The sequence below is a fragment of the Panthera pardus genome, unplaced genomic scaffold, assembly GCF_024362965.1.
Source record: "Panthera pardus isolate Hobbes unplaced genomic scaffold, ASM2436296v1 HiC_scaffold_15, whole genome shotgun sequence".
NCBI classification, from domain to species: domain Eukaryota; kingdom Metazoa; phylum Chordata; class Mammalia; order Carnivora; family Felidae; genus Panthera; species Panthera pardus.
The window spans coordinates 78,265,422-78,409,600 of record NW_026526710.1 but is presented as its reverse complement, the minus strand read 5'-3'; the positions used below and the strand labels follow the sequence as shown (position 1 = coordinate 78,409,600).

General features: G+C 36.0%; 2 pseudogenes; both read right to left on the bottom strand.

Moving 5' to 3' along the window:
- Window positions 1-27,236: 27,236 nt before the first annotated feature.
- LOC109260129 (eukaryotic initiation factor 4A-I-like) lies at window positions 27,237-28,749 on the bottom strand (annotated as a pseudogene).
- Window positions 28,750-42,603: 13,854 nt separating this feature from the next.
- Window positions 42,604-133,232, bottom strand: LOC109260128 (glyceraldehyde-3-phosphate dehydrogenase-like; annotated as a pseudogene).
- Window positions 133,233-144,179: the final 10,947 nt, after the last annotated feature.

The following is a 144,179-nucleotide window of genomic DNA, read 5'->3' as shown; positions in this document are numbered from 1 at the left end:
ACAGAGCCAGACGCGGGGCTTGAACTCACAAACCGTGAGATCATGACCTGAGCTGAAGTCCGGTGCTTAGCCCACTGAGCCACCCAGGCACCCCTGAACATGATAATTTTTAAGCAAACATAGTTGAAATAGTAGAGCTAAAGTTTTACAATTTATCATTTAAAGGTTTAAATTATGCAAGGGAAAAGTCAAGAAATCTCCATTTACGCTGTGATTTAGTAGTAGAGATTTTATGAGTTGGCAAGCTTTGTACCCTCCATTTGATGGGGGAAAATGTGCAACTTAACTAGAACATTAAAAGATAGATCAGAAAAGAAAAAAGAAGAAAAGAATGGTGCTTTGGAAAAGTGTTTCATGACTCGAAACATGGTTGATACAGTGCCAGCAGCTGTCCAGTGGAATTATTGCGTGTCACCTTGGTAGTTAAGATGAGTATTTGGACTTCCAAGTACAAAAGTACTTCCTTATCCTCAACTGAACAGTAAAATATAGGAAAAGTATTGAAAAACTGAATGGGTAAAAACACTTTGTCATGATAAATTATATTTTAGCAGTTAGGATCCTATGTCAGAGTTTCAAGACAGACCAATGACTGATTAGAAGCTAATAATACAGACACATGATCTAATACCAAAGATGAACGTTTGCTTGATGAAAGAGATTTCTTCCACTAATGTTGACTTCTTACAAGAGGGTTCCCTCTGCGGTTCACTTCACAATGTTGCCAATTTCACTGGATTTTCAAATATCATTTATAAATACAATTCTGACCTTCATATTTCAGTAGGGTTAATGAGACTAAATCAAAGATAATACCAATTCAAGAATGGCCATAAAACAGGAAATGTCAGGATGCAGAACTTTTATGTGACATATTCTGATTTAAAAAAAAAAAGTCTTAAGAGTTTAATAAAGTTTCCAGCTACACTGCAAAGCAGAAAATAAAAGAAAATAAAAAGATTTAAATAAGAATATTAATATTTGCCATTTACTCCCCAGAGCATCTTTACAGTAACTAAAAGAGAGAGAGAGAGAGAGAGAGAGAGAGAGAGAGAGAGAGAGAGAGAGAGAGACTTATCCCAAATTATTTTAATTATGTATTGGGGCATATTCATATACATGTGTCCTGTCCGGCTGCACACGATCTTTCTTAATGCAAGATCATAGTATTTCTCATTTCTATCACTTAAATGCCACATACTGACTTGAGGTTCATGGCAGATATCTCAAAATGAAGGGTATTGCATCCGTTTTGTCTCTCTCCAACTATGAAAAACGGAAAGAGATTTCATTGAGAAGATATTTATAAGTTGTATGTTGTGTTTGTACTAACATAGTGATTTGGGTAGAATGTGCACAGGTAATCAGACCAAACAACATTGGGGGTCTCCTAATTTCCAATGCATGCAATTTTGTCTTTCTCACATTGATACACATATAAGTACTCACCGCCAACTCAGCATCTTAGGGTCAAGCCTAGTACGTAATGCTAATTCACGACTCTTATGCCTTTCCTATCTTTGCTTGGAACTATACATGCAAAATTATATATATATATACGTATATATATATATATATATATACGTATATATATATATATAATGTTTATATTATATATATATTTATAAATATATGTATATATTTATATATGTTATCACCACATTGAAGGAATTTAACCCATGGTCATATTTGTCACATTTCAACTTAGATTCCCAATTCTTACCATGATGCACTGGCTGATTATTTCTCTAGTGTTTCTGGAGAAACCAAATATAAATGGTAAAATAATATATTAATAACAACAGGGGCACCTGAGTGGCTCAGTCGGTTAAGTGGCTCAGTCTGACTTCGGCTTAGGTCACGATCTCACAGTTTGTGAGATCAACAGTTTGTGAGTTCAAGCCCCACATTGGGCTCTGTGCTGACAGCTTGGAGCCTGGAGTCTGCTTCCGATTTTGTGCCTCTTTCTCTCTCTGCCCTTCCCGGACTTGTGCTCTGTCTCTGTCTCTCAAAAATAAATAAATGTAAAAAAAAAAGTAATAATATATTTATAATGGCATAATCCCAATAAATTGGATTAATAAAAAGTCTTTAATTAACTAAAAAGATAAATGAAAAAAGTAATAATACAGTTCTAATAAATGGGGAAAACAGTGGTTGTAAACTTAAATATATCAGTGATTATATTAAATGACAAGGGATTAATCATTCCATTGAAAAGACAAGACTTTTCAGGCTAGATTTTAAAAATTATAAAGTCAAACTAAGTACACTCATTGTGGAGGACTTCATTCAATAACTGATAGGATAAACAGAAAAACATCAGAAAAAAATACATATCTGAACCAATCTTGACCTAATTTATACACACACACGCACACACACGTGTGTGTGTATGTGTGTGTGTGCGTGTGTGTGTAGACATAAATGAAAGAGAAAATAAATAAAGGCAACAGAAAAAAAATTAAAAGTCACACATTTAGTTATTTTAAAATATTAGTACATCTGATGACCCCCAGTATGACTAAAATGAAAAGGAAACACAAAATAGCAATATAAGGCATAAAATGAGAGGGCCACAACAGATCTTACTGATATTGAAAAGATAACAAAATAATATTACCTACAACTTTATGCCAATAATTGAAAATTTAGATGATGTGGATAAACTTCAAACAAAAACTTACCAAAACTTCGTAAGAAGAAATTAAAAAAATTTTTTTTTCACTGGCTGGCCTAAAAAATATCTCTGAAAATACCTGTTTTCTAGCATTTGACTCTTATCCAAGAAATGGCAATGGATTTTATGATGTACTGTTGAAAGTCTAAAACCCTTGTTCCCCATGTTGGGGTAGGTCATCAAGAAGGCATGACCTCAGGTTTGACCCTTGAGCTGGACCTGGGCGATTGGAGGCTCCTCACAGCCTCCCCTGTACTTGAGATGTGCCCTCCACTTGCCTTCCCCATGCTAGGACTCTCTCTCTTGAGAGAGTAAAGTATTGTTTCTCAACATATGGGGTGAATGTCTGATGGAACTGTGAAGGCCTCTCAATAAACTACTAGGACTTGGTGGGTGGGTTAGGAGATCTACTCATCTTGCAGCAGCAGAAGACAAGCTTCTTATGTAAGTTCCTTGCTTGTTGAACCTGCTGGCCAAGCAGTTTGGAGTGGCTGCCCTTCTCCTCCATCTCTCCTTGCCCTCCTTGCTGGAACTGGCTTCAGATTTCATGGTGGGGGGCTGGGGGGAGCTTCTGATGTTGCAACCTACATAGTCTCTTCACTTTTGGTTTGCAATGGCCTAACCAGTTGGACAAGGCTGACTTGATTATAAAAAGGGCTGCTGAGAGCTCTTTGGGTAAACTCTTTCAAGCCAAGACTCCTCATACCAATGTGGAGGTTCACACTGGGGACACAGCATGACACATGAAACGTGGGTCCAAGGGTAGCTTATGCCTGGGATGCCCTTCACATTTGCAATGTGTGACTGCATTCTCTTTCTCTTACTGCATTATATTTCTTGCCTTTAAATCTCTGTGGAGGCTTATGAGCCCTTTTGAACATCTATTCTTAGGAAAAAATATACTTAGATATTGTAAAGAAATCAAATACACAATTAAACCTTTTCAAAAATATCCAAAATAATAATAATAATAAAGACATAAATCATAACCTGACTCCAGATTCAGGTAAATTTGTTTGTGCATTCTTCCAAATATTTAAGGAAGATATAACTTCAGTCTTAAATAAGTAAACCCATGCAGTTAACAGGTAAAGAGGAATAACTTCCAAGTCAGTTTCTGGATTCAGCATATCTATTGTATTAAAACCCAGCGAGGATACCAAGGCAGGGGGAATGACAAATGTAAAATTCCTAAATAAAAATGTCAACAAATCAAAGCTACCAAATATAAAAAAAGGGTAAACCATCATAACAAGGTAGTGCTTATGTTTGGAATAAAAAAATGACTTAGCACTTAAATATCAATAATGTGATCAACCATATTCACAGGCATAAGTGGGAAAAAAACATAAGCAACTCAATAGATGCTGAAAAAATCATTTGATATTAAAAAACTTTCTTAATATGATAAACTGTCTAAAATAAATACAAGGGACACCAATTATAATGGTAAATAATTGAGAACTTTCTTTCTAAGTTCTTTAATAAATCTCTCTATTTGTATCAAGCACTTTGTATTTAGTCAATAATCATTGGCTCTCCAGTTATTATTTTTGAAGAATAAAGTTATTTTTATTATGTGATGGAAGTTAAAATGTTCCATTGCATGTTGTTATTAAGCCATTATGACTTCATTTCAGACTTCAACACACGGGGGATATTTTCCATCATTACAACTCTTCCTTTTTACCAAAATAACCTATCCAGAAACTTCCAATGAATGTTGATCCCCTCTCATTTCATTTTTAAATTTATCCTTGATTTGGCATTCTTACAAACTCTTCACAATCAAATCTCACAAATTCTCTTGTACTAATTCTCCCCATGAACTTTCTGCTCAATTTATATTACTGTTATATTCACTCCAAATTCCTCCTTCCACTCCCCACAAATCCTTGACCTTTAATGATGTCTCATGATATTGCCCTAAAATGCAGTCCTTCTGATCTCCTCTGTTTGATTCTTATAAATTCTTAAAATTCATGATTAACTCCATCTACACAATAACATGTTCTCTAACCCCTCTGATACATTTGGATCCTGCTATTGTCAGAGCTAAAAAGCCAATTATTTTTATTTTGAACTTCCATATGTTCTTCCATATTGTGCATTTGCATACTAATAGTTTATGGACACAGCTTCATTGAAAGCTTCGAAAGGCCAAGATCATGACTCTGCTTTTTATTATCTCCCAAGATGCCTATCTTGGTTTGGCATGGTACATAATTGACTGGTTGATTTTTACATGGTTCTCTAATAATAAACACCTTTCTTTTTTATGGGGCTGGGGCTAGGATGAGGTGAATAAGTTGCTTGCTTTAGGCACAGAATTAAGGTGCACACCAAAAAGCCCTCTTTAATCAAGATAATTAATAATGCAATAAATTTGAAAATCAATTAATATGAAACTTCATGAGGAACAAAATAGGAAATTGTAAATATAAGATCACTATTATTGATTTTGCTTTATGTCTCAAGCCCCAGTATTCCTTAGCACAGCAATGATTACATACAAGCAAAGAAAAAAATATATAGATATGGGGTCTTTTCACTATTTTTTTAGTCTATTGATGGCTGTAAGTAAGCTCAAAACTGAAATGGCGGAATGACACCAGTAATCCTGTGAAACATTGGCAAACTTAATGTTTAAATATTTCAAACTGTAAGGAAAAGAGGTGTAGTGGCCTAGTGGTCAGAACTCAGATACTGAAGTACAGATATAGACTTACTTCCAAATTGTGGCCTTTTATTATTATTATTATTATTATTATTATTATTACTAATTGGAAACTCTTGAGAAAATATCTAACATTTAAGAAATAGTTTCCTGATTTATGAAAAAAAATATTAATATGTTTGTAGAGCTTAGGACAGTTAAGGAAAAGAAGCAATACATATAAGATGATGGCTGGAGGCATTGTAATCATCTCTAAATTACAAATATTAAGGTTACCACAAACCATTTGTAAAATATGTTAAAAAGAACTCTTTTCTGATCTGCAATGAATCTAAAAATACAGATGACTCCTGAGGAAAGGAAAAAGAATTGATTGTGCTTTTTGGAACATATGAAGAGCTCAAGGTAAATAGGGCAGCTGGAATGAATGGAGAAACTTAGGGTTCCCTAAATGGGCCAGGAGCATAAGGAAATCATTTTTGTCCTTTCCAAACAAAACCCTTCAAGCCGAAAGACTCATCCCCCAAAAGAACAAGCTATAGTTAGAATAAAACAGGTAGATGGAGCAGGAAGGACACTGCTGTCCATGGGTGTTGTGCAGCAAGCCTGGTGTGAGGAAATAAAATTTCACTCTCTGTAGACTTGGAAAAAAAGGACACACCCTTTTAGAATCCTGGAAGAATGGGGTGGTCCCTTGAGAAATAAACTGTATTTACAGTCTTTCTCAACAAGGAATCAATAAGCCCTTATGATAGGCCAAAAGCAAAACAAACAAATAGTGAATTAATCGATAAAATATTTTAAATTATAAAATGCTGATAAAACACAGTTTCTGTATCCAGGGACTCACCGTCCAACAAAGGAACGCTAATGATTATAATTCAATGAACACTGGAAAACAACTAAAATTATTATTAAAAAGAAGAATCTAATAAAATAGAGAGCTCCTTTTTCTTTATTCTGATAAGCAGAGTTCAGAGCAATGTACTAACCCCATTAGTGACCTTGAGCAGGGAAGATGTTATACAGTCACAAGTTCAAGGGTGAAAGTAAGACAAATTCCCACAAAACTTTTGCCTTAAAATCAAGTAATTACACACCTGATACCAAATAAATAAATAAATAAATAGCTTGAACATATCCTGGATCTAAAGAAGACAAGTCCCACAAATGAATACAAATGAAAATAAACCAATGTAATGTTACATCAGTTTCATAGTATTGACACAGGAAGAAACAATTTACATGAAGTAATTTAAGGAAAAGGTGTTGACTGTACTTTAAGATTATACTTTTGTTGGATGCATTTGAATGAAAAAAAGTACACGGAAATTGTAACTTTCACAGTATATTGTTATTTTTAGTAGTCAATTCATATTTTGTTTTGAAACTACTGTTCTATGCTTCAAGATAAAACAAGTAATTAATTATGGAATTCATGGATGTAAGATATACACATATGTAAGCTTTTAATACATAGATGTATGTTTAAAATACATATTATGTGTAATACATAAATGTATACAAACATAAACATATGTAAGTGGACATTTGGGGTCTTTATTATTTTTTTTTTTCAACGTTTTTTATTTATTTATTTTTTTTTTGGGACAGAGAGAGACAGAGCATGAACGGGGGAGGGGCAGAGAGAGAGGGAGACACAGAATCGGAAACAGGCTCCAGGCTCCGAGCCATCAGCCCAGAGCCTGACGCGGGGCTCGAACTCACAGACCGCGAGATCGTGACCTGGCTGAAGTCGGACGCTTAACCGACTGCGCCACCCAGGCGCCAACATTTGGGGTCTTTAAAATGGATTAAAACTTAAACTAAGATGTGAAAATGCAAAATTCCTACAAGAAAATATAAAGACAAAGTCTTTGACGTTAGCTCTGGCAATGATTTTTTGGATAAGAAACCAAAAGCCAGCGAAAAAAAACAAAAAATAAACAAGTGGGACTACATCAAACTAAAAAGGTTCTACACCAAAGAAAGCCACCAACAGAAAAAAAAAAAAAAGGAACCTATGGATTGGGAGAAAATATTCGCAAACTATATATCAAATAAGTGGTTAATATTAAAAATATGTAAGGAACTCATGCGTCTCCATAACAAGAAACCCCACAAATACCCGATTAAAAAGCATCCATTCTATACCACAGATATTTTTGACAAATTTCTTAAAGGCATCATCTGTACTCTTGGAGGATTTTTGTAATCTCTCAACTGGAAAGGTAAAGGAAATGTGTCAGTTTTGTGACGCTGATCATTGGGACACTCATTTTTCACCTAATTTTAAAAGCTGCGTTTTCTTTTCTCATCTACTCATTTGTGACTAGGCATTGGAATACCCTGAATAAAGCGTGCAAGACAGAACCACAAACGTGTAAATCTTAAGGTTTTTTTGAAGCAGCAATGGAGACTATTCTGCAAGCACCATATGCACTAAAGTAGTAATGGCCTCGATACGTTCTGAGCTCTCCATCAAGCAAACACATTTAGGAAGGACTGGAGCCAGCGGGCGGGCTCATTCTGTATGAGATGTCTGAATTATGTTGACAATCTAATAATGCAGCTGAGGAGCTAAAGGCTTCTGCAGGCCTTCAGGAGTTAGGAATGTTTTTACAGCGTTAATGGCATCATGGAGATAAATGAGACTAATATAGTTTGAAACTGATCATCTCTCTTGTTTTAAAGAAAGATTTAAAATGTATAAATATTATATATTTATATGCATATGGCTCATCATTCACATTATATGTCTTAGCACACTGAGCGTCGCATATAAAGTAGAAGAAACCAATAGTGGTAAGAAGTCTTTGTGAAATTCAACTGAACGTTTTCTTAAAAAGGCTAATTAAAGGGTAATATATAAGATTGATTTCAAATTCTAATATGATTTTTAAGAGAGAAAAGAATGTACACTCCTTTTCTTTCTCCCAAACAATGGCTGTATCCTCATAAAAATCCAAAAATATAATATATGAAAAACTAATGAATCGTGGGTGAACATGTCAACCGAAATGAGATATACAGCTGTGTGCTTTATAACTACATGTGATGGTAATTTAAATACAGTCAAAATACTGCTCGTTACAGCACTTCAGACAAATGGTTGATGAGTTTATTTCATTCGATTTTAAACAGTAAACTAAAGGAGACTGGTATCACGGAAGTTAAAGATTATTTATTATCGAGTGTTTTGTATTCTATAGAATTTTCTTAACATTAAAATACTTTTAATAGCTATTAAAAATTCAGTCAAAGGTAACATAATAGGCATTTCTGGTCGCTCAATCCATTTTTAACTAATTGCTCTTATGTTCATTTGCAGAAATATAGACATTTTCTCTGAATAATGTAACAATCCATTGCCTGCAAGTGAAAGAATATAAGAAAACAAATACAGAAAAACGTCATGGTATGAGTAAAAGTGACATTTTTGTCTTTCAGTTGATAATGAAGAAAGGGTTAATGTGACCATTCATTTTCAGGTTCTCATGTTCTTTGTTTCAGAGGCAGGGGGAAAAAAAAAGAAACTAGGTATGTCCAAGGGCAAATTAAAAAGCGAAAGGAAATAGCCCCCATGGACAGAACCAAAGTGATGCACGCTGATAAAAGCAACCTGCGGTGAGAACAAGAGACACGTGACAACTTCCGCACTGAAAAACTGCACTGCTTACAGTCAGAAAGCTGCTTGTAGCAACTAGAATTCCTTGGCTGCTCTGTGAAAACTTGCCCAAGAAGAAAGAACATTTTAAGTTATTCTGGGACAAGGAGAAGGCCCCTTATAGTTATCACGTTCAGCAAGCATTGCCTTCCTGGTCACACATCTATCCTTGTAAACATCTGTCCGTTCCGTCGATCAAGCCTCAATCATCTCATGGAAACACATTAAACCAAAACTAGTGATTTTGTTAAAAAAATTAAGTCACTTCCTTTGCTTCTGATTTACATATTCTTGGCCTCGTTTGCCTGGCAGAGGACTTCGAGTTTCTATGTTAGTTTTTGATCTACTGACCATGCGGCTACCCCTGGGGTTTCCCCATCCTCCTGTGGATGATAGCGTTCTTGCATGGTTTCTGTCTTTGCGTGAACTTTTGTCTTCGGTGTCCTCTGCTGTTTCAGCTGACAATATCTTACCTGGAAGTTTTCCAGCACTTGTCACTAGCCTGTCTCCAGCTAGTTAAAATACCACTCTAGCAGCTACCCAGGTCAGAACAGAGGGGATTTAAACATTTTCTTTCCGGTAGAATGAAAGTAAATTGAAATACAATATAAGGACACAGAGGAAAGAAAACCACAAATGCAGATTCACTAAAAGAAACTAAAATGGATCCACCAAGCCATAAAATGTACTTATTTCTTTAAACTGGAAATACATGTCTTCATTATGTCATACATTTTTTATTCTTGATATTTCCTAAACCCTGATCAATCGACATTAATTTGATCATAAAGGAACTTTACCTTTTATGTGGAATATCAAAGCGGAATGAGGAGTAATTGCCAATGCAAATAAAGCTGAACATTTTTTTGGAAAGTGTACGTGAAGACTGACAATAAATATTGCAGCGATGTTTGGCAACTATCCAATAACCATAAATGAAATGTTTGGCTTTAACATGCAACAATAGAAGATCAAATCCAATGAAAGACATATTTGGATCTTCTGAATTTTGGAGCCATGGGCTTGTTTTTGAGTTGTATTAAACCTTAAATCTATATTTACAGGTTTTCCCCCATTGAAAAACATTCTTAGGTCTTGATATTTTTCTCCTCAACGTTACCCATTTCCTATGAACCTCGATTCCTGGCATCGCAGTTAACATGCCTTTGCAAAAGGAGCAGATTTTTATGGTGGTAACTTAAGACCATCTAAAAAGCCATTTCTCTTTAATGTTTCCTGTGAAAATTTTAAATCAGCATTTTGAATTTTATGTCGTTACAAAGAAAAACTGGGCACAGTGTATGAGCCATATAATAATCAACATATAGTTAGCTATCGAACAATGTGACACAATTGAATAAATATCATATTAATATTTAAATATACACTCTGTCTAGAAGAGCATTTTGGCTATTCTTGTTTTTGCTTGGTAGGAAATGTAACTTGTCACAGACATTTATCTCAGAATAATGAGACCCACACTTTTCATCTCTACATTATCACGTTTGTGTGTGTACTGAAAACTAGTCTTAAACAAAATTGGTTAAAGAAAAATATTTTTTTAATTAATTAATTTATTTTGAGACAGAGAATGCATGAGAGGGAGAGGGTCAGAGAGAGAGGGAAAGAGAGAATTCCAAGGAGACTCTATGCAGACAGCAAGGACTGCAGGTCTCAAACTCGTGAACCGTGAGATCATGACCTGAGCTGAAATCAAGAGTCAGATGCTTAACCCTCTGAGCCACCCAGATACCCCAGGAAAAATAAATGAAAGTAACAAAGGAAGCAAACTTTCCATTTTCCTCTCGTTCCCAGGATCCAAATGGCTTTCAGTTGTACATGGGTGTTTTACTGTGGTGCCTCTCCCAAAGCTGGCAGGTTTTTCTCCTCCCTTGTGAATATAAATTGAAGCTTTTTAGTGTTGCAGCCACAGATAAAAGTGTAGTTGTCTCAAAAACACTTTTAAAAGGAAAATATATAGCAATATAAGTCTGCCTCAAGAAATAAAATCCAAATACAATCTAACTTTAAACCTAAAGGAACTAGAAAGAGAAGAACAAAGAACAAGCTGTGTAGAAGAGGGGAAATAATAAAGAATCCAAAGAAAAAGAAATGGCATACAGAGAAAAAAAAAATCAATGAAATCAAGAGTTGGTTCTTTGAACAATAAATAAAATTGATAAACCCAAAGCAGACTCATCAAGAAAAAAGAGCAAGGACCTAAGTAAATAAAATCAGAGATAAAAAAAGGAGATGTAACAATGCCACCATAGAAGTAAAAAGAGTTATAAGACAATACTATGAAAAATTATACGCCAACAAATTGGGCAACCTAAAAAAAGGATAAATTCCTAGAAACATACAACCTTCCAAAACTGAATCAGGAAGAAGTAGAAAATCTGAACAGATTAATTACTAGTAATGGAATTGAACTGGTAATCAAAACAGCTACCAGAAATTAAAAGTCCAGGATCAGATGTATTCGCAGGTAAATTCTACCACACTTTCAAAAGAGTTAGTATTGGGACTCCTGGGTGGCTCAGTAGGTTAAGTGTCCGGCTCTGGATTTCAGCTCAGGTCATGATCTCAGGGTTCTTGATTTCAAGCCCTACATCGGGCTCTCTGTTGTCGGCGCAAAGCCTGCTTTGGGTCCTCTGTCTCCCTTTTTCTCTTCCCCTTCTCCACTTGCTCTCTCTCTCTCTCTCTCTCTCTCAAAAATAATAAATAAACATTAGAAGAAAAGAAGAGTTCATACCTATTCTTCTCAAACTATGTCAAAAAATAGAAAGCTTCCAAACACATTCTACAAGGCCAGATTGACACTACACCAAAACCAGACATAGATAATACAAAAAAAGAAAACTAGAGGCCAATATCCCTGATGAACATTTATTCAAAAATCCTAAGCAAAATATTAGCAAACGATATTCAACAATAAATTAAAAGGATCATTGACCACAATCAGGTTGGATTTATTCCAGAGATGCTAGAATGTTTCGATATTCACTAGTCAATCAATGCGATGTACCATGTTTACAAAAAAAAGATAAAGAAATCATATGATCATCTCAATTGATGCAGAAGAAGCATTAAAAAAAATCAACATTCATTCATAATAAAACCTCTTAACAAGGTGGGCTTAGAGGGAACGTACCTCAACATAAAGAAGCCATATATGATAAACCCACAGGCCAACATCATATTCAATGATGAAAAACTGAGAGCTTTTCCTCTAAGTTCAGGAAAAAAACCCCAGATGCCCACTCTCACCACTTTTATTCAATATAGTACTGGGAGTTCTAGAAACAGTAATTAGACAAGAAAAGAACCAAGAGACATCTATATTGGTAAAAAAGAAAAAAAAGAAGGTAAACTTTCACTATTTGCAGATGACATGATACTATACTGTGAAGAAAAATTATATATTATGTATTATATGTATCTTATATATCATACATGAAATATATATCATATATATGTATCCACATCGATATAAATCCATATTTAATAAATATATATCTCTACATCTGCATATATTTTATTGTGAAGAAAATAAAACCTGGGTTAATTTCTAACTCATTTCAACTGCAAAACAATGTAAGAAGGTGATCAAGAGAAAGTTGTCTACCTTTCTGTTTTCATCTCTGAATATAATGATTAAAACTACTAAAGTTTATTAAACTGTATACTTTAATATTATCAATAATGTTTATAGTGATGTGGAATATTATATAATTAAGCTTTATGTATTTATTAATTTTTAATGTTTATTTTTGAGGAAGAGAGAGAGAAAGAGAGAAGCGGGGGGGAGAGGGAGAAAGACACAGAATCCGAGGCAGGCTCTAAGCTCCAAGCCATCAGCACAGAGCCAGACGAGAGGCTCGAACTCACGAATGGCGAGATCATGGCCTGAGCCGAAGTCGGATGCTTAACTGACTGAGTCACACAGGTGCCCCATCCCTATACTTAAATTTAGTTGTGTTCATGGATATATGAGTACATTTTTCGTTTGAAGTCTAACTTAATAGGTTAACAATAATGACTAGCTGTATTATAATTGAAACACTGTCCTGTGCATCAATAAAACTATTTAGCTTTTACCCAGACTACTATCCACAAACTGCTAAAGATTTAGGAGAGGGTAAAAAAGAGAAAATTTGAAAATTATCTCCTTGTGTGTGTGTGTGTGTGTGTGTGTGTGTGTGTGTGTATGTGTGTACCATGGTAATTTGGATACTACCTGAATATTCCACAATGAACTTCATAGAAAGTAAAACATTTAGCTACAGAGTAGGGTGAGACTTTTTATAATCATTCTAGAAAGAAATATTTGTGTATAACTTTTATGAAGATAGTAATGTTCTACTAGCCATGTAAAGACACATGGTCATCCTTGATTTAAGGATAAAAAACTAGATCTTATTTGATGGAAGGGGAAGGATTTAGAGTTAATTTTGTAATCTGCCCTAGTCTTCACCCTATTTATAATATTCCTATTGTTATCTAGTGCAAAATACGATCACTTCTATCCAAAGGATCCCCAAATTATCATCTAATTATGACATCAAAATCCCAGACCATACTTTGCATTACCCTTATCATCTCTTTTGGGTCCAAAGGGAAAGAAAACTTCGGTGCACCTTCTCATGTGTGGTACTTCTTAATATAGAGACCTCTGAACTGAGGAAAGAATGATCTTTTTACATTTCTAAGTATCATGATGAGCCAAATTGTGGATAACCGCACTAAATCCCCATACTCTGAACGTGAAGAATGAGAGGCCCATAGCAGTCAGTTGTCCATAACAATCTGAAATCCCGCAGGGTGCCTGGGCGGTCCACCCAAGGAGTAGTGAGTGCTTCACCTTGTTCTCATCTGTAGGGAGAGGGTTCTGGTGGACTCTCTCTTTTGGCTCGACCATACGGGATCCTTCCTCTGCCTCCTGAGATGTCCCATTTTTTTTTTTATTCCTGAAAAATTGCCAACGTTTATAGCTCAATAGATTTCTCCACAAACTTCCTGCCAGTAGAAGTTTGGCAACCCCGAGGGCATTATGGAACTTGAACAATTTCAATTCCTTTTCAGTGAAAGGCACCACATTGCTCTTAAAACATTTTGTGACACTATTATTTTTAAATTTATACTATATTTATTAGGGAAGAAGAGGAAAAAAACCTACAGTTCTTTCTGAGATGGTTCTTTCTCTATTTTGTGTTCAGCTTTATGTAAGTCCTGTTATTCTAGCTGCACAGGTATATTAGGATTCATATTAAACCTTTTAAAGGCATTAATGCTGATATTTATAACCGTGTCTTTGATATTAACTAGGTGTTAGGTATCGTTTTATTTTCAGAATCTTGATACTGGCTTGGAGACTAGGGGTAAGAGCTTGTTTTCCATCTCAATAATTTATGGCTCGTTTTTAACCTTTTAAAATTATCCTTGCGGTTTTAACAATTTCTTCCGTGGCTCGTTTTTCTCCTAAAGTTCTTTATCATATGCATCTGGGAACATTCAACAGATACTTTCAATATTCTCTTCGGGGATCTCCTTGGAAAGATCCATGTTTATTAGGCTAAGTTGCTGCAGATTACAGTTCTGCCAATTGTTCAACAACTATATAAATAAATTGTCATTTTTTTTTACCACCCTTCAGTAATAATTTCTGCATCATTTATCCAGATTTTTCCAACTGTGTGTTTGGCAAGTTTTCATTTTTGATTATCATCCGATTCCAAATCGCATGCCATATGTTTTAGGATTTGTAAAGGCAGTATTCGTTTCTAGAGAACAACTTTTGAACCAGTAGTTTTTGTTACGATTGTTCACTTTTTGTAAGCCGTCCTCCACCTTAAAACTTATACGACAATGTTATATCAATATTTATTTAGGTAAAGCAGTCTGTGGTCATTTTGGTTTGGTTAGCTTTGCTGCTGTCTGCTGGGCTTTCTCATCCCTCCAAGATGAGTGAGTGAGTTCGTTGGAAGCTGCTGTCTGGTGTCAGGCAGACTGGTTGGTGTAACTGGGACCACTTGTTATTTATTCTACATGATCTCAGGGTCTAGAAGCCTAATCTGGCCTTGTTAACATGTTTGTCTTACTGTCCAGCAGCTGAGTAAGCTCGTCTGCAAGCACTTTTCAAGCCTTAGTGCTCCTCACAGTTGGTAATGAATGTTCCACAGGCCACTGAAGGTCATTGCATAGAAGTCATTGCACAGCCAACGTAGATCCATGGGGTGGAGATACAGCCTACACATTTTGATGGGAGGGGAAGTATTTGTGATCATGTTCGACTCTACCAACACATGTTTCTGCTTGCTCTCTTGTTCATCGGGAGGAGAAAAATTCTCTCAGGTAGTAGCTGGTCTACCAGGCTCAGCCTCAAGAGGGATTGTGTGTTTCTATCTGTCTTCCTGCACTTCTTTTAACCCCACACAAAATAGCTTTCTCCGTGGAGTCCCTGTCCCCTTAGCGTGGACTCCAGAATGGAAACATGTGGAGAATAGATCTTAGCTGACATGTAGTGGGAATCATTCCAGCTAGTTCTGCAACTTGAAGAAGCAGATCACATAGCCTTGCCTGCCCTCTGTCAATCTACCAAAACCAGACACACGTGTGTGAGAGAAAGTAAATAATTGTCAGGCTATCCCATTGAGTTTGGAGTCTTCTAATGCATCAATAAATGACTATACATGCACTATCACCCAAATTGACTGAAGACTTGGCTTGGGTTCGCTGGGTTTATTTCCTCAGAGGGACCGAGAATGTTCATAATGTTTACTTAATTATTTATCTGTGTGAACTAATACATTTTCTTTTTCATACCTCAGTGATAAGAACTGTATGTCATGTTAGGAACAAATGGAATCAATGTGTTTTCACTGCTATAACCCTTCGTGGTGAGTGAAGAAACTGTGGCCAAATTATTCTTTTTCTTTTTTGGATGAGCAGGATATCTCCAAAGAATTCAAGAAATATCAGCTTAATATTTGTACAATCGGATACCTGCTAATGAAAGCAAGATTACACCTAAATAGCAAATAGGACAGTGGGGGGCCAATATTAAAAAGCTTTCAGTTTTTACTCAATTCGTGCACGATGACTTTGTTAAAAAGTTGCTTTAGTCTTTTCTTCGTTTGGGTTTTTTTAACAAGGATTTATAGCAAGTTTTGAAATCAGGACTTTTTCATAAAACAGAATTTTGCTGAAGTTAATTTAATGAATACTATGGACTGAACAGCGCTGACTTCAAAAATCGCCTTCAGTACAATTCCTACGCGCACACACACACACACACGCACACGCACACGCACACGCACCATGCACTCACACACCAAGATACTTCTCACTAGGGTGATGTTTAACCCTCACAAATTAGTAAAGGCAGAAGCCCAAACCTGGGTTCTTATATTAGCTTTACAATTCACCGATTTAAGTCTACAGTACATGATTTCTCAATTATAGTTTGCTATATCAAGACACACAAGGCTGACTACTTCCTTGATTCAGTTGTTATATTACTCAGTGCTCTCCACCTTTCTGTCTACTTTTCTCAATGGTCATTAAAATATAGGGAATAAATCATTCGAAATAATTATCTCCCTGTTTGCTCCTGCAAGGACTGGGACCATGCGAAGCCACTGGAGTGCAATTTTTTCTAGTTGAAATGAATTCTACCGAGGAATTCTACAATATGTTTGTTACACAAACTATATTAGACAATATTTTGTGATGTGGCGAGAAAGAATTTATAAAGTTGATGGCCTTAGGAGCAGAAATGGTTCTTTGGGGGGGTTAAATATTGTTTGAAGAATTCTCCACTTTCTCAGAATCTGCCCCTTCGGCTGTAATTCCCTAAGAAGCTTAAGGGTTATCTGGCTACAGGAGCCAAATGGATGGTACCTTGTAAATATTTCACAGTGATATCATGGTTATGAGAACAGCGAAAAAAAATCCTAGATCCTTGAAAACATGTTAGATCCTAGGTTCAATCATTTGCTTTGATAAGAAATCCAGAGATCGATAGGGCATTTGGGTGCATTTTATTTTCACTGGGTGTTTTATTTCAATTTCTTATTTTATTCTGAAGGTCTTACTCAAGTATTTGTTTGTGAAATGGTGGAATCAAACTTCAAAAAGGTAGGAGGGAAGGCTAGAAGGGCAAGTCTCTGAAGTTTTCCTGACTCGGCCCGTCCATGAAGCATCTTGTTATCCTTTGTGTTGTGTAACAGCGGGTACCAGTTGCCTTTGATTAAGTAATTGGGTTCAGGAATCTCTCAGGCATGAACATATAATTATTGTTTCTGCTTCTTTTTGTTCCTCTGACCTGCCAAAAGACATCTGGCTCAACTGTACTATTAGGAATGAAGAGAAGAAAATGGAACTAATAATTCAAATTGTAGTTTTTAAATTTCTCACAAATCCTCTTTTCAACAAAGAAGAAACACAGGAATCTCTTCTTGACAGCCCTGAAGGCACACAACTGGGCACCTAAAATAAAACGTGTAACAATTCAAAAGGACAATTTTAATTTTCAAAGTAACACAGTTACACACTTTCATCAGAAATAAAATGGCACCTTAGTTGTGATCAGCACTGAACAGAGAGAAATATCCAAAAAGGAAATGAAATACCGAGGAACACTCTTAGGGTGGTAGATGTTTTTCTTTATTTTACTTCAAATTTATGAAAGCTGCCATGTCCGCAGTTTCAAATTAAAAAAAAAAAATAAAAAGGCACATTTTCAGGTTCCTCGAGTTGCATATTCTGTATTTATGCCCGTTTTGAAACACAAGTGAGGAGGCAGATTATATTTTCTGATGCTGTCAAACATTCCATTTTTATCATGAAAATGACACATTTTAATGTGGTAACTAACAGTTAATATCAGCAGATGGAAAGTCATGTTTATCTTTCAGCTGGTTGCCAGGATGAATTGCAATGTCAGATTTTATACCTAGGAATTCAGATACTTAGTATCATTTCCACAGTTTAAAAATGTGCATCAATATGTTTACATGAATGACTTTAATGTGGAAGGTCACACATGTAGCTTATTGCTTGCTACTGACATGAGTCGAATTATCTGTTTTGAAGTTTTTCAAGCATTGCAGATGCCTTCCCAAACTTTATTCCACACCCATTATGTAACATGCCCATTTAAAAAATACTGTGTCCTTGGGCTTTTAGAGGCTGGTTTAGGATATTAGCATACAAGCAATAAGATACTGAAGGAATGAGAAACAGTATTTTGATATCCTATCCTCTATAGTTCATATTTTCAGTCGGACCTCAAGTAGAATATAATGGTCACTTCTGGAATACTGTCGAAGTTTAAGGAGCAAATTGCAAATGATATAATTAGAAGATAACATTTTAGAGCAAGAATATCATTGCTATAAATTGTTAGTGAAAACTTAGTTTTAAATATAATTTTGTAAAAAAAAATACACACATACAAACACATAAGACTCTATTCCTACCTTTGAATGGAACTATTTATCATGGCGAGAAACTGTTAGAGAATTCAGGAGGCTTTCTGCCATTGAGGTAAGATGAATGATGAATCCAATGCAAGGCAGGGTTTCTTAATAATTTATTGGGTCATGAGTTATGGTTTTGTTCAATTGAAAATTATAAGATAGGTTTGCTTCAGGCAAAGAGCGTAATGTATGCAAAAGGAAAATAGATTAAGCAAACATTCCATGAGTTTAATCATTTCAAACATTATACTGGCTAAAGGCCCTGATGCATTTGTCATTAATTCAGGGGACAATTTCACCTCCACATAACATGATCACAAGATGGGGGTTGTCACTAGAGCTCTTTTAATGGGATGCTCATAATGAATAGTCAGCGGAAGTCATTACTCACATTCAATGTTTTTCCTTGTAAACGAGGATAAGAAAGACTGCAGAAACCAAAGCTTCTGATTATTTTTTTCTCTTGTGGAACGTTAATATTTTTTCTGTTTCTCATCACTCATTTATCCATTGACTTTGACATTCATTCAACATACATTTATTGAGCACCAACTTTGCACCAGAGACCCTGTTCCAGGTTCATTATAAAAGCCATTTCTAAATAGTTCTTGCTGGCCAGCACTTTTGAGGTGAAAACCATTGCATGGGTTTTCTTAGACTGAGGAGTTCATAAAGTTGCCCAGATTTTACCAAAATAATGAAATCAATGGGTAGGTAAAATTACCATCTCAACCTTTATTTAATCAATTCCCTTTCACGTTTATTGAGAAGTTAGCATATGCATGTTCTTATGTACATAAAACAGTGCTCTATTCTACAGGTTGGTCTAAATAATATTTACTTAAAGGTTGCAAATCAGTGTTAAATCAACCCCAATTCAATTTGTATTTGATTTCAGGATCTTTGGTTTTGTCTTGGGAGGTTTTTCATGATGCTGCAAGTTGTTGTTCTTTACCTGGTAACTCCTCATAAAATGTATTGGTTCTGGCAGAAAAAACCCCAAACCCAACAATAATAAAATTATAGTAGTCACATTAGTTTTATGTTCCTCCTAGATAAATCTCCAACCGAGGTCTCGATATTCTGGGGTATAAGGATCTCAAAGGAGTAATAGCATGGCCATATATTTTGATCGTAATGTTTCTCTGGCAGTGAGTTGTCCAAGAAATGTGTCTCTTGAGGGCTGCAGTTCAACCTCCTACAGGCTTAGGAAGAAACACAAAAAACATTTTGGCTACCTATCTCTGGGCTTAAGGATGATGTAGTGAGTGACTGTCCCATAGTGATCAGGTACAGGTACCTCTTGTCTGAATGGAATCTGAATTCATTTATTGCCCCAGTCAGACATATCTGTTCATTTCTACAGAACACTGCAGAGGAAATCTATAAGACTTCTTATCTATTAAATACATATTTTTTATAAAAAAATCTAACTTAATTATTTCAAATATTTTTAAAGATCATCTAATCCTTTTTCTTTTAAGTACTTATCACATATTTTGTGGAAGAAACTCTATGAGTTGCTGATAGATCATAACTGAGAACAGTACTCAATAATTTCTACCCTAATAGAAAGACATTGTATTCTGACAAAATAAAAGGTAAACATATAAATGAAAATAAATTATATTCTATATTGAAATATGCTATTGGTAAGCAGAAAACAATGAAAAGGGATAGTGAGTCTTGAGTAGAACAGTTGCACTTTCAGATTTTTTTTTTTACAAATTCTATGAAAATTTTAGGAAAAAGGTGATTTTTGAGCAAAAAGCTAAGAGGAGTAAGCACATAGGACTTGATCTTTGGGAAAGGTATTCTAAGCAGAGGGATCAAATACTGTGTCTGATTGTGAAATTAAAAGTTCTGGCGGGGGTATAACCACCCTCCGAGAAAGAGAAGGAAGGGTCTTTTAAGAATCTAAAAATACCTTGGTTTTAGTCTGAATGCAACAGGATCTTAGCACAGAATTGACATCATCTAAAACCGATATTAACTTGATAAATCGGACTGATTTTTGAAATAAATTGAGGACCAAGGGTAGAAGCAGAAGTTATTGGAAAAGGAGACTCTTCTTATAATTTATTAAATCGATGAAAGTGACTTGAATTAGGCTGATAGTAGTTGAGGTGATAAGAAGTAGGAGATTTGGGATATATGTGTATTTTTTTTCACAGTGAAAATGAGGCAAAGGTACAGACATTTCTTGTATATCCCCTGCCTCCATATTTGCACAGGCTCCTGCATTATCACCATCCCCCACTGGAGGGGTGCGTTTGTTGTTTGATGAACCTACACATCATCATGAGCCAAAGACAGTAGCTTACATTACAGTTCACTCTTAGCGTCGCGCATTCTGTGGGTTTCAACAAATGTATCACTATGGCATCATACAGAATATTGTCACTGCTTTAAAAATCCTCCGTGGTCTGCCTGTTCATCCCTCTCGCCACGTAACATGTGTGTCAACCAGTGATCTTTTTACTGTCTCCGTACTTTTGCCTTTTCCAAAAAGGCATATAGTTGGAATCCCACAGTAGCAATCTTTTCAATTAGCTGCTTTCACTTTAATATGTATTTAAGTCTTCTAAAGGGTATGTGCTTGCCCTTTCACAAAGAACGGAATGGATTACAGAGAATGACCGCAAATCTCAAAAAGATTTGGTGTAAAGAGGGAGGTGTAATTTATTTTGTTAGATGCTCTCTTTATTTTATATTTAGAACGTAAGCACGGGGAGAGAGTATTCGATTAGAGATATTACTCATTTGGCACTTTTTCCTTTACAATGCCTGAGGCATTTATCTTGATCGCTATGTGGAAAGAGGTACTTCTCAAAAAACACGAATGTATACTTTTATTCAAAATTATGCATTTTCATTTCAGGTAACAAAAATTATTTCTTTGTGGCTCAACAATCTTTTCCTAAACTAGTCATTATGACATTTCTTTCTTCTATGTATTGTTTTCAGCTCTATGACTTTTACATAAAGGAAAAGAAAAACTACAGAAGAAAGCTGTATATTTTAAGTTAGGCATATAAGTTGTTAGCTTGCATTTGATTCTGTGACTGAGTATTTTACTATTTTCTGAGAAAGGAGACAAAAATCGGGGAGGGGAATCAAACAAACATGTCAAGTTATTATGCGCCGTTAAAAACTTCTTCAAAGGGTACTAAATGAAACGTCAAAGTTTTCAATTTTTAAACTATTTTTCAAGATCCAAATGAAAAGGCAAAAATATGACAATCTTATTACAATCTGGCTTTAAAATCCCCTCCTTTATTTTTATAAATTGTGGAGAACATAAATTACCTGTATGAATTATATAAATCATGTGTGTCTAGATTATAACCAAAATGTTTTATTTGAAAATATTATATCGGTATTTCTTTTATCACATATGTATGCTAGAGTCATTATTATGTTTACCCAATAAATGCTGAATGCATGTAGTATTTTTGATCCTGGTACATATTACACAGGCTCATTAAAAATTCAAGCAAAATGTTAAGATGTTAGCTAATTTTCCAGGAAATAAGACTGTGGTATATTTGTAAGAGTCAGACCTTATTTCCTATGAAATATTCATAGCATTGATTTCCCTTGTTTCATAACACACTAGAGAGAAAGAGTTCAAAAATCCAAACAAAAAAGAAAATATTTTTATTCCATTGCTCATAGAAGTTCCCTAAGTTTTGAGGTACGCATAGAGCTGCTGTGGGTGGTCAGGAGAGCTGCAAACCACACAATCCACAGGGCACTATTTGTGTGTTACATTAACAGTGTAACACAATATCTCTAAGCTTAGGTCTAGTTTGAGACTCTTATTTTGTACTAGAGCTATGTAATGTTTTATCTGGGACTGTAATATTTGATTTAGATTTTTCAGTATTTGATGTTGAAGAACATGATAATATGGCCTCCTTGGGGAGGAAAGTAAAATAAAAAATGTTAGGGAAACTTTTCAATTAACCACTAGTTCTTTTTTTTTTAATTTGTCTCAAATTTTTATTAACTTCCAGTTGGTTAATATACAGTGTCATATTAGTTTCGGGTGTAGAATTTAGTGATTCAGCACTTACATACAACAGCCAATGTTCATCACAAGTTCCCACCTAATCCCCATCATCAATTTAATTCCCCCACCTCCTCTCTGGTAACCCTGTGTTTGTTTTCTGTCTCTGTAGTTCAGGGTCTGTTTCTTGGTATTCCTCTCCTTTTCCCCCATATATTTATTTGTTTTGTTTCTTAAATTCCACATATGAGTGAAATCATATAGTATTTGTCTTTCTCTGACTTATTTTGCTTAGTGTAATACTATCTAGCTCTATCCACCTCATTGCAAATGGCAAGATTACATTCTTTTTTATGGCTGAGTAATATTACATGTGTATATATACTTTTGTGTATATATACTGTGTGTGTGTATATATCCTCACCAACACCCCTTGTTTTCTGTGTTGTTGATTTTAGCCATTCTGACAGGCGTGAAGTGATATCTCATTGTGATTTTGATTTGCATTTCCCTGATATCGAGTGATGTTGAGCATCTTTCATGTGTCTGTTGGCCATCTATGCATCTTTGGAAACATGTCTATTCATGTCTTCTGCCCATTTTTTAACTGGATTATTTGGTTTTAGGGTGTAGAGTTTGATAAGTTTTTTTAATGTATTTTGGACACTAATCCTTTATCAGATATGTCACTTGCAAATATCTTCTCCCATTCCATAGGTTGCCTTTTAGTTTTGCTGATTGTTTCCTTCACTGTGCAGAAGCTTTTTATATTGATGAAATCCCAATAGTTTGTTTTTGCTTTTGTTTCACTTGCATCAGGAGACATCTAGCTAAGAAATTACCATGTCCAATATCAAAGAGGTTACTGCCTATGTTCTCCTCTAGGATGTTAATGGTTTCCTGTTTCATATTTCGGGCTTTAATCCATTTTGAATTTATTTTTGTATGCAGTAAGAAAATGGTCCCGTTTCTTTCTTCTGCATGTTTCTGTCCGGTTTTCCCAACACCATTTGTTGAAGAGATGTCTTTTTTTTTTCCCATTGGTCCTGCTTTGTTGAAGATTAATTGATCATATATTGTGGGTTCATTTCTGGGTTTTCTATTCTGTTCTATTGATCTATGTGTTTATTGTTGTGCTAATACCACACTGTCTTGATCACAACAGTTTGAGTAACACGGTGTCTGCAAATAGTGAGAGTTTGGCTTCTTCTTTACCAATTTGGATGGCTTTTATTTCTTTTGTTGTCTGATTGCTGAGGCTAGGACTTCCAGTACCATGTTAAATAGAAATGGTATGTAGAAAACCCAAAAGACTCCACACACACAAAAAAAATTGCTAGAACTGATACACAAATTCAGTAAAGTTACAGGGTAAAGATTAATGTATAGAAATTTGTTGCATTTCTATACACCGATAACGAAGCAGCAACCACTAGCTCTAAGGCACAAAATATATAGAGAGAATGAACAACTTCACCAAGAAGTAAAAACAAAAAGGGGTGAAGTTATGAAGTTTTCCTTAGCAAGTTGAGTGTGGGGAAATAACCCATTCTCCAGAAGTCTTTATTTTATTGTCCTCTTAATCTCTTACCAAACCAAAGTCACAGATGTGGGAGGTAGGTTTGAAATGCCGATTTCTTTAGAACTCATGATATATATCTGCAGAAAGGGCAGACATGTGCCAGTTTACTTGGTTTTATTTTATGGTCAGTATGTAGATCCAAGAAGCACACATGACTCGCAATCAGCTAGTAGAGTAATTAATCATAAGCCAGAGGCCAATGTTGCCTACCCAGAGTTTAGTTTCAGTGCATACTTTGTATAATTTTTAAAAAAATTTTTTAACGTTTATTTATTTTTGAGAGAGAGAGACAGAGCATGAGTGGAGGAGGGGCAGAGAGAGAGGGAGACACAGAACCTGAAGCAGGCTCCAGGTTCTGAGCTGTCAGCACAGAGCCCGATGCGGGGCTCGAACCCATGAACCGTGAGATCGTGACCTGAGCCGAAGTCGGATGCTTAACCAACAGAACCACCCAGGTGCCCCAACTTTGCATAAATTTAAGCATTTTATTGAAGTTTGGTGTCACTGACAAATTCTCTGCTGTGTAAAAGAATCCAGATGGTGTGAATTCTAGGTTAGGTTTTTGTATTTTCATGACTGAGGCAAAGTGAAATTCATATACAGATTATAAAACCATGTCTTACGGTTTTGAAGCCATAATTCAGAGACTTAATAGCCTATTGCTATATATTACAATTATACATATAGCATTAATATAACATTAGCTAAAAGGCCTGCCATATAGCCATGACGTTAAGGGAAAAAGTTCATTTATATTTTAATTTTAGCTTGAAACAGATAACTCTGGAATGTTATTCAATGTATATTAACTAAGACTGATAATCAATGCTTTCATTTAAACTTAAATACTAATGCATGCAGCAGAATTAAATCCAATGACTTTGATTTTCTTTTCCTGGAGCTATTTGAAATTATTTGATCCATCTTTCTTAACACTCAAATCTGGTCCATTAAGACTGAAAAGGCAGAAAAATGCTGCATTAAAATTAAAAGCTCATATTCTGAAAAGCAGTTAGCTAAACTCTGAGACTTTAATGTCCAGATGTAATATTTTCATTTCATATGAAGGAAAATAAGTTATTGCATTTGACCTTTAGAAGTTATGTTTTATGTATAGTTAAAATAAGTAAGTTCCTGTATGCTGATCAATAAACAAGACTGTTTTTTGAAGTCAGTTGCAATAACTGTGTGTACATTAAAAATGAAAAGAAAGGACAGTGTATGTATATGAGATTTTAGAACATTCCAAATTTTGTACCTTATAGCTATTGAGCTATATTCATAATTATTCTACCTTATTAAATTATACACAATTATTTACGCACATCAAACCATTTAGTCAATTTCAGCCCTGTTTTTAGCTCTCAGTTTTCTTGACTACTAAAAAAAAATGTTGCTTTAGGTACTAGCAAAGTACATTATTTATTAAAATAAAATTATTTGAGCCAGATATTTCTCTGACTCTTCTCAGGGTTTTGTGTCTTCTTTTTTAATGATCATCTTTACACACTTGAACATATCATGTCTACAGTCCTTCCTGTCATTTTTAGTCTAGATTCTGAGGATATGATGATACTCGACTGCATTGTCTTATAATGAGCAACCAGAAATAGATTTCTACTCCGTATCGGTAGCCCTTGCCAACCAATCAGAATGGAAAGGCAGAGCCGTGTTAGAATTAGTGACCCTATACTTTGGGTGAGCCATTCCTACACACCTTTTAGGAAATTATCATTATTCTTATTCTGTCCTCCTCATGCATTCAGGTGGGGTATCTCAATGTACAATGCAGAAAGTTCAGTGAGTTTAATTAATAATCAAAAGTGTCTCTTTTAATAGTATTAAAAATATAAAAAGTTAATTCACTAACTTAATAAACAAATACACTCAACTATACCATGGCATTTCATGCCATTCTGTCTGAAAAGTTTTCTTCCTAAGCAATTCTACATTTGTTATTACAGTTTGAAGAAAATATACTGGTAAAATAATGTTTCAACTGTAAACATAATATGTATTTTTAGAAATTCTATTGGTTTTGGCACTTCCCTGAAGATTCACAGAGATCTTTTAGAAATTCAATATAATGTGACTATGAGGTAAGGATTAAGAATAATGTGGTATTTTCAAAATGACACATATGAAGGTATCTTAGTAATTGATAGTTATTTTGAAAACAAAGGTACAAGGGAAAAGTCAATTTATCCCCCAAAATAAAACTATATCATCATCAGGATGATTTTCCACAAACTAAATGGAAAAAAAAAAAAAAAAAAGAATGGACTCTGGAGTTACATCACTAAAATTTGAGTCTTGGATTTGCAGTCTTGAGCATTGAACCACCATGATCTGTTTCTTCATGTTTAAAAATATGAAGTAACAGTTATTGTACCTATTTTATAGTGCTGTTGTGAGTTCTCAACAAGTCGCAGTGGAAAAATGTTCTTAGAAAGCTATCTCCTGCATACATGAGCTCTTGTTACTATTATCCAAACTCAGTAATACACATATTTTTCAGTTTCCAGGTCATTTTATTCAGAATCTTGTGTTTGTTTCCTGAATTAATCTAGACTATACAAAACAATGTAAAAATGGCTACCATTTTCTCTCCCCGATGCCCATCATGGGGACAATAACCTGGGCCATTTAACTCAGGGGGTTCCCCAGATTCGGTCCAGTAAATGAGGCCAAGTGACACTCTAGCCCCTTGAATCATTTTCAGATGCATTTAGCTGCAGTGAGGAAATCCTAATGGGGTGTGGAGGTTAACTAGGCTATGGAGATAATTTGGGGAAAAGAGATGGTACCTGGGGCAAGAGCCTACCCAAAGAAAAGAGTGTCTAAGATGTTTATGATTCCTTCTTATGCCTCAAAAAGTGACATTTACTCAAAGAAAAAAATGACAGAATGTCCATCCCTTGGTTCCCTTTCCTCTCCACTCCCACTCCTTTTCAGCACCCCATCCCCCCAGACTGAACCCTGGGTAGGGCTATGTATCAGGACACTCTCTCAGGTGAGGTCAGCAACACTGAGGGACATCTCCTCGATGGAGGTGTTGTAGAATTTCTCAAAGAGCCCTTTGTCTTCTTCTGTGACCGTGTCAACACCCACATCCTTACGGCCAAATCATCTACCATCACCTATTCTCTGGATATAGTTTTCCCTGTTGGTGGGAATGTCATAGATGGTGACTAAAGAAACCAGCAGTACATCAATGCCTCTGGCCAGCAGGTCAGTGGTAATCAGTACTCTGCTAGAGACAGTGCAGAACTCCCTCATGATAACATCTCATTATCCTTTTGGCCCCTATCTCTGTGCATTGCAGTCACGGTCAAGTCTGCGGCTTGCATCTTTTCAGTGAACCAATCAATCTTCATTCAGGTGTTGAAGAATGACTGACTGTGTGAGGGTCAGCATTTCATACAAGTCACATAGTGTGTCCAGAGTCCAATCTTCCCATTCCACACCGATGGAGAACTGGCAGATATTCTCCAGGGTCAACTCTTGCTTCTTGACCAGAATCCAAATGGGGATTGAATTTCTTGATCACCTCGAGCATGTCAGAAAGCATTGCAGCTGACGGAAAAACCACCTGGGTGCTGCTGTCAAGCTTTTGGAATATGTCATAGACCTGGTCTTTGATTCCATGGCTTAGCATTTCATCAGTTTTCCTCCAGTACAAACATCTTGAGGTATTTGGGAGACAGGTATCTCTGGTTAAGCATATCAAACACAAGACATGGGGTACCCACGACAATATGGGAAGCTTTCATCTTCTGTATGTCAGCTTCTGTATGTCAGCTGGTATCTTGGTCCCCCAAGTGTGGCAGAAGGAACCCATAGAATTTCCTAATGCCTTGGATACCTTCTGTATCTGCTGAGCCAACTCTAGTAGGTGTGGGGCCAAGGCCTCTGTAGCCTTTAGATATTATTTTCTCCTTACCACATCAACTTCATGATGCATGGACCTCTAGTTTTTCATTTAATTGAGCAATCACGCTCAACTGCCTCATGCTAGGAACACCTTAACCCTGGATCAATCCATCCAGTTAGCTTTCCCATAGCAACTCCAAGACTGATGAAACCTATTAGACAAATAAATACATACATACATACATACATACATACATACATACTACTTCTCAGATTTGGTCCCTTTCTCAGTTTCTTAACTCAAATTTAACTGAGTCCTCATTCGTGCCTGGAAATAATAAATTCTTTCCTTTATAATTGCTATTTTCCAATTCTCTCCTTTTTATTCATTTATTTTTTGTTACCAATGGCCCTGCTACTCATCCATAATCTTAACCAGGTGAGCCTCATCTCTCCTTCACCAACCGAAAATAGAAAAAATCAGAAAGATCCAATTCAATGTGTTGCAGAATCGATATAAAAAAAGTGGCTGTTTTCCCAGTCCCAGATTGGGCTTGAGCGGTCTCATCATAACCACTGATACAAAGAATGGCTCGCTCCTGGATGGCAGAATGTTTCTCAAAACCATAGGCAGAGATGCCATGGAGAAGGGACTCAGAGAAGCTCATGTCATCAGAACTGTTGATGATCTCGTTCCAGTTACTGTCAATGATGCCTTCAAGCTCCATCCCTTCCAGGCCACCGTCTCTGGATCAGGAATCCTGACTCAAAGACATGATCCTTAGAAACTTCAAACTCAGTAATATATTTGGATAGAATTTCACATTTAAGCTATTCCAGAAGCAATTTTCATTGGTCTGGTCAGAAGTTAATATGGAAATAATGTACCGGTCACTTATTGATTTTGTATACAATTCACATACTCTTGCTCCTCCGTAATACATATATAAAAAGATATTTCAAGTACATTTTATTTTTTAAGATCTCCTGACAAGTGTTTTGCAAAATATACCATATATCGGGAAGAAACTTTTTATGAGCCTACAAATCTCTTCCATGTTGACGACCTCCTTGTTTCCTGTCAAATATTTCTAAAGAGGCCTAGACTTATTTTCTTGTCACACATACAACTGTGCTATAATTGTCATATATATATATATATATATATATATGTCATATATATGATATTTAATTATACATATAGTCACTGATTGCAAATGAATACTAAAACTGTCAAATAATCTTACTCTATTTTTATGGAACTTTTCATCTTCTCTCAGAAAATACTTTTATTTTCTTTATTCCTAAACTTCTCATGCTGCATACAGATTTTCACCTGATTACCTTTCCTTATGCTTCCCTTAGAAAATCAAGACAATTAGGAGGGACCTAATTCATCCTTTCACATCAATTATATGCATCTGCAAACACTTGGGCACAGAAATTCTGCCTTTTCTGTAGTTATAATTAAAGGTTTTGTTCTGTGTTTTGTTTGTTTGTTTTAATGTCTTCCTTCCTCTGGTAGGAATATGGATCGCATACTCTCTCAACTTTTCAAAGACATGTCTCCAGAAATTATATTCTAACTCTTTGTATTATTAATTTGGCACTCACTACTAATTCTTCAAGGAAATGAAATATTATTCAAAACATCCCCTGCTTCTATCACCCCTCTTTAAAAATTCTCATTCTACAAGAGGATTATGTTCTTCTAATGCATGCAATCATATATCAGGATTTGTCATGTGACTTCCTTTGACTAATGGTATCACAGTGAGACTGACACATAATAACTTAAGAAGAACATTAGAAGTATTACGTGGTTTTCCTATTCTTGCTTTCCTCTAATATGAGGAAAGTTGTCACAGACTATAAGTCTGGAGTTCACTCTTGCCTTACAAGAGTGAAGACACAGAATTGAACATGAGAGAGGCTAATGTCAGGGAAGAGAGGAGAGCCCCAAACAGGGGTTTTTTCTCCGTATTAATTGAGCATGCAAGATATCACTCACGTGGGGGAACATGAAGAAAACAAGATCTTACCCACGTGAACATGGAGAAAACAATCATTAACTTGTGTGTATAAGAAGCAAAGGGTCTGGGAGGGCAAGTGGTGTTTGTGATCAAGGTACATTGGCTCCAGATGGAAAGTAATTTCCTGCAGGTGATATTACAAGTTACTCGTGGTTCATTATAATATCTCGCTTGCTAACCTCGGGCACTTTCGCCCCATGGTAGTAGCTTTTTGTCCACAAGCTTTTATCTAACCCATTTATGTAAGGAGAACCTATTTCCCCACAGGGAGTGATGATCCAGGGAGGGGATGTTATTTCATGTTCTCAAATGTTTATTTACTTATTTTTCAGAGAGAGAGAAGAGGGGCAGAGAGAGAGAGGGAGGGAGAGAATCCCAAGTAGGCTTGGTGTTGTCAGAGCATAGCCCAATGTTGGGCTCAAACTCATGAACCGTGAGATCATGACCTGAGCCAAAATCAATAGTTGGACGCTTAACCTGCTGAGCCATCCAGACGTCCCCTGGAGAGGATGCTATTTCAGCCAAAGCTACACATGACCCGAACTAAACAAGAACCAAATTACACAAGCTGGCACTAATGAAAAAATTTTTAAAAATATACGGTTTTAAGCTCCTGACACATTTCAGTCCTGGACAGTTTTGGATCTGGAGTCTGTCTGTAACTTCTGTTGTAAAATATAGGCACCACTTTCCTAAGGGATAGACACTCAAAAGTCAGATCAGCCTAACATATTCAGAAGTGATATCTTGACTTCACTTCAAAAATGGCTTTTCAGATTGAAAACTAGTAATCAATCTGCTAGTTTTTTTGTGATACTAGACTCTCTCCTTCTTGATCTTCTACCACTGAAATCACACGAGACAGATGCACATATGCTTGTACTGTCTGTAATGTCTTTAGAGCTCAGTATTGAAAGATAACAATTCTACATTGTTGCTTGGAAATTTACCCTAAACATGGATAAAGGAAGACAGCCTTCCAACTCTGATACATTCAGGAAATCTTTTGTTAAAAACACGAGTCCTTCCTTCCTTCCTCCCTCCCTCGCTCCCTCCCTTCTTTCCATCTTGCCTTACATAAGTAAAGACAAGGGAGTGTGAAGCGTCCTGAGATGCTCTGGGAGTCACAGGCATTTCCAGCATTTCGAAGTGGCTAGTTTCCTGTGTGTGTAAGAAGTACTGAGTAGGGATTTTGTCCCGAAACCTCGCGGCATAGATTTCTTTGCTTTGTAAGTGACGAAAAGTGTACACAAAGCATGCCATTATAGTTGTGCGTATCTATGAGGAGTATATTAATTACACCATGAATCCATATAAAACATGTCACTGCCTTCAGGAGCAGCTTTCATGGCTACCTCTCAATGCCTAGAAGACACGTGTCTTAATGGTGTTCATACCGTAAACTTACGTCTGCAGCACGAGAGCAATAATTTTAATTGCACCTAAAATGGATTTAAATTATTGTACTAGGATAGCAGAGACACAGGACATTTGTGAGGTTTCAGGAATAGAAGTGTAGCATAGGGATAAAGTAACTGCCAAGCAGCGTCAGGATGTGCTAGGATGGCCACTTAACAGCAAGTCAGAAAAGAACTCCGTCCACCCTTGAGTAACTTTTTAATTAACTATTGAGCATATTAATTAGGGTGAAGAATAAAATAGACTGAGACCATTATTGCGAAAATAAACCAAAATGAGCTTTTAAAGTTATGCAAAATATTAAGATAGAATACATTTTGCCCAGAGAAAGATTTATTTGTTTTTGACAATGTAAATAGAAGGGTATAATTGGAAATTAAGTTTATTATCATTTTTATGTCAGCATTTTTTTTCTGAACTTCGCACTGGGAACATTGATGAATAAGGCATTACAAATGGGTGTTCTTCATTTCAGAGATACATCACATGTTAATGCATTATAGAAAGCTATTCCATAAAGTAATATGAACATCTGGTTTTGAGAAAGTTTTTCAGCTAATATCAATTTTATTCTGTGTGAGCTGTTTTTTCTTGTTTTTGTCCTAATTTCCTTTTAAAGAAATATTGTCAAAACCCTTCAACAAGTGAAAAGCTATTTTTATAAGAAGAAAAGTTGACTTCATGCAGGTGTGTCCAGTCCAACAGCCTTTTTTGTGTTTTTGTTGGGTTTTTCCTGCAAAATTCGGCATTTGCCTCTAATTTTAATTTTTTGTACCCACTCATGCAGGATTTCAGTGGTGAATCAGTTCCATGTGGCTTCTGTCCTCATACATGTTACCTCACTCATATCTTATCTACACTTCACAGGACCCACTGGAACTAAGTTTAATTATTCCTTCACCTATTTTTTAGATGAGGAAACAACGTCTATGATCACAATGGTATAAACCTGTCACATTTAAATAGCTGACAGTCTTTCTCTCCTAAATCCCTTTACACTCTCATCAATACCAGGGATTTCCAGGGCGGTCATTTTACAATTTTATTCATTTTTATTTTTTAAAATTCTTTAAGGTTTTCATTTTACTTCCAGTATAGTTAGCATTCAGTGTGATTTTAGTTTGACATGTATGGCACAGTGATTCAACAGATCTCTACTTTACTCAGTGCTCATCACAATAAGTGTACTCTTTAACCTCCATTGCCTATTATACCCATCTCCCCACCTACCTCATTTTAAACTTACCCTTCTTCTTTATTATCTGTAACCGTTTAGTGTTTAAGTGCATATCAGTGAGTTCTTATAAACAAGTTCTTTAAAAAAATTAATGCATTCTTATTCCCATGGTAATCAACGTGGTCCGCACTTTCAGGATTGGATGGTTACCATAAAAACAACCTCCTCCTTAAACTCCTTAAACAATTTTTTAGTTCAGGCACTCAATCCAAAGCATTGAAATCAGCTTTTTAGACCCTGAGCTGCTTGGCAATAATAGGTAAGAAGAAAATCGTGGCTTCTTCATACCTCCCCCCCACCTTTTTTTTTAAAGTTTATTTTTATTTTTGAGACAGAGAGACAGAGCACGAGTGTGGGAGGGCTCTGAAACAGGCTCCTGGCTCTGAGCTGTCAGCACAGAGCCCAACGCGAGGCTCTGACTCATGAACCATGAGATCATGACCCGAGCTGAAGTCAGAGGCTTAACTGACCGAAACACCCAGGTATCCCTTCCTTTTTTTCTCTTTTATGGTTAAATCTTAAAAGGGTTTCCTCTCCCTGTGTTGTATTTAATTTGTATGAGTTACATATTTTCTTATCTTCTGAACTTATTCCTGTTGGGAGTAACATGTTCTTAACTAATCTTTTACCATATACTGCTCTTTATTTCATTTCTTGGTTAAAATCTGAATGTATGTTTATTTCTGACCACATGGTTAAATTTTTTAAAAATATTTATTTAGTTTTGAGAGAGACAGGCAGAGCATGAGCAGGGGGAAGGGTAGAAAGAGAAGGCGACACAGATTCTGAAGCAGGCTCCAGGCTCGGAGTTATCAGTGCCAAGCCCGATGTGGGGCTCAAACTCACAAACCGTGAGATCATGAGCTGAGCCGAAGTCAGATGCTTAACCAACTGGGCCACCCTGGCGTCCCTCTGGCCACATACTTTAAAATGACCCATTCTTTCCTAGTTCACTCAGGGGTTGTTACAACGGATGTTTCTGAGCCTCAGACAGACCTCCTCTAGTGTCTTGAGTCCTTATTTTCTCCCTATCACATCAACTGCATACTGGGTGAACTTCTATTTTTTATTTAATTGGACAATCACACTCAACTGCCTCATGCTAGGAACACCTTAACCCTGGATCAATCCATCCAGTTAGCTTTCCCACAGCAACTCCAGGACTGATGAAGACTACTGGACAAAAAAAACCAAAAACAAAAACAAAAACAAAAACAAAAAAAAAGAAACAAAAATAGTACTTCTCAGATTTGGTCCCTTTATCAGTTTCTTACCTCAAATTTAACCGAGTCCTCATTAGTACCTGGAAATCGTTTCCTTTCCACTTGCTGTCCTGCTTTGTTTTGTTTTGTTTTGTTTTGTTTTGTGATCAATGGCCCTGTTACTCATCTGTAATTGTACGTAGGTGACCCTAAACTAATTCACCAACCAAAAATAGAAAACATCAGAAAGAATTTCCCTCAAAGTTATGCCCAGGCCCCTAAAAAGTGATGCTAATGGGCACCTTTGCTGTCGGACTCCAATGGACAAGAATCCCCTCAAGAATAAAGGAAATTCTTAGTTCCCAGCTTTAGATCCACACTCATTCCCTAATCCTTTAAAAAATCAGTTTTTCTTTTCTACTGAGCCCCTCCTACGAATACTAAGCACAGCTAAAATAGTGTATCTTATAAACATACAGACAAAGGCACACAATCCTCCTTTCTCCTGACCTCATGGCACTTCCTACTATTGCCCCGTTTATCTCTACCCTCTAGATTAAGTCTTCATGAACCGGGGACTTCACTATGCTTCAATCATTCACTTTCTGAGTACAGTAAAACCTTGGTTTGCGAGCATAATTCATTCTGGAAACAGGCTTGCCATCCAAAGCACTAGTATATCAAAGCGAATTTCAAGAACCATTGGCTCAGTTCTGATCCTGTGATACTTGGTGTCACATACTATTCCTATTGCAAGACTTTGCTTGTTTATCAAGTTAAAATTTAGTAAAAATGTTTGCTTGTCTTGCGAACACTCCCAGAACAAGTTACTCACAATCCAAGGTTTACTGTATTTCTTTAAATCACTGACACCTTTGTAGTGCCTGGGTGGCTCAGTCAGTTAAGTGCCCGACTTTGGCTCAGGTCATGATCTCATGGCTCATGAGTTCAAATCCTGCATCTGGCTCTGTGCTGACAGTTCAGAGCCTGGAGCCTGCTTCAGATTCTGTGTCTCCCTCTCTCTGCCCCTATCTTGCTCATGTTCTGTCTCTCTCTCTGTCTCTCTCTGTCTCTCAAAAATAAACATCAAAAAATAAAAACTGACACCTTTGCTCCCAGAAGTACTTTGTCACTAATGTCATTACTGATATTAGTCACTAATGACCCAGAACTTACACACTCCACAAAAATTAATTTAAAATGGGCCATAGACCCATATGTAGAATGCAAAACTCTAAAACTCCTAGAAGATAGCATTGGATAAATTCTCAATGACGTTGGGTTTGGTGATGACCTTTTTTTACAACAAAGGCATGATCCATTAAAAATAATTGGTAAGTTGGTCTTCATTAAAATAAAAATTTCTGCTTTGCAAAGGATACAAAAGAATGAGAAGATACCACAGACTGGGAAAAAGTATCTGCGAAAGATACTGTTAAAGGGCTACTATCCAAAATATACAAAGAACTCTGAAAACTCAATAATAAGAAAGTGAAAACCAGATTAAAAAATGAGCATAAGTTCTGAAGAACTTCACCAAAGAAGATAAACAGATTACAAAAAAAAAGGGGGGGGGGTGGAAAAAAGAATGTAAAAAGATGCCCAAAAAGCAAATGTCATTAGGGATTTTACAAATTAAAGCAACAATGAGAAGCCAATACACGTTTGTTAGATAGGCCAAAATTCAAAACACTGGATCACCAAATGCCAGTTGGGATGTTGAGTGACAAGAAAGCTGATTCCTTGAAAATGGGAATATAAAACAGTTCAGCCACTTTGAAAGGCAGTTTGTTCAATTTCTTACAAATCTGAACACAAGCCTCACCATATTATCTAGCAATTATGCTCCTTGGTCTTTACCCAAATTTGTTGAAAATCTTTCCATACAAAAGCCTACACATGGATGTTTACAGCAGCTTTACTCATAAATTGCCAACATTTGGAAGCAGCCAAGATGTTCCTCAATAGGTGAGTGGATAAACTGTGGTCCAGACAATAAAATATTCTTCAGTGCTAAAAAAAAATATGAGCCATCAAGCCATGATAAGACATGGAATCTTGCATGCATATTAATAAGTGTAAGAAGCCAACCTAAACAGCTACATACAGTACAATCCAACTATATGATATTCTGGAAAGGGTAAATTATAGAGACAGTAAAAAGATCAGTGGTTGCCAGAGTTTACAGGGAAAGGAGGGATGAATGGGTGGAGTACAAAGAATATTTATATTAGTGAAATTATTCCGCGTGATATTATAATGGTGGATACGTGTCATTACATTATATGCTTTTCCAAACCTATAGAATGTACATAGGAAAAATGAACTGTAATGTAAACTGTGGACTTTGGATGATGATGTGTTAATATAGGCTCATCGAAGGGTGCCTGGGTGGCTCAGTTGATTAGGCATCTGACTTCAGCTCAGGTCATGAGCCCCACACCAGGCTCTGTGCTGCCAGCTCTGAGCCTGGAGCCTGCTTCAGATTCTGTGTCTCCTCCTCTCTCTGGCCCTCCCCTGCACACTCTGTCTCTCTCAAGAGTAAATAAACATTACAAAAATTAAATATATATATATATATATATACATATATATGTGTGTGTGTGTGTATATATATATATATACATATATATGTATATACATATATATATATGTGTATATATATACATATATATATGTATATATATATATATGCAAGCTCATCAACTGTAACAAATTTATCATTTTGGTGCTATAATTTGATAGGCCAGAAGGCCATGCATTTATGCGGGCATTGGAATAGGGGGACTTTATACTTTCCACTCAATTTTGCTGTGAACCTAAAACTGCTCTTAGAAAACAAAGTCTATTTAAAAAATATAGTATCCAGGGGCGCCTGGGTGGCGCAGTCGGTTAAGCGTCCGACTTCAGCCAGGTCACCATCTCGCGGTCCGTGAGTTCGAGCCCCGCGTCGGGCTCTGGGCTGATGGCTCAGAGCCTGGAGCCTGTTTCCGATTCTGTGTCTCCCTCTCTCTCTGCCCCTTCCCCCGTTCATGCTCTGTCTCTCTCTGTCCCAAAAATAAAATAAACGTTGAAAAAAAAATTAAAAAAAATATATAGTATCCAAATGAAAAGAAAAAATCTAGGGATAACTTTAACAACACTTGTGCAAGACAGTTCTACACTATGCACTACAAAATTCTACTGAGAGAAATCAAACGTTATTTAAATAAACAGAAAGTTATATAATGTTAATGGTCCAGAGACTCAATACTGTTAAAATATAGACTTTCAGTTTAAGCCTATTTGAACTTATGGCAGACATTTTATTTACAAATGCACAAGCAGATTGTATAATTTATATGTTATACAAAATAAACTAGACTAGCCAAAATAGTTTTGAAAAAGTGGAACAGGATTAGAGAACTTAACCCATCAAATTTCTATATTTACCCAAGTTCTACAGTAATTATGAAAGTGTGGTATTGATAAGGTAAAGAACATGCATATTTTCTAAACAATATAGTCTAAGAGAAGCAAACATTTCTGTACAGCACAAGATAGTCAATATTTTTGCTTTTGTAGCCACATAGAATTTCTTTTGCATATTCTTTTGTTATTCTTGTTTTTTTTTGTTTAACACTACCTTTAAAAGGGAAAAAACAAACAAACAAACAAAAAAAAAACATTCTTAACCTGTGGCTCACAAAAAACAGGTTGCCAGGCCAGATTCAACCATGTGTTTCTAAACCTAATATAGAGTCCAGAAATAGGTACAGGAATGCACGATCATTTAATTTCAGAAAAGTGTTAATGTAATTCATTTAAAAAAGTAGTTTTTTCTACAAATACTTCTTCATTCTCTAACGTAGAGTAAGCTTACTTCTATATTAAACTTGGGAATAACTCCAACAGTATCAGTGTTTTTGTTTTTTACTTGTATCTTCAACGGACTGTGTGTTTTACTTCATTTAGGGCTTCACTGCATTTTTTTTTTTAAATCACATAGTTGCATTTATTGTTAAGATAGCATTTTTCCTAGTTGAATGGAATTTATTCCTTTTACCCATGTAAAGAATAAATAAAATAATATTTTCACTTTTTGCAAAATCTTTAATGTTTTGAAATAAGAGGAAAGAGTTGTATGATAGCAGTAATTTCTTACGATTATCGTGACCATATTGAATTTTTATCTCTTATAAAATAATCACAGGTTTGAGTTGCAGACATTGTTATTACCTATAGATCTTACAATTAAAGGTACTGGACATGTGTCACATAATATAAAATACTATATACATTCTAAAGATATGTTGCCTATTTGAGTGAGGAGTAATAATAATAATAACTTCCACTCAAATATATACTTATTAAGAAAAATAAAGGAAACTGTCACAAATTTGTAGTTAAACTTACTTTAAATCACAAATATATTGTCTATCCATTAATTGTAAAAGGTAGATATAATTTCTTTAAAAGCCCACGTAAAATTGTTTTGTAAATATTTTTCAGGCGACTATTTTGGATTTGGGAGATTCACTAACTTTTGTAATATTGTGATTTCTGTTATATTAGTTATTTTAAGATAACATGCTATCTCATGATTATTATAAATTTCCTTTATTCTTATGTGTCAAAGAAAATTTGTAAAAGACATATCACTAGAGTATTTTAATCAATATCAAATACATGTAGCATGTAAAACAGATAGTACAATAATTCAATGAAAAAACAATGTCGTGCAATTTTAATAACATCTTTTTAGACAACCACACTTAAACCCATATGACAACTTTGCCTTTCTTAAAATTTCTTTTAATAAAAAGTAAAATTCAAATGTATGCGAAAATGTTTGTCTCAATACGTGGGCCTTGCCAAAAAATTGAAAATAGAAATGACTGAAATATCATTAATTAGAATGAATCTCCAGTTTTCCCAAACCGTGCCTCTAACGATACTGAGAGGGAGATTGTATACCAGCAGGAAGGTGATAATGAGCCGATGGCTACTTAGGGGTACAAATGAGATCAGGGTTCATGAGACACAAGTAATAAGTGATGACTAATTCTCCCTGCAAGCAACCAAGGAATATTCCAAGTCAAGTAGTTATGCAAATAGGAAAAAAATAAAGATCTGTACAAATGTTACTTATAAGGTCTGATGTTTCCCAATGTGTTTTTTACGTACACTCACTTCTGTTTGCTATTATTCCCCAAATTATTTCAGTGTTTCAGTCGAAACACCTCTACAGTGATAAGCTGCTACTTTCCTTTCCTTTCTTATAATGTCAACATTTTAAGTGAAGAAAAAAAGGCCATAGAAACATAGCAAGCAAAACATTCTATAATTTTATGAAGCCCATTGATAGGAATCAAGACAAGGTAAGGGATAAGATAGCATCTCTGTGTAGGACTAAATCTACCCTCCCTATAACATTTCCTGTGTGTGAATTTGTGTAACAGATTTCTCTGTGTATTTTCTCATCTAGGAAGTCACAGTGATAATTGTATACAACTCAGGTTTGTGTGAGAATTATGAGTGCAAATGCATGGAAAATTCTCGGTAGTGTCATGCTCAAGAAAATATCTCCTATTTTGATTGTTATATTTACCATAAATAATATGCTTATTGATTTTCTTACTACTGTTTTGCTTTTGAAGTTAAACTATGGAGTAGGGCCAACATGATAGATAAAATAAGATCCAATAATATCATCGGTTTATTACAGTAAACTTCTTTAATAAATTCTATGGTCACAAAGGTTATGGTTTCCACTGTAACTGAGCCATTCTGGTGTACTTATTACAAGCAACACTAATTGAAATATTTAAAATAATCACAAGAAATCTGTAACGGATGCTTCAGATGGAAGGATTCTCAGGGATATTTGTTCCCAAGCTGTATGTTAAATATTTAGGGTTTCAAGGTCAATACTTCATCAAAAGAAGTTTGGGAGAAAAGATTATGTGAAAAACTTACTCTGGAGACTTATATGTGGGATAATATCACCTGGAGATTCTCCTAGTGTAAATGATCTTTTCCCACACTCTTTTATTTTTTTTACTGCTTCTATGTTTCTGGGATAAATGGAAATTTATTGTTGACACCAACAATTAACATCATGATGATATTGCCTGGAAGAAACTAATGTAGAAGCTTGATAGGAAAAAAAAAAATGATGCTGGCAATATATGGGCTGACAAGGTACAGAACTGTATGTGAAGTAATAGTTATAAAGAATTTAAATAGTAATACATAATGCATGGGGAAAGATTATGTAAATCTTATCATATTTGCTATTTCCCTATAAAGGTATTCAATATCTTTTTTTATTCTTATTTTTTTACGTTTATTTATTTTTGATAGAGAGTGACAGAGCACAAGTTGGGGAGGGGCAGAGAGAGAGGGAGACACAGAATCCAAAACAGGCTCCAGGCTCAGAGCTGTCAACACAGAGCCCCACGCAGGGCTCAAACCCACAAACCGCGAGATCATGACCTGAGCCTAAGTTGGACGCTTAACTGACTGAGCCACCCAGGCGCCCCAAAAGTATTCAATATCTTATTTGATGATTCCAATTGATAAATTAGGTGTGGTTCAAATAAAAGTGAGTTTGACTTTGGGAAGATAGGCACTTGCATGGTACAATGTAAGAAAATGTGGTTGCCAAAAGAAAAATGCCGAGCAGCCATATCAGTCAAGCTACAGTTAACATGGATTTATCTCTCACATTTTGATTCTGCATGTTTTCTATTGATGTATTTAGTATTCATGCAGAGACCTTGAAAAATGATTCATTTTTGCTGATGGATGTAGGGGGTGGAACTGCATCATTGCACAGAAAATGCATTAACTGATATGATAACATAGTCGTAAATGTAATAGGATTCATTACTACCAAGGAGTAGCACTGTGATGCCTATAAACTTTTCCCCTGATTTTATAATGTGTACCAAATAGAAATTCCACCAAGATTTTAAGCCTATAGGGGTTTACGTTATAGTCAGTAAATAAACTGAAATTAATCATCTTAAATGCAGAGAATTAGTTTTGTTCTACAGAATATATTTTTTGTATGATTAAGATGGGAAACAAAGCAAAGTGTATGTATATATAAACACATACATCTATTAACTACCTATAGCCAAACACCCATACGATATTTTGTTTGGCTCACAATTGTTAATGTTCCGTTGGGAAACTCTGCCCTACATTAAGAACCTATGATCAGCTACATTTCAAAGGATTCTCTAGAGAAAAAGATTATATATATATCTTTATATTATATTAATTATGTTATATTATATTATATTATATTATATTATATTATATTATATATGTATATATTATATATACATCATATATACATATATCATATGTATATCATATATATCAATAAACACATATCAATATGTATCAATGCATTTCATCATATACCAATTTCTATGTCTATCCATCATCTATCTATCAATTGTCTATCTATCTATCATCTGTCTATACTGAGAGAGAGAGAGGGAGGGAGTGAGAGAAAGACTTCTTATGAGAAATCATCTCATGTGATTACTGAAGCTGAGAACTCCCACCATCTTCAAGTGTACAAGCTAAAGACCCCGGAAAGCCAATGATAATTATTAAAAATAATTCAGCCCGAGCATGAAAGCCTGAGAACCAGGAGAGCCAATGGCATGAATCCCATTCTAAGGACTGGAGAAGATGAGAGACGATATTCCAGATCAATCAGTGAGGCAGGAAAAGAGAGATGGATTTCTCCTTCCTTGTTATTTTTTGTAGTTAGGACTTCAACAGATTAGTTGAGGTCCCTTCCACGTACTGGGGATGGCATGCTACTTTACTAAATTCACTGATCCAAACCCTAATCTCATCCAGAAAAAAAGTCATAGACACACCCAGAAATAATGGTATTCTGGGCACCCCAAGGCCAGTCTTATCGGACATAAAACCAACTGCCATACCAGCTATACTAATCTCTAGAAGATTAAAGAATTCGTAGACTCCCCCACATTTTGATCTCACATCTTGGCTTATACATGACTTCTTCCATAAAGATTTTCTTTTTTCCTTGAAATTTTACTATTTATTCATCAATCCTACATTATTCCATAGGCGTTATGAGATATTATCTTGATTTTACTCTATTTTGTTTTCCTGCTTGCTTATCTGTATTATCCGAGAGCATGCAAGCCCATTGGTGGAAACAGTGAGTACGAAAATGATGACAGCTAACATTTGCTGACAGGTTACTTTGTGCATATCATCACTCAATAATCTTACACTAAAACATGTTACAAAAGGATAACTTGGATTTCTATTCAGATCTAATATTTACTCTTACACCTTTAATGGATTCCGATTTTCACATAGTGTTAGGGTTTGTCAATTCTACTTGATAGAATCTTTACATCCTTCTATTGTGTTGTAATGTTACCAGACTCCAAAAGAAAGTATTTCAAACCAGCAATTTAGTAATTTTCACCAATTCTTGAACAGGTCAAAAGATCTTTTTATTTATTTATTTTTCATTTTTATTCTTTTTGGCTGGGTACAGTATACTTTATTGATGGTACAAGACAAGGTAGGGCCCCCCGAGCCCCTCCACTTCTGCAAGGGGTCTGATATGGAAACTGTTTTAGAGATCACAAGACTCACAGTGTTGGGGGATGAGTTAGGGAAGGACACCTCAGCAGCTAAGGGCCTCTCTCTTCACCTTGGTCTCGCTGAGGCTGGTGGTCTAGGGGGCTCTTACTCCTTGGAAGTCATATGGACCATATGGTCTACCACCTGGTTGCTGTAGCAAAATTCATTGTCATATCAGGAAATGGACCTGACACAGTGGTCACTGAGAGCAATGCCAGCACCAGGATCAAAGGTGGAAGAGTGGATGTTGCTGTTAAAGTCACAAGAGACAACCTGGTCCTCAGCAGAGCCCAGCATGCCCTTGAGGGGGCCTTCTGATGCCTGCTTCACCACCTTCTTGATGTCATTGTATTGGCAGCTTTCTCCAGGTGGTAGGTCAGATCCATGACTGACATGATGGGGTGGGGACATGGAAGGCCATGTCATTGAGTTTCCCATTCAGCTCAGGGATGACCTTGCCTATAGGTTTGGAGACACCAGTAGAAGTTGGGATGATGTTCTGGGTAGCCCCTCAGCCATCAATCCACAGCTTCTTAGAGGGACCATCTGAGGGTCTTCTGGATGGCAGTGATCGCATGGACTGTGGTCATGAGTCCCTCTACCATGCCAAAATTGTCATGGATGACCTTAGCCAGAAGGACCAAGCAGTTGGTGGTGCAGGAGGCATACTGACCATTCTTGAGGGTGTTCTGATACTTCTCATGGTTCACACCCATCACAAACATGGGGGCATCAGCAAAAGGGGCAGAGATGATGACCCATTGGGCCCCACCCTTCAAGTGAGCCCCAGGCTTCTCCCTGGTGGTGAAGACCCCAGTAGACTCCACAGGATGTTCAGCGCCAATGTCACCCCATATGGTGTTGGTGGAATGTTGCTCCTGGCAGACAAAGATGGGCTTCATTGATGATAGATTTCCTATTTTCAGCCTTGACTGTGCCTTTGAATTTCCTGTGGGTGGAATCATACCAGAACCTATGTACCATGTAGGTGAGGTCAATGAAGGGGTCATTGATGATGACAATATCCCCTTTGCCAGAGTTAAAAGCAGCCCTGGTGACTAGGGACCCAATATGGCTGAATCCATTTACTCCAACCTTCACTATTGTGTCTCAGGGACACGGCTGGCACTGCACCAGGAGATGCAGCTATCTGTCCAACTGGGAAGGGTGCAGAGCCAGAAGATCTTTTTAAATAGCCCTTCAGGACTCCTGGGTGGCTCAGTCATTAAGTATATGACTTTGGCTGAGGTCATGATCTCACAGTTTGTGAGTTCGAGTCCCACATCGGGTGAGCATGAGCCCCGCTTTGGGAAAAACATGAGTCCAGTGTGGGCCCCGCCTCTCTTTCTCTCTCTCTCTCTCTGTCCTCACTCACTTGCACCCTCTCTCTCAAAAAAAAAAAAAAAAAAAATTAGCCCTTCAAATGCAAGTCTCTAATCTGCTGGATAGCACTAATTTTATTTAATTAAAAAAAATTATAAGTCTCTTTAAAATTGTAGTCTTAATTACTTGCTTTAGAATCATCTCCCTATTTATTGTGCAGAATTTCCTTCTACAATTATTTCCCTAATTTTCCTGAATTGTACTTCTTACTGCAGTAGCACAGGCATATTGAGGTTAAACAAAGTTTTTGTTTGTGTGTATTTTCACCTAGAGAGATAGTTTTTCTGGGTATGCAATTCAGAGAAGATATTTAATTCATCACAGCACATAAAGATATTATATTACCATCTTCTGGCTTTTTGCTTGCTTCTTGTTGAGAAAACTGTCTTTCTAAATGTCTTGTCTTTGTAACTGTTCTCTTTTTCCTCTGGTGGCTTTTTAGGCCTTAAAATTTTGTCTTCAATGTTTGCCCTGTTAATAAAATGTGTCTAGTTGTACATTTTGTTTATTTTAATTCAAAAATTTCATGCCTTCTGGATCTGGTCTTCTTCAGTTCTGAAAATTGTTATCCATTTCTTTCTCCCATACTGTGTCTCTCCAATTTTTTCTATTCACTCTCTCCTTAAATCCATTTTTTTTTTTTAATTTTGCACATTAGACTTTCATTTCCTGACCTACTTTTGATTCTGGGAGTTTCCTCTATGGGAGTTGTATTTGTAAGAAGTATCTCAGGATCAGTTCTCCAACTCTGCAGACCTCAGGGCTGGTTTAGTTTTTTGCCCCATAAAAATTCTCCAAACCAATTGCTTTCTTTTAACAATAGCCATGGGTTTTTCTTTCATCTACTGTTTGTTTATACTACTCGTGTGTGTGTGTGTGTGTGTGTGTGTGTGTGTGTGTGCGCGCGCACACTCACGCTCATAGGAAGCAGTTCCTTTGCAGATTTCTCTTTCTTTTCTTTGAATTTCAAAATCATAGAAAATAATATTTGGTATAATTTATCTGTCAGTAGATGGAGGGGGCAGGTGGATATTTCAGATTTTCAAATTTTCCATTCTGTCACAATCAGTGTGCAGCTACAAAATTCGGCATTTGTTGTGGTGCTGACTGTGCTTTATCAGTGGTTTGAACCCCAGTAAGATACAGAGGTCTCGATGCATGTGAGAGTTTAACACATTAGTTGAGATGAATAAATAAATGAATGAATGAGCAAGGGAGCACAACTCTTTCTAGTAATATTTTCATATACATAATTTGTGGAGGTTTTTGTTTACATAGAAAAATAATTGATTAATTTTATATAAATTTTTAAATATACAGACCACAACATCTGGTGATTTCACAGGTTCATTGGTGATAATTAATATTTTCCATTCTGTACCCATTTTACAATCCACCGGAAATATTCGAATTGTTGGCACTATAAATAGATTATATGGATGGAGTTGCTTATCAAAAACTCCCTTATAAATCTACACTTAGCTCAAATGAAACAAGACTGAAAGCTGAGAGAATACTGAGGTGATTTTTCATAAATCCCTGAAACTTATTTCTTACAATGTCTATTGATTTCTGCCATAGACTGTCTTGAAATATCTCTTTATGAGAAATATCTGGGACTTTTTCCATAGCTGTCCACAGTAAATAATTTTTTTTAATATTTCAGGTTGTGGGGCATTGTTGGACTCCATTTCAATGCAACTCTTTGTTCCAAAATTTTATAATCATTTTTTATTAAAATGAGATCTGGCATTTATCTTTCACTAGGGGATAGCAATGTTACTGTCAGCGTGTCTCCATGCATTTCAGACACAGCTTCTCATTAAGGAGCGATATTCCTCTTTGAGTATCTGCACTGAGATATCTGAACATAAATGGACACCTAGTGTGACACAGTACATTTGTTTAAGTCAAACTAGAGAAAACTCTTTCACTTGAGAAAAGCAAAAATATTTCCCTCATACTCCTTTAAAACAACAATAAAAAAGGAGATGAATTATATTTGTAAAGTTCTCTGGGAAGTTTGTTTCCAATTACTCATCCCTACTTATAAATTGAGCGTATTTTTATTCGCTTTATTGTTTAATTTAACGGAAAAACATATAAACACTTCAGCATAATGAAATTTGCAATTATTCTTCTAGCAGATATTTTGCATGTACTGCTTTAACAATGCTTTTCAGTGAGTTCTGCTTGGTCTGAATCAGATGGTGAAAGCACGTTGGTGAATGATCCATTATGTACAATCACAAAACTTCAGTTTGGAAATGGATTAGTAGTTATCTCATTTAATCTTCCATTAGTTGAAATATCTGCTCCTTTAAGATTCTTTTTAAGTAATCATTCAACCAGCACTTGAAGTTAAGTGGAAATTATTACTGTATTTGACAATATGATAAATATGACCCAACAAATGCTCTGCTTCATACTTGCTGTTTGTTCTTTATCAAACTGAGCGATGAGATGGCATATTTTGTCAGTAAATGATTTTAGGCGGAGTATATACATTTCCTTCACCTTTATGTAATAGACATAAAATCAGAAAGCTACACATTACTATCCGGAAAAAATATTGTTATACATTTAATATGAAAGAACACACTATCTTCATATTAGTCCTTTTCTAAATATTTTGAGAAATATAGATGTGCATCATTTGATTTAATATTAAAATACCCATCGCATTTACAGCAAAACTGATCATCTAGGCATATGAAGCCATCCAAATTATATGACTTTATTATTTATTTATTTATTTATTTATTTATTTATTTTTATTTTGGTGATCCACCTTGCCCAACTTGCAAAAATGCATGTGTATTTATGCTTCTCCCAAATCTATTCTACAACATAAAAAGGACAAAACCCATGTATTTCCCTACCAATTTATATCACTAATATACGTCTTTATTGTGTCTCTCATAGATACTCCATTTTCATTGTTTTGGCCTACGTGTAAACTATACGCAGCTATCAATAATGAGCACGTACTGAAGGTACATTAGAGTTGATGAATCCTCTAGTTTTTGATTAGAGAAATTAGGTATCCTCAACGATAATCCCATCACTGCTTACCCAGGAGCATTCCATCTCCACTCTAAAATGTCTGGGACGTTCAAGTAGACACGATTCGAGTGAATTGAGGAGGAATGTATCAGAGTTCTTAGTACGGTAGATGGCAATTAAGTGTTTTCCAACTCTGGAAAGAGTAATACATTTAATAACCTACATTAATATTGCTTTTCTTTACAAATATTTCTAGGTAGGCTACCTGGCTGTCTCAGTCCATGGAGGAAGAGGCTCTTGATCTCAGGATTATGAGTTCAAGCCCCACCGTTGGGTATGGAGCTTCCTTAAAAAAATAAAAATTAAGGGGCGCCTGGGTGGTTCAGTCTGTTAAGCGTCCAACTTGGGCTCAGGTCATGATCTCATGGTTCATGGGCTCAAGCCCCACGTCGGGCTCTGTGCTGACAGCTCAGAGCCTGGAGCCTGCTTCCGATTCTGTGTCTTCCCCTCTCTGTGCCCCTCCCCTGCTTGTGCTCTCTCTCTCTTTCTCTTTATCTCTCTCTCTCTCTCAAAAATAAATAAACATTAAAAACAACTTATTAAAAAGTAAAATTAAAAAATTGAAAATATTTCCACACAATCCCTCTAGTAATAGTAAAAGAAAACATTCACAACTGTTCAAACTTACTTTTCTGTTCAGATGTATTACCTGAGCCCCGATGCAGTATTTCAAACTTGAAGCACTTCTTTGAAACTTCACGATAGAAAATTATCTACCACGACATATTTATTTCCTAAAATATATTTGTTGATGCTAAATGGGAAGAGGGCATTGTTGAAATATCAGATATTTCTGAACTCTAATATCCACTCATGGAATTCATTAGAGAAAAAAATATTTCTGTCCAATTAATCCCTTTTTTTATTATTTAAACTCTGCATTAATGGCAGGAGTAGAATAAGCCATGTTTTCCTCTACCCCTTCAAAAAGAGAGAAATGCAGTACCAAACGGAAGAAAAGTAGAAACGCAACAAGTGAACGCACACACTGATATTGAAAGATCATGACCAGAATCATCGGTAGACATGATGAATATGTGGAATATTTAAAGCAGGAGAGGCAGGCTGACAGCATGATTAAACTGAGCTGAAGAATATTCCATTCCAGAAAAGCAAAGTATCACCAATGCGATGAATTTTCAAATAAAGAAATAACCTAAAATAATCTGTACATTGAGGACAAGAGCGCCAAAGGAGAATGCTAAGAGGTATCTAGCTGGGGGATTTATTTAAGACAGCAAAGCAGCAGGATGATGGCTCCACATTGTTACCTAATTCAGAGTTTTGGGCTTCTGCAGTTTCCCTCAAGAGAATTTCGGAAATACCACTCCCCGATGTAGAAAATGTCAAAAGTGACACTTCATTGTCAACACTAGACCTGAAGTAATGGAGTTTTCCCCACGTAACCCAGCTTTCTGGGGAAATGTAGGAACTGTTCTAGGATGGAAAAAATCACTGGCAATTGTTGAAGGGAAACCCATCCAACAAATCCTTGTTCCCCACCACATTTCCAGGATCAGGGCGTAATCATCAGAATTCTGCATTTACTGATGACCCAGGGGTAGAAATAATGTTTTCTTTCTACATGAAATTACCGAACGTTATTAATCTAGTTATTTATTCTCAAATTTGACTGGTAAATTAAAAATTTTACCAAATAGTAGAGAACAATAAGAGATAAATTCAGGAAATAAATCTACATAACCTAATCACACATATGTAAAAAAATTTTTTGACACAGAAAGCAGAAAGAACATTTTATTTATTTTTAAGTGTATTTATTTATTTTGAGAACAACAGAGACAGCATGAGTGGAGAGGGGTAGAGAGAGGGGGAGATAGAGAATCTCAAGCAGGGTCCATGCTGCCAGCACAGAGCCCGATGCGGGCTTGAACCCATGAAGGTGTCAGATCATGACCTGAGCCAAAATCTAGTCAGACGCTTAACCGACTGAGCCACCCAGTCGTCCCAGAAAGAATATTTTAAATATAAATAGTCACATGAGACATATGAGAATGTGTGTAATTTGAGAAGACTGCTATGAAAAAAATATTTATGCTGTTGGAATTTAAAAATAAATGTAATAAAAATGGAAAACAATCATTGTAAGGTCTGGAGGAAACTTTTGTTTTGGTCTGGGGGCTATTTCGGCTTCTAATTTAGAATCATCTTCATTATTTTTCCAGTGAAATTTGTTTGCCTTGCAGTTGCTAGGCTAGGAGTATAGAGCCAGAGGCTTGGGAAGCGCCTATTTTGCAAGATGGTAATTGGGTATAATTACTTGAAGTGCAACACGTCAGCTTAGTTGTAGCGGCCACGTTGGTTGACTTTGGGGGAAATAACAACATAACGGAACAGCTGTTTCAGATCATGCATAGCAGCCCGTAAGTCCGCGCACACACAGACTGTAACTGGGCTTTTCATAGTCGATTTCTCATTCGAGAAAGTGGCTGGGTTTTATAGTGCGGCATGCAGAAGAAGGCGGGGGGCGGGGAGGGGACATACTCACAGCTACTGCCTAATAATTTGTCTGTGAAGTACGTTCTTCCATGAGGGTACAGCCAACCATGAGGGTGGAGAAGGCCACATATGAGCCCATAAGCAGTGGAACTGAGGCACCCCTGGCAGTGAACTCATATCTACATGTATAATAAACAACTACCCTGGTGATGACGAAAATACACACGGAATTTACTCTACTCGTAATAGGTAACTGTAGGGGGCCTTTTATTGCTGCATGCCCAACAAGGGAAACCTTTTTATTCCGTTTTGTTTGGTTCCAGGAATATTCTGTAGCAGTGCTGTCCAAGAGAACTTTGTCTGATGGCAGTCTGATGGCTACCCACAAGGTAGCCAGGAGTCACATATGGCTTGTGAGCACTTGCCACAAGAGAGTCAAACTTAAAATTCTCAAAATAAGAAAAAAAAAATGTGTCACGGGTGTGATGACAATTGGTCAGTAGACTTATTGTGGTGATCATGTCACAGTATATACAAATATTAAAGTATTATGTTTGACACCGGAAACTAATACAATGTTACATGCTAATGATGCCTCAGTGAAAACAGAATGTGGCCATTGCAATGGAGGGACTGACTTTATAATAGTGGTTCATTTTAAGCTAATTAAAATTAACTCTAAGTAGCCACAGGTAGCTCCAAGATACTTCTGGGCTACCAGAAGCTGGAAGAGGCAAGGAAGGATTCTTCCCCAGAATCCTTTGAGGGAAATGTAGCACTCCAGCACCTTGATGTTGGGTTTCTGCTTTCTAGAACTGTGAGGGAGTGAATAGCTGTTGTTTTAGCCATCCACCTTGTAGTAATTTGTTCCGACAGCCCTGGGAAACTAACGCAGATGGCTTCACTGAGGAGTTTGAAACCGGAGCAAGAGGCAAAAAGGCCAGAAACAAGGAAGCGTTCGTTCATGAGACAGGTCCAGGGCACCGGCTACCATCCAGGTCTGAGTCGTGACGACACCATTCCCCCCACCAGGCTGGCCCTGCAGTACAATTTCACTGCATTTCTGGGCCCTCATCTTCATGGTCACTGTCCTTACCCTGCGCCTCCTTAACCTTCCCTTTAACTGTGTGTTTCCATGTCCTCTATTATGTGGGTCAGGTTGACTGGAATTTATATCCCTCATCCACCACCAAAAACGGAGGATCTCAATGGTTTTGATCAATTTTCCCAAGTAATACTCATTGAGTAAAATCCTTTTTTACTTTTATATAAAATATATAATATATATGTATACATATTTAATGTCAATCATTATTATATATACCATAGATATTCACTTTTCTATCTCTCAAAACTTGAGGCCATGCAAATAAAGTGTGCCTCAAAATTATGATCCTCTTCTCAAAATAAGACACATAATGAGTTTTCCTGTTGCTGAGGGAAAACAGAAGTGAGTGCATTTCTTCACACTGAGAATTATGTTTGCCATCAGAAAGCCATGGGTGAGTGGAAAAAGCAGCCACAGTAGAAATGTAAATTGAGCTGAAATATTTCATTTGGCAACAGCTCAATTTTAAAGTTATAAACACAGTAATCTGCAGAAATGTCATATTTATTAAGATTCTTATTTAACAATGGCTATGATTTTAAAAGATCATTGCATTAGAGAGAAAAGTCATGCTTCACACGAAAAGTGTAGCATTTTAGTAATCTGTAAGAAGTGTTATTTCACATTTTTATGAATAATTCATATATTTTCAGTGTATTTTTGTCTTAGCTAGAATTCAGAAACTGACAGCGCTAGGTGCACATTTTCATTATTTTCCTATTCTAATATTTTAAAAGCCATTTTAATTTAAATGATTTGATGAACTATGTTACCCCCAAAATAGCCAAGAGACTTATGTACATGACCCAGTTTATAGAATACAAATAAATATAGGGAGTATGTTTTTATTTATTGTACTTCTACTTTAATTTTTTAGTATAGAATATTCTTTACTCTCTATATAATTATGCCTCTGGTCATATATTAAAAGGTTTCTATAATGCTACCTTTTCTGTCTCCAAATTAAGAAATGAGACTAGGATTCCCTCTATCCTTTCTGTTTTTTTGGTTTTTTTTTCATGGTACATAGTTTATGTTCTCTACACGTCTACAATTATCTACATCTATCTTCACCTGTGCAGTGGTCTATAATTACACTTGATCTCAGATGATGGGGGATGTTAAGGTTGGTATTCGATAGCTATAGGATACGGATCTCCTTTTCTTTTCCTTTTTTTTTATTTTTCCCTATGCGTATGATTCTATCATGGTCTTGTTTTTATCTCAATCTAGTGTGGTCGCAGAATGATTTTCCGACGGTGTTTTGTGAAATTACCTGTTTTCCATAGGAAACACCTCGATCCAGCTGAATGTCAGGCTGTCACAAGCTGGGAACTCTCAGGGTCACTTTCCTTTTCTTTCTCTTTCCTTATCTTCCATTAGCTACATCCTTTGCAAGGTGGAGGATCCTCTATGTGAAGGTTGCCATGGAAATACCCACTTGTTATTTTTTAACTCCTTGTTATTAAGGTAATCTCTCCCACGAAATGTATGTGGCCAACTGCTAAGGTCATGCCATTCGCCATTTCTGGGTTGAGATAGCCACGCTCCAACATACAACACTAATCAATGTGAACATAAGGTCATATATGTCTTAGGCATATGTTCTAGTTATCAAGGAAGGATGGTGGGTGAAGAAGTGCTCTTTGGAATATAGGACGTTTCATATATGTATCCATACATTTCATTTATATACTTAAAAAATTTTTAATATTTATTTATTTTTGAGAGAGAGAGAGAGAGAGAGAGAGACAGAGAGACAGAGTGCAAGCAGGGTAGGGGCCGAGAGAGACGGAGACACAAGATCTGAAGCGGGCTCTAGATTCTGAGCTGTCAGCACAGAGCCTGATGCGGGGCTCGACCTCATGAATGGTGAGATCGTGACCTGAGCCGAGTCGGACACTTAACGGACTGGGTCACCCAGGTGCCCCGATAACTTACTTACTTGCTTATTCACGCATTCTTCTTTATATGTAACGTGCCAGCTGTGAATTGTGTTACTTTGGATAATTGCTGGTTGTATCAGTAGTTTCTGTCAGGCCATTTGAGTCATGGCACCACTGGATATGACACCCTCACTTCAATTAGGGTGCTCCTCTAGAGTAAAGACAATTTTAAGAGAAGGAAACTGCTATCCCAGACCTGCCAATGACTTGAGAAAAGAGATCCACATCACCTCTATCTTTTGACTTCTGTCCCCCACTAGATAAAAAAATAGCACGGGACGGCCTTCAGGGAGAGTGGCCATAAGCATGGCAGTGCTATCCTTCCAGTGACGTTAAGGAAGTTGTAGCTAGACTCACCTCCCATCTGCTTGAGACGGGATGTGTCTTGTTAATACATTAAAACAACACCAAAAGAAAGGCAGATAGGATATTCAATATAAAGAAAGAAAGTGAGGGGCGCCTGGGTGGCTCGGTAGGTCGAGTGCCCAACTTCAGCTCAGGTCATGATCTCACAGTTGGGGGGTTCCAGCCCTGCATCCGGCTCTGTGCTGACTGCTGGGAGCCTGGAGCCCGCTTCTGATTCTTTGTCTCCCTCCCTCTCTCTCTCCCCTCCTCTTCTTGCACTCTGTCTCTCTCTCTCTCTCTCAAAAGTAAATAAACACCAAAAAAAAATTTTTTTTAAGAAAGAAAATGAGATTCACCAGTGCAATTATGCATTCATGTAACTTGATCCATTCACAATTATTTAAGAAGGATAAGTCTTCTAACTGCATCTTTAGACTTGTGTAAACAGTTGATCACTGAGTTGTATTTAAGACCTAAACTTGAGATTTTTTCCCCTAAAAACTGGACAGATAATTTATAAATAATCCGAGAGAACAAGGTCACTTCAATTGAGAACAGAAAGAATCTAAAATGGTTGACTCTTTTTTTGCTTGTTTTTGTTTTTGTTTTTTTTTTTGTTTTTTTTTTTTTGTATTGACTTCTAATACAACAAAATAAATGGCATGGATGTTGAAGTTTACAGAATCAGAGTTGTTGGAATGGGAGCTGAGAATGAAAAACATTAAGCTAAATAATTAAAGAAAAAGGAAAATCATGGTGATGACTCTGTATTTAACAGACATGGTTATTGTTGCACTTTGGAGGGAGCTAAATATAATCATTTTGCTTCTGTCTAACTTTAAGAGGATTTAAAATGTTTAAGAGAATCTAATATTTGCAACATATAACAAGCTGGAGTTGCAAAAAGTTTAATTTATTAAGTGTGCAATCAGTTTTAAATGCTTTGCAAAATCGAATTGGTCATAGGCATACATTTTGTATTATCAGTTTATGTAAGTATTATTTGGATATTAAGAGGTTATATCTGAATAGTAATAACTTTAACATTAGGCAAATAGTTTTTTTTAAAAAAATATTTCTGTCTGCTCACGAAACTTTTTCAGAAAAAATATTTTCCCATTAAAGCTTCTGAGTCTTGACTCTGATTGAGGCTCCAATGATTATAGTATTCCTTTTACTCTATATTGTGGTACAAGAATGTTCTTACAGACACAGTGGTAAGATTTCAGGTCATCTGAAACTCCTCCTTCCTGTCTCCATTATTCTTTGATACTCTATTACCATAGACTCCACTCCCTCCTGTGGACTATTCCTTTACCATATTTAGGACTCTCTCAAAAGGAAGAAAAGGAAATTGTCAGAAAACAATTTTTTAAGGTAGTTATTTATTTTAAGAGAGAGAGCACGTGTGCGCATCCACGAGCAGGGGAGGGGCAGAGAGAAAGGGAGAGAGAATCCCAAGCAGAATGAACACTGTCCGCGCAGAACCCAACACAGGGCTTAGTCTCACAAACCGTGAGATTATGACCTGAGCTGAAGTCAAGAGTCGGACACTTAACCAACTGAGCCATCCAGGTGCCCCTGAAAACAATTTTTAAAATTAATCTTTCAAAGAATAATATTTTTGAAACTCAAAATTTTTTTTTCTTCAGAAAAGAAAAGAAATTGATTGGGTAATTACCAAAAAGAAGAATTTGGAAGTTTCTGAGTGCTAGAAAGGGGAAATTCATGATACTAAGCTAATTAGGCACTGAAAAAATACTTGGGTTAAGACAGAATTACTCCTGTGAGTCCACAGTTGGTTAAAATTAGTCCCTTTGTTCACTGCATACGAAAGTGTCTTAATTAAGTGCAGTGGCACTTTGTCATCCCGAGGTAACCTGAAATCCATGCTCTTTATCAGGTTCAGTTTATTAGAACCTGTTGCGAAGAAACGTGATGCCAGTTTTGATGTCTCTTGGGCAAGAGCTGTTGTCATTGGAAACGTTTATTTTATGATCCGCAGCCTTTGAAACACAGTAAAAGAAAAACAAAGCTATGTTTCATCAGTTAGTTGGATCCTTTATGTATTAATTTCACAAAGGAAAAAAAATAACTGGGCACTGATTTGGACTCAGAAAAAGTCTATGTACTTCGAGTGAGGAAAAATGAACTGATTGGAAGCATATGGATACTCATGATGATGATGGTGATGGTGATGATGATGGTGATGATGATGGCGATGGTGATGGTGATGTTTCTCGGCACGTGCTAAGTGATAAGCGCTGTGCTGAGATCTCTGCATATGACTCATACTTTGTCCTTGAACAACCTTGTAAATTGAGTGCTGTTATTTTCTCCATTTTGTGGATCATTAAACAAAACATAGCAATGTTGGGTGGCTCCCCTCGGTGTGTACAGCTGGTGAATGGCAAAGACTATTCATTAAATCTAATTATATCAAAATAAGAGGACAGAACCTGTATCGAGGGCTTGCAGCTTACTACGAAAAAGAAAAATCACCCATGTTCTCATAATACAAATGATCAGTAGTTATGTGTACGTAACATGAGTACTGAAAACACATTTTAAACTGTATTAAAGTATGATATGTATGCTGACTCCTATACTATCACTTTTAATTGAGTGTATTTTCCTTAAGCCATGTCTGGTAAGTACTTGTTTCCTAGGCAAATCATGCTAGGAAAGTTATTTTTGTATGATAAATGAAGTTAAAATATTTTTTTTTTAAAATAGAGGCCTAGAAATGTTTCTCTATGTAAGGTGATATCAAGCAGAAAATCAGTAGTATTAAATAGAAATCTGAAACTAAAGAAAGTAATTGTTTAAGAAAAAAATCCCCATTTTTAAAAATCTGGACTATGTAAGGCAGGTCACTGTGAATTAAATGTGTATGAGAAATTCATACTGAAATGTCCTTTTTCAGAATGATCTTGTGTCCTTAATATAATAATTTAAAATTTGCCTGTGGTAATTACGACAAGTGGATTGACTTTTCCAGTTCATTTGCGGTTATTGTTTAAGTAAAAATGATCTTCCTAAGTGAAAAGAGCAAATCCTGCCTCTCTCTCCAAGCCCCCAACACTGCAGGACTTACAGGAAAATTGTTAATGTTAGTTTCGTATTCTGTTTGTAACCCTGTGTCCTGGGGCTTCTAAACTGAGATCAGGCCAGGTGTAGAGGGCAATATACGCCCCTTCTGTCTTGGTAAAATAAGTTTTTAGTATCAATTATAATTAATAACATGAGTAATCAGAAAAATAATATTAAAAAATGCATGCAGAAGGTATAAGGAATCTGGACTAGACGCAGAAGACAGGGGGATCCCAGCAGAGGCAGAGTAAAAAGTGAGGGACCGAATCCCACAAGGTGTCTACTGTTTCTGCTTATTCGTAGCCCTGACTCAGCCACGCCACAAAGGGAATCAGAAATGAAAGAAAATCTGACAAAAATCTGGTGAATGCCCTTCTGAAATAGGCAATTAAAGAAAGAGAGAGGGCTTCAGAAAGGGTCTACAGGGAAAGGTCTTACACGGAGCAGCCCATCATGTTATGGGGCAATTAAGCTCCGCCCCACAATTTTAAGGACCAGACCAAGGTGCTTTTGTCTTTTCACTGGGGAAGCATAGCAACACTCCCTGGAATTAAAAATGATAATGCCTCCCTAGAAATCACATGATTTCTAGGGAGACATTATCTCAATCTCCAGTGAGACCATGTACATTAGGTGAATGGTGCTTTCTTACCTAAAAACAGTTGCAAATTCCACACTTAACATAAAAAAAAAAAAAAAAAAAAAAAAATGAGATTACCATGTCCAAAGAAATTGTTAACCTAAAATTACCAGAAAATGCTAGGATAAAATCCCATCCAGTTAAAAATAAATGGCCCCTTTCCAGACTTTTTTTTTAATTTGAATTTTATAAAACTAGGTCCCATATTTAAAGATCATATTGGATCAACAGAATAACTCAACAAAATGATTCTGTGTTCCTTCTTTGACTTAATTGTGTGTCTCTTAAATCGTGCCTTAAATCACGTGACTTGAATCACGACAAAATGGGGATTGGGAGATCATGATGAGTTGATTGATGCAAAAATTCCGATTTCCAGTAAATGTTCTGTTCCAATGTTGCTGAATTCTGTATTTATTTGATGTAAAAGTTAAAATGTCTGTGCAGGGGCTAAATAGCTGAAAATCATTTATGAAGACATTGAAAGATATGTAAAAACAATTTAAATGGATACTGCAACAAAATGTGTTAGTTAAAATACCTTTTAGGAGTTGGTCTTTTTGAGTGGAGAAAATGGTCTAAAACTATTGACCTCCAATAACCTCCCTACTAAACTCTTAGGTATTTTTCTAGTTCACTAATAGGTTTCTTTCAACATCCAAGGTCAACGAGCATTGATATTGTAGGGAACCTTTTTTTCAAGTTATGCAGAGGCTTTATCAAGATAATTTAATGGAAATTAATGGGATGGTTTTGAATGGCTTATTTCTCTCTTACAGATTATGTGTTTCCATTGTCATTGTCTGAAGAAACCATTTCACTGTTTAGGTAGTAAAAACAAATTGTAAAATGTATTGCATGAGAGACAATTCCTTTAATGTTTTCCTTATCCTTACCATGCTAAAGCCGTTAAGCAAAGACATAGGATTTTAAAGAACAAATTGACTAGATTTTGTGTATTAGTGTTCTCCACAGAAACAGAGTAAATGGGCTGGTATATAGGAAGAAATTTATTATAAGGAATTTGCTCACATAATTATGGAGGTTAAGTGCTAGGACTTGCCATCTGCAAGTTAGAGACCCAGGAAAGCCAATTGTGTCACTGAATTCAAGTCTGAAGTTCTGTGAATAAGGGCACCAAGGACAGTAGAAAATCAATGTACCACCTCAAGTAATAGGCAAGAATTAAAAGGGGTAAGTCTCTTTCTTCTGTCTTTTGTTCTATTCATGCTCTCAACTGATTGGATGAGGCCCGCATTGGCGAAGGCAATCTGTTACTGAGTTCACCAATTCAAATGCTAATACCATCCAAAACACTCTCATGCCCAGAAATAATGTTTAATTTGAACATCCGATGGCCGGTCAACTTGACACATAAAATTCACCATCACTTTGTGATAATACAAATTCGAGTTGGGCAGGCCTCACCTTTCATCCCAAGGGTTGGCAGGTGGGGCACACCACTGAGGCAGCTCTGGGTGGAATCCTAATGAGTCCCTCATCCAGCCCTCCAGCTTTTCTATTGCCATGCTTGAGCATGAACTTCTGTTCACCTCCAAACACTTTCCAGATGGCACCTGGCTTCTTTGTGCCTTCATTGTAGCCAAATGAAGTTTGGAGGACAATTTCCTTCTGTCTGAAAGGTGCTTTATTATTAACTCCCAGGTTAAATACCAGACATTTCACAATTCAGCAAAAGCTTCCTGACCTTGGGGAAGCTCTTCCTGAATCGTTCAGGTGAAGTTAGATGTCCAGTCTTCCATGGTTCTGTAACACTGATAAGTGTAGGTAATAAACCATTGATGGCATCTTTTGTAACTTTGTATTTCATTTTTATCCATGTCTCCTCCCCAGTGAATCTCTCAAAGATTGGTATATCTTTTTCAGCTTTGGATATTCAGTGCCCGAGATAGAATTAATTAATATTTAGTGAGTGTATGTACATGAATAATTGGAGAAAGGACATTAATCACCCAGTTGACACAAATGAAAATAAAATCAATGCAACCAATAAAAAAAAATCAAGATAAACTAGGAGAAATTAGAATGACTTTACAAATAAAACCAAACCAAAACACCTTGGAAATCAACCATTAGAGGGAACAAAGGAGTAAAATGAAGTATTGACAAAAATGGAAATGGGGGGATAATCAGAAACAGAGATCACAGAACACGTATGGACCAGTACAGATGATACCAAAAGAAGAGCAAAGTGGGCATCTGAGAAGATGTTAGTATTTGCTATGGATAATGGTGGCTGTTCTTGAGCCCATGTGATCCGTGGAATGGATGCCAATATGGAAGTTGGATGGGGAAGGTTTTGAAACAAGAACACAGCTGCTTATTAACTGCTAATTAAAACTCAGAAGTTTAGTTTGCGATAAACTTTATTTCAGTAGGAAGGCTTTAAAGGCCAGGCAAATTGGAAAGGGTTGCTCTCTGCTATACTAGATCAATGAAAGAGAGGACTGGTGATGGCAAACCAGACCCATAAATCTTCTCCATCCTTTTAATAATGTTTCCCAGGAGCGTCCAGAGCTGCATTAAGCTGAGGAAAATGTTGTGGGCAAGAGAAACAGGTGAGAGGCCAAAGGGAATTCTTAAGGTTAAAAGTAACTCTTAATGGAACACTTTCAATACCTGAAAAAAAACATTTTCTTGCATTTGAGGAAAATTGTTTATCTACTCTCGTAAATAAGGGCTCTGTAAAGAATGTAAGTGACAAGTTCCTTTGCAAGAACATGTAGCCTCCTTACTAATGTATCAGATCCATCATGTACACACACACACACACACACACACACACTCTCACACATGCACACGCAACATAGGTATATAGAGTTATGTACACCTAGACTGAATTCTGATACTAAACCCTGTGGAAACTACATACTATTCTTAATTTTGTTAACACATTTTTAAAAATGGAACATTCTTGCATGTGAATGTTATATGGAAAATGCTTACTAAGCACCATAAAACAACGTAAGTAAAATTTATAGTAAGAGCCTACCAAATTGAAATATGCGAAATTAACTTGCCTTTTCCTACCATTTTTGTTGTCCTGTGAGAGAGGCTAATTTGTCTCACTTTTTAGTGTCTGCTTGTACTTAGAAACCTGCATCCTCAAAAAGGAAAAAAAAATATATAAAAATTCATAGCAATAGATTTTTAAACTTAAATTCAGTTTATGACAAAGAAATGCTTACAAATGCACATAATAAATATATATAAAAAGCTGTCATAAGCAACATGTAAATTGCTTCCTATGAGTCCACAAACTTCCAACTATCAATTAATTCATGGACACTTTTGTGACAAGTAGAACATAAAGAAAGAATTTATGGGAATTTAAAAAAAGGTTTGTAATATTAGTACAATAAAAGACTCTTTTGATCAGTAAATTTACTTAGTTTCAGAGGAAATTATAGGTAAAAGAAATTTTTTAAAAAATGTAAAATATGGTTAAACTTCTAAACTTTTCAACATTAGGCTATTATTTTGTTAAGCTAATATAGACTGGGGAGATTTCTATAAAATATACATAGACCTCAACATTCTGATGAATTTGAAATTATTCTTATTGTGTTATTTCCATTTGTCAGATTTGCAGCAGTCAAATGGAGGGACCAATTGCTGAAAGTTTTGTGCTTATGACAGAACTTTGTATTTCAAATGAAAAAACAAACAAGTAAGAATGACAGTGCCTTATTAAGATAATATATAAGTTTTCATTAGCTAAATTTAATTGGACAGTCCATTATAAGCCAATGTCCTAAAAGGTCAGGAGAGCATTTGGCATAAAGTATTTGACTTGGTTTCTTTGATGTCTGTGCCATTTTTCTGTCATTAACTTTGTTTTCATGTCAAAAATCAATAATCCTATGCTTAATTTAGCTTTATTATTTCCATTGAGCATTCTCACAGCTATTTGAAAATATTTTCTATAGATATGTAAATGAAATAGATTTAAATTTATGCCAAACAATTTAGAATTTTCTAGCAGCACCATCAAATTATTTGTCCTGAACACATAAAATAATTTTCACAAGAAAAATGTGACAACCATATTTTAATGAAATATTAAAAATCTGAAACCAGATGCAGCAGTAAGGGAAAACTACCATTTTTTTTTCTTCAAACCATACATGTGGTATTTTAAAACTTCTGAAATTAGAACACATCTTTAAAATAAATCTCTAGGTCTATTGGAGGTAATGGCCCCTCAAAAGCTATTGTATAATTGTCATACAATTTATAACCAGAAATGCAATTAGTATACAAACCAAGGTGCTATCTCAGTAGGGTTTGTGCTTGTGACATTCCTAGATGGACACCGGCATTCTGGAATAACCCTTCCCCAAAATATCCTGAGATGCTGGCTGGAACTATTACTTGTATGCTGGGGAGATTTCTGAAAACCAGGGTTTGGGGGGAAACATATGGAAACTAAATTTAGGATTAGATTTTCTCATAATCAGCAGGGCTCTAAGTATTCCTTCTGTTTCCCTGCCTTAAGTGCTGGTTTGGGTGTTTGGTCCTCATATTCTCCCATCAGCTACTTTTTGCACACTCTTGCCATCCCTTTTCTAAATCCCCCAAGACTTAATTTTATAGGATATCTTTATTGAAATGTATGGGTATAATTGGAATATTATCTCATTTCACCAAAGAAGCACTTTCAAATTTAATGTAACCTTTACAATATAGTTGACATTTTTTGATATATAGTATCTCTCTCTCTCTCCCCTCAACCTTTCCTATGTTCCTCAATATGTTGTAGGTGCTTGGCATCTTTCTTTTTCCTTTTTTTACTGGGTCCTTCATACTCTTTCTCTTATGCTTTCCTCAAAATTCAGGATTTCTCTTGCATTAATTCATTCCCTAATCGTCTCCCTACATAGAATTCAGACAGGATTAAGAAGCACATTCCCACCATATGGTGTCTACCTTAGAAACACTTTACGTTCAAAGACACATATAGTCTGGAGGTAAATAAATGGAACAAAATATACCACACACACAGGAATCTTAGAGTTGGAAGGGCTAAATTAATGTCAGGCAAAATAGGTGATGGGACAAGAAATATGACTAGAAACAAAGATATATTTCATAGTGACGAAAGAGCCTAGGTGCCCGACAAATACATAAATTATAAGTGTATATGCAGCTTAGAACATCAAAATACATGAAGCTAAAAGTGATAAAATTGAAAGGAGACTCATACAATTCCACGATTGTACTCAGATATTTCAGTAGGCCAACATCACTAATTAAAAAAAAAAGGTAGAAAATCAGTAATTTTACACAAGACTTGAATGACACTATCAGCCAACTTGAACTGTCACTAGGTATATGCAAATAAAAATCCAACCACAGGAGAATACACGTTCGTTTCAAGTATGCATAGAACAGTCTACGAGAAAAAGCATATACTGGGCCATAAAACAAATGCCAATGACATTAAAAGGATTGGCATCATACAAAATATGTTACCTAATCACAGAGGAATTTAATTAGGACTCAAAAATAGAATAACATGTAGAAAACTTGCAAGTATTTGGAAAGTAGATATTAAATACATATCCAAATAACTTGTGGATTAAAAAATAACAAAGAAAATTAGAAAATATCATATTGGGGTGTCTGGGTGGCTGAGTCAGTTAAGTGTACAACTTCAGCTCAGGTCATGATCTCACAGTTCATGGGGTTGAGCCCTGCATCTGGCTCTGTGCTGACAGCTTGAAGCTTGGAGCCTGCTTCAGATTCTCTGTCTCTGTCTGTGTCTCTGTCCCTTCCTCACTCATGTTCTGTCTCTCTCTCAAAAATCAATAAACATTACAAAAAATAAAATATCATTATTAAATTAAATATATTTGAACTTCTATGATGCAGTTAAAGCAGTGGACAAAAATTCTTAGTTTTAAGTACTAATAATAGAAAGGAAGTAAAATTTCAAATTAACAGTTTAAACCCATATACTATTTAATACTATCCTATTAAAGCTACGAAGTGTCCAGAATAAGGTAAGATCCTCAAAGCCTCCAGGCAAAAGATAAGATAAAGTGAATACAAAAGGAATTAGACTAGCAGCAAACTTTTGAAAATTAACATACCAAGCAAAGCAACAGTAGAGTAACATTGAAAAAAAATCAATGAAAGTAAGTGTGAACCAAGTATTTTACATCAACTCACTCTTTCAAGTATCAAATCTTCAGGAAAAAACAGGATTTGATATGTAAATACTTAAGGAATTCTGCATCTATCAGCAAGTATCACCCACCCAAATCATGACTAGCGGGAAATTGAACAAAAGAATGCCTGTGACCCCTTCTAGACATGTAGATGCTCACATACGACTAAGAAATAAGTGAGAATAAGGATGTATGGCAAATATACGAATGATATATGTCAAAATATAGTATAAAGGATGGTTCTAAAAATGAGAGAAAAAATAGGTAAAGCACAAAGTAGTGAACAATTTATTGGTGTATGGGTAATACACAGGTTAAAGGGGACTAAACATTTATAAGCCATATATCAAAATGTTCAATAAGTAAACAGGGAACTAAAAGCAGTAAAAAGCTCTAAGTACAAAGATAACTGCAGAATACAAATACAAACTACCTAAATTGGAAACAAATAAGTAAAAGGGAATGCACATCTTATAGAGAAAGAAAATATCACAAATGAATCATGGAAATTATCACACAACACACATACTTATAAAATCCTATAATTGTCATGTAGGATTTTATGTATCCTATATAATATACATAAGAATGTTACATAACATATTAATTATTATAGTCATGTACTAATATGACATGGTTGGAAACAAGGATAAATCTTAAGAAAGGACCGAAGATTGCGGAACAGCATGGAAGTTTTTTGTGTGTCTCGCGTCCATGAAATACAGCCAGACCAACACTAAACCAAGCTGCAGAGGGCAGGGAGCCACTTTTGCATGCAGAGAGATGGTGGGGGGAGAGTATGGGAAAAGCACCCCCCCAAAACAGCTGGAGAGAAAATGGAAAAGTAGAAACAGCTGAGGGACTGAACTAAAAAGGGAGAAAGGAAAAGGAGAGGGTTTAAATTCCATTAATACTATAAACAGGGGGAACACAGAGGCTGAACCTCCACAGCTGATACCTGGCAGTGCTCTGGTGGGAAGGGAGAATCCCCTGGAGCAAAGTGGGGTCCAGGGTCTTCAGGCCACACGGAGAGAGGCAGTTCCCCTGCTGGGGGGACACCTGGTAGAGGCTGTGTGGGTCCCCCAAAGGCAAGGCCCCAGTGGAACCCAGGAGAACAACCACATTTGCTGGTGCTGGAACAAGGTCGTTAAGGGTGAAGCCTGGTGCCAGATGTATGTTGTGATTTGCCATAGTCCCTGAAATGCTGCTGCTACACTATCTCGAGAACTTTTTCTGGAGCAGGCTGTCACCAGGCCACAATCTCTGGGCATTGGCAGCAGCACGGTCCCACAAACTTCCCTGGGTTGGCCAGCACCCAGTCATTGCTTGGTGAGACTCTCCCGCAGAGGGGAGAATGGGTCAAAGCCACAGTCCCTCAGAAGTAAGGGGTCAGGAAAACAGCCACATCTGAGACAAAACTTAGGAAGGAGGTGCTGCCTGGGCTTGGTCACGGACTATGTAAAAGAAGGAAATGGACAGAAGCAGAAGATGAAGGACAGGTGAGCGATTGCTGATCAGGGAGAACACAGTTCCAATACTATAGACTGTGTAGCTGGGTGACACCATTTTCTCCACACCCGTGCTTGTTCATACACACCTACAAGTGCCACAACAATCCACACCAGTAAGCTAAGCAGTGCCATCTATGGAGAATGGAGCCGTTAATAATCCCCGTCCAACTGGGCCAACCTCGCTCTTTAGGAACACAAGTCTCTCGGTGTGCTTAGTTTATGGACTATACAGTGCTTCATAGTTTCACTTCTAGGGGAAAACAAAGTAATTTCAGTAGTATTTCAGTCTGTTTGCTGGTCCATCTATCCAATTTCTTTCTTTTATCTTTTTTATTTTGTTTCTTTTCTTTTCCTTGAATACAGAAAGAGAAAAAATTCATTTTTATTTTCAATTTTTATTAAAAATAGTTTTATTTAAATTTTTTCTACTATATTTTGTATTTTGTGTAATTTTCTTTTCAAATTCTATGTTACTTCCATCATTTCATTTAGTCTACTTCAGTGTATTCATTTTTTTCAAATTTTCAAATGATTTCCTTTTTTTCTCTTTCCCCTTTTTTCTTTAATCCATCAAGCCCCTTTCAACACCCAGACCAAAACACACCAAGGATCTAGCATCATTTATTCGATTCTTTTGTGTGTGGGTGTTTGTTTTTAATTTTTTAAATTTTAACATCTTTTAGTTTTAGTTTCTTTTAGTTTTAATTTTTTTTACCTCACCGATTCCTTTTCTCCCTTCTAAATGATGAAACAGAGGAATTTACCCCAAAAGAGAGAGCAGGAAGAAATGGCAGCCAGGGGCTTAACTAACACAGACACTAGCAAGATGTTTGAACCAGAATTTAAAAACACAATAATAAGAATACTAGCTGGAGTCGAAAATAGACTAGAATCCCTTTCTGTGGAGATAAAAAAAAGTAAAAGCTAGTCACGATAAAATAAAAAATGCTATAACTGAGCTGCAATCTCAAATGGAGGCCACGGCAGCAAGGATGGATGAGGCAGAAGAGAGAATCAGCTATAAAGAAGACAAAGTTATGGAGAATAATGAAGCAGAAAAAAGGATGGCAATTAAGGCAAAAGAGCACAATTTAAGAATTCGAGAAATCGGTGACTCATTATAAAGGAACAACATCAGAATCATAGGGGTCCCAGAAGAGGAAGAGAGAGAAATAGGAGTAGTAGGGTCATGTGAGCAAATCATAGTGGAAAACTTTCTGAACCTGGGGACAGACACAACAAAATTCAGGAAGCCTGAGGACTCCCATTAGATTCAACAAAAAACGACCATCCACAAGGCATATCATAGTCTAATTCACAAAATACTCAGGCAAGGAGAGAATCATGAAAGCAGCAAGGAAAAAAAAGTCCTTAACCCACAAGGGAAGACAGATCAGGTTGGAAACAAATCTATCCACAGAAACTTGGCAGGCCAGAAAAGAGTGGCAGGATATATTCAATATAATTCAATCTGATTCAATAGAATCAGAAAACTATGCAGCCAATAATTCTTTCCCAGCAAGGCTGTCATTCAAAAATAGGAGAAATAAAACATTTCCTAGACAAACAAAAATTAAAGGAGTTTGTGACCACTAAGCTAGCCCTGCAAGAAATTTTGAGGGGGACTCTCTGAGGGGAGAAAAGATTAAATAAATAAAATAAATAAATAAATAAATAAATAAATAAACAAATAAATAAATAAATACCAAAAGCAGCAAAGAATAAAAAGGACCAGAGAACACCACCAGAAATTCCAACTCTACAAGCAACATAATGGCAATAAATTCATATCTTTCAGTACTCACTCTAAACATCAACGGACTCAATGCTCCAATCAAAACACATAGGGTAGCAGAATGGATAAGAAAACAAGATCCATCTATATGCTGTTGACAAGAGACCACTTTAGACCCTAAAGGCACCTTCAGATTGAAAATAAGGGATGGAGAACCATTTATCATGCTAATGGTCAACAAAAGAAAGCCAGAGTACCCATACTTATATCAGACAATTTAGACTTTAAAATAAAGACTGTGTCAAGAGATGCAGAAAGGCATTATATCATAATTAAGGGGTCTATCCAACAAGACCTAACAATTCCATATATTTATGTGCCAAATGTGAAAGCACCCAAATATAAAAATCAATTAATCACAAACATAAAGAAACTCATTGATAGTGATACCATAATAGTAGGAGACTTCAACACCCCACTCACAGCAATGGACAGATCATCTAATCAAAATTTCAATAAGAAAAGAATAGCTTTGAGTGACCTACTGGACCAGATGGACTTAACAGATATATTCAGAACATTTCATCCTAAAGCAATGAAATATACATTCTTCTCCAGTGCACATGGAACATTCTCCAGAATAGACCACATAGTGGGACACAAATCAGCCCTCAACAAGTACAAAAAGATCGAGATCATACTGAGCAGATTTTCAGACCAGAATGCTATGAAACTCGAAATCAACCACAAGGAAAAATTTGAAAAGGTAACAAATACTTGGAGACTAAAGAACAACGTACTAAAGAATGCATGGGCTAACCAAGAAGTTAAAGAGGACATTGAAAATTTCATGAAAGCCAGTGAAAATGATAACACCACAGCCCAAAACCTCTGGGATGCAGGAAAGGCGGTCATAAGAGGAAAGTATATAGCAATCCAGGCATTCCTAAAGAAGGAAGAAAGATCTCAGATATACAACCTAACCTTATGCCTTAAGAGCTGGAAAAAGAACAGCAAATAAAACCCCAAACCAGCAGAAGATAGGAAATAAAAAAGATTAGAGCAAAAATTAATGCTATCGAAACAAAAACACAAACAAAAAACGAGTAGAACAGATCAATGAAACCAGAAGCTCGTTCTTTGAAAGAATTAACAAAATTGATAAACTACTAGTCAGTTTGATCAAAAAGAAAAAGGATACAACCCAAATAAATAAAATCAAGAATGAAAGAGGAGAGATCACAACCAACACAACAGAAATAAAAACAATAATAATAGACTATTATGAGCAATTATATGCCAATAAATGGGTAATCTGGAAGAAATGGACAAATTCCTAGAAACATATACACTACCAACACTGAAATAGGAAGAAACAGAAAATTTGAACAGACCCATTACTAGTTAAGAAATTGAATTCGTAACAAAAATCTCCCAAAAAACAAGAGTCCAGGGCCAGATGGCTTTCCAGGGGAATTCTTCCAAACATTTAAGGAAGAGTTAACACCTATTCTCTTGAAGATGATCCAAAAACATAAATGGAAGGAATACTTCCAAACTCTATGAAGCCAGCATTACTTTGATTCCAAAACCAGAGACCCCACTAAAAAAGGAGAACTATAGACCAATTTCCCTGATGAACATGGATGTAAAAATCCTCAACAAGATATTAGCCAATGAGATCCAACAACACGTTAAAAAAAATTACTCACCATGACCAAGTGGGATTTATACCTGGGATGCAGGGCTGATTCCATATCCACAAAACAATCATTGTGCTTCATCACATCAATAAAAGAAAGGACAAGAACCAGACGATCCTCTCAATAGAGGCAGAGAAAGCATTTGACAAAATACAGCATCATTTCTTGATAAAAACCCTCAAGAAAGTAGGGATAGAAGGATCATACCTCAAGATCATAAAAGCCATATATGAAAGACCCAAGGCTAATATCATCCTTAATGGGGAAAAACAGAGCTTTCCCCCTAAGGTCACGAACAAGACAGGGATGTCTACTCTTGCCACTGTTATTCAACATGGTATTGGAAGTCTTAGCCTTTGCAATCAGACAACACAAAGAAATAAAAGGCAATCAAATCAGGAGGAATTCAAACTTTCACTCTTCACAGATGACATGATACTCTATGTGAAAACCCAAAAGAATCCACTAAAAAACTTCTAGAACTGATTCATGAATTCAACAGTTTCAGGATATAAAATCAGTGCACAGAAATTGGTTGCATTCCTATACACCAACAATGAAACAACAGAAAGAGAAATCAGGGAATCATCCCATTTACAGTCACACCAAAAACCATAAAATACCTAGGAATAAATCTAACCAAAGAGGTGAAAAATCTATACACTGAAAACTATAGAAAGCTTATGAAAGAAATTGAAGAAGACACAAAAAAATGGAAAAAAGATTCCATGCTCCTGAATAGGAAGAACAAATATTGTTAAAATGTCAATACCACCCAAAGAAATCTACATATTCAATGCAATCCCTATCAAAATAACACCAGCATTCTTCACAGAGCTAGAACAAATAACCCTAAAATTTGTAAGGAACCAGAAAAGACCCTGAATAGTCAAAGTGATCTTGAAACAGAAAACCAAAGCAGGAGGCATCACCATCCTGGACTTCAAGCTATACTACAAAGCTGTAATCATCAAGACAGTATGGTACTGGCATAAAAACTGACACTCAGATCAATGGAACAGAATAGAGAACCCAGAAATGGACCCACAAATGTATGGCCAACTAATCTTTGACAAAGCAGGGAAGAATATCCAATGGAATAAAGACAGTCTCTTCAGCAAGTGGTGCTGGGAAAACTGTACAGCAACATGCAGAAGAATGAACCTGGACCACTTTCTTACACCATACACAAAAATAAACTCAAAATGGATGAAAGACCTCAATGTAAGACAGGAAGCAATCAAAATCCTTGAGGAGAAAGCAGGCAAAAACCTCTTTGATCTTGCCCGCAGCAGCTTCTTACTCAATATGTCTCTGGAGGCAAGGGAAACAAAAGCAAAAATGAACTACTGGGACCTCATCAAAATAAAAAGCTTCTGCACACTGAAGGAAACAATCAGCAAAACTAAAAGACAACCGACAGAATGGGAGAAGATATTTGCAAACGACATATCAAATACAGGATAAGTTCTATAAAGAACTTATCAAACTCAACACCCAAAACACAAATAATCCAGTGAAGAACTGGGCAAAAGACATGCATGGACACTTCTCCGAAGAAGACATCCAGACGGCCAACTGACATATGAAAAAATGCTCCCAATCACTTATCATCAGGGAAATACAAATCAAAACCATCATGAGATATCACCTTACACCTGTCAGAATGGCTAAAATTAACAACTTAGGCAACAAAAGATGTTAGGGATGATGCAGAGAAAGAGGATCTGTTTTGCCTTGTTGGTAGGAATGCAAGCTGGTGCAGCCACTCTGGAAAACAGTAGAGTTCCCTCAAAAAATTAAAAATAGAACTACCCTACGGCCCAGCAATTGCACTACTAGGTATTTATCCAAGGGATACAGGTGTGCTGATTCGAAGGGACACATGCACCCCAATATTTATAGCAGCACAATCAACAATAGGCAAAGTATGGAAAGAGCCCAAATGTCCATCAATGGATGAATGGATAAAGAAGATGTGGTATATATATATATATAATGGAGTATTACTAGGAAATCAAAAGAATGAAATCTTGCATTCGCAACTACATGGATGGAACTAGAAGGTATTGACTAAGTGGAATTAGTCAGAGAAAGACAAATATCATATGACTTCATTCATATGCAGACTTTAAGACACAGAACAGATGAACATAAGGGAAGGGAAGGAAAAACAATATAAAAACAGGGAAGGGAACAAAACAGAAGAGACTCTTAAATATGGAGAACAAACAGAGGGTTACAGGAGGGGTTGCGGGAGGTGGGGATGGGCTAAATAGGTAAGGGGCATTAAGAAATCTCCTCCTGAAATCATTGTTGCACTGTATGATAACTAATTTGGATGTAAGTTTAAAAAAACAAAATTAAAAAAAAAGAAAATGCTAAAGGACCTAACTCATTTATTAAAAGACAAAAAGCTTCCTATGTGGCTGAAAAACAAAATCTACAACAAATTGATTCAGATGGCTAAGGAGTGAAAAGATAAACAAATTCTATTATGTATATGGAAATAAAAATGGAACAGAGATTCTGATATCAGTAAAAGTGAAATTCAAGCCTCAAACCATTAAACATGACAAAAGAATTTTATGGTGGAAATCCAGAATCCACAATGAAAAAATAATACTTACCAATGTGCATATACCAATTAATAATAAAACCACCTTTAGGAATAAAAAAAACTACAGAAAGTGCAAGAAGACCTATGTAGAAACTGGTGAGTAACAAGATTTTTTAAAAAATGTTTATCTATTTTTGGGAGAGACAGAGTGTGAGTGGAGGAGGGGCAGAGAGAGAGGGAGACACAGAATCCGAAGCAGGCTCCAGGCTCCGAGCTGTCAGCACAGAGTCTAACGCAGGGCTCGAACCCATGAGCCATGAGATCATGACCTGAGCTGAAGTCAGTTGCCGAACTAACTGAGCCACCTGAGCATCCCAAAAAGATGTTTTAATACAGCATTCTCAGCACCAGACAGTTCAAGTAGGCAAATTATAAATAAAGAGAAGATCTAAAAACACAATCAATAAGACTGATCTTATCGATTGATTGATTGTATATGAAAATCTATACCTTATAATGGAGAATGCACATTCTTATCAGAGGCCTATAAAATATTCAGAGAGAGAGATATATGCCCCACATGAGATCCAAAATCTAGAAACCTGCCAAGTCAAGCCCAAGTACAGCCAACATATGACCCCAATCATTCCAATTAAATAAGCTTTTGCTTTTCCTGCAATATCCACCCCCTGCTCTACTCCTGCCAGCAGCAGATGGTTGGAGAATGAAGGAGGAGAAAGAGGAGAATCTTTGTCCTTCACTCCTCCGTGGCAATTCTTTCACATTATAGGTTGAGCCTCAGCTGGAGAAGGTTAAGAGAGTTATTAAAATAGTCAACCAGATATGACTGAGCTATTATTTTTAGTGCTTACAAGTTATTGCGATTTTATAGAATTTGCATGAAGTAGACCTTATACATGAGACATAGAGGAGAGAAAAGTGTAGTGGCTTGTTTGAAGACAGTTACTGGAGGGAAAAAAAAAAGATATATGTATCTCACAAGTTTAGAGTGTTTCCTACCTTGGTTACACATCAAGCATTTGAAGTAAGTTAGTAGGAAGATAATTTTAAGCTTGGAGAGGAAATTCCTAGTTGCTGCTTCACAGAAAGTGGTCAAGTAAGAGCTGAGATTTAAAACAAATTCAAATCTGCAACTCTAGTACATGTATACCAGCGACGATGGGGTTGTAAGGCAAATAATCAAATGAATGTGGTATGAAAAGAAGGGGAAATCTTTTTAAAAAGCTAAGTTGACTAAAAATTGTGAACATATTCATAACATGGGAAAAAATTTAGGTGGCTTGGTGCATGGCTGGACAGCCAGCTTTGTAGGTGTTAATTAAAGATAACTGGGTTTCATTTAGGAGGAACCATCACGGACTTGAATACATGTGTCTGGATGATGAGGAAGGTGGGGGCTGAAAATAAAGGTGACAGGCTCCTGATTTCTTAGATCACAATTAAAATTTAAGGGTTTAATTAGTCCATACAAGAAGAGTTTGTGGAAGTAGAAGAAAGGAGGATGAGGGAAGAACCCAAACCATACTCTGTAAGTGTTCATTGCTGAAAAGCAAGGTATTTAATTTTGAGGAAGATAAACAAATGATTCTTTGTCTCCTAAGTTTTCCTCCATAATGTATCAGCATCCAGTTCCACACAGTGATAATTGATTTGTTTATCCTTTTGATATTAATTTTGTCAGTATCTTTTCCAGTCTCCATAGCTATTTTAAATAGTTTTGCACATTTCAGATAAAATGCATTTTCCAAATAATGTTTTTTGCTTTATTTTTATTTTGAACTAGCTCATGTTTTACTTTTTGATGCTGTGATTGAATTTTTTTTTTTCCCCCTTCTGTTTATGTTGAGACCTCCTAAAATACACACTGAAGTATATTTTGATGACAGGATTGGGCTTTTTAAATTGTGATTCTTAGAATTTTACATTATGATTCTCACTAAAATCTTATAATATCTACTGAGGGTCTGACAGTAGGCTGGATGCTGGTACCTGTACCTCAACTTGGAAGTCAGCAGAAAATAAGTCAAGAGAGTTCTAAACTATTTGAGACATACTGTTACACACAGTTTCCAAGCAAGTCAACAGATTATATTGAAATGGTGTAACCAATAACAATATGGGCTCTGGGGATGAAATAATGGTGAAACTCCTATCATCAAGGTACTCACAGTTTTGGAAAGAAAGGACACAATATAATAACTACACTACTTTCCATTAAAGAATTTATTAGGGCCATGAAAACCCAAATTTAAGAGTGTCTAGATATCTAGTTGAGTCTTTTGTCTTAGGTTACATAGAGAAGCCCATTATCAAATATTATACATTATCAAGAAGACACAAAGTTTAGAAACCAATTTGACAATAAATTTCATATTAAAAAATTTTTAAAAAATGAATAAACTATGTTGACTTAAAAAAAAAAGAAGACACAAAGTTTTAAATGCTCAGTTTTTTTCTTTGACGTGGAGAACTAAGGAGGTGATGGTATGGGGGTAGTTAGGGGTAGTGTACAAAAATTAGGAAAGATATCCCAATTGAGATAAAATCTGTGCTAGTTTTTGGTAGATGTTGAGTATGTCTGGGATTTATACAGTAAAAATATTCTAGATAGAAACAACCCTTGATTCCTGCTTGCAGGATTTACCACGATCCAGAGGTGGAGGTCTCCGGGACATTTGACTGGGAAATCTTAGGTTAACTACCGATCAGCTTTTGACTATGAAAGGGTAGTGAGACACCGTAGGGAATGAAGTAGAGTCATATCTGAAGAGCTGTGTTTGACCAGCATAAAGCTCGTACTCAATCCTACAAGCCACCGAAGAGTTCGAAGTAGATTTGCATCTTATTAATTTCATTTTGTGGGAAGTAAGTAGGATATATTAGGAATGGGGATTAAAAAAAAAGATTAAACTAGTACTTTGTGCAAATTAATCTCTTAAGACCAGGCAACTCAAATATGAGAAAATCACAATCTTGTATGATCAAGAGAAACTTGCTTCATTTTTATAAACCGGAACAAACTAACATTAATGTATAATTTGAAGTAAAGAAAATTCCAGCTTTTGCATTCTAACTTTCACATCACAAGTAAATATTTAAACCTAGCAAGGCTTGTCATCATTTAAGCTTTTAACTGAGAGCAAAGTTATTTTTCTTTTTTTAAATTTTTTTTTAATGTTTATTTATTTTTGAGAGAGAGAGGTAGAGTGTGAGCGGGGGAGGGACAGAGAGAGAGAGCGAGACACAGAATCCGAAGCAGGCTCCAGGCACTGAGCTGTCAGCACAGAGTCGGATGTGCGGCTCAAACCTACAAACTGCGAGATCATGACCCCAGCCGAATTCAGATGCACAACCTACTGAGCCACCCAGGTGCCCGCAAGGTTATTATTCTTAATCAAAATGCATTTAAACCAGCCTCAGAAATCCAGTGCTTTACCTCATTTGGGCAAACTTTGGGTAAGTGCCCTAAATTGTTCTGGATTTCTAAGAAGGAAAAACAGCATACCTCACAATGTATTATCATTAAGTAGAAGAATTTACATGATATACAAAAAACCTAATACCAAGGGGCCTGGGGAGGTCACTATGGGCCCAGGTGCCATCTACTTGAAGCTGTTTTCCCTTCAAATGGGCAGTGGAATCACACTGTTTCTGACACCCCTGGAATATTCTGTCAGTTCTCAGCTCCTAACCATCCCATCACTTTTATTTAGATCAATGAGAAATCTCACTTTGAAAGAAACTGAGTTCTGCTTAAAAATTTGATCCAAAAAGAACTTTCTATACAGTGAATTTAGGATTAGATGATTTACAGTTTTTAATTTTCAGCTACATTATCTACAAAAGATATAATTTCAATTGAAAAATTTTAAATGATGCCAGAAAATGACTGTGTATACTTTCATTACTCAATCTGCATAATTTTGATTCTCCCAAAATATTCTTCAAAGAGTTACCAAGTTGACACTATCCTGATCATTTGTGAATTTTACTCTTTTGTGGGCAGTGGGGGGAAGTATTTTTCTACCACTGATTTATCCCTGTAATGGAAACTTATTTGTAGGTTAGTGGGAAGAATTATGTATTTTTTTGAGAGGTCACAAGTGAGTTAGGAGCAGAGAGACAGGGAGAGAGAGAGGGGGGTAGAGAGAGAGAGAGGGAGAGGAGAGAGAGAGGAGTAGGGCTCACTCGAATGGGGACTCATCTCACACAAAGCAGGACTTGAGCTCACCCAGTGGGGGGTTGGAACTCACAAATCATGAGATCATGACATGCGTGGAAGTCAGATACTTAAGTGAATGAGCCACCCAGGTGCCCCAAGAAGCATTATGTCTTATTAAAACTGTAGAACTGTTTCCATATTTGATTGATTTAGGAAAAAGTAGTCCCTGGCTCTCCTTTTGATACAGAGGAAACATTAGACTTAGGAGTACTTATAACACTGATTTGACAATCTAGCACCACCTACCATTTTGTAAATTTACCTATTGCCAATATTTCACCACCTGAACATCAGCAATAATGACATTGTGCCTCAGTCTAACGTAATGCAATGCTCACATAACCAGACTTGCTCTTTTCTTTCTTCCCCCAAACAGCAGGCAGAATCGTATAATTGTATAATTATGTGGGCCTAATTTATTATTTATAAGTTCAATAACAATTTCCCTGTGACATCCTGAGATTAAATACTAAATTATATAAAGTTATTTCATACAATTTAGGCTTTAGTTATATTGATATTTATATAATTATAACATTTTATATATAATATAACCCATAACCACTTTTAACACACCTTGCCTTTGGTAGAATGGCATAGAAAAAGGAAAATATGGTAATATATATTACCATATACATCTGAACATGGCAAATACACGAAGCTTCTCTTTTCTCATTTCTGAGGCCAGTCACATGGTGGTATTTGGTATTTATAGCTTGTTTCTCCACAAACCATGCCAGGTCTCTCTTTCTTCTCACCCAGCCCTTCAACTTGTTTTGGTTATTTACCTGGACATACAGTCATTATTTTATTTATGAAAGATCTGTGCAATTAGTGTGCTCCATCCCTCTTGAGTTGTTATAGATTAATATTAACTTTTGCAATTGGACATGGGAACATTCAGAGGCACTCAAGATGATGATCTGATTTTAATATTTTTTAATGTTTATACATTTTTGAAAGAGAGACAGAGGTGAGTGGGAAAGAGGCAGACAGAGGGAGACACAGTATCCAAAGTAGGCTCCAGGTTCTGAGCTGTCAGCACAGAGCCTGACAAGGGGCTTGAACTCACAAACCATGAGATCATGACCTGAGCCGCAATCGGAGGCCCAACTGACTGAGCCACCCAGGTGCCCCGATTATCTGGTTTTAGATATACTCTCCCTTGCCTTCACTGTATATTAGTACTCTGTTTTCTCTAGATAAACTGGATTATTCAACCCATTCAGTAAGACTCTCTCTGCCTAGACGTTCATTGGCACAAGGAGACCAGAGTTGAATGACGACTATGTCAACTTCCAACTCAGTGTAAGGTCATGGTATCTCTCGATGCTTCCTTGGGTTACTGAGACATCTAAGCCAGCAAAGCCAAAGTTGCTGACATGAAAAGCCAAAACTGTGTAAGCACATAAGGAGAGATAGCAAGAAAAACCACTCACTTGGAGTGTTTAGTTCCCAGACACGTGTATTCTATCCGTATAGTGATCATCTGTTCAGAGTATATATTGCAACACACAGGGAATCACCTCGGTCCCACAAGGTGTTGTTACATAGCCAGGGCATTAATTGGATTTCGAATAAGGCCTTCCGACTTCTATCAGAGCAGACACTTCAGGGTGATGGAATACATAATAAGATCAGTGAATCCCATAGGTCCAAGATCATTCATTCCTCACGGTTTTTGCTGTGAAAATAGTTCCTACTTGGAAGCAATGTTGTGTGGAATATCATAAAAGTGACTAATATATTTTACATGTTCACAGGTGGTGCTGGCAGAAGCAAATTAATACAAAGAGTAAGCGCTTGTTCCAGTGAAGAAGAAAATCACTGCTGCTGCCTGAAGAGATCCATTATAGTTAACATGTCACCAGGTGCTTGGCTATTCCTCCGGGAATAGCGCCACTTGGAAGGCACAACATCTGTTACCACCGTTGTCAAGAGGGGAGCTCAGCAGGTGGCAGGGCCAGATCTGTCCTGGTTAAACCCCTTTGCTTGAGCCCGTGCATGACTACCAACCCATAGCCGGAGGAACTTCTTTCTTAGCTAGTCCGTGGAACTTCACCAAGTACTGGGCAAAGCTGACTGGTGTTCATAAACCAAATTGATCTGCTTATTTAGATTGTTCTTTACAGTAGTGGTCCTTCGAGGGCATTCTTAGGGCACTCAAAGGTATGCACACCCTGTGCTCCCTGTCCTGAGGTATAGTGCAGGACTTTATTACTCTTGCTTCATAATTCCTGAATCCCTTTCCAGACTAGCTCTTTTCATTAGAATGGGTTTAGTCTTCAGGGGCCTCTCATTCTTGCATATAAAAGTTTAAATAATTTTATTAATTTCCTTGTGCAAATACAGGATTTTTAACCCTTTTTAAGAACTGGAATAGCTGGGGCGCTGAGTGCCTCAGCTGGTTAAGCATCTGACTTCAGCTCAGGTCATGATCTCATCTGTGGGTTCGAGTCCCAAGTTCTGCTATGGGCTGACGTCTCAGAGCCTGGAGCCTGCTTCGGATTCTGTGTCTCCCTTTCTCTTTCTGCCTCCCCTGCCCCACTCATGCTCTGTCTCTCTCTCTCTTTCTAAAATAAATAAACATTAAAAATTGTTTTTAAAAAAGGATTGTAATAGCAAATTTTTAGTGTTAGCCATTTATATTTAGCCTCAGATATTGATATGCTTACTACAATTGTAGTAAAGTAACCAGGTTTCTTAGCTCAGAGTTCCTACCCGATCTCTTATTTCCTCACAGCCAATTCACCTTTGGAGTCACTGCTTTTTAAGTAAGTCCTTTTCTTTTTTTTTTTTTTTTTTTTTAATTAATTAATTTATTTTTTTTTTATTTTTATTTTTTAATATATGAAATTTACTGTCAAATTGGTTTCCATACAACACCCAGTGCTCATCCCAAAAGGTGCCCTCCTCAATACCCATCACCCACCCTGCCCTCCCTCCCACCCCCCATCAACCCTCAGTTTGTTCTCAGTTTTTAACAGTCTCTTATGCTTTGGCTCTCTCCCACTCTAACCTCTTTTTTTTTTTTTTTTTTTTTCCTTCCCCTCCCCCATGGGTTTCTGTTATGTTTCTCAGGATCCACATAAGAGTGAAACCATATGGTATCTGTCTTTCTCTGTATGGCTTATTTCACTTAGCATCACACTCTCCAGTTCCATCCATGTTGCTACAAAAGGCCATATTTCATTTTTTCTCATTGCCACGTAGTATTCCATTGTGTATATAAACCACAATTTCTTTATCCATTCATCAGTTGATGGACATTTAGGCTCTTTCCATAATTTGGCTATTGTTGAGAGTGCCGCTATAAACATTGGGGTACAGGTGCCCCTATGCATCAGTACTCCTGTATCCCTTGGATAAATTCCTAGCAGTGCTATTGCTGGGTCATAGGGTAGGTCTATTTTTAATTTTCTGAGGAACCTCCACACTGCTTTCCAGAGCGGCTGCACCAATTTGCATTCCCACCAACAGTGCAAGAGGGTTCCTGTTTCTCCACATCCTCTCCAGCATCTATAGTCTCCTGATTTCTTCATTTTGGCCACTCTGACTGGCGTGAGGTGGTATCTGAGTGTGGTTTTGATTTGTATTTCCCTGATAAGGAGCGACGTTGAACATCTTTTCATGTGCCTGTTGGCCATCCGGATGTCTTCTTTAGAGAAGTGTCTATTCATGTTTTCTGCCCATTTCTTCACTGGGTTATTTGTTTTTCGGGTGTGGAGTTTGATGAGCTCTTTATAGATTTTGGATACTAGCCCTTTGTCCGATGTGTCATTTGCAAATATCTTTTCCCATTCCGTTGGTTGCCTTTTAGTTTTGTTGGTTGTTTCCTTTGCTGTGCAGAAGCTTTTTATCTTCATAAGGTCCCAGTAATTCACTTTTGCTTTTAATTCCCTTGCCTTTGGGGATGTGCCGAGTAAGAGATTGCTACGGCTGAGGTCAGAGAGGTCTTTTCCTGCTTTCTCCTCTAAGGTTTTGATGGTTTCCTGTCTCACATTCAGGTCCTTTATCCATTTTGAGTTTATTTTTGTGAATGGTGTGAGAAAGTGGTCTAGTTTCAACCTTCTGCATGTTGCTGTCCAGTTCTCCCAGCACCATTTGTTAAAGAGACTGTCTTTTTTCCATTGGATGTTCTTTCCTGCTTTGTCAAAGATGAGTTGGCCATACGTTTGTGGGTCTAGTTCTGGGGTTTCTATTCTATTCCATTGGTCTATGTGTCTGTTTTTATGCCAATACCATGCTGTCTTGATGATGACAGCTTTGTAGTAGAGGCTAAAGTCTGGGATTGTGATGCCTCCTGCTTTGGTCTTCTTCTTCAAAATTACTTTGGCTATTCGGGGCCTTTTGTGGTTCCATATGAATTTTAGGATTGCTTGTTCTAGTTTCGAGAAGAATGCTGGTGCAATTTTGATTGGGATTGCATTGAATGTGTAGATAGCTTTGGGTAGTATTGACATTTTGACAATATTTATTCTTCCAATCCATGAGCAGGGAATGTCTTTCCATTTCTTTATATCTTCTTCAATTACCTGCATAAGCTTTCTATAGTTTTCAGCATACAGATCTTTTACATCTTTGGTTAGATTTATTCCTAGGTATTTTATGCTTCTTGGTGCAATTGTGAATGGGATCAGTTTCTTCATTTGTCTTTCTGTTGCTTCATTGTTAGTGTATAAGAATGCAACTGATTTCTGCACATTGATTTTGTATCCTGCAACTTTGCTGAATTCATGTATCAGTTCTAGCAGACTTTTGGTGGAGTCTATCGGATTTTCCATGTATAATATCATGTCATCTGCAAAAAGCGAAAGCTTGACTTCATCTTTGCCAATTTTGATGCCTTTGATTTCCTTTTGTTGTCTGATTGCTGATGCTAGAACTTCCAGCACTATGTTAAACAACAGCGGTGTGAGTGGGCATCCCTGTTGTGTTCCTGATCTCAGGGAAAAAGCTCTCAGTTTTTCCCCATTGAGGATGATGTTAGCTGTGGGCTTTTCATAAATGGCCTTTATGATCTTTAAGTATGTTCCTTCTATCCCGACTTTCTCAAGGGTTTTTATTAAGAAAGAGTGCTGGATTTTGTCAAAGGCCTTTTCTGCATCGATTGACAGGATCATATGGTTCTTCTCTTTTTTTTTGTTAATGTGATGTATCACGTTGATCGATTTGCGAATGTTGAACCAGCTCTGCATCCCAGGAATGAATCCCACTTGATCATGGTGAATAATTCTTTTTATATGCTGTTGAATTCGATTTGCTAGTATCTTATTAAGAATTTTTGCATCCATATTCATCAGGGATATTGGCCTGTAGTTCTCTTTTTTTACTGGGTCTCTGTCTGGTTTAGGAATCAAAGTAATACTGGCTTCATAGAATGAGTCTGGGAGTTTTCCTTCCCTTTCTATTTCTTGGAATAGCTTGAGAAGGATAGGTATTATCTCTGCTTTAAATGTCTGGTAGAACTCCCCTGGGAAGCCATCTGGTCCTGGACTCTTATTTGTTGGGAGATTTTTGATAACCGATTCAATTTCTTCGCTGGTTATGGGTCTGTTCAAGCTTTCTATTTCCTCCTGATTGAGTTTTGGAAGAGTGTGGGTGTTTAGAAATTTGTCCATTTCTTCCAGGTTGTCCAATTTGCTGGCATATAATTTTTCATAGTATTCCCTGATAATTGTTTGTATCGCTGAGGGATTGGTTGTAATCATTCCATTTTCATTCATGATTTTATCTATTTGGGTCATCTCCCTTTTCTTTTTGAGAAGCCTGGCTAGAGGTTTGTCAATTTTGTTTATTTTTTCAAAAAACCAACTCTTGGTTTCGTTGATCTGCTCTACAGTTTTTTTAGATTCTATATTGTTTATTTCTGCTCTGATCTTTATGATTTCTCTTCTTCTGCTGGGTTTAGGCTGCCTTTGCTGTTCTGCTTCTATTTCCTTTAGGTGTGCTGTTAGATTTTGTATTTGGGATTTTTCTTGTTTCTTGAGATAGGCCTGGATTGCAATGTATTTTCCTCTCAGGTCTGCCTTCGCTGCATCCCAAAGCGTTTGGATTGTTGTATTTTCATTTTCGTTTGTTTCCATGTATATTTTAATTTCTTCTCTAATTGCCTGGTTGACCCACTCATTCGTTACTAGGGTGTTCTTTAACCTCCATGCTTTTGGAGGTTTTCCAGACTTTTTCCTGTGGTTGATTTCAAGCTTCATAGCATTGTGGTCTGAAAGTATGCATGGTATAATTTCAATTCTTGTAAACTTATGAAGGGCTGTTTTGTGACCCAGTATATGATCTATCTTGGAGAATGTTCCATGTGCACTCGAGAAGAAAGTATATTCTGTTGCTTTGGGATGCAGAGTTCTAAATATATCTGTCAAGTCCATCTGATCCAATGTATCATTCAGGGCCCTTGTTTCTTTATTGACTGTGTGTCTAGATGATCTATCCATTTCTGTAAGTGGGGTGTTAAAGTCCCCTGCAATGACCACATTCTTATCAATAAGGTTGCTTATGTTTATGAGTAATTGTTTTATATATCTGGGGGCTCGGGTATTTGGCGCATAGACATTTATAATAGTTAGCTCTTCCTGGTGGATAGACCCTGTGATTATTATATAATGCCCTTCTTCATCTCTTGTTACAGCCTTTAATTTAAAGTCTAGTTTGTCTGATATAAGTATGGCTACTCCAGCTTTCTTTTGGCTTCCAGGAGCATGCTAAATAGTTCTCCATCCCCTCACTCTCAATCTAAAGGTGTCCTCAGATCTAAAATGAGTCTCTTGTAGACAGCAAATAGATGGGTCTTGTTTTTTTATCCATTCTGATACCCTATGTCTTTTAGTTGGCGCATTTAATCCATTTACATTCAGTGTTATTATAGAAAGATATGGGTTTAGAGTCATTGTGATGTCTGTATGTTTTATGCTTGTAGTGATGTCTCTGGTACTTTGTCTCACAGGATCCCCCTTAGGATCTCTTGTAGGGCTGGTTTCGTGGTGACAAATTCCTTCAGTTTTTGTTTGTTTGGGAAGACCTTTATCTCTCCTTCTATTCTAAATGACAGACTTGCTGGATAAAGGATTCTCGGCTGCATATTTTTTCTGTTTAGCACACTGTAGATATCGTGCCAAGCCTTTCTGGCCTGCCAAGTTTCAAAGGAGAGATCAGTCACGAGTCTTATAGGTCTCCCTTTATATGTGAGGGCACGTTTATCCCTTGCTGCTTTCAGAATTTTCTCTTTATCCTTGTATTTTGCCAGTTTCACTATGATATGTCGTGCAGAAGATCGATTCAAGTTACGTCTGAAGGGAGTTCTCTGTGCCTCTTGGATTTCAATGCCTTTTTCCTTCCCCAGGTCAGGGAAGTTCTCAGCTATAATTTGTTCAAGTACCCCTTCAGCACCTTTCCCTCTCTCTTCCTCCTCTGGGATACCAATTATGCGTATATTATTTTTTTTTAGTGTATCACTTAGTTCTCTAATTTTCCCCTCATACTCCTGGATTTTTTTATCTCTCTTTCTTTCAGCTTCCTCTTTCTCCATAACTTTATCTTCTAGTTCACCTATTCTCTCCTCTGCCTCTTCAAGCCGAGCCATCGTGGTTTCCATTTTGTTTTGCATTTCGTTTAAAGCGTTTTTCAGCTCCTCGTGACTGTTCCTTAGTCCCTCGATCTTTGTGGCAAGAGATTCTCTGCTGTCCTGTATACTGTTTTCAAGCCCAGCGATTAATTTTATGACTATTATTCTAAAATCACTTTCTGTTATATTATTTAAATCCTTTTTGATCAGTTCATTAGCTGTTGTTATTTCCTGGAGATTCTTCTGAGGGGAATTCTTCCGTTTGGTCATTTTGGAGAGTCCCTGGCGTGGTGAGGACCTGCAGGGCACTTCCCCTGTGCTGTGGTGTATAACTGGAGTTAGTGGGCGGGGCCGCAGTCCGACCCGATGTCTGCCCCCAGCCCACTGCTGGGGCCACAGTCAGACTGGTGTGTGCCTTCTCTTCCCCTCTCCTAGGGGCGGGATTCACTGTGGGGTGGCGTGTCCCGTCTGGGCTACTTGCACACTGCCAGGCTTGTGTTGCTGGGGATCTGGCGTATTAGCTGGGGTGGGTAGGCAAGGTGCACGGGGGCTGGAGGGGCAGGCTTAGCTCCCTTCTCCTTAGGTGATCCACTTCAGGAGGAGCCCTGTGGCAGCGGGAGGGAGTCAGATCCGCTGCCGGAGGTTTGGCTCCGCAGAAGCACAGAGTTGGGTGTTTGCGCGGAGCGAGCAAGTTCCCTGGCAGGAACTGGTTCCCTTTGGGATTTTGGCTGGGGGATGGGCGGGGGAGATGGCGCTGGCGCCTTTGTTCCCCGCCAAGCTGAGCTCTGCCGTCCGGGGGCTCAGCAGCTCTCCATCCCTTTGTCCTCCAGCCTTCCCGCTTTCCGAGCAGAGCTGTTAACTTCTGACCTCCCAGACGCTAAGTCACGCTTGCTGTCGGAACACAGTCTGTCCGGCCCCTCCGCTTTTGCCAGCCAGACTCGGGGGCTCTGCTTGGCCGGCGAGCCGCCCCTCCGCCCCGGCTCCCTCCCGCCAGTCCGTGGAGCGTGCACCGCCTCGCCGCCCTTCCTACCCTCTTCCGTGGGCCTCTCGTCTGCGCTTGGCTCCGGAGACTCCCTTCTGCTCAAGTAAGTCCTTTTCAAATTTTACAACTTTGTATGTGTGATTTATTTCCTATTGGGTCCATGACAAACACATGAAATTAACATATACAGTTTTTCCCTTTGGTGAGGTTAAAAATTCATTTAATTAATTTATTAATTTATTTAATAAAATATAAAATTAATACAATACTTATATTTATATATAATTATGTATATATTTATTTATAAAATCTATTTATTTAGTTTAATTATTTACCTTGTATCCTTGGCATAAATATAATTTTGATGTATCACCTCTTCCATACACTAATAGATTTGATTGCTAATATTTTGTTTAGGATTTAGTATCTATACTTTTGTATCTATTATATGACTATAATAGCCCTGAAATTATCCTTTTAACAGTACAATCCCCTGATATTACTGTTATGATTAGGCTGAGCCCATAGAATGAAATATTTCTTCTTTATCTACTGTCAAAAGAGTAGAAAATAGAATGACTACTTTCTTCAACTTTTATAGAACTTGCCTGTAAAATTTGGGGGGCTTCTAAAATTGGAAAAGTAAGATATTTAATCACCGTTTTTATTTATTTGATAGTTATAATACTGTTGAATTTTAATTTTTTTCTGAAGTCAGTTCTCATATGTGTGTATATGTATATGTATATGTGTCTATATATGTTGTATATATTTTTAACAACTTGTTTCTCTATTCATACTATTGTTTTAATATTATATTCTCTATTTTACCTCAATTTGTGTTTTCATTTTCATTCATACAGTGCTTATTTGCATATTCTCTCTTAAGTCTTTCTAAGTCTCTCCAAATATTATCTCTATTGTTAATATCTTCCAATAGTTAATGTTTGGTTTTCCTGATATCCTCCATTGATACATATATTTTTTTTAATTTCACTAACAGTTGCTCTCAAGTTATCTTTTCCTAGTTTATATGGGATTTCCCTGTTTTATCTTTTCTAATCTGAAAAGAGGAGCACTTTTTACTTGTGAGCACCTATTTTTTAATATACTAATTTGAGGCTAGAAATTGCTCTTGAAATAATGATTTTACTATATCCCATGCATTTTATATGCAGTATTTTCATTGTAATTCAGTTCTTTTTAGAATACAGTTTAAATTTTATTTTATATAAATGGGTATTTAAAATTTGTACTTTATTTTTCAACATTCCATGTTTATTTAAAAGTATGCATTCTCAATTTGATGAGTGGAGATTTCTAGACAATTTCTGTGCGTTAATCGTTTTAACTCTTTCATACAGCATTTATTCCTCTTGATTCCTATGTTTTTGATCATCAATAATCAAGACACTGTGTGAAATATGCATAAGTTATAAACTTTATCATGTAGGTCTATCAATAAAATTATTTAAATTTGCTATAATTTCTAATAATTCTCCATATATTTTATGATCTTTCATACCTTAAAATCTGTCTTTTATTTCTTAACTATTTACCTACTCCATAAACAGCACTTTTGCTCTAGTGGAACATTTATTTTTTAGTCCGAATCAAGGGTAAGGAGCTGACCATATAAACTAAATCAAGAATAGCACCCGATAGGGGGGTTAAGATGGCAGAGCAGCATGGACACCCTGAGCTTGCCTCAACCCTGAAATGCAGCTAGATCAGCACTAAACTGTTTTGAACACCTCGGGAATTGATCTGAGGATTAACGCAACAATATGTGTAACTTAAGCCACAAAATTTGGCACATATGTGGTGAGGAGACGTGAACTAGGGGAGAGAAAAGCCAGGGAGTGTAGGGAGCCATTTTTGCGAAGAAACAACAGAGAGAGATAGAGAAAGAGGGAGAGTGTGGCACATTGAGATCATGCAAGAAAGCACTCCTCCCAAAAGTAGCTGGAGAGAAAGAGAAAGAGTGAAAACACTCACAGGGGACTGAACAATAAATCTGTTCCCCAAAACCACTGACAGGGAGAAAGGAGAGGGTTTTGGTACCACTAGGACTCTATAAACAGGGGAGCACAGTCTGAAGTTCTGGTGCCCAGTGCCTTGAGGTGCTCTGGTGAGGAAGCAGGGAGAATCCCCAGGAGCAGGCAGTGGGGTCTAGGGGTCTGTGTGCCACATGGGGAGAAGTGGTTCCCCTGTTTGGTGTGCATTCGCAGTAGACCTATCCACAGAAACTTGGCAGGCCAGAAAGGAATGGCAGGATATATTCAATGTGCTTAATCAGAAAAACATGCAGCCATAAATTCTTTATCCAGCAAGGGTCTCATTCAAAATAGGAGAGAGAATTATGTTCCCAGACAAACAAAAGCAAAAGGAGTCTGTGACTACTAAACCAGACCTGCAAGGAATTTTAAAGGGGGCTCTTTGAGTGGAGAATAGACAAAACAAAACCAAGAAGACCAAAGGCAAAAAAGACTAAAAAAAGAACAGAGGACATCAGCAGAAACACCAACTCTACAGGCAATGCAATGGCACTAAATTCTTATCTTTCTGTACTCACTCTAAGTGAAATGGATTGACCGCTCCAATCAAAAGATGTAGGGTATCAGAATGGATAAGAAAAGAAGACTCACCTATATGCTGCTTACAATAGACTCATTTTAGGCACAAAGACACCTGCAGATTGAAAGTAAGGGGATAGGGAACCATTTATCATGCTAATGGTCATCAAAAGAAAGCTGGAGTAGCCATACTTGTATCAGATAAAATAGATTTTAAAATAAAGACTGTAATAAGACATAAAGAAGGGCATCATATCATAATTAAGGGGTCTATCCACCAAGATGATCTAACAATTATAAATATTTATGCTCCCAATGTCAAAGAACCAAAATCTATATATCAATTAATCACAAACATAAGGAAACTCATTGATAATAATACCATAAAAATAGGGGACTTCAACACCCCACTTCAGCAATGGACAGGTCATCTAAACAGAAAATCAACAAAGAAACAATGCCTTGGAATGACACACTGGACCGGATGGACTTAATAGATATATACCTAGAAATAAACTTAACAAAGAGATGAAAGATCTATACACTGAAAACTATAAAAACCTTGTGAAATAAATTGAAGAAGACACAAAGAAATGGAAAAACATTCCATTCTCATAGATTGGAAGAACAAATATCATCAAAATGTCAATATTACCCAAAGCAATCTACATATTCAATGCAATCCCTATCAAAAAAACAAAAACAAAAAACACCAGCATTCTTCACAGAGCTAGAACAAAAAATTCTAACATTTGTATGGAACCAGAAAAGACCCAAAATAGACAAAGTAATGTTGAAAAAGAAAACCAAAGCTGGAGGCATCACAATTCTGGACTTCAAGTTGTATTATAAAGCTGTAATCATCAAGACAGTATGGTACTGGCCCAAAAAACAGACACATAGATCAATGGAATAGAAGAGAACACAGAAATGGACCCACAAATATATGGCCAATTTATCTTTGACAAAGCAGGAAAGGATATTCAATGGAAAGAAGATAGTCTTTTCAGCAAATGGTGTTGGGAAAACTGGACAGCAACATGCAGAAGAAAGAACCTGCACCACTTTCTTACACCATACACAAAAATAAACTCAAAATGGATGCAAGAACTAAATGTAAGGCAGGAATCCATCAAAATCCTAGAGGAGAAAACAGGCAACTACCTCTTTCTTACTTGACATGTCTCTGGAAGCAAGGAAAACAAAGGCAAAAATGAACTATTGGGACCTCATCAAGATAAAAAGCTTCTGCACAGCAAAGAAAACAATCAGCCAAACTAAAAGGCACCCAACAGAATGGGAGAAGATATTTGCAAATGACATATCAACTAAAGGGTTAGTATCCAAAATCTATAAAGAACTTATCAAACTCAACACCCAAAAAACAAATAATTCAGTGAAGAAATGGGAAAAAGACATGAATATGCACTTTTCCAAAGAAGACATCCAGATGGCCAACTGACACATTAAAAAATGCTCCACATCACTCATCATCAGGGAAATACAAATCAAAGCCACAATGAGATACCACCTCACACTTGTCAGAATGGCTAAAACTAACAACTCAGGCAACAACAGATGTTGATGAAGATGCAGAGAAAGAGGATCTGTTTTGCACTGTTGGTGGGAATGCAACCTCTCTGGAAAACAGTATGGAGTTGCCTCAAAATAGAATACCCAAAATCCAACGATTGCACTAATAGGTATTTATCAAAAAGATACAAAAGTGCTAATTTGAAGGGGCACATGCACCTCAATGTCTACGTCAATGCCAGCAACAGCCAAAGTATGGAAAAAGCCCAAATATCCATCAACTGATGAATTGATAAAGATGTGGTATATCTATCTATGTATCTATCTATGTATCTATCTATCTATCATCTATCATCTATACACGCACACACACACACGAATATTACTCAGCCATCAAAAAGAATGAAATCTTGCCATTTGGAACAAAATGGATGGAACTAGAGTGTATTATGCTAAGTGAAATTAGTCAGTCAGAGAAAGACAAATATCAGATGATTTCACTAATATGTGGAAATTGAGAAACAAAACAGATGAATATAGGGGAAGGGAAGCAAATATAAGATAAAAACAGAGAAGGAGACAAACCATAAGAGACTCTTAAATACAGAGAACAAACTGAGGGTCGTTGGTGGTGTTGGGTGGAGTGATGGCCTAAATGGACGATGGGCATTAAGGAGGGCACTTGTTGGGATGAACACTGGGTGATATATGTAAGTGATGGATCATTAAATTTCATTCCTGAAATCATTATTACACTATATGTTAACTAACTTGGATTTAAATTTTAAAAAAATACCATGTGATAATCTCAATAGATGCAGAAAATGCTCTTGACAAATAAACACCTTTTCATATAAAAACCCGCAACAATTAAGTATAGAAAAAAATGTAGCTTAACATAACAGAGTATATGTGACATGTTCACAGCTAACATTGTAACGAATGATGAAAGCTGTAAAAGTTCTTCCTCTAAAATCAGGAACAAGACAAGGGTGCCTATTCTCAGCACTCCTATTCAACATAGTACTGGAAGTCCTACTCAGAGCAATTAGGCAAGAAAAGGAAATAAAATTCATCCAAAGTGAAAAGGAATAATTGTTTCTTTTTGTCAATGATGTCAGATCTTATATACAGAAAACCCTAACAACCCCACCAAAATACTGTTAGAACTAATAAGTAGATTCAGTAAAACTGCAGGAAAAAAATCAATATACAAAATTCAACTGTATTTCTATACACTAACAATTAAATAACTGAAAAGAAATTCAGAAATCAATCCATTTAGGAACCATCAAAAAGAATACAATACTTAGAATTAAATTAAACCAAAGGAGGTTAAAAAAAATTGTACAATAAAACTATAAGACACTGAAGAAAGAAATTGAAGACAAATAAATGGAAAGATATTCCGTGTTCATAGAACAGATAAATTAATATTGCAAAAGTGTCCATATTACTCAAATGGATCTATAGATTCAAAGCATTTCCTCAAAAATTTCAATGGCAGTTTTCAGAGAAATAGAAAAAAAGCACTTCTAAAATTTGAATAGAACCACAAAAAATTTTGAAGAGTCAAAACAATCTTAACAAAGAAGAATAAAGCTGAAGGCACCACTCTTCTGGAATTGTAATCTATATGTAAAAGCTATAATAATCTAAACAGTACAGAACTGACATAGAAACTGACATAGTGATAAACATATAGATAAAAGAATATAATAGCCCAGAAATAAACCCACACTCATATGGTCAACTAATCTTTGGCAAGGGCACCAAGAATGCATAATGAAAAAAAGAATAGTCCCTTCATTAAATGGTGTTGGGAAAATTGAATATCTACACACCAAAGAATGAAACTCAGCCCCTATTTTATGCCATTCACCAAAATGAACTCAAAATGGATTAAAGACTTAAATGTAGGCTCTGAGACTGTGAAACCCCTAGAAAAGAAAACATAGGAAAAATTCTCCTTGACGTGGATCTTGCCATTAAATTTTTGAATATGGCACCAAAAGCAGGTTAGAGCCATCCTAAAGTTTTTGTGATTTCATTAATCATAAATACTGCTTCAAAATTCTCAAATAAAGACTTATTTCCAACTCTCAAAAACAAACAAACGAACAACCACAGCCACAAGAACAACAAAGAGTAGCACTGATCAACCCTGGATTGTACCTTTAGTTTTCGTTCAACTGTGTTTTTTCATGTCTCAAGGCATCACTGGTTCTACCAATTAGTAGAATAGTGGACGAAGGGATTAAAAAAAAAGTTTCTATATTTCTAAGAAAAGGCTCATTTTTCTGCAGCCATGGTAACAGTTGACCACCAGTTTGAAATCATCTAATTGATTAATGGCAGCATCTCAACCCTACAGTTTCCTACCAGTACACAGTTCACTTATTACAGCCTCCCATCCAGTGACAGACACGTACTTCTGAAAGTCAGCGGATGGGCAAAGCCTCACGTCCCTGTCCAAGCTTCAGAAATTCAGCCATTCTGCAACAGTCACAATCTGGTCACCTTTCCACAGCCAAGAGGCAACGAACCCATAAAATATACCATCCTCAAAAAACCTCAAATCCCCAAACTCCTGCTTCCCCACATCCTTGCTTTGCTGTGTCTAATGTTCATAACACATACTTGCTTACATAGAACATAAATCAGGCTTTTGTTCCATGTGGCTCTTGCTACAACACTTGTTGCCATCTGTCTCTTCTCCATTATTTCTAAGCACTGTGAGAATACAAAGATCTCCTGCAGGCCAGTCACCAATCCTCCATGCTGCCACGCACCACAAAGCCCTTCGTGGGGGTTTAGTGGACGGGAATATCTCTGCACATGAGACTTTTTCAGAAGCACAGAAGAATAACCAGTACAGCTGTGAAAATCTCCCTGTTTTTCAAAAATTATTGCTAGTTTGGACCGCGTTGTCACACCTGAATCTATTATTTCATTTTTACCTACTTTCTATTATATTTTCAAACGGCATATTTACTTCCTAATGAAATAATTTTAGCATGTCCTCGGGTGTCTCGTCTCCTTCACCACCATTCTAACACTACCTAGACTTCACATGCATACTAAATGGACTTTCTGTTTGACTCATTGTGTCCATATTCCTCCTGTTATAATTTCCTCTTGGGCTTCTTTCAAAATTCACAAGCCATTTACCAAAGTCTTGTCGTGTTTGTATGATATACCCCTTACACCACGTTCTGACATTGGTGGCCATTTTTCTTAAGTGTGTCATCCACAACAGTTTCCAATGTGATTATGTTTGTGGCAGATTTCTAGAGACTTCGATGTTAGAGAGTATTTTTAACATGCTCTTGTATTTGAATGACGGTTTGGTTAAACATTCAATTCTAGAGCCTAAGAGTTATGTTTGTTTCCTTAAAGCTTTCTGACGGATTTTCTACTCATCTCTAATATGGAATTTGCCCCTTCCTCAGTACTGAGACCAGAGTGCCTTTACATGTAGAAAGAGCTGGACCAGAATGCTTTGGAGGAATTCTATAACAATGGAAAAATAAATTGGCAGTCTATACATTTTAGTTGTGTTTTTTTTAAGAATTTTTTTATGATTAGTATGAAGTAGCTAAACTGTTAAGCTTTTAGTGCAGGAACGCATTCTCTAGAACGCAGATTTTGCATGAAATGCACACATTTGCGATTCAGAAACGCCCTCATGAAAGCCCAATTCTGTACTTATTTGTGTTGAATTTGGTAGCACTTATTCCAATGAACTACCTCCAACATTACTTCTCTTTATTTTTATTAGCCCTAAGATATCAATTCTTATTAGCCAAAGCATATTTTCAAACAAGTAACAGAGATTAAAAGGGGATAGAAAAACAAAACAAAACAAAAACAAACAAAAATAAAACCCTCTATCATTCTAATAAAACAGAGGAAAGGAAGGGAAAATTGAAACGTCAAAAAGCAAGATATAAAAAGATCACACAAATATGGCAGAGATAAGATAAAATTAAATATATTTATATTTTATATATTATATATATATTATTTTTATTTTTTAATTTGAGAGAGAGAGAGAGAAAGCAATTGTAATCAGGGGACAGGGGCAGAGGGGGAGAGAGAGAGAGAGAGAGAGAGAGAGAGAGAGGGAGATAGAGAGACAGAGAGAGAATCTTAAGCAGGCTCCATGCTCAGGACAGAAGCCAACACCGGGTTCAATCCTCTGACCCTGGGATCATGACTTCAAATCAAGAGTTGCACACTCAACTGACCGAGCCACTCAGGTGTCCCCTTATATATATATATATATATATATATATATATATATATATATATATTCTTGAACATACAAAACTCTCAATAAAAATTAGCAATTATTATCTATTGATCATATTCATCAACGTCGAAAACAGGGAATCAAAACCAAGGTGTACGTTGGACAGAGATAGTTTAACAGGGGAGAAAGGATACCTGTGTCAGGAGACCATGATGGCAGCTGTGGGGGTGAGGAAGAGCCCCCAAAGAAGGAACATACTTGGAAACAGGCTCCTTGCCAGAGTTCGGACTCAGCCATCCCTGGAAAAGCAGTGGTGGCTCTCTGAATGTAACCTCCTGAGTTTCCCAGCCCAGAGTTGGTCCAGAACCGGCAGGCAGTTCCCTGGTGTAGGCTAGCCAATGCTAGTGAGTGGGCATGCAGAGAGAGTCTGAGAGCCCGCAGCTCTGTCTAGCCAGTGGCCCAGGGCCTGGATGCACAGTATCTGCGTGGGAAAGTGCTGGAGTGCAGGCTCGGTGAGGCTGGCAGGCGGTGTGAAAAGGGACTTTGGGTATTGGAAGCCTGAGGGTTGCATGGTGTCTGTGTCAGAGGTTTGCAGCCAGGGGGAATCCAGAGAAACAAAGCTTTATTTCCCCATGGTGCGAATTATGTAAGGCGCCTATGATCCTACTTCCCTGGTCATAATCCTTCTTGGAATCTTTCCATAGCGGGACTACAACACTTCCTCACACCTCTTTTTCTATGGAAAGCTACTGTTTACAACACAATACTCTGTATTGTTAGAGATCACAGACTTTGCTCACACCTTTCATAGTACAGCTTAATGGCGGAAACTCACTTTTCAATTCTGTTGTCAAAAGCAACCTGACTGTTATAAATGTGCCACAAAAATCTATCACATTTCCTCCTGAATGAGAAAGCTTTTGACATAAGATGTTCTGTGCCAACACTGCCCTCTTCCCTGAGAGCACCTTGAGAATGTGAGGGGTTATAGGTGTCATTACAGCTACACGAACAAGTGGATGAAATGTGCTCCTCCTGTCTTCTTCAAACACGAGAAGCGATGCTACACTCCAGAAGGGAGGGAGGAAATACCTAAAGCACCTCCATATTGTGGTTATGACTTCTGCATTCTTGAAATCATTAGTAGTAATAGTACCAGAAGATTTTTCCTGGAATCAGCTAGGTAAGACAGATTTTGAGCAAGTGAAACACTATGACTCTTAAAAGATGAACCGAAAACTTCCGCATATACATTAGTCAGAAATTGAAAGGAAAATCTTAAAGAGGAGATGCAGAGGATTTAAAACTCTGAGTTAATTTTGCTTCAAATGTATGACATTGGATGAGTCACTGTACTACGCTGAGCACTCATTTTCTCGTCCCTGACTGGGTTTGATGATTTCTACAGCCTGCAAAATGTAAATTTCAATAACCCTATGAAACATTTTATGTAAATAATAGCAGGAAGGAGAAGTCAATTAGGAAATGTAAGAAATAAAGATTCACTACCATCAGTATATGAGTTCAATACCTTTTATGTTCATGGACACATTTATCAAGATTCAGGGATAAATACATAGACTCTTTTAACTATGCTAAACCAATTAATTAAACAGAAACTAAATTAAGCTGAATTGCTGACAGTGAAGTTAAGAAAAGAAGAGAGAAAAACTTAACATTGAAGTCATTCAGTGACTTCAAGGTCAACTGCCTGTCACTTTTTGGCCATGACGCAAATGCTGACTGTCATCTCTGAGAGTCATTCTGAACTTTGCTGAAGAATATGTTGAAATGCTGAATGCATTCGAATTTTAGTAATAACATTTTTTAACCACTACAGTGTTTGAGTTTATGAAGTATATTTACAATTTATTTATGTGTTTTGTTTACTATTTGCACATTCTGGTCTTTATGGCTTCTTTTTCCTTTTTACAAAACCGGTTAGTGAATATTATGCTCACTTAACAAGAAGAGATAAAATGAGGTTAGGAACTCAGGCCTTGAGGTGAGATCGCCAGGGTGTGAATTCAGACTGCAATAAAATTTAAGGTAAGAAGCGAGTTACTTAATTTTAAGTCCCAGAATGTTCATCTGAAAAATGGGTGTAATAATAGAATCTATGTCATAAAGCTATCTAGGGATTTAGAGATTGGATTGGAATGCTGTTTGAAATAGTGATAAATATTTGTTCACATTATTTTTTTATTTTATTTTTTATTTTTTTTTAATTTACATCCAAATTAGTTAGCATATAGTGCAACAATGATTTCAGGAGTAGATTCCTTAGTGCCTCTTACCATTTAGCCCATCCTGCCTCCCACAACCCTTCCCATAACCCTCAGTTTGTTCTCCATATTTATGAGTCTCTTCTGTTTTGTCCCCCTCCCTGTTTTTATAATATTTTTGCTTCCCTTCCCTTATGTTCATGTTTTTTCTCTTAAAGTCCTCATAAGTACCGCTGTATTTATCTGTTTAATAAAAGTTTCCCAGGCACCCCACCATGCTACAAGAATACTATCTGCTTTGTAGTGGAAAAGTAGCCTACTGGAAATCCAAATGAGAAGAACTAGGGTAGAAGCTTATCTGATGCTCTTGAAGGCATTCTTCTCCAGCTGGATGAATCCACAGTAGAGTAAGGAACAAAGATTGCTTAGTGGGCTTGATTAGCTATGTGATTTGCACAATGACTTGAGACTCAGATTTTTATAATTTAATGGGATAATAGTACTTGAATCCATTAGCATTATAGAGATTAAAGGAAATCGTGCATTTGCTAGCTTTTTGAAAATGTGCAGAGTTACAAGGTGTGTTGGTGATGACCTTACAGTTATAGAGAAAAGAAAATAAATATTGGAGTGACCTCATAGATTTTCTCTTAGATATTTATAAACTGTTGTTTTTACACAACTGAGCTTGTAATTCAGTGATACCATATACCCAAATCATTCAAGCATTAGGAAGAGATGATAGAGCAGTCTCATTGGCTGAAGTACCTGTCAGGTGGATTTATTTATTACCAGTACTTAAATCAATCTTCAAGTGACTTAGATTAGAAATCAATGATTTGTCTTATTACTCTGTTAATTTCTTTTTTTAAATCTTTATAGCAGCACTTTCAACAATAGCCAAATTATGGAAAGAGCCTAAATGTCCATCAACTGATGAATGGATAAAGAAGTTGTGGTTTATATATACAATGGAATACTACTTGGCAATGAGAAAGAATGAAATATGGCCTTTTGTAGCAATGTGGATGGAACTGGAGAGTGTTATGCTAAGTGAAATAAGTCATATGAGAAAGACAGATACCATATGTTTTCAGTCTTATGTGGATCATGAGATATTTAAGACCATGGGGGAGGGGAAGGAAAAAAAAAAGAGAGGGAGGGAGCCAAACCATAAGAGACTCTTAAAAACTGAGAATAAACTGAGGATTGATGGGGGGTGGGAGAGAGGGAAGTGTGGGTGATGGGTATTGAGGAGGGCACCTGTTGGGATGAGCACGGTTTTGTATGGAAACCAATTTGATAATAAATTTCATATTAAAAAAAAGGATCTTAGTAAATAACTAAATCTTTATCTGAATCTATAACAACCTGGTTTCTTAACATGTTTATTTGTTATGATGAAATTAAAGTCTTATATGGCCAGAGAAACTGTTTAGTTTTTTTATTTTGTTTTTCTCTCCTTTTGGTTTGGTTCACGTATGTATCTCTACAGCCAATTTAGGTGTTAAATGTTATAGGCATCCAGTAGCTATTTCTGGAAAGGAAGAAAGAAAGAAAGAAAGAAAGAAAGAAAGAAAGAAAGAAAGAAAGAAAGAAAGAAAGAAAAAAGAAGAAAGAAAGAAAAAGAAAGAGAAAGAGAAAGACAGAGACAGACATTTTAAAATAATGTAATATCTCTGGAGATGGAGGGAGGGAAACAGATGATAATGACAAGACAAAAAAAGTGGTAATAATGTAATGCTAGATGTAGAAATAAAACACAAACACATAAACCTCTAAACACAAACCTGTAAAACAAATATATAGTGGTTCTATTCTGATGAACATGTAAGTGCTTATATGCTTACGTATGTACATAGGGATAGAACAAATTGGAGTTTAATAAAACAAACATCAGGATTAATTTTGTCATTTATTTTGCAGGAGTGATTAAATTATATATAGATATTTATTAATGTATATTAAATTACATATAGCTTTACTTTTGTAGCTATTCTAAATTTTCTACAATTAGGAAATCTTATGTTTATAAATAAAAATTGGAAGCAATGTAAATTTGTATTAGTATAAAGAAAGTTCTACTTTAAAGTTCATCTGTGTACTCTGATTTCATCTGATGGAGGTGATGATCATCACAGTTTCTACTGTTCATATTAATACACAGAATATGAACATATTTTTAAATATTAGAAGTAATATCATTGGCGATTAGGAGCTGTTTGTTTTTGTTTGCATATTTGTTTTTATTTTATTTCATCTTAGTGAGGCAGCATAGCACAAGTTTTAACGGCACAGATTCCAGAGCCAGATTTCTTGGATTTGTAAACCAGTTCTGTCATTTCCTAGTAATGCTCCTGGGCACTTAGTTAACCTCTCCAGGCTTACATTTCCTTTACCGCCCTCCGGGGGCCGTTTGGACCGTGTGTGAGTTAGTAGATGTAAAGTACGGAGACATGCACCTGTCCCATAAAGAGTACTAAGCCAGGGATGCCAGACTGACAAAATAATTTTTTTTGCACACGACCGAATATGCCCAACTCTCCAAAAAGTGTATCTCTGTTTCCCCATTTCTATTTCCAATTTAAATATGTCTCAAATCAAAAGGGTAGGGTCAACTGCCCACTGTGTATAATCAGACTGCAAGCTTCTCTGAGAAATACGACATGTCCGACTAGAACTTGCTCTGTGTCAAAGTTATTGTAGTTCTCTGGGTTCAGCTAACAAATGCCAAACTTCTACAGCATATTTAAATCTTATAAAACTCTGGATAAAGATATTTGTTGTAATTTTTTTGAATAGATGTTTTCTTAAATAGTCTTCAAACTGAAGTCCACACGCCACACTTTGATAGTTACATGTGTTGTATGTTTCTGGTGTTACTTTCAGAAACACCCACTTCCCCCAGCGGGGAGGGGGGGTGAGGGGGAGAGGGGTGTCCTTTCATATGAATTTGACATTTTGTTGGTGTTTCATTTTTCTTCAGTCGGACGAATATATTTTTCATCTCTGTCCTATTGCACGTTGTCCACAATAGCATGATAATTTGTAGTTTTCATTTTACCAGGTATCACAGTTACTTGTTTATAAGGTTTTCTCCTCCACTAGTTTCTCTGCTACTATACAGCCTGCCTCATTTTCATTTTCTTCTAGCACAGAAATGAGAACTTTGTTCTACACATAGTGTCGGTGTTCCATTTGTGTTGTTGGATAGCTGACTGACTAAATAAACATGAAATCATAAATACTGACTCTCAATCTAAGAATTATAGTTGATTGTACTGATGTTTCAAAATATATCAATTGCTCAACTTCCTAGAGCATCTGCACTTATGACCCTTAGCACTTCTGGCAGTACCGAGTAAACAAGACAATGCAAACTGAGATAATGGGACAGCTTAGAGGGAAGATAAAGAAATGGAATCTTCTGCAACTGTAAGGAAAGTATTTGTGACATTCACGTTACTAAAGTAAACTGTCCTGTGTGTATGAATGTGGACTGTGGCAAACACCATCCGGTAATTACACCCAGTTGCTAATTTAAAACTGGCACTACAAAAGTAATTTATTATAAATAATTAAAAGACTTTCCCCATCATAGCTCTTTCCATCATAATGAGCCAATTATTCTTTGCTATCTAAATTTACTGAACCTCAAGGACAAGCAGAGAGGCCAGTTAAAATTATAGTCACAATGAAGCTAGCATGCTGTTTTCCCTGTGTAATTTTTCACAGTATATTTTGTAAATTAAAGATTTTATACAGCTGTAATAATATTAATGGCTGACAATTACATTTTATATGGTTAATAAAAAGCCATGTATAAAACATATAGTGAGACATTAGCTCGTAGCAGTTAAGATGTGGCCTCTAAAGTAATTCTGTATAGTTTTAGAACTTAGTTGTGCAACTTTAAGCTCAGTAACTTGAAAAGTAACACATAAGTTTTGTGCTCTAGTTTTCTCATCTACAAAATGGGAAAATAGCTTTTGCTCCCTGATGGGACTTGTGAGAGGACTAAAAGCTATAATATTCAGAGTTTTTCCTATAATATCTGACATTAAAAAGCATTGAATATATATCAATAATAATAATGATTCTTATTGTATAAACTCATCTACTCAAGAGAAAATAAAACACAGGGATATTCAATTTCAAGATGATAATATGGAATAATACATGTATTTCTCCATTTCCGAAAGATCATAATATAAAACAAAGAAAAACATAAATAACAAAGAAAGATAATTGCAAGAAACCAGAAACTCAGAAATGTTCAAAAGTATCAAAAACAAAGAAATCAGATTATAGATAAAAGCCGTAATTGTTGATCATTTGACAAAGAAAAAAAATACATCGTAGAATTAAGGACCATTTTAAGAAACCAAAAGAAAATCCCCTGAACCCAGAGTTTAAGGGGCTGGTAGCATGGGTCATCTGGTATTATCCAAGTTATCTTCATGCTTTCATCAGTAGTCAAGTGCAACAATGTTTCTTTAAAGGGATAGATAGATTTGAATTATCTTTTGAAGAACAAAAGAAACATATTGGATTCATAAATTTCTATGCATGGCTTTTTAATTGAGAATATTATTAACAAAATTATAGATTCAGCTGCAGGTTGAAGAAACTATGCAAAGAAATCCCATGTATACTTTATCCAGTTTTTTCCAATGGTAACATGCTCAAACTATCACAACCAGGTTATTGGCATTGGTACAATCTTCTGACCTTATTCAGGTCTCCTAGTTTAGTTGTGCAAATGTGTGTGTTTTGTGTGTATTTTTAATTCTATAAAATTTTGTCATGTGTAGGTTTGTGTATCCATCATCACAGAGGAAACACAAAATAATACCATCATCACAAAGTGCATGGAGTTTCCCTTTTATAACTCACCTCCTTCCTGCACTCCAACCCCTTGTCCCCAACACCTCATAACTACTAATTGCTCTCCATATCTAAAATTTTGTCATTTACAAAATGATATACAAATAGAACCATAATGTGCAACTATTGAAACTGATTTTGTTTTCTTTCACTCAGCATAACTCCGTGGAGATTCATCCAACATGTTATGGATATCAACAGTTAATTCCATTTTATTTCTGGGTAGTATCCCAAGGATGTCTATATCACAGTTTATTTAACCATTCACCCACTGAAGTTCACTTGCTCCCGATTTGGTGCTATTACAAATGTGACTGGATGAATAATCTCCACCCCCACCCATCTACAACTCTGAATTCCCTCAACTTCGAATATGTGATTGAATAAGGCATTCTGAGATGGAAAGATCCTCCTGGGTCATCTGGTTGGCCAATATATGCAATCACAAGTAAGTTTACAAGAGAGAGAGAAGGGAGATTACAAGGAGGAAAAGGATGACCACAATGTTACCAGAGAGGGAGTCAGAGGTTCAGGGATCTGGATGCCAGACCAGCAATGTTGGCCACCTTGCAGAAGCTGGAAGAGGCAAACAGCAGATTCTTTCCCCTAAAAGCCCTGGAGGGAGTGTGGCCCTGCTGATACCGTGATTTTGGCCAAAGGATGCCAATAGAGGATTTCTGGCTTCTGGAACTGGGATAGAATAAATATCTATTGTTTAGAGCTACCAGGTCTGTGATCATTTATTACAGCAGCAACAAGAAACTAAACAATGAATTAATCTGCTATAAACATTCCTGTAAAGGATTTTTTGGGAAAATAAATTTTAATTTCCCTGGGACAAATGTCTAAGAGTGCAACTGTTAGGTTATGTGGAAATTGTGTCTTTAGTTTTATAAGAAACTGCCCAAATTTTCCAAATGGCTGTACCATTAGACAATCTCATCAGCCATGTATGTGTGATTCACATCCTTGCTAGAATATGAGGCTGTCGCTATTTTTAAATGGTATCCTTTGTGGTAAGTGTGTAGTAATATCTCATTGCAGATTTAATTTGCATTTTCCTAATTGGTAGTGATACTGAACATGTTTTCAAGTGCTTATTCACCATCTGCACATTGTCTCCACTGAAATGTTTATGTCATTTGCCCATTTTCTGATTAGACCATTTATTTACTGCTAGGTTTTAAGAGTTTTTAGACATTCTAGGTACTGGTCCTTTTTCAGATATGTGGTCTATGAATGTTTTCTCCTAGTCTGTAGCTTGCCTTTTCATTTTTTTAATGGTGACTTTCACAGAACATCATTTTCATTTCGACAAAGTCCAATTTATCAATTTGTCCTTTTATTGATCTAGTTTGTCAGGTTTAAGAATTTTGTTCTCATCTTTCCTCCATTGAATTGCTTTTTCACTTTGTTAAAAATCAGTTGGGCATATACATGCAGTTCTACTTCTGGATTATCTGTTCTGTTCCATTAACCCATGTGTCTGAGTCTGTACCAATACTACACTGCCTTGATTATTTTAGATATATAATCATTAATATTGTGTTCAATGATTCATCCTACTTCATCCTTCTTTTTCAAGATTTTTCTAGGTAATCTACAGCTTATCCTTTTCCCTATAAATTTTAGAATACGATAACATTGACAGATCCCAAATTTTAGAATATAATAAACTTATCTATAAAGGCAAAAATCATTTCCGGGCTTTTGATAGCAATTACGCTGAACCTATAGATAACTTTTATTATGCCACGTCCTTCCATTCCATGAACACAGTGCATCTCATTTTTTAGGATTTGTTTTACTCCTTCCATCAACATACTATAATTTTCAATTCAAAGAACCTACCCATGGTTAGCTAAGTTTCCACCTAAGTGTTGGTTTGTCAATTACAACAAATATACTCCAATATTTGCAAGAGCTTAATAATAGAGGAAACTCTGGGCTGATGGAGGAAGGTGGGAAAAATATGTGGGACTCTGTGAACTTGTTTATAAATTTTTTTTAATGCTTATTTATTTTTGAAAGAGAGACAGAGTGCAAGAGGGTGAGGGGCAGAGAGAAAGGGGGACAGAGAATCTGAATCAGGCTCCAGGCTTGGAGCTGTCGGCACAGAGCCCGACCCCGGGCTCGAACTCACAAACTGAAGTCAGATGCTTAACCAAGTGAGCCACCCAGGCGCCCCTCTGTATACTTTTTAAATTTTTTTCTGTAAACCTAAAATTGCTATAAAATAAAATATATTAATTAAAATATGAAGAATGGAATATTCATATAATTATAATTAGGCACTCCAAATCAGACAATGGCACAAGAAAACAAATAGGTAATTATATATTTAATAATACTTAATTCAAAATTTTACCATTATCATCATCATCTTGGAATTTAATTTCTGCAGAGAATGAAATACAACCAGAGAATCAATGATATCAAAACAGCAGTGGAAGCTGTATAATATTAGATGTCATAACTTAGTTTTATAAGAGACTGCCATGTGCAGGCAAATATCATATATGTGCTTGGGCAAAAGGAATAGATTCTCAAATACAGAAGAAATCTTATTCACATCCACTATGTAAAGAAACAGTAACGTAAAATAATAAAATTGGTCATATGTGTTTAGAGAAACAGAGCAAGAAATTTTAAATTTAATATTTCACATGAAATGATTTAGGTAAAATCCCATCATTGAATCTTAAACTTTTGTCTAAACATTTACCAACTACCAGTTGTGAAGTTTAGTCAAATTTCCAACTTTTTTTAAAAGTAGAAAATATAGGCAATAAATACAAACAGTAATAAAATTTGGTTAAGCTCTAGAATATTTAAAAAATGAAAAAAAAAAACTTGAATGCTGTGTTAAGAAATGAACATACTATGTAATGTGCTATTCTTTATCAGGAGGATTATGAAAGAGATAATTTAAGAATTTTACTTTTATTTTCACATTTTCTATATATGTAAGATAAACTACTACTGGAAAGCAAATAAGATATAGATTTTTAAACCAATACATAAAAAACAGACTCAACAAAAGATGATGTGGTTCCCAAGACTTCCTAGGGAACGAGGGCTGATGTTCCTTCCATCTCTGGACCATAATCCTGACAACATAGCCCATTCAGTTTCCTCGCCTTTGTTAAAATCAGCTACTACACCTGTATTTGCTTTCTGTTACCTCCTCTAGTTCATTTGCCCTTGTTGGATCGTGGATTTTTAAAGCTATTTGTCTAATTGTATTATTTATTCTCATTTTATATATGACAATTACAACTCAAGGTAATTAAAAGAGTCGGACATTAATAAGCCAGGATTAGTATTGTGCTTACATATTATCAGAGGAAAAATCCGTAAAGTATGAAAACTTTTCACCAGAGCACTTCGTGTGGCTGTAATTAATGAGGAGCAAGACTTCTCCTAAGTGCCAAGCACATTGACTGTGATGTGAGTGGTGGCCTTTGGAACTGTGCAGGCCACAACCTGCGGGAACAGAAGCGGAGGCCTTGTTTGGTTTGAACCCTGAGTTCCCCATTGGTGTTTAATCCATAATAAGTCCCTAACGGAAACAACATTCTAAATGGGAAAGTATTAGATTGAGGGAAGAAATATATCTCTCTTACAAATATGGTTAGTAAGCTTGCTGCCTTGTTATTTAATTCTCAGAGGTTACTGATATCAGGTGTTACTGATGGAATTTCTATGCAGTATGCTTCAGGGGTAACACCATAAAGGGAGCACAGGCATTAAACACAAAGTATAAATTAGAATGGAGCATAATACTATAATCATGATACACAAATATCCTTATTAAAATAACAATAGTAAAACCAACAGTGATAATAATCACATTACATAATAACAGTAACACCCTACCTTTGCTGTGTACTTCTCTACTAGCCAATGCTCTAAGGAGATTATCCATACCATGCACACACACACACACACACACACACACACACACACACACACACACGTGTTTAATTCTCAGACTAATCCCATGGGGACTTTGCCTTTACATCATTAGTCATTCCCCCTGTTTCCAACGTACTGAGCTGCAACAGTTCATGAAACTATATTTTAAAGCATCTTCTAAACTAGGAGAGCAGATTAGAATTTAGTAGGTTTATTACAATTATTGTGCACTATATTTCACAACTTTTTAGCTATTTTGTTAAAATTTGGAGGTTCATAAATAAATCACAAGAAGAATAAAAACACTCAAATAGAGCACATATGCTGCAGGAACCATTTGTACTTATTTGTCAACCTTTCTTTCTTCAATGACTGAGAAAAGTTAAAAAGTACTGAATAGAATCTGAATAAGCATATATTTATCTCCTAATTCTATCAATGATAATACATTCATTTGGTAAACTAAGTCTTACTATGTAGGGGTAGTTCTTTAAAATTATACCATCCATACAATTAAAATTATTTAGAAACAAGTTCTGAGACAACTGCATATTAGCATTGAAGAAAGGTAGTTTGCATCTGGAGAGAAAAGTACTTTGGCAGTTACTGTGATTTTCTTCTCCCAATTAGGTTAGTCAAATATGAAGACTCAAAGGGAAAATGTTATGTTGTTAGATTGTTAGAAATTAGTGGTTTCTGGTGGAAAATTCCTCTTTCTTCATCACTTATGTGTTTTTAAAGCTAGAAAACCACATTATTATTATATCCCTAAACCCAGTGCTATTCAGTGGAATACAGCAGCAGATTCAAATATGAAATTCTTAAGTATGGCTCTGATAACAAAATCAATCTTGGCCATGTAATTCTTACCAAGTCTTTTATTTCATGTACCCCATTTCCAGTTTTCCTTCTGGCTTCATTTTTTTACCTGCCTTTCAAGCCCTTTTGATAATCAAATCACTAAACACCATTCACTCCTTGCACTTCTGGGGATCAGATCTGTCACTGCCTGATAAACCTTTTTGCTCAGCACTGATTTTGATTCATGCCTGAGATGTCAGAGCCTAAAAGGACAATTCTACTTTCACTTTTCAGAGCCAGCTTCAATATCGACTTTAATTGAGTAGATAGTATTTAATATAGTTCTCTTCCAGTAGGCAATAATCTTTTACCCCAAGGTTCTCTGGTTTATATTGAACAAAGGAATGCTGACTCAGAGGTTTTTGTTTCCTTTTGTCTTTACCCTGGCTACCACTTTAACTTGCCTTGAGAAAAAGAGTTTTACAAGTTGAAATTCCCATACTTGCCAAAAATACAAACCTTAGGAAAAACATTTCTTAATGTTTTAAAGGTAATTGAGATTAATTTTTAAATTATTCTATTTATTTTTTTTTTTTTTACTGTTTTAATGCTATTTGTATTTGACAAAGAGAGAGAGGCAGTGCACGAGCAGGGGAAGAGCAGTGAGAGAGGGAGACATAGAATCCAAATCAGGCTTCAAGCTCTGAGCTTTCAGCACAGAGCCAGACATGGGGCTCAATCCCAGGAACCATGAGATCATGACCTGAGCTGAAGTGAGATGCTTAAGCACCTGAGCCATCCAGGTGCCCCAAATTATAATTACTTTAAATTTAAAAAGTAAGTTTATTTATTTGTTTTGAGAGAGACAGAGCAGGCAGGGGAAGGGCAGAGAGAGAGAGAGAGAGGGAGAGAGAGAATCCCAAACAGGCTCTGCACTAAGAGTGCAGAGCCCAACGTGGGGCTTGAACTCATTAACCATGACATGAGATCATGACCTGAGCTGAAACCAACAATTGGCGTCTTAACCGACTGAGCCACTGAGGTGCCCCTATTTTAATTTTTTAAGAAGGCTTCATGCCCAATGTGGGGCCATGTGTGGGGCATGAATTCATGACCCTGAGATCAAGACCCTGAGCTGAGATCAAGAGTTGGATGCTTGGGGTGCCTGTGTTGCTTAGTCAGTTGAACGCCTAGCTACTGCTTAGGTCATGATCTAATAGTTTGTGAGATCAAGCCCTGCATGAAAATTAATGACAGACTTAACAAAGAACCAGAAAAGTGTCAGCAAAGAAATAGAAAACTGATTATGGACATTATGGAGAAAAAAGAGAAAATACTTAGGATTTAGAGGGAAGTAAAAAAAAAAAAAGTTCTTCGAATTGACACCAAAAGCACAATCAATAATAAGAAACATTGATAACTTGGTCTTCATCAAAATTAAAAATGTTTATTCTGCCAAAATTTTCTGTTAAAAGAATGAAAAGATAAGTTATAGTCAAGGAGAAAATACTTTGTAGACCACATTATCTGAGAAAGGACTAGTTTCTAGAATGTATGAAGACCTCAAACTCACTGGGGAAACAAATAAATAATCTAATTAGAAAATACGCAAGAGGGGCACCTGGGTGGCTCAGTCGGTTGAGCATCTGACTTCAGCTCGGGTCATGATCTCACAGTTCGCGAGTTCGAGCCCTGCATCAGGCTGTGTTGATGGCTCAGAGCCTGGAGCCTGCTTCAGATTCTGTGTCTCCCTCTCTCTGTGCCCCTCCCCACTCATGCTCTGTCTCTCTCTGTCTCTCAAAGATGAATAAACGTTAAAAAAATTTTAATTAAAAAAAAAAAAAGAAAATGCGCAAGACAGGTACCCAGATGGCTCAGTTGGTTAAGAGTCTGGCTCTTGATTTTGGCTCAGGTCATGGTCACACAGTCTTGAGACTGAGCCCTACATCAGATTTCACGCTGACAGTTTGGAGCCTACTTGGGCTTCTTTTTTTCCCTCTCTCTCTGCCCCTCCTCCACTCATGTGCATGCTCTTTCTGCCTCTCAAAATAAAGAAATAAACGTAGAAATAAAAGAAAATGAGAAAAAGACATGAGATATTTCATTGATGATTATATACATATGGTGAATAAGCACATGAAAGTGTATTTAATATTGTTAGCCATTAGGAAATGCAAAATAAAATCACAGTGAGATATCACAACACATCTACCAGAATGGCTAATTTAAAAAAAAAATGACAGCACCAAATTCGGCAAAGGCGATTTAATTTAATGTGGGTGACAATGCAAAATGGTACAATCACATTTAGAAACATTTTGGCAAATTTATTTACATAAAACTAAATATTTAATATACACAACTCAGTAATTGCTAAACAAAAACTATGAGTGAAAAAAATAATCCTAAAATTTTATACATTGTATGGTTCCATTTATGTATTTTAGAAATTACAAAATAATAGAAATTGTATAGGTTAGAGGCTGCCTGGAGTTCAGTAAGAGGTAAGGAAGAGAGGAATATGGATGTGGCTTTTTTTTTAAGTTTATTTCTTTATTTTGAGAGCTAGAGAGAGCAAGTACACGCAGGGGAGAAGTAGAGACAGAGGGAGAGAGAATCCCAAGCAGGCTCTGTGCTGTCAGTGCAGAGCCTGATGTAGGGCTCATTTCCACAAACCATGAGATCATGACCTGAGCCAATATCAAGAGTCGGGCACTTAGCTGACTGAGTCACCCAGGTGCCCCTGGATGTGGCTTTTAAAGGCTAACATGAGAAATCTTTGTTGTAGGATAATACTCTAAGTCATGGCCATGTCAGTGTCAGTATCCCAGTTGTGATGTTGTACCGTAGTGCAAGATGTTACTATTGGGAGAAGCTGGGTTGAAGGTACACTGAATTTCTGTATGATTTCTTGCAAAGTGCATGTGAATCTACAGTTTAATAAGTTTTTTAACACAAAATATTATCTGTATGGATCTGTAAATATTAATTGTCTTTGTTTCTACTGCTTCTGTAAAAAAAATTGATACAAATTTGATGGTTTAAACAACATAAATTTAGTTTCTGTAGGTCAGAGTCCCAAACAGGTTACATTACTCTGAGGCCAGCATGGAGTGTTGATGGGGCTACTCTGTCTATAAAGTCTCTGTGGTACAATCTGTTACCTGATCTATTCCAACTTCTAGAGCTGCATTCCTTGACTCATGGCCTCTTTCCCATCTTTGAAGCCAGGAAAGTAGTATCTTCAAACCTGTCTCTGATCTCTACCTGTGCTTCTGTCACCACATTGCATTCTGCTCCTCTGATCGTCATCCCTCTTATACAAACACCCGGGATTACATTGGATCCACCTGAAATCCAGGTTAATCACGTCTGCAAAGTGCCTTTTGCCATGTAAGGTTACATTCACATCCCCTGGGTATTAAGATGCAGCCCTCTTAGGGAAATATTATTTAGTTTACCGCACAGCTAATAATAAAATTTCAGAAATATTATTCATGAGGTCATGGCCTACATTGTCAAAGGTTAGCTGAAACTGAATTCAAATGGTAAAATAATTTAAAATGTGCATATTTCTCTAAACGGAAACTATAGTGTATAAATGAGAAAAATCATTAATTTTTGGTAAAGTTAAAGGTGACTTCTAAGCCTGTAAAGTCATCAATAATATGTTTAAGGATCTATTTTAGTAACATGAACTAAAACCAGGTTTAACACACATGACACAAATAAATTGCCACTTTATTATAAGGGAAATCATGATTATATTCTTAAGGAAAAATTTGAAAGCATATTTCATCAGTTAGATGTGCTAGTATATATATTCAATTGTATGGTTCAATTATCAGTGGGGTTTCAATATAACAAGGAAGTTTGCAAGTTTGAAAGATAAAGCCTGTTTGTTCTACTTTAACCTTTATATACTGAAAAAGAAAATACCAGAAACTCCCCAAAGGAAGCATAATTAATTTGATAAACAGCCTTTATTGAAAATATTTGTAGAGATTTTTCTTCAGGGTACATTGCATTTGAAGTGTAACTTAATGGAATTAATTAAAGTTCCATTTGAGGTGTCTAACCTGAGTCACTGTTTGTTTGTTTGTTTTGGTTATTTTCATTTTTTATCTGGTCCATGGCCACATCTAATAGAATATAATACGGTAGCAACTTGTCTGTCTGTACAATTAATTGAAAAAATAGGTTTTAAGATGTGTATGAGCATTAAAATTTAAAAAGCTAGAAATCCCCTGGCTGCTGTTAACAAAATTGCATTCTTATATATGCTAAGTTTCTAGAAGAGTTTGAAAAGTTAACTTCATTTTCTATGTTTGGGTCAAAATATTCTTTTTTACATTTGTTGCTTCAGTCATGTAAGATCAGCAATGTAGCAACTATATAGAGATATTTAGTAGATGGGCATACTATCTGGCTTCAATAAATGTGCCTTATTTCTCCCACTTTTCAATGCAGTCAATAAAATAAAAAGACTTCTCAACTCCTTTGTCATTCTGCTTTCTCCTGTTTGCCCAAAGTTGAGCTAATTCAGTGTAATCTGTAGCTAGAAAAATAATTTTTTATGCTCATAGATTGGAAAAATTAGTCTTAATTGGAACTGCCTGAAGTAATGTACAACTTCAATGTAATTCCTGTAAAAAATCCAATGACGTTTTTTACAGAAACAGAATAAACAATCCTAAAATTTGTGTAGAACCACAAAAACCCTGAAGAGCCAAAGAAAATAGGAGAAAGATGCACAAAGCTGGAGGCGTCACACTCCCCAATTTCAAACTATATCAGAAAGCTATAATTAATCAAAACAGGATAGAATTGACATAAAAACATGCAGAACAATGGAACAGAATAGGGAGACAGGAAAGAAACCAACACATACATGCTCAATTAATTTATGATGAAAGAGCCGACAATACACCATGGGAGAAAGATAGTCTCTTAAATAAATGCTGTTGGGGCAGCAGAACAGCCACACGCAAGACTGAAACTAGACCCATATCTTACACCATTCACAAACATTAATTAAAAATAGATTAAAGGCTTGAAGGTAAGACTGAAACAAAAAACTCTTGGAAGAAAAAAAATTATATATGAGGGTAGGCTACTTGACATTGGTCTTGGCAATGATTTTTTGGATTTGACACCAAAGGAAAGGCCACAGAAGCAAAAATAAGCATGTAGGACTACATCTAAAAATCTTAAAAAAATATTTTTAATGTTTATTTATTTTTGAGAGAGAGAGAGAGAGAGAGCAGGGGAGGGGCAGAGAGAGAGGGAGACACAGGCTCCAGGCTCTGAGCTGTCAGCACAGAGCCTGATGCAGGGCTAGAACTCAGGAACTGTAAGATCATGACCTGAGCCGAAGTTGGATGCTTAACCAACTGAGCCACCCAGGTGCCCAAACTAAAAATCTTTTGCACAGCAAAGGAAGCCACCAACAAAATGAAAAGAGAGCCCACCAAATGAGGGAAAATATTTGCAAATCATATATCTGATACGAGGTTAGTATTCAAAATATATAAAGAAATCATATAACTGAATGGCAAAAAAACATAAAATAAAATACAAAACTGATTAAAACATGGTCAGAGGATCTGAATAATTATTTTTCCAAAGAAGACTTACAAATGGGCAACAAGTATATGAAAAGATGTTCAACATTACTAATCATCAGGGAAATTCAAATCAAAACCGCAATGAGATATTACCTCATACTTGTTAGAATGGCTACTATTAAAAGGACAAGAAATAAGAAGTGTTGGCGAGGATGTGGTGGTGAAAAGGGAATCCTGGTGCACTGTTGGTGAGAATGTAAATTGGTACAGCCACTATGGATAAAAATATGGAGTTTACTCACAAAATTAAAAATAGATTCAGCAATTTCACTTCTGGGTATTTATCCAAAGAAAATGAAAATAGTGACTAATAGTGACTAATAGTGACTAATAGTGACTAATCAAAATATATATACTTCATGCTCATTACAACATTATTTTCAACAGCCAAGTTATAGAAACAACCTAAGTGTCCATCAATGGATGAATGGATGGATAAATGGTTTAGAAAGTGGTTTCATATCTACACACATAGCTCTGCTATTTATTCCAATAGCATTTCTTACAGAAGAGACAAATAAATAAATTGATAAAAAACATTTTGGATAAAATTAATCAAACTTATGAGCATTCCATTGGTAATATATTTGAATTTGTTTTCAAAAACTAATACTATATGGCATACAGAAAGTTAAGCGGTAGGTGGCCAATTGTCATATTGTTCAATTCAGCTATGTGCATTATGCGGTGTATGGATGTGAAATACTTGCCTAATCAAAAAGTTTTGAACTCACTGAAACATAATTTTGGAAAGGAGTAACTGAACGTGTATATTTAGCTTTCATATTTATCAGTCCCACAGCATGTGAGATACCAGCAATTTGAATTACTATTTCATTTATTTAACATATATTCATGGAGCTCCTACTACTTTCCAGATACTATTCTATGCATTGCTGTTAGAGAAGTGAAAAATAATACAAAGTGGTTTTTTGTAACTTGTACATTCTACTGATAGAAAAACAAATATGCACATAAAGGCATACCATGTCAGGAATGATATCAGCAATGAAGAAATATAAAAGAGGGGACAGAGAAGATATGACATTAGGGTATTTTACATAGACATGCCATAAAGTGAAAATAGACAAAATGTCTCCCCATTCCAGCTTTCTATTACCTGGATCCTCAAAATCCACACTGACACATAACAATGGAGAAATTGCAAAGAAAATAGCAAAGTAGAATTCAAAACTGGTCTAACCTCTTGCCATTAAATTATCTTTTACAGACTACCAAAACAAACAAAACAGAAAACAAAAATCCATGCAATACTATGTGAATACATCATTAGGCGGGGGTTTTAGGGAGAATTGTCGTGTAAGTCCAGGATTCCAAAGGCCCAAGAAGCTGGAGCTCCAATGTTTAAGGGCAGGGGAATACAGACATCCTAGTTCAAGGAGAAAGTGATGGGAAGCGCCTGGGTAGCTCAGTCGGTTGAGTGTCCGACTTTGGCTCAGGTCACAATCTTAGGGTCCAGGAGTTCGAGCCCCGCACCAGGCTGTGTGCTGACACCTCAGAGCCTGAAGCCTGCTTCGTATTCTGTGTCTCCCTTTCTCTCAGCACCTCCCCCACTCACACTCTGTCTCTTTCTCTGTCTCTCAGATATAAATAAACATTAAAAAGAAAATTTAAAAACTAAGAAACAGGTGATGGGTATTAAAAAGGGCAATTGTGATGAGCACTGGGTGCTATACATAAGTGATGAATCACTAGATTCTACTTCCCTGAAGCCAAAATTACACTATATGTTAACTAATTAGAATTTAAATAAAAACTTGAAACAACAAAAGAAAATAAATAGTAATGCTGTTTTGTAATATATAATCTTCAGTAACAGGTTGCTAATATTTAAATTTGAGTTCTACAAGTGAATGCAGAAACCTTTTTTATACAAATGTTGAAATTAAAAAAAATAAATCCATCTGATATGCTTTGGGATATGCCATATTGAAAACAAAATATCAATATAAGTGACTAAAGCATAGTGATATTTAAGATAATTAATCAAAAATTATCATAAATTCACGTAACATAATTTAAATGTTTTATTCTACAAGAATAAAATTTTATTCCTAAACCTGAGTTTTTGAAATGTTGTTATTAAGAGAAAACTTAGTATATGGAAACATTAAAAATGTTTCAGCATTCCTATTATTCAGCCATAAAAAGGAATGAAATTCTGCCATTTGCAACCACATGGATGGAGCTAGAGAGTATAATGCTAAGAGAAATAGGTCAGGAAAAGACAAATACCATCTGATTTCACTCATATGTGGAATTTAAGAAACAAAACCAAAGAAGAGAGAGACAAACCAAGAATCAGACTCTTAAGGATAGAGAGCAAACTGGTGGTTACAAGAGGGGAGGTGAGTGGAGTGAAATAGGTGATAGGGATTAAGAATACACTTACCATGATACGCACTGTGTAATGTATAGAATTGCTGAATCAAGATATTATACATGTGAAACTAATATCACACTGTATGTTAACTGTACTGAAATTAAAATACAAACCTTCAAAAAATATTTCAGCCTTCCTACTAGATATCCTAATGTGAATGTGCAAGTAAAAGTTCGTTTCTAGATTTTAACTAAGAAGAAGATCCAACCGATCTAAATGTGGTAAGTTATTTAAATGGATTATAAAAAATAGAGATTGAAGACTTTAGGTTACGTATAACTCATATTAGATGATCAAAAAACATGACACTTTTCTCACTTGTGAGTCATTTATATTAATGTATCAAAGAAAGAAACCTCAATACTCGAGAGCATAGGATTCATTAAAAATGTGCAAAGCATCCTTCATGCTGTTATGTAAGTCATGACTTTAAAGATTAATATTAAGAATGTAGTCTGCATTAGCTGTAAAGCCTGTATCTCAGCAGAAAATATCATACTTGTACATTAAATTCAAATTTTTAAATTTGTTGCTTGTTCCACATCATCATTATGGGTATAATAGAAGGGAGGCCAAAAAATAAAGACACAGATTGTTCACAGCTGGCTCTTTGTTATTTGAGAGGAATCATTTCAATTTTCTATGCCTTCTTTGTGCATAATGTGTAAAAATCCCAAAACACTAAAAGAAAAGCATTCTACAATGAGTTTGAAAAGTGATTGATAGAATGATTATATAACGCTATCTCAACTGTTCATAAATATTGCATATACACCTGCAACTATATAAAATACAAATACACAAATATACGTATACATTTATATTGTTCTTTATAAATTGTCTTTTATCAGGGTCTGTATGATTAAATTCTAGTTATTCTCTTAAATGACATCTCTTTCATTAAGCATTCTTTGGTTTCTTATTAGTAACTCCCCTTCTCAACCACTGAAGCAACTTACTATATCTTTATTACTGTATTTAGAATTTTATTCCTTATAAATGGAATAATCAAAAGCAATTTTATTTTATAAACTACACAAGCTTTTCTGTGGTAGAGAGTCGATAATAATGGGCAACACACAGGTAAAATAATGGAGAGAAAGAAGAGGACAAGAGACTACCAGAGTCAATGAGAAGGAGGAACAAAAGAGCGGGAAGTAAAAAGAAGAGGGAAAAAAAGAGAGAGAGAGAGTAAGATTCTAGTGTGAGAGAAGGAATCAGGAGAAAAACATTTCAGGATGAAATAATGGATAGAATAAGGATATATTAATTTATAACAGGAGAAGAGAAAGAAAGGAGAGTTTTTCACAATGGATTTACTAAGAAAATATGAGGTTCTTACCATGTAAGATTAAAAAAAACAATTCATTAGAAAAAATATATAAATGGCCATTACAAAATGAGAAATATCCTGTCTCACTATAATCAAAAGCATGAAGACCAGAGAGAACACTTGTGTCTCACATATAATCACTCATATCTAGGTCTTATGACTTCCATCAAGAATAAAAAAAATAAAATTGGAAGCAAACACACGGGTAATCATACAAGAGTAGGATTTCGCCTACTATCTAACATAGATGAAATATTGATGGTCGTGTAAAATAGTAAGATTTAAGGGGCAGTAGGACCCTTACTGAGAAACTCCTGAGAAAACACACCCCACCATGTTTTTTCCCAACCCCGACAGTTCACACCATCCCCTGCACCACTGCTGTCATGTCGTTGACCACAGACTCGACTTCCTGAGCATCCCTCACGTGGCAGACCTAGTTACCACATGACTGTCTACATAACTGTGTGTGACTCCATTTCCCACCTCTTGCCATAGTTGAAAATCTTTCTCTACGTACTGATGGACATGGTGGAACACAGATATCCTCTTTGCTGCGCAGGGCAAAGAATACCATTGCAATACAGTGTAGGCAACATTGTACCCCATCTTTTATGTCCAGTGTCAGATCTCTTGTCAGACTGTACCACCATCTAGTCATTCTCTTTGCAGTCAAACGTGATCAGATGGTTACTCTGATTCATTTCTTAAATATTATAGCTCTTGATGGACTGTCATTTATTTCTAATATCATTTCTGTTAAAATTCTTAGTGGTTTCAATTTTCACATAGATGGCATTAAATACTCTGGCATTTATTCCTTGACCTTCTATCTACTTACAATCTTTCTTCATGTAATTTTAGGCAAACATTTCCATGAATCCATACTCTAGAATTTGATATTACCAATAATTATGATCTGTCTTCTCTACCTTCTATAATCCCAGATTACTCCCTATTGAATGCAAACACTTAAAAGCATTTAAACCCACTGAGCTTTACACACCATTTGTATTTTCAACCGTATCTTCAAAGTTAGTCACTGTTCCTTATGTCCCCAGCTGACATTCCTGGTAAGTGATTATAATTACTGGTTATTTGCAACAACAACTCTTTCCCTCTTTCTGAATTTCCCATGCTGGCTTGGAAAGATCATAAACCTAGGTTGATCTATCTCTATGCTTTTATTTGTGCTTAAACTTTTGCAGCTACATTAACCCGATAAATTTCTGGAGAGAATTATAAAAATAATTTTAGGTCTCACTTTAATTTCAGGGCCAACAATACTAAGTGGGATTTCACTCATCCCAAATAACTATATTTAATTAGTCTTATTTCTTGTCTTTCTCTTCTAGACAAATGTTTTATATGTGTACTTTGCCTATAAACCTGTAACATCATCTTCTCAGTGCTCACTGTCAGTGGATGACTGAAAAACAGAAGTAATTAGCAGACTCTCCACGTTCCCACAAGCATGTCTAACTGCCTGTATCTGAGACTATAAGTTGCCTTCTGTATTGCTCATATTGACTGTCTGCATTTCAGTGTAGCATTATCCCTTCTTATTTATTCAAAGTAATTGTTCCTTCTCTGTGTCCAGGATCAAGTATTGCCTCTACTAGATCATGACCATCAGTATAAAATCATGCTTGGCCTTATTCTCCCCTGTAGCTACTACTCTGTTTTCTCCTCTTCCAGGCAATGATTATTAGAATAGTTGTCTCCACTCTGTATTTCCATTTCACTTTTCACATTCTCTGCTGAGTCTCTATCATAAGACCATTTACCTGTAGCACTGCACTGTAAAGGTTCTCATCAAGGACAAGAATGTTACCCAAATATGTGATCTAATAGCCCTTTGTCAGATGCCATCTTCTTTGACCAATCAGTGGCATTAGATTCCATACATAGCGCCCTTCTCCCTGATAATCACAGTCTCCTGCCTTACTACCCACTTCTTGGCGTCTCCTACCGGGGCTCTCCTCTGCTGATTCCTCCACAGCTCACCCTCTAAATGCTGGATGGAAGCTCTTCTATTTTCTCCATTTACTCCTTCCTCTGGTCAGCTTATCAGTCTCATTTTTTAAATACAAAATAAAAGCCCATTTCTTCCCAAACATATAAATACAACATAGATATTTTCTGTAAAATACCTGAGTTCCTGATATGCACATCAGCTGAGATTACTAATATGGTCTCAAAACTATTCTGTTGCCAACTAAGCTCTTTATATTTCCTCCCAAATTTGCCTTTCTCCTTGTCTTCTTCCTCTGTAACTATCAACTAAATTATTCCCCTTGTACTGGCTAAAACCACTGGAGTCATCCTATTCATTTTTTTTTCTTTCACAATATACAACTAATCAGTCATCAATCCCTGATGGCTTTCCCTTCAAGAGATATCCAGAATTTTACCCATTTACACCATTCCACTACTACTTTCTTTAGCCCCATCCATCATCATCTTTGGCCTGGTTCATTCTGACTATTTACTGCATCAATGCCAAGACAGTAAAAGAGAAATCACATTGACTATTTCAAACACAGAGTATTTCTTACACACAGGCTGGAAGACCAAGTGGCAAAAAACAGGAAACTGAGGTAATTCAGACTTGATATCTGTAGGACTCTGTAGCTCTATTATGACTGGGGACACAAAAGAAAACACATGGTATTATTCGTGCAAGATTGGAATGGGGCCCTTATGAGGCTGGTAATTAGAAATTTGTGGATATCAGCACATGGTTATTTGTAGATCCTCTGAGGGATACTCTTGGACAGCAGGTGTTGCAGAAGGCCATAATTTCTCTTACTGTAGAGGTGGTGCTGTCTGAGGGAGGTTGAAACCTATAATGGGATCACTAAGGCTAATGTTGTTAGGGGTACAGAAAGTAACTGTCTGATTATCCAGATAAATATAGATCAAAGCTGGAAGAAGGATTCCAGGCTTCTGATCTCCTACCAGAGCCTCTCATGGCATAAAGAGGAACCAGATGATAAATGCTGATAGAAGACTAGGGTTGCCCTATTTAGAAAGTAAAAACAAAAACGATTAATGTGAATTTCAGGAAAATAGTATTTGCATTGTATTTCCCAAAAGTGCATAGTACGTTGTTCCTGCTTATTCTCCAGTACTTCAAACAGTGTCTGGTGAGTAACAGAGGATTACTTGACTTGAGAAAAAGAGTGAATGAATAAGGTTGTACAATAGTAAGATCATCTAGTGTGGCTGAAATCTACAGCATTTATGATTATCAGCTATTTGGTATTCATTACAGGGGAAAACATGCTTTTGTTAAATGACATCCCTTCCCTGTCATTTTAGTCTATGTCTAATGACAACACAAGCAATTCTTCTTAGTGTGGTTAATTGTATATGTCATAAATGATATGTTAAATGGAAAACCATATTTTAGCTATTAATCCAGTTATCAATAATTTATGATGCCACATCAGTATATTATGAATACAGTCAAAAGTAGACCATTCTAATTAGAGATATTAACATACTGAAGACCGATATTATTGATAGCCCAATTCCAAAGAAGTTACAATTTATATTTGGATGTACAGACAAAAGTTACCTTTTTTTTCTCCGCTTTCACAGTCCCAATAATTTTTAGTTCCTGTGTCAAATTATGAGCAGGCTAAGAGTTAGGAAATGGCTTTTGCACAACAAATACGGGGGTAGGAGAAGAGAATCTCAGTGCAATCAGTGTTTATACCTCCAAGAAAGAGATTACAATGAAAGTGGATGGCATTCTCTTAACTACTCCCAAGATTCAATATTATACTTGATCCCTGAGAAATGCTCAAAATCTATCTGCTCCTATATCCCTGCCCTGCAACAGAATAAAATGTGAATGATGGGGGATAAGATGAGATACTTCTGGTGATAGGTCATGGTTTCCTAATGTCTACACCTACAGCACCCACTTCATGTTTGATTTATATGGAATATAGTATTTTGCTTATATAAAATAGTTTGCAAATTTATGTTGCCAATTTAGACACAATTGACTAACAAAATGTATAATTTGCTAAATTTGAATCATGTATATATCCAAGTAGCCATCACCGTAATTGAGATAATGAACCCTCACATCAACCCAAGTTCCCTTCCCGTCCTTAGAATCATGCTCTTTTACCATCCGCCTCCTTTTCCCTTCAGACAATTACACATCTGCTTCCAGTCACTATGGATTATTTGCATATTTTACATTTATTTGTGAGTAAAGTCATATATTATGTAAATTTTTTGTTTGCCTTCTTTCACTCCTCATCATTATTTTGACACATATCAGTGTGGTGTGAATTGGTAGCTCTTTTTTTAATTTATTGCTGAGTAATATGCTGTTGTAAAGATGTTTCATAATTCTTTACCTATTTTTCTGTTGATAGACATTTATGTTATTTTTACTTTGGGGCATTTACAAGTGAAACTATCATGAAAATTATGTATAAGACTTTAAATGGACTATACTTTTAATTTCTTGGGTAATACCCAGGAGAATAGTTGAATCACACAAAAAATACATTTAATTTCTTTTTAAGAAATTGCAAAATTGTTTTCTAAAATGGTTGTACCACTTGACATTCCCACCAATACTGAATTAGAATTTCCCTCCTGCCACATCTTCACTGACATTTTATATGCTCTGTTAGTTAAACCATTCTAATTTTTAGCCTTTATAATAGTTATAAAGAGGTATCTTCCTATGGTTTCAACTTGTTTTTTCTAATGACTAGTGATTCTGACATTCTTTTAATCAGCTTATTAGCATTCTTTATCCATATTTTTATTGTGTATATTTTTATTATCTTATTGTTGATCAAGTAAAGATTTCTCAGAATAATGTTTTTATCATTTCTTCAAAATCAGTACGTCAAATTTCTAATGTAAATAGTTAAGTGATAAAAAATAATCAACTTATAAAATATCCTTACTTGAAAAAATATTGAGAGGAATATGTACATCCCACAAATATCAGTGGTTTGAGCCTTGCTTAAGTCAGTTGGTGCTTAATTTGAAACTTAATAGTTATTAAATGACTTTGGTCTGCCTTATGTGTCAAATAGGCCTATATGAGACAGTGTCCTATTTAATTATCTTGAGGTATCTTAGTAAAAATTAAGCACTGGTTATAATATGTAGGGCCATCCTGTGCTTAGAATAAAAGGTGAAAAACTTTCTAATCCCCATATTCTCCTAAGTGTAGGCATATAATTATTTAGACTCTGTGTTCAATGTTGATTATATATTTTCACATAATTTTCATCAATCATTTCTTCTTCCTTCTCCATTTATTCACTGTTAACCCTACTGTAGTATTTTTAAGTACAGTTTTAAGTTAACTATAAGTTGGTGGTTTAACTTTGTACATGGTAAATTATAAATATAGAAATAAGTGACAACTATCTCTTATCTACTACTTTGGAAATTATTGGAAACAATGGACATATTATATTTAAATCCATTAAATAAATTATATTGCAGTAAATAAAATTAAATATGTGTTCCAGTAAATAAATTATTACTTGCCTTTTTGAAAGTGGCTTTTTATGAATAAGCATCTGGCAAATATTTTCGGTCAATTAAAATAGGCTACAATTCTTCACAGCACTTTGATAGAAGTAGGCGTTGACTACAAAAGACTACTACCTAAGTCAAAAGAACATTCTAGTCATTTGGAAGATTTATCATTGAGAGGGACGTTTTGGGTTGCCTGAGGAAAACATAATAATAAACTAAACTCTTTGTACAATACATGAAATAACTTTATTAGAGGATATTTTTTTCTCTATCCTCTACTGACAATAATGCCTTGGAATTATAGTACCTAAGACACGAATGTTCAGACATTTTCTCTAGAAAGCACATTTTTCACATGTACTTTCTTTTTTCTTTTTTTCAGATTTCTATTTAAATTCTAGATAATATTTGGGTAATATTGGCTTCAGGAGTAATGTGATTCATCGCTTATGTCTAACACCCAGTGCTCAACACAAGTGCCCTCCTTAATACCTACCCATCACCTATTTAGTCCACCTCCCCTCCAGCAGTCCTCAGTTTGCTCTGTATAGTTAAGAGTCTCTTACGGTTTGCTTCCCTCTCTCTTTTGTTTCCCCTTCCCATATGTTTATCTGTTTTGTTTCTGAAATTCCGCATTACAGTGAAATCACATTCCCATGCACTTTCTAAAGAGGTTAAGAATAGTATTATTTTCATCATGTTTTCTTATTATTATGAACAAAAAAGAGTAAAGAGATCAAAACTGAAAATGGCTTCTATTTCAAAATCCATTGGAAGATCCTCAATTTCAGTGGAGAAAAAAGTAAACACTTGCTGTTTTACTTTACCTTGCAGGTGAAACTGTTTGGACGGCACAGCAATAGTGTGCTCGTGAAAGCATCCTTCTGCTACGCTGCCTGTCTGCAGCGAAAGCACTTTGCACCTGTGGAGACGGAAGCAGTATTTTTTGTTGTCTAAAATGTCATAATGTCTCATGATAACAGTGATGTTTCTATGTCTGAACTACTCTACTATTTCAATAGTGTGTGACGTATTGAGTTCTAGTTCGATAAATTGCACTTCTTGTCCAATTTTATGAAATACTGAATCCATTAGCCAGGAGAGAAAGGACTGCAGAGTTACTGATAACGTGAATTAAAACAGGACTTTAGGCAGCACTGTATGCATCTAAAATTTTTATTATTTTCTTTCTTTCCACAGTACAGTTCCCATGGAAGGTTAATCCTTAGTTTAAAGGGCTACAGTGTGATATTTCACAGATATTTCATATTTCATAGTAAGGCTCATGTCTTACTAAAAAGCTCAATCATAATCATTTTTATTCTGTGTCATTTTAATATCTATCCCTACATGTAAAACTTGGGTTTAAATCTTCAAATTTGGAATAAGCCCTGGGCATTATGCATACATCATGCCAACTATATTTTACCTAGATTTATCAAAACTAGGTTCTGACTGATTGTTCAGTGCTAAATAATTCAATTTGAGACTCGTTTTACTATAATATTTTTGCTTATATTGTCAGTGCAGCTGGGCACAAATCAGAACAGCAAGACTATATTTTTGTATCCACTTATCTTTCTTCTGGAATAAAATTCCCAGTTTCAAACAACAAAATTGTTGGTCTTGTGACATGTGTATTCATAGAAGACGTACTTCAAACTTGATAAAATGTAGATAGTTTTATGATTTAAACTCTAATAATACAAAAACACCAGGACTTGGTGTCTTGTGCACGTGTTTGAGGAAACAAATAACATGGCTCAGTCATCACAATATGGCCTTCATTGTAACATACTTGACTATTTGCTTATGTTACACTCACAACTACACACATGTAAATTTATCTGTACAATGTTTGGGGATTTTAAGATGCAAACAGAACAGCTAGTATTCACATGAAGTTTTCATAAAATATTTAAAATGTGAAAGCACTTGCAATTTTTGGAAGTTAGTTTACAAAATCAAGCTCAGATAACTATTTTTGCAATTTAAATATATGTAAATTAGTGATGTTTGTTTCTGTATAATACAAGGTCAGCGGACAATTTTGTAGACCTTAGATTTGTTGAAGGTATTTGCGATAAAAGCTTTAACTTTTATTTTATCAATATTTCTATTACCTGGCAAAGGAAAGTAAGAATGCATATCTTTTGAAACAATGCATTGGAAAAGGTGGTTTGAGAGGATACCTATCTGGGTGACAAATTAACTTTCTATATAAGCCATATCACTTAGGTTGATTACATATACTTTTTATTTAGTTTTTATTTGTTTAAGATTATTTAAGTTCATTTATTTATTTTAAGAGAGAGAGAGAGATGGAGAGAGCACAGGAGGGGCAGAGAGGGAGAGGGTGAGAATCGCAAGCAGGCTCTGCACTGTCAGCACAGAGCTCGAGGCAGGGACCAAACCCACAAAACTGAGCCGAAATCAAGAGCAGAACACCTAACCAGCTGAGCCACCCAGGTGCCCCTGATTACATATACTTTTTTAAATATGCTTAATTTTAAATTGTTTTGACTATTTATGGTTTATCATTGTAGAGCTATATTTTAATACAAAATTTTTACACACCCTAAAAAATGATAGAATGGAGAAGAAAGAAAGGTTAAGGAATCTTGATATTGGTGTTAATTATGATAATGTAATCAGTTGCTATTTAAATCTTATCTTAGGGGATTTTATTAACAAGACCAAGTAGACCTATTATCCAGATATATATTTTTTTACAAAAATATTTATTCAAAGGGGCCCATGAACCTCGATGTTTACAACAGCATTATCAACAATAGTCAAGTGTGGAGAGAGCTCAAATGTCCATCAACTAATGAATGTATACATATGGAATATATTCCATATCTATATAATGGAATATTACCCTGCCATCAAAAAGAATGATATCTTGGCATTTGCGATGATGTGGATGGAGTTGAGCACATTATGGTAAGTGAAATAAATAATTCAGAGAAAGACAAATACCATACAATTTCATTTATCTGTGGTATTTAAGAAATAAAATTTAAAAATATAGAATAAGTGAAAAAAAAGAGAGACAGAAAGAGGCAAATCATAAGGGAGCTACGACGATAGAAAAAAAACTGAGGTTGATAGAGGTGGGTGGGGAATGGGATAAATGGATAATAGGTATTAAGGAGGGCACTTGCGATGAGCACTGGATGTTATATGTAAGTGACGAATCACTAAATTCTACTCCTGAAATCAATTTTGCACTGTATGTTAACTAACTAGAATTTAAATAAAAACTTAAAGAAAGTAGGTGAGAGAACTATGCTTAATAACACAAACTTCTATATCTAACTTATATAGAAGACAGTTTGTACAGTATGCTGATTATCATCTTGTTAACACCCAGTTGAACCACTCTTAGATATATCTGTATTCTTACTGTGCAGCAAAGAGAAACTCAGAATAAAACCTTTTAGAAAAACTGTACCAAATGCTGCTGCTCTATCACTTATCAAAGTGGCTGTGGTGGATTTTGTTCTTTTTCAGGAAACAACTACACAATTTGTGAAAGAAGACATTGATTTAAGTTGCAGATGTAACAGGCTTGAATCCCTATGAAAACTCTTCGACAAAGAGTGTAATTGGTATCTTGAAATCAGTTTTGCATGAGTTAGTGAGTGGATAAATACAATTTAAAAGACAATGGACATTAGTAAATCATCCATATTTGTCTACTTTTATTTATATGAAAAATTAATGGATTATCCCCATTGGTTCAGATTTTTGAAACTACCTACGAATTTTAACTATCACTGATGTCAATAGATAGCTATTAAAATTATCTTTAAGCATCTGACATAAAGGAAAACAATTTCCAAATCAGTAAAATCTATTCCAGGAAACAATGATGCACATTTGACTTGTCCCAGGAAGTCTCCAAAGAGGTACTGCAAACCAAGCAAACTATAAAGAACATGAAGACCAACACAGCAGCATTCCTGTTAAAATGTTTTATAAAAGCACCATTTCTCCCGTGAAGAACAGAATGTTCATCACTGTGATATCAGTTTAAAAAAAATACTGTATATATATATCAAATGTGCTATCAGCCCTCCTGAAAGAACAGAATCAAAAACAAAACAAAACAAAACAAAACACTTGTATCAAAGGACAGATGAAATTGCACATAAAGTTTTCTTCTCTGACTGATATGATCACTATCTTCTCATCTTACAAGCTGGATTTCACAGTGATTGTGGGTGTCCAAATGTATGCCAAGAGAAGCACCCAGTAAAGGATTACATTGTGGAGCCAAACTAATAATTCAGTATTTTGGCCCACTTCTGTTAAAAAAGCTCTGTTTTTCAGTCTCACTATTGATTAGCCTATGATTTCAAAACTAGATGACATTTAACTCTCTTCTTCTTTAATTTTATTTCTTTAAATATTTAGTCAGGATTTTTTTTCTAGGATATTGTTGGGCTAGTTAATAAAAACTTTGTTGACTTAACACATTAGGCTTTTGCTTTATTATAAAACGTAATTCATTTCAGTAGTTACTATGATGGGATCTTTTCTAAAATGCTGAGAAAACATGAGAGGGTTTCTAACATATTACACATTGTTTTTCTATTTTGAACACGGCTAGATTTATATGATTCATAAGTTAAATATTTTTCATGTAGGTTCTTAAAATGTCCCTATAACATTAAAGCAACAAGTAAGAAGTCGTATAGCATAAACAATTTCATGATCTGGATATGATTGCAAATTAGACTTATTCAAATACAATCAAATGTTCATCAAACATATACAAAATCATGCCTTCAAGATGACGATATAAACAAGGTATTTATCCAACAACTACATTAAGTGCAGTAACAAGACTTATCCAAAGTTATCACATGACTCATATAAACTGATTTTTATTTTCTACACAACTATTTTTAAACACACTGGTTATTTAAAAGAAAAGCAAAGATGAAGGAAAGAGGTAAAAAGAAAGGAGGAAAAAATAGGAAAAAAATAATCCAAAAGAATTATCTTAATTTTGGCAAGAATATTTTTTTTAATTTTTTTTAATGTTTATTTATTTTTGAGACAGAGAGAGACAGAGCATGAATGGGGGAGGGGCAGAGAGAGAGGGAGACACAGAATCTGAAGCAGGCTCCAGGCTCCGAGCCATCAGCCCAGAGCCCGACATGGGGCTCGAACCCACGGACCGCGAGATCGTGACCTGAGCTGAAGTAGGACGCTCAACCGACTGAGCCACCCAGGCGCCCCGGCAAGAATATTTTTGAAATAAAATGAAATAAGATAGGCTTCCCAAAGATAATTTTAACTTCCAAGCAAAAGTTTAATTCAGGAAGGGTAAATCCTTACCAGAAGCTGTATTTTAACTCCAGGTACTGGGAGTGAATAATCACAACCATGTGCCACTGTTTACATGTACATGATTTTACAGTTGGCCTACTTATAACAAACAAACGAACAAACAAACAAACAAAAAAACCTAAACTAAAATAACAAAACTTCTCTCCCTCTGTTAATCTTGTCTCCAGTAAAGTTTGAATGGGAAATGATTGCTAAAACTGTTACTTGAGTTGTACCATAGAAATAAATCAGTAAGCGTAATCACAAAGCCTTCAAGGAAATAGGAATTATGAAGAAAAATCACAGTGTTCATAAAAAGAGGAATTTAAGAATGCAGAATACTTCTGTGGAGAAGAGCCTGGGAGGGTCAGATGTTGCAAAAGTGAGTCAGCATGAAAGGTGGAAAGTGGAGGAAAGGTGTTTCTGTTTGAAGTGTGCAGAGAAACATGTATGTCTGTGAAGATGAGGAACAGAAGACCCCTCGTATGGACTCTTTTTCAGAAAGACACCAGGAACAAAGGTAATGGAATTTTTAACAGTTCTACTAATTCCACTTTTCAGAATATTACAGGAATTCACCTGAGCCTTTGCTTTGATAAACATTCTACCAACTCAGCACCCTTAGATTTCTCACTGGTTGTTTCAACACACATGCATAATAGATTTCGCAAAGATATTGTTCAATGGGATTATCTCAATAGAGTAGTCCAATCACTTTCTTCTACAGGTGCAGACTTTCTTGAAATTATTTTGTCTCTCTTTTCTCCTCTTATCCTTTCATACAGTTAAATCTAGACCAGGTTTTCTTTCCTCTCATCTATGATGAGTATCACTTTCTTTTTTCTAAAGGTATCCATTGATTTATTTTTTGGTTACAGGATTTGCTCTATAAATATCTCATCATCCAATGAACATCGTGAGTACCTATAATGGACTAGGTAAGGTACTATGTGCTGACACTATCACAGTGAAGAAACATCATCCCTGGACTATGCAGCCAATGTAATGCTGAACCAGGAATTTACATTATTGTGGGGTTTGTTTGTTTTGACATTACTATTTTCAAGTTTTATTTTTATCGCTCTATCATTTAGTTTATTGTAATAGTTTCTTTCTCCATAATCCACATAGTTGACCTCATATATTAAAATTAATATTACTGTAGAAAAATTTTCCTTTGTTTACTTTTGTACATATTGTCCACTCACGTTTCAGCCTCATGTCCTAATGGATCTATGGAACTGTCTTTCAGACATAATGATCCACTCACTATTTATTATCCAAACCTTTGTTTCTGTCTTCCTACATTTCCTTAGGTTTTTTCTGCATATTCAATAACTTTCTGTCATAAAAAATACAAATCATTCGAAAAATAATAATGTTTTAAAAATATTCAGTCAGTTAAGTGTCTGACTCTTGATTTTGGCTCAGGACATCATCTCATAGTTCGTGAGTTCGAACCCCATGTTGTGCTCTGTGCTGACATTGGAGGATCCTGCTTAAGATTATCTGTCTTCCTCTCTCTCTCTCTGTCCCTCCCCACTCGTACTCTATCTCCCTCTCTCTCAAAAAATTATATATATATATATAATTCCAGACTCTCAGATTCTTTGCTTTTTGATTTTTCATTTCCCTGGTCTTATAATTCTTTCAAGTGCTTTTCGTTCTGTTTTGTTTTGGTTTTTAGTATTAATTTATCTGTGTTGACTTTTAAAGTTCCATATTCCACTAAGATAACCTCAAGATAAAAAATATTGCAGTCACACACACACATAAGCACACCCACACAATTAAAAGTACAATCTACTAATTATCCACGACTTACAGTGCAAAGAATGGGTGTTCTTTGATAACAGTTGTATAACCCTATCGTATTTGACACTTTTTATGCTTTTTATCGATCATATAAATTTTTCTGGATTCATATAACTTAAATCAATATATATTAACAGTTCTTATTCATGATGGCTTTTTTTTTTCTGTAAAGCATGAAAACATGATGAAGTGGGAAAATAATTTATTTTTGCACTCAGGTCTTTGAGTGTTATTGCGTTGAAGATACACATAAATATTTTCATACTAAAATATAACTGATAACATTGTTTTATTGAAGTCCTTTGAACAAGACCTACTTCCAAAATAACCCTATCTATAAAATATCTGAATGTATTCTCAATTAGTAGTGTAATTTCCAACATGAAAGTCCATAGCCTACTTTATTTTAAATATATTTTTATGTCATCTGTGATGTAGCTGAATATATATTGCCTCAAGCTTTAATTCAGAGATCATTTCCTCTAAGAGACCTTGTGCAGTTGGCTGAATGTCTGTCCACTCTGTTCCTGTAGAACTAAGTGCCAAATGCTAAGAAAATCTCACTGCATTAAATAGAAAATGTCTGTTAATGAGTCTGTCTCCCTAATAGATGTGAACATTTGAAGGTGTTTTATTCAACCATCTATTCCCCATATGTACCAAGGAATTTGGCACAGGGCAGATAATAAACAAATATTTGCTGACTGAAGTGACCCTTGAATTATAGTATATCTAATTTCTGACATCCATGTCCGAGTTACATTAAGAAGACATCAAATGCAGTGCCTGGGTGGCTCAGTCGGTTAAGCGTTCAACTTTGGCTCAGGTCATGATCTCACAGTTCTTGAGGTCAAGCTCCATATCGGGCTCTGTGTTAGCTCAGATCCTAGAGCCTGTTTTGGATTCTGTGTCTCCCACTCTCTCCCTCTCCCCTGCTCGTGCTCTGTCTCTCTCTCTCTCAAAAATCGACATAAATAAAATTTAAAAAGGGAAGACATCATAAAATCTCTTAATTCGCCTTATGCTGTCTGTCATAATAGAAATATATACAATAATGACAGAGTATTATATGATTGTTTAATTTTTTATAACAGACTGAATTACTTAAGGGTAGAGACTGTTTCTTTTTTTAAGTGCCTGATACATATTGGTACATTCATTTCTTGAATTATGTCAAACATATATTAATGATATAAATGAACTACATCTCTTATAATGGACTATATATATGCATTTGTATAGCAATGTTGTTCATTTGTGTTTTTCACGCAAAACATAAGAAGAACAATTACGTGCTGAAATAATGCTTAAATTCTGTAATTATATTTTGCTCTAAGTGTGATGCAATGTCCAAAATTAAGGATTTGTGGGTAGAAGGCAGTAAACCAGTTTAAGGGAACTTAATGCCTGGGCTAGGAGTTGTGAAGATTTCCACCTAAGAGATGGGGGTGGAAAGTAAAGCAAGGGGAGGAATCCTGAAATAACACAAGGAAAAAATTAAAGTTTTATGTCCTGATACCACTGACTTCCTCTTCAATAGCATTACCTATAATAATGCACACATAATTTAGACAAATTCTTTATTACTTTACTCATAAAAGGAGAATATCTTTAGTATCAAACATATGTCATCCTTGATATTTCTTTTTATAAAATAAAAGCTCAAATCCATTCATTTTGAAAATAGAGTGGGAGTAAAGTTAGTTTAGCCATTTAGCAACACTAAGCCAACCCAAACAAGGACCCACATGCCTCATGGTATGTAAGCACCTGTCTACTTAAATATGTTGCTTGTACTGAATGTTGACTACAATCAATTGCTGGGTGGTTTTTGTAAAGCATCAACCACAAAATTAATAAGTTTCATCCTTGATGTGTCCAAAGGAAGTCTGATTCCACTCATAGCAATATCCTATTGTTTCCAATCTCATAAAATAGCAACATAAAATGAGAAATTGATATTTTTGTAATGGTAGGAGGAAGACAATTCATGGGGAGTATACCTGGAAATTTTGGGGAATCACGACCGTCATTTAAAAATGACCCTATGCCTCACAAAGAATCCATAAAACTGACATTTTTGTGTCAATCTTGTGGCTTCTTGACCTTTAAATTCCAACATTAGTACAGGTGGATCGATAAATCTTAGTAATGTCCTCAATTAAAATCACTATGTCCTTATTATGCTTACCAGAGAACCACTGCAGTTTGCTGTAAAAGCAGTCTGAATGAATGGAAGCAGTTTTCATTATGCATAACATAGTCATCTGTGCCAGAGTTTATTGGAAGTCAGGTTAATGACTCCAACAAAGTTGGAAAACAGACACCCTATACAATGATGCAAACTTGATGAGATTCTAGAGTATTGCCTTTGCCAAGATATATACTGAAATCTTACTTAATATTTTCACAGAGTAAACAGTAAATAAATATAGAAGCATCGGGCCAATAGGGCATGTATTTATGAGATAAAAAAATCAAACTTCTTTTCTCCATTCTTCTAAGGTGAGTCCATCCATTCAACAAATATATAATTAATTCCAACTATTTGACCAGGAATGTATTAGGTGAGTGGGGGTAAAGTTGAAAAACAGACCAACTAACCAACAGTCTCACTACCTTTAGAAGTTCATGGAATCCTAAACTAACTGTTTTATAAACCAATTATTATAAAACAATATTAAGTAAGTTATAAGATTTTTTTAAGTTACTGTAGGATATGAGAGGAAGAAAGGATTTTGCCAATTTGTAGTGGGCTAAGAAGGTTTCATGGAACAAATGACTCAGAGAAGACCCTTAAAAACAAATACTATTTCAAGGAATCAGATGGAAAGGATACACAAGGAGTATAGAAAGAATATTAATATCAGAATATGATATGTTTCTTTAAAAATACAGGTGATTTGAGGGTTGTGAAAAGTGGCTGAACATCAGGCTGAGTAGAAAGACTGGAATGTACATGATTTTGATATTTGTCTGCTGGGTAACATCTTACAATATTGATAGATTTTATAGGCAACTATCTGCAGAATCCAATGAGTATGGGCTCTGAACTCAGACAGACTAGAAACTTGGCTTCTCATTTAAAAAGCATGTAGTGGTTAAAAGTAAGGGCTTTTGAGTCAAACTTCCTTGGTTCAAATCTAGGCTTCACTATTCCCTGGAATATGTGGTATGTTTTAAGTTAGGAATGACGTGTGCCTGCTAAAGCGTATGTTTCTTCTCCTTCCCCATCTATCAAACAGAAATATTATTAACAACACTGTGGGTGACAGTTACTGTTCTCCACGATTCACCCCCTTTTTGGGAGCGAAGGTAATAGATCGTTGCCCAAGTTCCGGGAACTTTCAGGGTGAATGGGATATGATCTAGTGTCACATTTATCACATCTAAGCAGATGCTTTAGGTGTTATTGCTTATTTTCAGCTGCCCTATTTTCTTATGGTAGCTTTTCTTCCTTCTAAAATCTGGGGAAAAGACTTGTTCAAAGTCAGAGACACTGCAGTTCTACCACTGTCAGGTAATGTGACAAGAAAAGATTGACCCCAAAAGTCCAGAAAGAAGGAAACCTTTTGGTTAGAAGGAGTTCTTAATGATAATTACAATCACCTTACATATCTTAAATTTATTTAAATTCAAATTAGTTAACACATAGCATAGTATTGGTTTCAGGGCATAGATCACTTACATATAATACCCAGTGCTCAACCCAACAAGTGCCCTCCTTAATGCTCATCACCCACTCACCCCTCTTCCCCAACTCCCCTCCAGCCACCCTCAGCTTGTTCTCTGTATTTAAGTCTCTTATGGTTGGCCACCCTCTCTGTTTTTATCTTATTTTCACTTGATCATAACAGTCGCCCTTAGATAAATTGGCTGTAGCCTTACTGGTCATTTCGTTTTCACTCTGGCTGTTATATTTATCAGATCTCATCAAACTCATATTTCAACAACTCATCTGAATTTTCCTGGCTGAACTTCTTGTTTCTGCTTTTAGAATTACTAGAAAGACTTCTTGTCTTCTTTCTAATATTTGCTAAGAAAAGTAAAGATTTTGAAAAATTTCTGAGAAATATTATCTACATCTGATGATAGATCCCATGCAAAATCAGTGCTACACATTGACAAGCACAAGCTTAATGAATGGATAAAATGGTATGTTATTTGGAGGTTTGTGAATGCTTCTAAGTTACATAGAATGAATTAATATGTTAATATAAACTATCTCAGAAGGTCCAATTATAATCGCTTGAAAAAATATGCAAGAATATAATCACAACTATTTTAATCATTTTATAATATGCACATGAAAGAACATGGAGTATGTTAGTTGAAAAATATATAGAGATAAGACTTGCATATTAAGCCATGTTATTATGTTTATGCAAATCAAATACCACTTACAACTTCTTCATTACAAGGAGGAGCTTAATGTCATTTTGCCTTTAAAATACATACTTAAATAATGAAATTCACATTACATGGTTTGACTCTCTTCAAATTCCTTGATGTCTAGAATACAGTTCACTTTGTGACTATAATGAAACAACTTCCTTGCCTGGTATCATGTGCTGAGTATTGAGATGCTTACTCATTCACAAACAGCTGTGTAAATTGGAACCACAATCATCTGATTCAGAAGAAACACTATCCAGAGGCATGTCTATACGTAATTAAGTAGGTTCTTAAAATAACTATGCCTTATCTTGATAACATGTTATCTACATCAGTAAAGTCAATTGCAAGTTCAGGGGTCAGATTACAAAGGATTGTATTTGTACAATCAATGTTAGATTAGGAGGTTACTGGGGTTTTCCCAAAATTCCCTGGAACAATGCAGAAGTTGAAAGCTATTAAAAGTATTCACAAGAATCCATTTTCTAATGTCTGGAAAATGTACAGGTATACCTCAGATATATTTCAGGCTCAGTTCCAGACCACTGCAATAAAGTAAATATCACCATAAAGAGAGTCAAATGAATTTTTTGATTTCCCAGTGGATATAAAAGTTATGTTTGCACCGTACTGTGGTCTATGAAGTGTGCAATAGCATTGGGTCTTTAAAATGTGCATACGTTTGGGAGCCTGGGTGGCCCAGTTGACTAAGCGTTCAACTCTTGATTTCAGCTCAGGTCGTAATCTCACGGTCATGAGACACAGCCCCTGGTTGGGCTCAGTGCTGGGGCATGGAGACTGCGTAAGATTTTCTCTCTCCCTCTCTCTCTGACCTTCCGCCCACTTCTCTAATAAATAAATAAAGAAAATTTACATACCTTAATTAAAAATACATTATTGCTAAAAAATGCTAACCCTCATCTGAGCTTTCGGGAAGTCATAATATTTTTGCTGATGGCAGGTATTGCCTCAATTCGATGGCTTCTGATTGATCAGGGTGCTGGTTGATGCAGGTTGGAGTTGCTGTGACAATTTCTTAAAATAAGACAAAATTTGCCACACACATATTGACACTTCCTTTCACAAATAATTTCTCGGCAGCATGTGATTCTGTGTGATAGCACTTTATCCAAAGTAGAACTTCTTTCAAAATTGGTTTCAGTCCTCTCAAACAGAGTGCCTCTCTGCCTCTCCCAGTGCACTCTCAAACAGAGGCAGTCCCCTCTGCCTCTGTTTTATCAACTAAGTTGACATTATTTTCGAAATCCTTTGCTGTCATTTCAATAGTCTTCACACCACCCTCACCAGGAGTGGATTCCATTTCAAGAAACCACATTCTTTGGTCAGCCATAGGAAGCAACTCGTCATCTGTTCAAGTTTTGTCATGAGATTACAGCAATTCAAGTTATATCTTTGGGTTCCAATTACAATCCCAGTTCCCAGGCTATTTCCAAGACACTTGCATTTTCTTCTTTCTCTGAAGTCTTAAATCCCTCAAAGTCATCATGAGGGTTAGAATCAACTTCTTCCAAACTTCTATTAATGTTGAAATTTTGATCTATTCCCGTGAATGTTCTTAATGGCATCTAGAATGATGGATCCTTTCCAGAAGGTTTTCAATTTACTTTGCCAAGAGCCATCAGAGGAATCAATCTCTATGACAATGATAGCCTTACAAAGTGTAATTCTTAAATCATAAGACTTGAAAGTCAAAATTCCTCCTTTGACCACGGACTGCAGAATGGATGCATTAGTGGATATGAAAACAATATTCATCTCATTGTACATTTCCATCATGTCACTTGGGTGATCAGGAACATGGTCAATGAGAAGCAATATTATGAAAACCTTTTTTTTTTTTTTTTCCTGAGCACTGAGTCTCAACAGTAGGCTTAAAATATTTGGTAGGCCATATTGTGAACAGGTGTGCTGTTATCTTCTTTACTCTTCCATTTATGGAGCATAGTCAGAGTAGACATAATATAATTCTTCAGGTCCTTAGGGTTTTCAGAATAGTAAGTGAGCAGTAGCTTCAAATTAAAGACACCAGTTCCATTAGCCTCTACAAAGGTTCAGGCTGTCCTTTAAAGTTGTGAAGACAGGCACTGACTTCTCTCCAGCTACGAAAGTCTTAATCAGCTTCTTCTTCCCTTAGAAGGTTCTTTCATCTGTCTTGAATATCTGTTGTCTAGTAGAGTCACCTTCATTCATTATCTGAACTCTATCTTCCGGGTCACTTGCTACAGCTTCTACATCAAAACTTACTGCTTCACTTGGCACTTGTATGTTACAGAGATGACTTCTTTCCTTAAACCTTATGGTCCAGCCTCTGCTAATTGCAAACGTTTCTTCTTCAGCTTCCTCATCTCTCAGCTTTCATAGAACTGAAGAGTTAGAGCCTTGCTCTGGATTAGGCTTTGGGTTAAGGGAAGGTTAGGTTTAATTTGGCCTTCTATCCAGACCACTAAAACTTTCTTCAGATCACCAATAAGGTTGTTTGGCTTTCTTATTGCCGGAGTCCAGCTCCAGCAGATCCAGGGGTTCCCGAAGGATGAACGGCGTCGGTGAAAAAGTGAAAATAAAACTAAAATAAAAAACTAAAATAAAAATGGACGCAGACAACAGCAGTGTGTTGAACTGGCCGATTTATTGCAGTGAATGTGGCATTATATATGCTAGTGATTTCCTTGTAGCATACGTCATCTATGCTTTTCTAACATTACCTAATTTTGAAAATGTTCCTATGTACAAACAACCTTTAAGAAATAACATGGCGATTTTCCCCTAACTTTCCCGCATATCTTTTGATTATGGATTAATTTCTTACATTATTCCATTATGCATCTGCGTTTATCTATAATCTACAAAGCATTTGCTTTGTTGTTCTCGTGAAAGGCCCTCCATTTCTCAACACCTCAAGTGGAACAGTTACGGGGACATGACTTCCTAACCACATGAGGCCAGAAGAACAATGTGTTTGCCTCAGTCCGAGGTGCCAGAAAGGGGCTGAAAAGGCCTTAGAAACCCGTGCCTCATACATTCTCAGAGAGACAATGCACCTAGGAACTAATGAACCATTTGGTACCTTAACCAACTAGGTTCAGTCACATCTGCAATGCCTCCGGGGGCCAGGTGGGCCTAGGGGTTGAAGTCATCTGTGCCCAGAGATACACTCCTTAGTTGCCCGAGTGGGGCTTTCAAATCTATATGTCTCTCCTTTACAGGCCCTCTTTGCTGGCAAATGTATGAGGCTATCCTTCCTGTAAGTAGAGGAGTCTCCTTAGGGGATGGCAAAGGCTAAACGTAAGGCCGCATAATTTCTTACGGAACCTTATTTTCTTCCCTAACGGTTCTTTTCCCACGGGGCCTGCCGAGGGCAATTCCCCAACAGACAATACCCCAGATACTTTAATAAGGCCAAATTACCTAAAAGCGGGAGTACAAGAAGCTTCACTGTTGGCGGGCTGCCCTTCAGTCACCGATCTGTCCACAGCCCGGGCCCTGCCACTCAGGCTGGGAGAGCTCCGCTTCCAGCATCTTATCATTTGTTTCCCTGGACTAGCACTTTAATCTCCTTCAAGAATTTCCTTTGCATCCACAACTTGCTAACAGTTTGGCACAAGAGGCCTAGCTTCTGCCTGTTTCTGCTTTTGAAATGCCTTCCTCAGTGAGTTTAATCATTTCTAGCTTTGGGTTTAAAGTGAGAGATGTGATTCTTCCTTTCGCTTGAACACTTAGAGGTCATTGTAGGGTTGTTGATGGGCCTAATTTCAATATCCTTTCATGTCAGAGAACAAGAAGCCCCAAGGAGAAGTAGGGAGACAGAAGAATAGCCAGTCAGTGGAGCAGTCAGAACACACACAACATTCATCGATTAAGTTCACCATCTTATATTGATATAGTTTGTGGTGCCCCCAAATAATCACAATAATAACATCAGAGGTCACTAACCACAGGGGCACCTGGATGGTTCAGTCAGTTGAATAGAAATCCAGCTCTTGATTTTGACTCAGGTCACGATCTCACCATTCGTGGGATTGAGCCCCACGTTGGGCTCTGTGCACTGTTCATGGGATCGAGGCACGTGTCAGGCTCTGTGTTGAGAACACAGCATGGAGCCTGTTTGGGATTCTCTCTCTCTCTCTCTCTCTCTCTCTGCCCCTTCCCTGCCCTCTCTCTCTCTCTCTTTCTATCCCTCTCTCTCAAAATAAATAAATAAAGTTAAAAAAAATCACTAATCACGGACCACCAAGCAAATAATAATGAAAAAAGTTTGAAATATTGTGAGAATTTTACCAAATTGTGACAGAGACACCAAGTGAACAAATGTCGTTTAAAAATAGTGCCGATAGACTTGTCCTAGGTAAGGACTTTACAACTTCAATGTATAAAAACACAGTATCTGCAGAGCATGATAAAATGTGGTATACCTATATTGGCTAGGATCTTAACTTCGACTGAGATAAAGTTGAGAAAAATGACTTGATTTAGTCATAATTCACTGAACTTAGTGCCTGTAATAAATACTATTTGAGGATATCTGTTAAAGTATTTCAATATGTATTTTACAAAATATGCTTAAAAGTTGTCTGTAATAATATGAAAAATGTGAAGCCGATCCTTAAAGCTTTATTTCTTGACTGAAAAGGATGGTGTCCATTTTCTTAATTTTTTAATTTTAAATGCATTTTATGGTATAAAAATGTAGTATGCCCTTATACATAGCATTGGAAATGATTACCGTATATGTTATTGTGTTATTCACACTGTACTAAGATCACTGAATTGTATAAGAAATCAGTTTGATCCTCTTGAGTTACTAACTTGATTATTGGAAATACTATACAGTGGGAAATGTATTTGGGAATATGGTAAACCTTTGCCTCTTTACTATTTTAGGGTTATTAGGGATGCCACACCAACAACTTTTTGTCTGTATGATTGCATGAGCCTATCGTTAATAGACAATTATAAATTACTTAAATATGAATTATCGATAATAATGGTGGCTTTTACCTCTCAATAACTGAAACTAAAAATTCTTAATTTTACCTTGATGGAAAAGATCACCCATCTATTAACATCTGGATAATGTCCAAAACAGCTCCACAAATCGATTTGCCAGCAATGACTTCCCAAAGTAATCTGATTGAATTGAAGACAGAAGAATTAAAATGAATGAAGGAAGAGGTGAACTATCTGTGTTTAATCTCCAGTTTCATCAGAAATCGATTAACTAGCTGACTTTGGGTCCAAAAGAATTAATTATACTCAGTCTCCAGCATAATTAACAACACTATGGCCATCTCCCAAAATATTCATTAAACAGTCAGGAACAATATGAAATTCAAATTAAAATTGAAAAAGAGATTAAATAGCAGTAGTCATCTCTAAAAAGAATCATACTACATCTGAGATGAAATCATCTGAGCAATACAAAATATGGAAATACATTTTGTGTTACATTTAATTATCATTAATTCCAGCACTGCAAGCTGGCAGCTATTTTAGGCTCATTACAAGGACTAAAATGGGCTAGAATGTTAATATGAATCTATCCTCATTGGAATAATGGGAATATGCTTCAAAGTTAAAGGAAGTTTAAAAATAAAGTCCAGATTTTCAGTTAATTTCTTACATTTTCATTAGAAATACAAGCTATACATAACCTGCTGATGATAAAATTTGATTGCAATACAGTTACAACAACAAAAAGTCTTATCAACATTTTCCTTCTCATAAAAACTTATATATGTATGTATATATGTATATGTGTATATATATATGTATGTATATATATGTGTGTATATATATATATATATATATATATATATATATGTATATATATATATTTAAAGCACATGCACACGTACCAGCAGGAGGAGGGGCAGAGAGAGAGGGGAAGAGAGAGAATCCCAAGCAGGCTCTCTGCTATCAACACAGATCCCAGCGTGAGGCCCCATCTCACCAAATGTGAGATCATGAGCTCAGCTGAAATCAAGAGTTGAGTGCTTAACCAACTGAGCCACCAAGGTGCCCCTCTCATTAAAAAAAAAATAAATAAAACAAAACAAAACAAACAACTCTTAAAATATATATGCTCATTGGATGTTCTAACAAAAACAATTTTTCCTTTTTTTGTCTGTAGATTTAAATTAAGTCTTATAGTATAAAATTACTTTTCAGTTAACATTTGGGCCTTAGTGTTTATGATTTCCTTATCTGGCTGCAGGTGTCTATATTTCCAGATAAATACTGCAACCATGAAGCTGATGCACACACTTGGGAAGTCATTTATGCATTAAGTAGCAAGATACTTCAATCACAGCCACTATTGGTTGGGATAGGTTGTAGTTAAAGTGTAAAATTTCAATCTGTGGAAAAAAGGACTTACTAGTTTGACATATTTTAAATTAAAAAAATTTTAATGTTTATTTTTTAAATTTTTTTTTTTTAACGTTTATTTATTTTTGAGACAGAGAGAGACACAGCATGAACAGGGGAGGGGCAGAGAGAGAGGGAGACACAGAATCGGAAGCAAGCTCCAGGCTCTGGGCCATCAGCCCAGAGCCCAACGCGGGGCTCGAACTCACGGACCGCGAGATCGTGACCTGAGCCAAAGTCGGACGCTTAACCGACTGAGCCACCCAGGCGCCCCATAATGTTTATTTTTGAGAGAGAGACAGAGAGAGAACAAGCACGAGCAGGGGAGGGGCAGAGAGAGAAAGAGACAAAAATCCAAAGCAGGCTCCAGGCTCCCAGCTGTCAGCACAGAGGCCGATGCGGGGCTCGAACCCACAGACCACGAGACAACGATCTGAGCCAAAGTCAGATTAAAGGATTGAGCTAGCCAGGCGCCCCTATTTTAACATATTTTAAATTTTGATACAATATGCTTATCTCTGTTATCAGGAAAATAGGTTTCAACTATCCAAACTGTTAGTATGCAACTGACCAATTCATTACAGAAAAAAACTATATATATTAGATATTTTTATGAAAAAATATTTCATATATATGAAAAGTATATATGGTACGATAATTGACAAACATTCAAAAACATATTGTTTTACCCAAAAAAATATTTACACAAAAAATTAAATCATGCTCTCCTCAAAGGCATAACCAAAGTTCGGATCTGTATTGAAAATCAGTTTTTAATTGCATGTGTGTGTGTTGTGTTTTTAATGCATGTATTTTGCATAAACCTTCTTAGATTTCTTTTAAGTGTCCATTAACTTTATTTTAAATTCAATATATGTGTGAAAGGTACCAAAATAAGTATATTAGATTTGTTAAACACTGGGAAAACAAAATTCTAAAATGACTGATTTTTTTTTTTTTTTTTTTAATCTGAGGGGAATTGAAATCTTAGAAAGGAGGACTGATAGCATGCAGTTAGTTCACCTAACTGGTGGTTAGTATTTACACAGAGTGAAACCCTGATTGACTTCTTCAAGGAGAAATTTGAGAAGAGGTTTACAAATATAAAAACACTTTGATCATTCCTGAATACACCTGTGTTCTAAGCAATGTCAGTGTCTTTTAGCAAGGGTCCAGGTTTTTTTTTTTTTTCTTTATTCCCTGAGACATAAAAGAAAAAAAAAATACATGCTATTCTTTAGGTCACCTGGATTGTATTCAAACATAGATTAGATTTGAGTTTTGGATAAATAAGAAATGATCTGAAATGAAATTAGCAGAAAAATATCACAGGAAAACTTGAGAGTCTCAAAATTGGGCAGTTTAAACCAAGTATACATGACAAAATGTAGGAGAAAAAATAGCTAACGTAGTTTTGAAACATCAAGACGATATGAAATAAATATGATTTAGAAGCAAATATACTATTTAGGAAAATACAGAATTAAATGAAACCAACTATACAGGAAAGAAATATCTGTAAAGAAACACAAATTAAATACGTCCTTAGACCACATGAAGAAAGATGTACTGTAACTAATCCAATACTGTGAAAAGAAGGAACCAAGAAACCCAGTCTTACATTTTAACTCTTATGTTGTGTTTCATGGTGAATTTTAGAAGGGGCTCAGTGATTTCATTAATTCTTCAAAACAAAGGATTATTTTTTCTATCACGGTATTGATTACACAGGCTTAAGAATATCATGGCTTGTTTCAAAAAGGGCAGATTAAACATTCATGTACTTTCACATGGGGCCCTAAAATTATTGCCTTATTCATAGACTATATTTTCTGTTCTTTTTCAGTTATAAAATTATGTTTTTCTGCTTTTTCAAAAGTGACCCCCTCACAACAACCTAACTTTGAAGTTATTTCTTAATAATATGAAAAAGTGTATGGCAAATGACATCATATTTCTATCTCTGTTTTCCATACCCTGAGATCCAGCTATCATACCAACCCAGAGGCACTGAGCCTATATTATCCTATTTTTATAAGTAAACCATATGTGCCAGAGTTTGTAATGCAGCACGCATGTTTTCATCTAGTAGTTGGTGGCTAAATGCATCTGCTGGCACCAGTTACTGTTGCCAGGGAAATTGTTGAATTTTAATTGAAGAATTGATTTCCACACTAAGAAAAATTTATTATGCTGTTGAGTTGGCTGAATTCTCAATTTTTAAAATTTTAACCAGAGTTATATTAAGTATTTAAGCCACATAATGGCTGAAGTTATCGAATGTATACAATACGTAAATGCTGTTCCTTTATATAATAGTCCTTCAACTTTTTAATCATTGGCATATGCATATATATGCTTTAATGTGCATTGAAACTAGAAGAAATTTTGTAAGACCTTGTCACTATACAAGAGGATCTGTTTTTACTATGGTGTAGTTTCTGAATGGATCTGCTTTTGATCAAGCCTAGAATTAGCAAGTGATAGCCAAGTAAGGATGCATATAATTTTGATGATATAAAATCAGTGAAAGATACATCCTGGAGAATAAAAGCAAGTTAACCAGTTTTCTGCTACAGTATGTAGAGGAACCATTAAATCGATCTAACTAGCATGGATTTCTACTGCCTTGAAAGGCTACAGAGCAATGGCATCTCAGGGAAACCATGCTACGTAATCATGAAATACCTTCTTCACATCATGCTCTGCAGATGCTACTTAAGTTCGAGAGCTTCCTTAGATGGCCAACTTATGGTACATAGATAATTCTTATTTCCAAGTAATTTATGGATTAATAACTACACTTATTTTAATACCTGGCAAAGAAATGGAAAGTTTATCAAATACAGTGCTGAAATAAATTAGTGAGATAATCACCAAGAAGACATCTATACAGAAGCAATACAGGAATATGAAAATTACTGTAAATTGAACTTTGGGCCTAGAAGTCAGAATACTATAAACAAGTAAGAGTTTGAATTGCAAAAAAAAAAAAAAAAAAAAAAAATTGAGTTTAAGTCAAGTACCCAAGTACCAGATTCAGTATGTGGATTTCTTGTATTGGAGGAATAGATACCACCAGCTGATAGAAAAGCAGGCTGAACATGAAAGATACAGATCTGAAGGAACAAAAAGCCCAGGTCAAAAGAAATTTGCAGGTTAATCTACAGTTGCTGTGTCTATTGGACTTTATCTTTTTTAAAGTCACCACACATCTTCAAACAGGAGGCGAGAACAGCAGGTGGCCATTTCACAGTCCCCCCATGAGTGAATCATGTTACACACGAATATCGGCTTGCACTGTCAGCACCTTTCTTGGAGTGTTCTTAACATCACAGAAATTCAGCGAATGTTGAGCTGGCTGCGTAAAAGTTTGGGAGAACCGAACCACTCTCTGCCCTCAGAAAAGACAAGGTGGGCTTTGTGCTCCACACATAACAGTAGCAACTACAACACCATCAAATTCAAGAAGACATTTCCATTCACATTTGAAATCCACTTTAACATCTTTTTTGTTGTTGTTCTAAACTGGCCTTAACTACTAGGGGTTTGTTGAAGTTTTCAAGCAGGAAGTATTTCCTGGGTTAAATAAACCCAGTGTTAGAGATGTGGCATAATGCGCATCAAGGGTCAGCAAACTACAACCAGAGAGTCTAATGTTTTATATAGAGTTTTATTAAGACACAGTCATGTCTATCTATGGTACATGGCCACTTTCCTACTAAAATGGCAGAGTTGAGTAGTTGTGCCAGTGATTGCTGGGTCCCAAAATTGGAAATATTTACTCAGCGAATCCTACAAAAATAGTTTGCCAACTTTTGGAATGGAGGGGAAAAAGTTAGACTTAGAATCCAGGATCTTAAAAGTAAGGTTTGCCTTTACCTATTTCATAAGTTATTTCACCTTGGTAAGAATGTATACAAAATAAAAAGAATAACCATTTCTGACTCTACATTGAAATAGGAGAAGGATATTGAAATTTACTTGTAAAGTATAAAACATTGTATATACAATACATACAAGTTAGTGCCATATGTACCAGGAAATTCTATTTTTTTCTTTGATTTCTTTTTGGTCATTAAGTGAATAATGTTGAAGTGCATGTATCAGGTACTGTATTAGCTATGAGACATACAGTAGCAAAGTAGATAGGTAGAGCTTTTGATCTTAAAGGATTTAAACTCCTGAATATCTTAAGATGATTTACGAGAGACTAAATACATAGTTTAGTGTAACCTGAAAAGGACCTTTAGATGGACAACTTTCCCCTTAACAATGTTCTATTACTTTCACTAATACAGCATAACTCTTCAGTGCATAGCAATATACTATATTTATTTTACTTTTAATACAGTCTGGGCTGTTTCATGTAAATTAAACACAAATATTTTCCTAGACATTTCTACCAACAATTATTGGTATCCACTGTATGATATTTTAAACTTCCATTTTTTAGAAAAAATTTGGAGAAATAGAAAATATCTTGCTTACAGGGTACCTGGGTGGCTCAGTCGGTTAAGCGCCTGACTCTTGACTTTGGCTCAGGTCATGATCTAATGGTTTGCGGGTTCAAGTCCTGCACTGGGCTCAACACTGACGCAAAAAGCCTGACTGGGATACTCTCTGTCTCCCTCAAAAAATGAAAATATCCTCCTTACAAAAGAAAATCTCGGCAAACTTCAAGTATAGCAAAGGTATATATTATATTTGATAACAACTAATTGATTATCCTAAAAATGGTATCAAAATATTGAATCTTTAGATGTGACAGCAGTCTTAGAGACAACGTTTAGAAGGCTAAGTGAAGCTATAGGAAAAAAAATTTAGAAAAAATTTTAAATATGAATATCATGCCATACTACACAATTCCATGAAATATGAAATTAATATTCATCTAACGAGAAATCATTTTTATCTATATTTATTTACTTATTTTGGAACATTGTAGCATAGAAAAACAGAAAAAAAAAATAAAAAGGAAAATGTCCTTTCTCTGTTCCAGAATCCCAACCAGGTACCACATGGCATTTAGTTGTTGTATCTATCTTTAGCCTCCTGTGGGCCATTACGGGTTTTCAGACACCCTTTGTTTAGGATAACTTTGATAATTTGAGGGTGAAATGGTCAAGTTTTCTGTAGAATGTCTGGCTATTAGGAATTGCCTGATGTTTCCCCATCATTAGACTGGGCTTATTGGTTGTAGAGAGGAACACGGCAAAAGTGGCATGCTCTTTTTATTACATTCTATCAATGGTACATACAGTGAACATCATTTATGACTGTCGGTGTTGACCTTGATCACCTGGCTAAGGTAGGGTTTGTCAGGTTTTTTCACTTCTTCATTCTCTTTTCCTCTTTTCTCTTTTACTTTCTGGAAGGAAGTCAGTATATATAGATGACCCCTAGGGAATGGGGAGTTTCTTGTGCTACCTCTCCTTGAGGGTGGGATATTTATATAAAGTTTTTGGGGGGTGCCTGGGTGGCTCAGTCAGTTAAGCGTCCCACTTCAGCTCAGGTCACTATCTCACCGCCCGTGAGTTCGAGCCCCGCGTCGGGCTCTGGGCTGATGGCTCAGAGCCTGGAGCCTGCTTCCGGTTCTGTGTCTCCCTCTCTCTCTGCCCCTCCCCTGTTCATGCTCTGTCTCTCTCTGTCTCAAAAATAAATAAACGTTAAACAAAGAAAAAAAATTAAAAAAATAAATAAAATAAAGTTTTGGGGGTTCTTCAGCATAGACCATTTGTCTATTATCTCTCATTATTTATGTGTTCATTTATACTTACCAGTATGGACTCCTGGATATTTACTTAAAATTTTTATTTATATCTATTCTAAATAAAAGTATTATAAATCTTCATTGTTTTGGTCAAGTTATTTCAGCATTTGCTACTAAGAGCTCTTTCAATAGGCTCCTGTGGCCCCATCATTTTGTTAGCACTTTCTTACTTTGGGGAACTAGAAGCTTTGGGGAACCACTCCAGGCCCATCTTATATATGTCTCTGCTGCATCTCAGATTCAGCCATTTTGGTGCCAGGGAAGGACATATATGTCTGAAGTCACACAGGTATATACACATAGATGCATTTATATATATATAAATGCATATATATATGTGTGTATATATATATATGTATATATATATATACACACATATATATATACACACACATACACACACACACACACACACACACACCACACACACACACACAGCATCTATAAAGAATCTCCAAGATCATCCTATATATATCTCAGAATCTGTCATTTCTCCAAGGAGTCCTGTTTTCCTTACTTAAGTAATATTCAATAGAATAACTTGCCAATTTTTATTTAAAACTTATGGATTGATTCAATCATAAACCTCCTCCTTAACTATGGATTTTTTTGTATAGCCTGGTTTGCAGAATTGTCTCTAATAATAAATACTGCATTTCCTTTTTTATGAGACCATGGGGTAATGGGATTAGGACTATATTTATATTTTCTCAGACTGCATGTTCATGTATTATGTGGGTTATAGAACCATACCTCTGGACTCTCAGTAATTACATTTTTTCCCTACCAGTACCACATTAATTTTTCTCAAAGGTGTATTGATCACGTTATCTCATTGGTCACAATAGCACAGGTTTTCAGGCTTGCTGTCTCTTATACTGTTTATATATCGTCTTTTGGGGATAAAGGTAGCAAGAGTCACCCTCATTAGTATCAAAAGGAGAGGCTTGCTGATCCTCAGTTATACACTTCTGCATTTAATTTTTTTTTTCGTGTACCATTTGGCGTATATCCTCAATAATAAGGCACAGAAATGAGTTTTCCACCAGCTTCCCAATAATGCACTCCGTGTGATCTGACCCTTACATGAGTTTTCCTTTTTATTGCTCTACTACTCACATCTGGACTTCAAAACTGAGCATAATTGCCAATCTTCCAGGAAAACTTCTTTGCCCCTTCTCTTATTTTCCCATCAAAATCTCCAAATGTTTAAGAGGACATAAAAGTATATTGTAATCATCAATTTACCTCTCTGGCTCTGGGAGGGTTGGACATTGAATACAAAAGCATAACACATGTGCAAATGACATACGATATAGAACAAAACAAGAAAAAGAAATTCAGTTGATGAGGTTGCCAAGTAGGTTTTAGTAAGAAAGTTTAACAAATAAGTAACATAATCAGAAATAATTATGAAAATTTATCTGATATAGAGGTTACGACGTCTGGATTTGAAATACTAATATTAAAAAGATATTATCTGTGAAACAGAGAGGATAAATACATTCATATTGGAAGAAACCATATGCAAAAACACATTGAAGCCTTGGAATTCCTAGCGTATGGAGGATATGAAAATTTTTTGTGTGTGGAAAGACTGGAGATATATTTTTTTATTATTAAAACAATAAATCAATAATAACAGTAACAACCAAATGTGGGGGCAGAATACAGACTTCATGGTTGGAGTCTCAGGCAAGAAATTTCCAAAGATCATTGTAACCATTATCAAGCATTCTTTTTAGTATTATTTGTAAAATAACAATGACCTTTAAGTTATTTGAACCAATCTTTAAGTAAAAATAAAAGCAAGAAGAAATAAAACACCAGACATGTCTATTTGTGTGCATGACATATGACTAACTTTCTTTTAAATTCTGTACCACTTGATAAGAAAAATTGAATGAAATGTTTAAGATACTTTCATACAAAAGTATACTCTGGAATAATCTCAGCAGAAAGATTGCAAATTGTTAGTAAAAAGTAAGAAATATTGCTATTTTTTTTAAATAAGATTACATCTGAAAGTCAAAAAAGTTTCCATCATAGTCAATTTTTATCCCTCATTGTCTGAATTACATCAATCACTGCAGACTGGCCTGCATTACAACAAAAGTGTTACTGACTTAGGTTCAATAATTTTCATTGACTTTATACAACTGGTCCCAACCTGAAAGAGAAATAATAAACTCAGCTTGGGGTAACAACAACAACAACAACAACAACAACAACAACAACAAGCTAAAATCAATAGCAACAAATCATCATTCCTGAAATCAGTTATGAAATACTGTGAATCATCTGAAAATTTCTGAGTGAAACTCAGTACTTTATT